At 34.8% G+C, this 144,179-nt stretch overlaps 5 protein-coding genes across 5 annotated transcripts in view; all 5 read right to left on the bottom strand.

Moving 5' to 3' along the window:
* The window catches only part of LOC129757536 (nose resistant to fluoxetine protein 6-like), a 13,617-nt gene extending 12,259 nt beyond the window's left edge, over positions 1 to 1,358 (bottom strand). The window contains exon 1 of the mRNA XM_055754805.1: positions 1,252 to 1,358. Coding sequence (XP_055610780.1) covers positions 1,252 to 1,327 — 76 coding nt within the window. The 5' untranslated portion in view covers positions 1,328 to 1,358. The remainder of the gene's footprint in view (positions 1 to 1,251) is intronic.
* Positions 1,359 to 11,988: 10,630 nt separating this feature from the next.
* On the bottom strand, positions 11,989 to 28,188 carry LOC129752461 (nose resistant to fluoxetine protein 6-like). The gene is made up of 12 exons (XM_055748240.1): positions 28,140 to 28,188; positions 17,314 to 17,529; positions 16,962 to 17,062; positions 16,614 to 16,902; positions 16,005 to 16,540; positions 15,835 to 15,914; positions 15,653 to 15,766; positions 14,082 to 14,232; positions 13,691 to 14,008; positions 13,508 to 13,622; positions 12,621 to 12,710; positions 11,989 to 12,554 (listed from the first exon to the last, which is right to left on the bottom strand). Exons 1-12 carry the CDS (start codon positions 28,186 to 28,188, stop codon positions 11,989 to 11,991), a joined length of 2,625 nt encoding a protein of 874 aa, XP_055604215.1.
* An 8,201-nt stretch (positions 28,189 to 36,389) lies between these two features.
* Positions 36,390 to 37,154, bottom strand: LOC129751014 (uncharacterized). Its single transcript, XM_055746249.1, has 2 exons — positions 36,947 to 37,154; positions 36,390 to 36,887 (listed from the first exon to the last, which is right to left on the bottom strand). The coding sequence occupies exons 1-2, from the start codon at positions 36,993 to 36,995 to the stop codon at positions 36,568 to 36,570; spliced, it is 369 nt and encodes a 122-aa protein (XP_055602224.1). The 5' UTR covers positions 36,996 to 37,154; the 3' UTR covers positions 36,390 to 36,567.
* Positions 37,155 to 47,112: 9,958 nt separating this feature from the next.
* Positions 47,113 to 49,889, bottom strand: LOC129752460 (nose resistant to fluoxetine protein 6-like). Its single transcript, XM_055748239.1, has 8 exons — positions 49,884 to 49,889; positions 48,853 to 49,147; positions 48,254 to 48,792; positions 48,098 to 48,177; positions 47,907 to 48,020; positions 47,683 to 47,833; positions 47,342 to 47,623; positions 47,113 to 47,232 (listed from the first exon to the last, which is right to left on the bottom strand). Exons 1-8 carry the CDS (start codon positions 49,887 to 49,889, stop codon positions 47,113 to 47,115), a joined length of 1,587 nt encoding a protein of 528 aa, XP_055604214.1.
* Positions 49,890 to 70,428: 20,539 nt separating this feature from the next.
* LOC129757593 (nose resistant to fluoxetine protein 6-like) lies at positions 70,429 to 124,786 on the bottom strand. Its single transcript, XM_055754865.1, has 11 exons — positions 124,543 to 124,786; positions 94,348 to 94,496; positions 94,119 to 94,265; positions 93,753 to 94,047; positions 93,159 to 93,691; positions 93,016 to 93,095; positions 71,598 to 71,711; positions 71,329 to 71,479; positions 70,930 to 71,259; positions 70,747 to 70,861; positions 70,429 to 70,691 (listed from the first exon to the last, which is right to left on the bottom strand). Exons 1-11 carry the CDS (start codon positions 124,619 to 124,621, stop codon positions 70,609 to 70,611), a joined length of 2,076 nt encoding a protein of 691 aa, XP_055610840.1. The 5' UTR covers positions 124,622 to 124,786; the 3' UTR covers positions 70,429 to 70,608.
* Positions 124,787 to 144,179: the final 19,393 nt, after the last annotated feature.

Raw genomic sequence — 144,179 nt, 5'->3', positions numbered from 1 at the left:
AAAGTGGTAATCAATTATTCTTTCAAGCTCGTCTAACAGACTGAAACAGGCCAAAATAAATAAAAAAAAATGGTTGACCAGTTTTCCCTGATTGCTCCGGAGAAGATAAAGGATAAAAAGTTATAAAAAAACTGATAACTATTTTTAAATAATGGCAATTCATTGAAGCTCTAAATCCGTAAGTAGTAAATACTGATCGTCACAATTTTTAATCAAATCTACAAATATACAAAAAAAATGCCTCTCATCTCGACGGTTTTCCTAACATAGTTTAGGTCTCACAAAGATGATATCTTTATTTTGATTGGATTTGAAATCGTGTCATTATAAGAAAACTGTGGCTGATAATTATCAATTATAATCAGTCAGCCAATTTGTTTTTTCCAGAAGGAGGAAAATCCGCTAAACTTGTCATAACATCAATCAAATACATAATTTTGGGTCAATTTGAAGGGAGAGCTCGAAGAATTAGAAAACAACATCTGAAAAATCCTAGATTTGGAAAAGAGAAGGCTCATAGTGTGAAGTTTCGATGGCGCACGTGCCGCCCAGAAATAAATGTCGATGCACTTCTTCATTGGAGCCTATCTCAAAAACCACTTGACAGATCGTCACCAATGCTTGCACATGTAAACATTATATTGCTTGGTAGTTTAACGGAAATCGTTTAAACGCTATTCAAAAAACAAAGTGCTGCATTTTTTTTCTAATACACTCCTTAGAACCGATATTTTTTTGGGGTAAACTTCAACGAACACATCTAATCTGATGACAGTCTAATTATGACATATTGATCAATTTTTAAAGATAATAAATACATGCTTATGGAAATTTTTTATTAGTTTCACGATAAGTTTTAAAAAATGATAAAATCGAAACTCCTGTATTTTTTAACAGTTTTTGAAGATTTGATGTCGTAAATTATGTTTTTTTTTATTTTTAAACAAAATAAGCCCCAATTATTAAAATTTTATTCGGAATTCTAGACCTGAACTGAGATTCGTAATTCAGATCAAAGATTTTCAATTACATTTTCGATTTTGTTTGCCGCACTCTTAACAACTTTGTACATACAAATACAGTTAATTTCTTCACTCTTCAGACTCTCAGTTTGTAGTCCTATGTCATGTTTCCAAATTTCTAAATTTTCCAATTTTTATTTTTTAAAGGTTTATGATTTTTTTTTAAATTGTCAACTATATATTTTTCCAATTTCTCATAGCTTCTAAGCACTTCAACACCTAAACTCACTTGTTACAAACGGATCGCACCACACGAGCGGTACCAAAACTGGCAGCAAAACGCCTAGCGAGATTTTTCCGAACATTCCGCGCGTGTGTCCCGTTCAACTTTGCGCTCGCAACTAATGCGCATCGTTGGCTGAGAGCGCGCGGCAGCCAAAACTTTTTCCAACTTTTTTGATTTTTTTTTCGGATTCTATGCCGCACGATAAAACATACACGTGCCCCTCGGTGCGCTAAGAGTGAGGAAACAGATTGTTATATCGATTCATCCATCATCTATCGTCAAAATCTCGTTTGCACTGTTTGGCACGAAAAGTCTTTTGTTTTTGCCACTCTAATGTTATTTTAACGGTAGATTTCGGCTAGTTCGAGATTATATAAAAACGAACCTGTTGAAGGACAGGTAGAAAGTTGAAACTCCTTTCGCTGTTTCGAAACTTAATCGAAATTCAAATTATGAATAATAATTTTGAGGAACACGAAGAATACAAAGAAAGGTGTTTGCCTTGAAAAGAAACCGATCTTTTTTTGCTGGGTATTAACAAATTTTGTCGTTGTCTTGTTAGTAATCCATCGATGGTAAAATTGTATAAAAACAACCAAAAACCACGAAAAAGTATAGATGTTACGTTTCTCATTATTGCTCCTTACTCAAAATATTGGATTCCCTCCCGAGCATGATCATTACTATTCAATGGTGGATAAGGGTAAAAAAAACGCTCATGAGGATTCAAGCTCAGGGCCACATTGTAGAACAACACTCTGGCGGCTTGTGGCGCTTATGCTCTCATGCTTTAATTAAACATGAGTGCAGAAAAAATGGAATGATGCCAGCACATAATTGAAACGTTCTAAACCTATTTCCGATGGTTAAAAGCTTTTTTTTGGCAAATCAATTTGGAACAGGTCAATTCAAGGATATTCGAATTCTTAAAAATGCGCCTTCTGTAGAATTGAAAGCACAGAATAAGTAGAATCTTGGTGCGAAAATGTTGGAGAGTAGTAACGCTGGCTAGTGAAATTTGGAGATAGGTGTTCTTACACATTTTCTTTAAATGCTATATAGATTAATTTACTTTATGCAAATTAAAAAAATTAAAAACACGACAGGGAGGTGGCAAATGTGTGCCAAAATTTCGATGATCTAAATATTAATTTCCCTATATACGACTCCGAATCGATGGAATAAAGGAAAATAACAAATAACGGCATTATTGTTACTCAATAATAACTGAATTTTGTATAATTCTCGTTTTTTTTTCGCTCGCCGCGTCAGTAGAGGAGATGAGGGCATAACGAGCACCCAGGGCATAATGAGCACTCCTTTTTTCTACATAAGTATGTATTTTCTTAAGCAAATTTTCATAAGGACTTGTTTCGTACTGCCCATAGTATTAATTTTTCACCAAAAATGAAATATCCTATTCATCTTTACAGAAATCTATATATATAAAAAGCAATTTCTGTATGTTTGTTTGTTTGTTTGTTTGTTTGTTTGTCCTCTATAGACTCAGCCGTCTTAAGAGCTAGAGATCTGAAATTTGGCATGGATGCGCATTAGGACTAGGAAAGATGAAAAATGTTTTCAGATTTTCGGATGACCCCTTCTGAAGGGGGTCGTCCATACAAGACAAATATTGTTTTTGCGATATTGACGTCATTTTTTGTCGGATTGTGTTGAAAATTTGCACATGAGTGTTTTTAAAGAAGAGCAATCGATTTCAGGTGTCAAATTTTGTCTGAGGGGTCGGCCAAAGGGGTCGTCCATATTAACTGTTCGCTGTTTTTACGATATTGACGTTATTATACATCGTATTCAGATGAAAATTGGTGCACGATAGTTTTGAGTGACGTGCAATCGATTTAAGGTATCAAATTCAGTGTAAGAGGCCGGCAAAAGGGGTCATCCATATTAACTTTTCAATATCTTAGTGATAATGACGTTTTTATACATCGGATTGGGATGAAAATTTACACATAGGAGTTATAAAGGTCAACCAATTGATTTCACTCATACAAATTAAAGTAAGGGGTCGGCCAAAGGGGTCGTCCATATCAACTCTTCACTGATAATGTGATATTGTCGTTATTATACATCGGATTCAGATGAAAATTGGTACACGATAGTTTTGAGGGACGATCAATCGATTTCAGGTACTAAATTTAGTGTAATGGGCCGGCAAAGGGGGTCGTCCATATTAACTTTTCTATATTTATGCGATATTGTCGTTATTATACATCGGATTGGGATGAAAATTTGCACACGGTAGTTTTCAAGGACGGGCAATCGATTTCAGATGTCAAATGTTTTGCCAGGGGTCCACGAAAGGGGTCGTCTATATAAAATGAAAATTTGCACACGGGAGTTTTGAGGGACGGGTAATCGGTTGCAGATATCAATGATTGTATAAGAGCAATAATTGACAATTATTGCGTTGTTATGAAACGATTGAGTTGAAATTTATACACGGGGGGTTTTTGGACGGTCAATTGATCCCTGATTTCAAATTTAGTAGCAGACGACAGAAAAAGTGATCGTCCAATATTTTTGCAATTGTTACTTAACAATGAATTCGGAAGTGCATCTGGAAAATGCTTGACAATTGACTTTCATGCAAACTGTTTATGACATATTCCAAGTTTAAAGCGAAACGGAGTTCGTATGGGAGCAGCTAGTATTAAATAATAACCAGCTAGGTTCTCAAGTGACGAAAATATTATAATTTTTGAGCACCACCAAATAAGCTTTTATGACCTTTAAACCATCTTGATCTGAAATGTACGCACTGCAACATGATCTACACATTGTTTCTCAATTTTCAAAACTTTAATCAATTTTAAAACGCGTTTTTACTTTAATTTGTTCACTAGAGGCGAACAGAGCACTATCAATGAAGGCATAATGAGCATTTTCTGCCGGGGAATCTAGCAGTGAATTCAACTCGATGAAGTCAACTGAATAATAGAGCTACAGCTTGGCTTGTTTCGTCTGTCGATTTGGCCTATTGGTAAGGTGTCGGAGAGGTAATCAGTAGACTCGAGTTCGATTCCTGTTCGAGGGGATTTTTTTTTGCACATACCATTCATGATTGATTTTTTTTTATTGTTACATTATACGGCTAATTTAGCATGAAAGCATCATCCGTCAAACAAAGTACCAGAAACATAATGTATGAGCATGTGTTAATTCTTTGAAATTCTACAAACAGACCTAGATTATTTTGTTATTGCTTTGTTTGATGAATCTACGCCTCACCGTTTAGTGCAACCATGATCATGAATGATAAATGAAAAAAAAAATCATCTCGACCAGGAATCGAACTCGAGCCTACTGATTACCTCTCCGACATCTTACCAATAGGCCAAATCGACAGAAGAAACAAGCCAAGCTGTAGCTCTATTACTCAGTTGATTGAATCGAAAACGTTCACTGAAGAAGGTAGTAAGTTGCTATCGAAATACTGGTATATGAACTTTTCATTTACCGTGGTTGAATTAAAAGGAATCTTTCGATTGCTTTGATTCAGTTGAATCATTCAACCAAGTAGGCTCATACCACAACAGAGTGAAAAGCAATGCATTCTTTAAAATTTTGCGAAATGATCGACTTGATCGACAAGGTGGGGGTGTAGCTATTGTCATTGATAGTCGTCTCAAATTTAGACTTCTTCCTTCTTTCAATACAAAAGTCTGAAACAATTGGAATTGAATTAGAAACGTCTATGGGGAAAATTATATTTATTGCCGCATATTTGCCTTTTCAATGTAGCGGTGAACAGAAAAATTTTTTGAAGGGAGATTTTCAAAAACTCACCAGAAATAATTCTAAATTTTTTTATTATTGGTGACTTTAATGCAAAACACCGATCTTGGAATAATATTTCATCAAATTCTAATGGGAATATTTTATTTAATGACTGCTCTGCTGCAGGTTATTATACTGTTGAATATCCTAATGGGCATACTTGTTTTTCTTCAATTAGAAATCCCTCCACAATTGATTTGGTTCTAACGGATTTAGGCGAGCATTGTAGTCAATTAGTTACTCATGCGGACCTCGATTCAGACCACCTTCCAGTAACTTTTTCTTTATCCCAAAGTCCCGTTGAAAACCCTTTAAAATCAACTTTTAACTTTCAAAAAGCTGACTGGGAGCGATATAGGAATTTTATTGAACGTAATTTAGATGTAAACGTTCCACTGAATTCAATAGAAGATATTGATTTGGCTGTAGAAAATTTGACAACTTCAATAGTCAATGCTAAAGCCGCTTCAATACCCAAAGTTAAACATAAATTTAATCAACCTTTAATTGATGATGATCTTCAGTTTTTTATACGACTGAAAAACATTCGTCGACGCCAATATCAACGTACTAGGGATCCTTAAATTTGAAATTTATTATTGCGACCTTCAAAAAGAGATCAAACGTCGTTTAAATTTCATCGGTAATGAAAATTTTGCTAAAGCAGTGGAGGACATAAAACCCTACTCTAAGCCATTTTGGAAATTAACTAAAATTCTGAAAAAGCCGCAGAAGCCAATTCATACTTTGAAAGATGGGGATAAACTTCTTTTAACTAACGCAGAAAAAGCTCAAAAATTAGCCCAACAATTTGAGTCTGCTCATGATTTTAATTTAAACGTTGTAAGTCCAATTGATGCTCAAATTTCCCTTGAATTTGATGATATTCTTTCTAAACAAAATGTATTTGAAAGTTCTTGTGAGACAAATATTGATGAACTTAAATTGATTTTCAAAAAATTTAAAAATATTAAAGCTCCGGGGGAAGAAGGGATTTTTTATATTCTTATAAAAAAGTTGTTAAAATCTTCAATAAATGTTTTCACTTGGCTTATTTTCCCAATAAATGGAAAAATGCCAAAGTAACTCCAATTTTAAAACCTGGAAAAAGTGCTTCAGAGCCTTCAAGTTATCGACCAATTAGTTTGCTTCCTTCTTTAAGTAAACTATTTGAGAGAGTTATTTTGAATAGAATGATGAATCACATTAATCAGAATTCTATTTTCCCTGATGAACAATTTGGTTTTCGTCATGGACATTCTACTACGCATCAACTTTTGAGTGTAACTGATATAATTAACGCACGCAAATCTGAAGGTTATTCAACTGGTGTTGCTCTTCTAGATATTGAAAAAGCTTTTGACAGTGTTTGGCACGAAGGTTTAGTAGCTAAATTAGCACGATTTGATTTTCCTATATATCTCACCAAAATTATTCAAAATTATTTGACTAGCCGAACCTTACAAGTAAGCTATCAAAATTCATGCTCTGAAAGGACACCCATTAGAGCTGGTGTCCCTCAGGGCAGTATACTTGGGCCAATTTTATACAATATTTTTACTTCTGAGCTTCCTGATGTACCAGAAGGAAAAGGTAGAAGATTATTTGCTGACGATACTTTGCTTTCAGCCGAAGGTCGAAATTTACGGGTGGTACGCAGTAGATTGCAACAAAATTTAAATTCCTTTTTGAATTACTTGAAAATGTGGAAAATTTCTCCTAACGCTTCCAAAACTCAACTTATTTTATTTCCCCATAAGCCAAGAGCTCAATTTTTAAAACCTAATGAAAATCATTCCATAACTTTTATTCGGGTTTCATTAGAATGGTCTGATCACGTGAAGTACTTGGGACTTACACTTGATCGGAATCTTACTTTTAAAAATCACATTGAAGATATTCAATCTAAATGTAATAAATACACTAAATCTCTTTATTCTCTCATCAACAGGAAATCCCGACTATGCCTGAGGAATAAGATGCTGATATATAAATAAGTGTTCCGACCAGCGATTATGTATGCAGTTCCGATTTGGTCTAGCTGCTGCGCGACGAGGAAGAAAGCCATCCAGAGGATTCAGAACAAGGTTCTGAAAATGATTTTGCGGCTTCCACCTTGGCACAGCACCGAAGATCTTCATCGGATTGCGGGCATTGAATCGATCGGAGAGATGGCCAACAAAATTATCTCCAACTTCAGAGGCAAATCGATGCAGTCTTCCATCGCAGAGATTCGTTCTCTCTACAATTAGTTTAATTTTAGGATAGTTTTAGTTTTTAGTTGTAAGTTTAAAATATTTTTGACATTACAGGATGTTCTCCTACAAAAAAATACTTGATTGTGCTTAGCAAATTTAAGTCGAATAAACTTTAAACTTTAGTGATTAGTAAACTATAAAGCTCTGGACAGTTCATTATTGAACTGAACACCTAATTTAATGTAATAATGTAATATAAATGTAATGATGAATTTTTACGAATAAAGACATATTAAAAAAAAAAGGAAAGTACTCATTTTCTCTCATATTCCAATAGATAGGAGTCTGAAAACTATATGTACATGAGCGTACATTTTTCTATTTAAATCTCTTACAGTTTTTGCGAAAATAATGTTATAATAACAGTAGTCAAAATAGCTGATTTTCGAATCCGGGCTGTCTAAATGTACATATTTATGTTTTCAGCTATATTTCATTTGGATACACTTGCAATGTTTTGATATTATTTAATTGAAAATGGTAGAAACGGATGTTAATCATAAGTCAAGGCTGAAATTTTGCTGAAATTTTAGTTATCAATAGTTCTTTTGCATGAAACATAGTTAGTTATACCATATAGCCATATTTCATGGTAATATTTTGTTCATATCGTATTTTTATCGGATCAGTGTTAAGCCCTTCTATATTCACTGAAAGATTGTGATTAGAGCTTAGTCTTAATGTGTCAATGATAAAAAGTCAAAAATGTATAGGACGAATCTGTTTTTTTTTTCTTGATATTGACATTTACATTCATATAGGCATTTACAAGTTTGTCAAAATCTTCAATTTGTTGATTTCACATTTTCCAGATAAATTAAAAAGAAACCCCATTATTTTTTTTTTACAGATTCTGTACCCATGATTATTTAAGTTCAATATATTTTAACAGCCGACAGATTTTGAGGCAAAATTTCCGGAGACATTCGGACGACATATGACATATGACGATTCTTAATCGAGTCATGATTTTTTGAAAGTTGAAATGTTAGTGTGTGTCGAAAATAACTGAATTTTGGTGAATCAATTCAAACAAGAAATATGTTTCTTAAACATTAGTATGAAATTTGAATGCGCACATTTTTATCTCAGAGAGCAAACTTTTATCTAGAGCCGCTCGTTAGTCATAAGCATGGATGGCAAAACTCCTCAGACCGGCTTGTCCAGTGTAAGAGAGAGCAATTTTTTTCATCTGCTCCTCACAAGTTGTGCGGGGAGAGATAAATCGTACTGAAATCAAGAGTGAGATTGTAAACATAATAGCAGTGAGCAAGAGCATTCACATCCGCTGATGAAGAATTGAGGTTTAAAACATTTAACCGATATCCTACTCAATCTTTCAATGAAAACGTATTTGAAATTTGAAAAATGTATATCAATATTTGAAAATAAACTAGTTTTTTTTTATTTTATACTTCAAGCTTCTATTTCAATTGACCTTAAGATTTCCATATCTTTAACCCTCTATAATTTCAATTTTTTTTTTCAATGAGAGAGTATTGGGCAATGGTCACAGAGAGCGAAGTAGTCAGCGGTTGAGATATGACATGTTTTGCAGGAGCTCTGAAAAATAAAATTTTATTGCTCGAAAATTCTAAGTAATTTTAAAGTTGTGAAGTTGAACCATTGTGAAATTGTGAAAATTATGAGACCAAATAGTGAAGTAACTTGTGCACTGATATGGATGTGGAAAATTTCATGAAGACAGTAGTGCATTTTGTAGAACTTGTGTGGCAAAAGTTGGGACAATCATCATCACCAGCCTGTATGAAAGGCTCACTGATGTGCATCAAACGAACGAGAAACAGCGCCACAGTTTAGTACAATTTCTTAAACCATGACATTTCTTTTCATAATATATTAAAACATAAAGTAATTCTCCACAGAGTATCCATACTTTTAATTGAACATGTATAACACATGTATGAATTTATCTAGTCGTCTCAGCCACCGAGAAAAACGTGTTTGAATTCAAAAATAGCATGGTTCAATTTTTTTAATTTTTTTTTTATTTTTTTTTAATTTTTTTTTAATTTCATTTTTGTTTCATGTGAAAAAGAAAACTATTCCAGTTGAAATCATTTACAGTAAATGTTTTTTTTTCGCTCTGTGGTTGGTATAACCATAGCAAACATTTAATTGTAATAAATATTTTTACATCTTTTGTTGAAATAGTTTAATTGTAGGATTTGATTTTACTGGTCATTAAAAAAAAAAATTATTTTATTCAGTTTGTAATGTTTTTATTATCTGAAGAAAACATTTTCATCATTAATTTTAGTTTTAAAGTTTGAAATCAAAATTGTCGGTTTTTTTTCACTTGTCATAGTCTAATATTTTATTTTACATGTTCGTTTACTTCGGAAATTTCAAACGTGGGCATGTATGAAAATGAAATGCGTAGGGAGGTGTTGCGAAATATTTCAAAGCCTCCTTGGATTGGTTTCTAATGCCACTGCCAGTCAACTCTGAGTGGTGTAGGTACCTAAATAGGTAGTTTTGGTTGCCTCGGCCTTGAGTTTTCCATGTGATGAGGGAAGCTTGCGACTCATTGAACAGATTTTGTAGACAGGACTTGAAAACGATGTTTTGAAATTCGTGATTCAAATTAATTACTAGTGTTGGTCCGTGTTCTTTTTGTTGTAATCAAATGTGAGAAGATTCAGTGGATGGCTCAATTTTTAAGAAATAAATTTTAGAGTTTTTAAGACATGCATTATACATCTAACGTTTCTTCGCTAAACAAACATTCATTTATTAAAAGTTATAAAGCATCCAAAACATTCGAATTATTCAAAATCTCAACTGATTGAGTAGTATTACACTAACACCGTCTGCATAAAGCATGGAAATCTGGACGCATTGAAAAGGGTCTTTCTCGGAGCTATGTAAACGAAACAAAAATGTTCTGTAATCAAAATGTAGAGTTTTTATTGCACTTCTAAGGAAAAATAATAAAAAAAATATTCCAAAGTTGTTTTGATGAATTTTTCGAACTTTTCGTCGAGTACCACTCCTCATAGTTTGGACACCCTATCCGCTGACCTCAGCGGCCATTTTGTTCCACAATCTCTTCATCTCTGTTGCATCCCGAGTTGTCCTACCATTCTTCTTCATCGTCTGCTTAACAATTGCCCAAAATTTTTCGATAGGACAGAATTGAGGGCAGTTGGGTGTGTTGATGTCCTTTTCGATAAAAATCCACCCGTTGGCCCTATACCACTGTAGTACATCTTTGCTGGAGTGGCAGCTTGCCAAATCTGGCGAAAACTTTACTGGTCCTTTGTGAGATCTAATTTAAGGAAAGAAACGTTTTTCAGGCACTCCTCCTTGTACATTTCGAAGTCCGAGGTCTTGTTTTTCACAAAAACCGGGGTTTTTCGTCCGCAGCTGCAAATATCTTTCCAGATCAAACACTTTTCTGCAAAGTTATCGGCAAAATCGAATTTGAACTTGTTGAAATGAGTAATTCAACGCAGGTTTCAGTGGTGGAATAGAGTTAATCTTTATTCGTTTTGTTCGTCAAGTCCTTAAATAACTACTTATAACATAAGCGATAGCTATTTACATTCTTCACTGAAGTGATATCCTCTCTTATTAGTTTTCTCATTTTCGTGTGATATTCTGAGCTAACCACTCAGAATATCTGGCAACACTGGTGAGTTACCACAAACCTAAATTGAGTTGTTTGACTTCACAGTGTGATGATGTAAACATTGGTACCGTGTTTACCATCATCAGCTGTCATCATCAATCATCACCGCTATTGTTTCAATTGAACTGTTTTGGTTTCGCCGACGCAGCGGCAGATTTCCCCTGCTGATTATTCCGAAAACTGTAAGTATCAACACCTCCCCCCAATTTGCAGATTGAGAATGCTGAACAGCTTCGCGTGCCTTGCCTTTGGTAACGCCTTCGTGAACGCATCAGCTGGCTGATCCTCAGTAGAGATGTGTCGCAAAGATAGCTGACCGCTTCTAATGATGTCTCTGATCAATGCATACTTCACATCCAGATGCTTCATCCGCTGATGAGTCCGCGCCTCTTGCAGATACTGGATGCAAGGGATGTTGTCTTCCATTAACGTGAGAGGAGTGCTAACCACACCCAATTCACAAAGGAACCACAAACTTTCCTTGACTGTATGGCAAAGGGCTTCTATCTCAGCTTCGGTCGACGACAGACTGACCGTCTACTGACGTTTCGTTGACCACGAAGTAAGATTCCCGATGTCTATCCGTGTTCGCGTATCTGCGGTATACCAACGCCATAACGGTCATACGTCGATGGTATCGCAGAATACGCTGCAGGCCTCGATAGTGGCTATCAACCAGACTGGCCTTGTATTGGCATAGTGCGCTAACCGCTGCACAAATAACTGGTCTCGAACTCGATGATATCGCCAGATACTGCGAACAACCGATCAAATCTTTGAACGGCTGTTCAGTGATAACCTCACCATCGTTCATCTTCGTCCAGTGAACGATCATGTCACGAAACCTGTGACCTAGGGTAAGCCAACCATCTTCCATGTCGCGTACTTCTCCAGGGCTGCCATCCATTTATTCGATAGCTGTCTTCCATAAGACTCATTTATGCGGCGCTTCAGTTCGCTGATGATTTGAGGTACCTCCTCATTAAGACCAGCAGCTATGTTAGCCACGTAGCGCTTAGTAGATTCTCAGATTCGCTGACTGCGTCTCAGAGTTGGTGCTAGATTAACGGAATCTTGATCGTCATCGTCATCTTCGTCATCACTACTCTCGTAGTCGCTCTCGTCTCGCGCCATACGCTGACTGGCACCGGAACCGATGATTCGTTGATTCCGGTTGATAACCCCAGCACGCGAACGAAAAGCATATTGCTTTCTCGAACGTTGTTTTCTGGTAACCCAAGATAAACAACCTCTTACCACTTTCTTCGCGTTCCCTCTCAAAGCCTTCATTTCGCGATGACTTCGAGAATCTGCACTCTCGGCTGGAATCTGCAGCAAGAACTGGTTGACTGCGCTAGCGACTAACCGTCGCCGAAACCACCTCCTCCGAAGCACCCGAAACATCTTCCAACCGTCGGATAAAAGCTTGCGCACGCTAACCGCAGCGCAGCTACCAATCACGAGAATAATTTTCTCGACTTGCAGCTTCATGGCTTTTCGTTCCGCTGCTTCAACGCTCCAAAAAGCCGAAGAGCAACGTTCAGCAGCATGAGTCTGATCAGGCCCTGATGCGTTGCTGAAGTTGCTGGCAACTAATCGTCACCCAAAACACCTCCAAAGCCACAGAAAAATCGTACTGTAGGCTTAGATGAGCTCACGCGTACTGATCGCAGCGTAGCTCCACATCACGAGAGTAACCCTCTCGATAAGCAACTTCTCCCATACTTCGATACGGTCTAATACTCCATCTGGAATATTAGACCCGAACCCGGTTACAGATCCCGAGAGTGTGTGGCTGTAAGCTTCTCACTTTCATGTCACTTTTTCATGTCGTTTTTATTCGGCCTTATGCCTGCAATGCTCAAGATCGAGTAACTTTGAGATTTTTGGTTACATGGGGATTTTGTGATATTTATTTCAACAATTCTAAATGTAAATCATTTAAATAAATTTAATCAAGTTGTGAAAGGTGTAGCAAATAACACTGGGTCAATCAGTGTATTTAAAAAATACATCAACATTTCAATTCTTCTCATAGGTAAGTTTATTTTTCATTCATTATATTAGGTATTTATATTATTTCATAGTATTCATAGAATATTACTTACATAAGTTAAATATCTCAGTTGGAATAAAATTTTATCAGCGTTTACAGAACTTAAGCTTAGTAAACGAAGGGGTGCGGTGGTTTTCTTTTCATTCAAAAAAATGATATATTAATTCACTGATATAACACTAATTGAGACCATCACCATCACTCCGTCACTTGAATTCTTAAACGAATTATACTCCTCTTGTGCTTAGTTTTTGAATTGTTGTTTCTCCAGGAGGCTCGTATTTAGTACTAGATCACACATTATTTCCTAAATCTTTCTGCTCGAACAGTGGCTTAACGGGAACATTCACTTGAAATGTTTCTGTGTTTTTATTTTTCTTAAATTTATCCAATTGTTCTGCGAAAGATAAAAAATGAAAAAAAACAGCAATGTTGATAAAAGAATGGAATTAAGACTTTAAATATGTTAAACAAAATACTTCAACTGACCATTTTGTTTCACTAACATGTACTTCTGAATGGCTGACGCTGGAAATTCTACCGCTAGCGCTAAAAACGATGCAATGGAGTAGGCTATGACAACCGTTGATATTAGGGTCGAATACTGTAAAAATAAATTAATGACGATAATTCACAGTTAAAAGTTAAATTTACGTATCTCAAAAGGCTTACCAACATCGGGCCGTCAGAGTGAATCGGATTCTTGGAACCGAACAGTAGATACTTCAGCACAAATATGTGAACCATGTAGGCACAGTAGCTTAGCCGGCCCAGCGGAATGAAGGCCTGGTAGTTGAGGAACTGTTTAATTGGACCATAGAAGTTGTACAGCAGTCCGTAGAAAAAACAAATGGCAAACGCAAGCCAGGTTAGCTGAAGCAGTGGATTAAGGGCAGCCAGCCAAAGGGACGGTTTCGGATAGTCGTTGTATAGGGGCCGAGTGGAAATCATCAAGAAGTAGGACAACGGAACGATGAAGTTCCATAGAAGCTGTATGTACTGGAAAACCAAGCATTGCTGTAGTTAGAAACCCCTGAATCAGACAGTCAAGATGATGGCTTACCCAAGCTCGGATTCCTTTGGGGTAATCCTTCCGGTAACGGATATAGAGCACTCCAACGATCAATCCACCGAAGAAGGCAACCATATTAGTGTGGAACGGTAAGTAGACGAGCTTGTAGAACTTGGAGAAAAAGTTGAAAAACCGTGCAATCCTAAATGATTTAAAATTAGGAGTTATATCTGTGACATAGTAAGGTAAGGTGTGTGACATAGTCTTATTTTGTAAAAAAAAGTTCATATTCGAATTTTTTTTCATTATTTTTAAATGTGCAATTTTAATAATTTTAGCATCAGCATCCCCTAGCGGACAAAATGGAAGTCCAAATTCGGAAAAATTGTGAAACTTCTGATAGCGTGTATTCCGGTAACGATTAAGTCGGGGATGCCAGTTATAATGAATAAAAAAAATATTCCTATTCTGGCACCATGATAATTTTAGAAATAGAATAAAAAAATGTTTCAAGAAAATATATCCATGTTTTGGAATCCTTTACCAATAAAATTTTTTAATCAATTTCTCAGAAGGTTTTAATCACTAAATGGAGAGTTGGTTTGAGGAATTAAAAAAAAACTGCCCAACTTTGCATGAAATTCTTGCAAACCGCTAGTTAGACATAAGACCATAAGACACAAAGGGCTGTGAATTGCTCTGAATCAAGATTCGTAAAAATCGTAAAATCACTACAATGGCGTCGTTGTTAGAATAGGCACAGAGAGCGCAGATTTTCAAGGCTACTGCTACGAAAAGTTTGTTTCTGTTTCGGCCTTCTCCGGTAGAAAGACGGATTGGTACAAGGAGCGCAGATTTTCAAGGCTGCTGTTACAAAAAAAATTTGTTTCTGATTCGGCTCTTGGTGAAAAAAAAACAGATTAGCTCGGGAAGAGCAGATTTTCAAGACTGCTGCTGCTGTGTGTTAGTTTGGCCAATGGAAAGACGAGTTGGTGCAGGTAGCGATTTTTTTAAAGGTTGCTGCTAAGATTGTTTGTTTTGATTCAGACTCTGATGGAACGACGGATTAGCACAAGGAGCGCAGATTTTTAAGGCTGCTGCAAAGAAAAGTCGTTTCTGATTCGGCTCCCGGTAGAAAAGAAGGATTAGCACGGGAAGCGCAGATTTTTAAGGCTGCTGTGTGTTTGTTTCTGATTCAGCCTCAAGTGAAATGATTGACTGGGAAAGCACAGATTGGGAAGGCTGTTGTTAGGAATGTTTTCGAACTATTCTGCTCCAGTGAACAAAGAAACAATTTGCTAAAAGAAGTCACCTAAAACGTACATATAAATGTCTTTTGCAACTTTCAAGTGTATCAATGAGTACATATGTACAATTCACTCAGGGGAATTGGGCAATTGTTTCTCTTTTTCAGCCAATATGCAACAGACAAAGCCTTCATTTCAGTAAAAATGTGACTTTCGGATGCTTGAGATAATTTGTTTTGAAGTTAAACAAACTTAATTTGAAAGAAAACGTTTTTGTTTTGATCAAAATATCTGTTAATTCCAATGGTGTACGTCAAATGCCGGACGCTGTAAAACGAATCAATTGAAGTGAAGAAAGTTTTTAGAAATACTTACTGCAAACGCTCGAGGAATATGCTGTCCAATTTTTCAGTGTAGATAACGTAGGCTGGACTTATCACAGCGATCAGGGACCCTAGCGTGAATATCAATTTTTGCAGTTTTGGGTATCTGTAACGAAAGTTTGTAAAACATGTCATTTGAAGCAACATCAAGGATTATTATAATTCATCACTCACTTCGTGATTGCTACTAAAACGATAATTCCGAAAAGGTACAATTGAAAATCACACGCTAGGAACCACGTATGTTGAATGCACTGTAAGAAAATCATTAGTCCGTTAAAAATAGAGCTAATTTTGAGACAGCCTTATCTATACAAGGAATCGCTAAAGTTCAGAACCCTTACCGGTTGATCAGGTTTTACGTAATTGTTGACGTATAACAGATTGAGCCACCAGTTTTCTTTGCAGTAGTATTGATCGGTGTTGACCCCCCTAGGCCACAGTGGTCCATCGAACATGGTGGGCTGCCACACTGAGTATAGCAAAAGGACGTACGCGTATACGGGAGTCAATCGAGTGTACCGATACAGCGTTACGACCGGAACGACCCACCAGCTCATCTTTCGCTTGGATTTTCCGTGTTGCTCCAAGAAGTGTAGGCTCAGGAACAGTCCACTGATCATGAAGAACGTTTGCACTAACAGATCCCCATTGATGTGAGTGATGAATCCGTAACTGTGTTTGCTCCGTTCCAGATCTATCGGGTTCATCAAGTTCAGTTGCAACACACAGTTTGCACCGTGGGCGAAGAAGATCAGCACCATGGAGCAGAACCGAATGGCGTGGATGAAACGGAAATCATCGCTGAGCTGATTTTGGGAGTGTTTCGTCAACCGACACCAGTTGCGCCTGATGGAGAAGGACGTAAGAAGCAATTTTGCTAGAAGCGGAATTAGGTTGTATTAGTATTGCATTGGTATTGTGCTGAATTTGATCCAACTTTATGCACTTACTCTGTTGAGGTGGATCGCTGATGTAATGGGTATCGGTACGATCTTCATTGATGATTGTATCATAAATGCTAGACGAAATGACCAATAGAATCAGCGTCAGCGTTATACCATAGAACCAATTTAGCAGCGGACTGTCTACGGGCATCGGCCGAGTACAGTATTCAATCTCCGTATAGGCTTTCAAACCGTAGGTTCGGTTCAGTTGATAGTTGACACAGATGTTCATCAACCTTCCGTAACGGGCGCGATCGTTGGAAATGTTTCCGAAAGCTCCAAAATCTACAATATACTATCAAAGGGATTCATTTTTCTAAGTTATTTTTATGAATTCATCATTTTGGTACTTACAGGAAAGTTAATCTCGAACTTCTTGACGTACAATTGTTCTAATTCGTCATCGCTAAGCGAGAACACCAACCGTTGGCAGCGTTCAACGCACAAACCACGATCTAGGTGATCGTGTCGCAGATGAAGAACATCAGAGGAAAAGTTCTGAAATTTTAAAACACCTTGAATCTGCATCACTTGGCTAATGAAAATGATGGTTATTGTCGTTACAGGGAAAAACTGTAAAATCAGTTAAGCGACAATGGATTTTTCTCGGAGTAGGTAAGTTAAACCTAACGTCGGAAGTAGTGCGCTGGATGGCGGGTCACCGTACGATTCCAGCGCACTACTTCCGACGTTAGGTTTAACTTACCTACTCTGAGAAAAATCCATTGTCGCTCAACTGATTTTACAGCGCTGGACTGGCGACACAATATTACCTGAATCAAGGACCAAAGCTCTGAGTCGCCGTTCGGTTTGATGACGGATCGAACGACACAGTAGGCGGGGTCAGTTACATTGGTAATAGCGAAACATTCATCGTAGTCATCATACTGGAACAGTTTCGGCATTCGGTAGTAGTCATCCGCTGGGAATGATTTTGTTTTTAGATCTAATTATTCGTATTCAAGTTCACTTCTTCGTTCCTAAGCTTCAGATAGCACTTGTTAACTCAATTTTATCATTAGAAACAGTACCTTATGTTAAGATATCTGAACTCAATTCATGATCAAGAATTAGATTTAAACTTTGTTTTGAAAACTGGAGTGAGATTCGAGGTCTTAAAGTTTTCGCCATGCAATATTTTCCAGGCATGTACATAAGGGTGGCAGCCAAATAAGTCATATCGAGTTTCAAAAAGAAAGAGAAGTTATTTATTATTTGTCTTGTATTTTTCTTAGCTGTAAATTTAGTATGGGAGAGTGGGGAATCATGGGCCACTTTTTTTCGTTGTTCCATAACTTCTTTATTATAAAAGATAAAATAAAATAAAAAATGGTATGGTTTTCTACAGTTTCAAGGTATCATAAGGTTTTTTTTTAATTTTTAAAAAGTTATTTTACCCAAATTCTGACTGTTTGAAAAAAAGTAATATTTTTTGGATTTTGAAAAATGGTGGGGAATCGTGGGCCACCAAATCCCAATTGACCAAATAACATGCAAAGTTTATGAGTTGACCCAAAACTGTGATTTCTTAATTCATTTCGTTATTTAAAAGAAATTTCAGATGATGAAATAAAAAAGAGAGCTGTGTATGAACGCATAGATTCCAAAACCTGGCTCGCGAACGTTTTGGCAAAATTTATTTTATAGGATGGACAAAATACTTTTCATAACTCTTCATTTGGCATAAGAAAACTTTGCAGATAGGTAAAACGTGTTTTAAGTTCTGAATGTGTATAAAAACACAAAAATATAGGTAGTTCAAGATGTGTGGCCCACGATTCCCCACAAGCTATGATTTGCAAAATGGTTGCGTGTGTGTGACTTATTGATGTTTCATCAAAAAATCCTTTGCCACTTGAAAGATCATGACAAAACTGAGATCATAAGCGTATGAGCATATTTTTGTTATGCACTTTAGGTTCCCCATCGATGAAAATAGCGGGTGTTTTTTTTAATTATGTAAGTAAATTTTTCTAACTTTTTTTTAGCTTGATAAATAAAAGAAGCATATGATGCGTATTTCAGTCAACAACATATAGGAATATATGCTCATGCAAAGCGACGACGATGACAGTTGGTTTGAGATTTTTATCTCAACACACATCTAAGATATTAAAAGTGGCCCACGTTTCCCCATGGCCCACGATACCCCACTCTCCCCTATAATTAAATGTAGTTTAATAAATTTTTTGTAGTATTTCATATTAAATTTTAGTAATTAATATCAAAAAATGTACATGGATCTCTTAAAAGGAAATATTATTTCCACTGAGATTCATGTTGTAAATTAGTTTTGTAACGTAACATCTCCTCGCACTAAGTAACAATATTATAAAAGTTCTCAGCATGAGTAAATTTTTGTTCGCGTTTGTGTTTTTCCTTTTGCTGTCAGACATGCTGAGAACAGTTAGCGTCCATTACCAGGGGGCTCATTTGAGCTTCTTGGTGTGGGGGAGTGTGGCGGGCCGCTAAGAAAAAAAAAAAAAAAAAAACCGCAGATGCATCTTGAAGATTGACCAAAAAAATAGCTCTGTGCAAAATTTCAGCTCAATCTGACTGGATTTTGAGGTGTCTCAAAGCGCTCAAAGTGTCGATTTTTTAATCCTCAAAAACAATCTTATGGGGGATTTTTATTTAGATACCAAATGACTTAATAATGCATAAGTCCTAGAAAGTCGATTTAAGACCATTCATTTTTTATTAAAGATAACACCAGATTTCTCGTCGTTTCATGCATTTCGTAGTCATTTGACATCATTTGTTGTTTTTTTAAATAAACAAATAATCGATTTACACACGGAATTTAGTTTGACCACATTTTGATTCGAACACCTTTTATATGCTTACACAGGGACTCGGTAGGCTGTGCTTGTAAATAACAGAAGTATTTTTGGCGACTGATAATTTGAAAAAGTTTTTTATGCAAAGCATTGAAGTCCCAAGAACCAGTTGATGGCTCAAAGAGCAATCAACGATAGAACAAGAAGAAGAAGAAGCATTGAAGTGTGAAAAATAGTTGATGATTTTGTTTGGTCCATTTCCGGGAAGAAGGATGCTTTTTTCCAGTTCGCATGACAATGAAGAAAAATGCTGATGAAACAGTATAAATCCTAAGTTTCCCTGTAACAACAATAGAAGAAGCATTTCGGTAGGAAAGTTGCATGATGAAAATGAAGGAGGTCCCCACAAAACTCTAGGAAGTCCTATAAAAAACCAGAGGTAAGTATTTTTTTTGCAACACTATTTGCAAGGGTAGAATTGTTTTGGCTAACCCGGAAGTTCCTTCCTCAACTTGTTAATTCGATTCATTGCCTTGATTGAGCCAGTGTAGGATGAAGGAATGAAAAAAAAACTTAATATACCCCAGAAAATATCAGTTGCACAATGCTTTAGAGAGAGAAAAAAAAAATAGTTTTATTGTCAAGACTTTGTTGAAATTTATTTTTTTCCAACAAAGTTTTTTCATAATTACACTGTGATTCTTACAGGGTTTTTCCGGGAAGTAATAGGACTGACTGTTTTTTTCTTGAATACGTCAAAATTACAAAAAACCTTATAGGAAACTTCGATAAAATTGGCAACAATGTTTTTTTTTATTTGTTTGATTTTATTAGCTGGTATATAAGGTATGCCTAAGCCATTTCCGTCGACAGCAAACGATGCTCTTATGCTCCATAACAATGGTAGGTACAAAATAAACTCTTATCCAAAAAAATTGAACGCTCCCCGATGTATCTTTTATGAGTTTTATACTCGTTCGTTAAGAGCTAATTTTTGATTTCTTCGAGATATTATTTTTTGAATGATAACACTAGTTTACAGCATTTTTGAACTTAGTAAAGTAAAGGACATTTTTAATGTAAAATCGGGCGCTAAACCCGAAAATGAAATTAAAAAAAATCTCAGTAGAACCGTTTTTGAGTTATGCTCCGAATATGAAATTTTGGAAAAATAAAAAAAGTTTTTGTACTTAAAATGAAATATCTCAGACGGCATAACAGTGATTTGAAATCCCTCTTTTTTATATTGAAGATGAATAAATTTTCTATCGATCATCTGAACACTAATTTTACGTATGATCAACAGTATTGTTGATATTAGTGACTTTATGATAGAAAAAATTATAAAAAACGCATTTTTTTTTAGAGAAAACTTTGTTTCAGCGAAAGTTTTTGACTCGATGGTAACATTTTAAAAATCTGATTTTCTTCAGCGCTTAAATGTCAATTTAAAACAAAGATTTCAAGTGGTTATTTATCAAAATCGGTTGAATATTGAAGAAGTTATGGCTACTTTACCATAACAGTATTTTTTTGTAGTTTTTAATAATTTAACGAACCACAGTACACTTATCATAGTATAGGAAGTGTGAAACATGATAAATCTCACTCGCTCCAAGTCAAAATTATTTATTAGCTTACCAAAAGGTCACATGCCAAATTTCAGGAAGATCTGACCATAGGGAGGGGTTGCTTGAGTCTCAAACGAGAATAAAATTTTAAGGTATTTTGCCCGGGAGGAACGAAAAATACTGGTTTTTCATCACTAGCCGATTGTATTTTATGGTTGAATTTTTTAAAGCCTAAATTGAGACGAATATTTCACTCGAAGACTGTAACTCGATTGGGTTTGAAACAGGAAAGTTATTGTGGTTCTAAGATTGTATTTTGGTTGAAAATTCTCGTATAAAACGCAATGCGTAAAAAGTACTCATTGAGTGTTGGACAAAATTTGCGGCCTTTGAATTACAATAACTTTTTTACTTCAAATCCAATCGTGTTGCAGTTTTCGAGTGAAATATTTGTCTCAACTTAGGCTTTCAGAAAATAAAGTATCAAAAACAATCGGCTTATGATGAAAAAAGTTATTGATGAAAAACCAGTATTTTTCGTTCCTCCCGGGAAAAATACCTTAAAATTTTATTCTCGTTTGAGACTCAAGCAACCCCCCCTATGGTCAGATCTTCCTTAAATTTGGCATGTGACCTTTTGGTAAGCTAATAAATCATTTTGACTTAGAGCGAGTGAGATTTATCATGTTTCACACTTCCTATACTATGATAAGTGTACTGTGGTTCGTTAAATTATTAAAAACTACAAAAAGTACTGTTATGGTAAAGTAGCCATAACTTCTTCAATATTCAATCGATTTTGATAAATAACCACTTGAAATCTTTGTTTTTAATTGACATTTAAGCGCTGAAGAAAATCAGATTTTTTAAATGTTACCATCGAGTCTGAAACTTTCGCTGAAACCAAATTTTCTCTTAAAAATGCGATTTTTATAATTTTTTCTATCATAAAGTCACTAATATCAACAATACTGTTGATCATACGCAAAAACAGTGTTCAAATGATCGATAGAAAATTTAATCACCTTCAATATGCAAAAGAGGGATTTCAAATTACTGTTATGCCGTCCGAGATATTTGCATTGAAGTACAAGAACTTTTTTTATTTTTCCAAAATTTCATATTTGGAGAACTGAGATTTTTTTGAATTTCATTTTCGGATTCAGCGCCCGATTTTACATTAAAAATGACCTTCAGTTTACTAAGTTCAAAAATGCTGTAAACTAGTGTAATTTATATTGTTTAAAATGGATAAGATATCGATCTATCAGAGATCGATCCTTAAGCTTCGATTTTATTGGTGGATCAATCCTACGATCGTCCATCTGAATCGATCTTGGAGATCGATCTTTTTCTGAAGATCGAATAATCCTAGCTAGGACCCATTCCAATCGACCATCCAGCATCTCTGGATCTATTTTTTATAATAAAAAATTACACTGTTTCAAAAGTAATTTTTCAAACATCACTCTCAATCCAATTTCCGATCCGATTAATATATGAATCGGAAATATGAAATTTTCAGTATAAAAAATTTGAAAAGGGGCGCGTTGTAACGTCACGACGTCAATTACTATTTAACCGAGAAATAAACTCTGATTTAAATTTCAAATCTACACCATAGACACGATATACATTATACACGATTTACTGAAAAGGTAAAAAAAAATCGTGACGTTACCGTGGAATGAGCCTCAGAGAGCGATGAAAATGGATGGAGAGAAAACGAATAGTTAGTGAAAACTATGAGCTAGGCCTTCCTTTTATATTAGAGTTTTAAATTTTTCATAAATAACATGTTTCATAGGTAACGGAAAAATAATTGAAAAAAAATGTGTTACCTTTCTATGTTATACATGTCCGTTTTCAATTTGTTACTTTGTGAAAAAAAATCAAAATTTGAATTTTATGAACTTTCTTAAACACGCTCTATGACAGGATTTATTACAATCGGCATCAAATACAAGCCAATACTTATTCTTACTTTTTGTGCAGATTGATTACAAGTATGTTTAGCTAACAATCCAAGCTAATGGCAACTGTTTGACGAGCAGTTGTCAAAAGCCACATCTAAGAACATTTGAACATAAGAAAACTGGAAATGGACCTATGTTTTGAAAAATTCCATCAACCTACAGAAAGAGTATGTTTGCCGTGACCGAGATTCGATTTCATGACCGCTGGCTTAGAAGACTTGAACGCTATCCTCTTCAAAATTGAAACGTGTTGCGCTTACTTGTTTCAGTAATCAACTAAATTATCTCAAATTTCACACTGATGCTTGGTGACGGCATCGAAACAACAAATGGGAACAAAAAGTCAATTTTTGCAGCGGTCTATTGTACATCCATTTATTATTTACCTTGCAGAACAACTAATACGTTGATAATATGCAACTAAAGCTATGATCATTTAGTATCCGGACACTTTATTTAGATGATAGCTACATTACTGGAGGGAGATCGGTTATGCAAAACATTGTGTTGGTTATGAAAAGGACTATCTTGTCTATTTTTGCCAGATTTTTAAGTTAACGTGTGTAAATATTTACGATGCAAGAAGACATGGTAGAAATAATTTTGCACAAATTTGCGCCTTTTGCGCATTTTGCTCCTCGAAAATTCTTCATTGTCGACTTGAAAACTCATGAACTGTTGATTTTTTTCTGATTCTTTTTTGGACCAAATGGTTAAGAAGTATAAGGAGCCACTCTAGGATCCACAAGAAGTTAAAATCAAGCATCGCAATGGAACCCTTGATCTTAAATATGGTAAAAAGTCTATTGTTATTGGAGTTAACTGAATGCAGACCCCTTAAATAATGTAATTAATCCATTTCCGGCAGTCAAAAAGTGTTGTCTGCCTAGTAGACACCAAGTAAATAACCAATAGTGAGCAGTTGCAAAGATCGCAATCTGTGCAACCGGTTTTTACGCAATGTGACAGATGTGTCCTGATGGACGAAGAAATTTATGTTAAAACCGGATAGAGATCAAATTCTTCGAGATGCCTACTCATGAAAAGGTTCCAACCAGATTCCAATTGCTTTTTCCAGGAGAGTTTGAGTAAAATAACCTGATTTTGCAAAGGTTTTGCTTCTGTGGTAAAAATAATAGATCAATGATCAATACATGACTGAAAAAAGTGTGCAAAAATAAAAAAGAGATTTTATGAAAAAGTAAGAGTATTTCTTGAAATCATTGATAAATAAATATTTTTATATTAAATGTCATATTAACACCTTCATTTCCTCCATAGAAAGTATTTCGATCAAATGAATAGTTTTTAAAATAAGCACGTTTGTAACTGCCCGGATACTAAATGATCATAGCCTTAGTTCATTTATTACATGTAACAGCAAAAACTCAAATTGTCTTTTAATATGACATTTTTTTTGCTAAAGAAGCGGATATTTACGTTTGACTAGTAATGTAAGTAATTTCTGTTTTTCACTCAGAATTTTCATATGTTTTGTACCCAATGTTGATTTTCAATAATTCATCTTAAAAGACACTTCATATTTCCATTAATTTATTTTTTCTTCCATCAAATCTTTAGATTGAAGTTTTGAGTTTATTAAACTCGTTGAAAAACATTTGTTTGGACTTGGTAGGCGTTGGCTGAAGGTGACGGTTGGTTTTTTTTCTCGGGCAGAACATTTTCTAATCATCAAATTCAGAAAATTTTATGAGTTTGCAAGTGCTTAAATGAAGAAAATTGAAGTTTCCTGTTGAAAATGTGATCTGAAAATTGATATTTTCTAAAGTGAAACAGTGCACGGGGCAAGCGCTACACCACCAAGATTGCCCAGATCCCAGATGAAGGAAAATTTGCTGCTTTTTGTGATATTTGTGGAATATGTATTTGAAGATGGGAGCTTTTATGGTGATTTAATTTCGGAAAATGGAACCGGTCGGACTCTGGAAATTTGGCCTACCCAAAAGAAGACCTAACAAGTAGCTTTGGTTCCTGCTAAACCGGCAGTTTTCCCAACATCACCGCAGTTAAAGCTGTTCCTGTGTTCTGAATCATATGTAATCCCTTTGATTTGGTGAGCTCGTTCTTTATTATTTTTAATCTGTTTTTTTTTATACTTTATGACTAAACTAAAACCCTACATAATTCTATGAAACGTTTGGCTTGGAAATACGTGCTTCATTCCTCCCTTGTTCATTGATATTTTGCAAAATCAAAGTTCCCACATTCTTTGTTACAAAGACAACTTTGAAACTTGGACAAAATTTCCACCCACTTTTGTTTTTTCGTCAACGTCAACAAAATGTGTCAAAAACAAAATGAATTATTTCAAAATATTACATTTCTCATTAAACTGAAAATACATTCTTTAAAAAAACAATTTAGAGATTAGCCTAAGAAACTATGAAGCGTATCTAGCACAAGAACATAGAGGTAGGAGGATATAAAGGGAAACATTTCATTTGCGAATTTTAAAGTACTGTTCATCCAGAAAAGCAACACTACAACACTATACATTGATCTTACACAGAAGCAAGCTCCTAATTTTTTTAAAATTTTGTTTAATTAGGTTTTTCAGATTTGATTGAATTTTAACAGATTTCAACTTTTGGCATACCTTCTTCCAACACTTATATCTTTCCATCCACACCAAAATGGAATCAAAATTTATTAAAATAATACCACAAGAATAATTTGCTAAATATATTCTTGATGTTTCAATACAACCGCTTCATTATAGATAAATGTTCATTATATTTTTACCTGGCACAGATAATTTGTTATTTGACATACATACATTTTCTTTAAAATTTATTATAAAATTTTATGAAAAACTGGAAACACAACCAAATCGTTTAAAAGATGTGAATAAACTTGAGAAATCTCAGTAAAATATGATTTAATAAAAGTTTTGTTAATTTTTTTTACATTATTATAATTAAGAGATAAGAAAATATTTCATTCACGTAGTTTAATTTACTGGTGATTCTCCGGGTGAACTAAAACAAATTTAATGCGATTACCATATCTCAAAGTCAATAAATCATCGATTCAAGTTGAAATTTCCTTAGTTTCCTGATGAAAACATTGATATAATTTTTTTCTAAATAAACAGTGTCAACCTCTTATTGATTATTCAAAATATTACTGTGTATTCTTTAAGCATTGATGCTCTAAAGACTTCTAAAATATGAGGCAAAGAAGAGGAAAGAATCAAAGAGTTTTCAAAAAGGCATTAAGCATAAGAAACAGTTTGGAATTTTTTTTTGTCTTAATATTATAACATAATCCAGTTTTAGTTGCTTTCCGTCTTCAACCATTAAAGCCCTTTTGCAAACTCTTTGCTTCAACAGGGATCAAGGTTAGGAAAAAGAGCTAGTTTATCAAGGAAGAAAATTGGGTGGTATTGATTTGCTTCCAATATATTACTCTATCCATTTTTATTGGACGTTTATGAAATACCTCATAGAAATAGGAGTTTCCTTAGGAAATGTCTAGGAGCGTAGGAGGTGTAGGACAATCACGATCGCACCATTTACCAAAATGGATCCAGATCTTTACCTTTAACCAACTAACACAACCCCTTTCTTTGATACTTGAATATAAATTCGCAGACATATAGACGGTTTCCATAGATTGTGATACTAACCTAAACTGGTTCTGACTATTTAAATTTTTTTGAGTATGCAGGAGCGAGAGGTTGCCAGTTGAACTTAAAGAGTATCTTACTAAAAATCCTTCCCTTCCCCCCATTGACTACTAGGACGTGGCCGGCGCCGTTATTAATCATATAAAAAAGGGAGAGCATTAGTTTTGTACAATGAGAACGGCTGCTAATCCCAAGCACCATTCTTTTGGACTTGGTGCAAAATTGATGGCCTCGATTAATCACGGAGTGGCAACCATTGGCGACGTGGAACTTGATCTGCTTAGCCACGCCAGCAATCATTGAAGCTCTAAAGACTTCTAAAAAAAATGTCAAAACGCTTACGTTTATCATTTTTTAACAAAAATCTATCGAAGATTGTTGAAATTTTGACAAATTTTTAATGGTTTTGTATGGAAGCCCTTTTCGAATTCGGAGGGGTTTGAAAATATATTAGAAATCATTCCCGGTCTTGAAAACAGCTACAGCTACATTTTGTATGGGAGCCACCCTTTTTTTGGATTCCGAAGGGTTTGAAAGTTTTGAAGAAGCCATTCCCGGTTTTGAAAATGGTTTCACGCCAAATTTTAAATTTATCGGTTTAGAATAAGGTTGCCAGAATTTTTTTCACTCCCATCCGGGCATAGCAATTCCGGGAATTTTTTCAAAAAAACCAGGCTAAATCCAGGCATGGGTTTTAATTTTTCAAATCCAAAAACCGGGCAAAATTTAGGTGTTATTATATAAAAAAGCAAAGAAAAAATGCAAAAAAAAAATGAAATTAATATTTTATTAATGTAATTGCAGACTTCCAAAAACTTATTGGAACACTTAAATATTTAAAGGTTTATAAAAGTAAATCAACGAAATTATTTGCAACAACCGTTGAAAATTTCCATACCGTTAATCGATTTTCCTGAAACTTACTCAAAAACTTTGATTTTTTTTTTGGTTTCTTTGTGAAAATTGTGGAAAAATCCGGGTAATATCCGGACTTTTTTCACGATATCCGGGCAACCGGGCCGGACTGGACTTTCTCGAAACTTTGCATCAAATATCCGGGCAAACCCGGATAAAACCGGGCAATCTGGCAAGCTTAGTTTAGAAGTTTCCAAAAATTATTCGAATTGTGTCTCATTTTTATGAATTTTGTAAAAATAGGAGCCCCCCTTCCTTTAAGTCGGAGCGAGTTGAAAGTATTTAAGAAACCATCTCCGATCCCAAAAACTCTAACATACTGAATTTGCCTGACCCATGGTGATGGTGAAAACAACCCAACTTTTGGTTCGTGGGAATTACACCGAAAGTTGTATAGGAGGGTCTCTTTTCTTAAGTGGGAGCGGCTCAGAACTGTTACTAAAACTTTACCGTGGTCCTACTACACTTCTGTACCAAATTTCAGGCTAATCAGTTAAGCGGTGCGGATTTTTTTTAAGGTGCATACCAACAAACAATCAAACCAACAAACATATATAGTCCAACTCGTTTTTATATATTAGAAAGATAGAAGAAAAGATAATCCCACTTGAAATATTATAATCCATTTCAGGCTCTCAAACCTGATCCCACCTTCAGGTATTTTTTTAGATTGTGGGTCAATTTTCTCATTGTGCACTGAACGATTTAAATGGAAGACCCCCTCCCCCCGCCTTCTGAAAAGGGGCCGTCTTTAAATTATATTGCATTTGAACTAAAAGTCCTCAGAATAGGCTCACACAACAAATACCACCATAACAGACCATAGGTGCTTAGCTTTTAGAAGGCTTTTACAATGTGCAACCATTGGAAAAAATCTGACAACATTAGGTACTACATCAAATTTGCCCGTTCAACTAAATATTGCACACAGACAAGTTGTTTTGAATGATTTTTTAAATTTTTATGTCACTTTTTTCGAACACTTGAGCTTTTGGATCTTGTTGGCAAATTCTTTATGAATACAATCGTCAAAAAATCGAGTCAATTCGGTTGAAAAGACTAGAATACAGTATAAAAACACAAATCGTGTGCTTAGCTGTGCAACGATTGGCAAATCACCCTAGATTCTAAGCACTTCAACACCAAAACTTACTTGTTACAAACGGATCGCACCACACGAGCGGTACCAAAATTGGCAACAAAACGCCTAGCAAGACTTTTCCGAACATTCCGCACGTGTTTCCCGTTCAACTTTGCACTCCTACTAATGGATATAATTGGCTGAGAGCCCCCGCTAGCCAATAGTTTTTCCTTCTTTTTTGATTTTATTTTTGGATTCTATGCCGCACGATTAAAAATACACGTGCCCCTAGATGCTGTTGGAGGGAGGAAACAGATTTATATATCCATCATCTATCATCACAATCTCTTTTGCTCTGTTTTCCACGAAAAGTCTTCTGTAACTGCCTCTCTAATGAAAAATCACAAAACGGTCAGTTCGAGATTATATAAAAACAAATCTGTTGAAGGATAGGTAACAAAATGAAACTCCTTTCGCTGTTTCGAAACTTAATCAAATTTCAAATTTTCAAAATTTAAAATACAAAGAAAGGTGTTGGCATTGAAAAGAAACCGATCTTTTTTTGCTGGGTATGAACAAATTTTTACGTTGCATTGTTAGTAATCCATCCAGGGTAAAATTGTTCAAAAAAAAACTGAAAACCACGAAACTACCACGAAAAACTATAGATGTTTCCTTTCTTATTATTGCTCCTCATTCAAATATTCGAAGACTATGGGTATCAAAACGCGCTTTTCTCAATTAGCTGTTCAACCCTTGGATTCCCGAGCATGACTCAATGAGGGATAAGGGTAAACAACGCTCATGCGGATTCAAGCTCGGGTCCAAAATGTGGAACAATACTCTGGAGGCTTGTGGAGTTTATGCTCTCACGCTTTCATTAAACAAAAATGCAAAAAATGGTTTGATGCCAGCACATAATTGAAGCGATCTAAAGCTATTTCCGATGGTTAAAAGCTTTTATTGGCCAATCAATTGGAAACAGGTCAAGTCAAGGACATTTGAATTCATTAAAATGCGCCTTCTGTAGAATTAGAAGCGCATAATAAGTAGAACCTTGGGGCGAGAATGTTGGAGGGTAGTAAAGCTGGAAAAAGCTTGCTAATGAAAATCGGAGAAGGGAGTTTTCACACACTTTCTTCATTTGGTGGAATATCAATAAATAATAAATATGATTATCTATTTTTCTCAAGCTATATTCTTTGATTTACTTTACGTTAATTAAAAAACAAAACACAGAAAGGTGGAAAACGTGTACCAATGATCTTTATATAAATTTCTCTATGAACGGCTTCGAATCGATGAAATGAAGGAAAATGAAAATGAATTGCATTATTGTTGCTCAATTTTAACTGTAGGTAGCGGAAATACATGTACCGATTTTGATTGGCCATTTGCTATTTTTTCAGCAAACACAAATTCCGTTTCGCCCGCTAGGTTCCTTATCCGACAGTTTGGTTTGTATTCGAGAAAATATTCAGATCAACAGAGAAACTGCTTGAAATCAAAAGACTTCAAAGCTAAGCGACGAACCTGATTAATTAGATTTTAACCCTTTACCCTCTTATGAATTTTTTTCTGAAGAATCTCAATCTACCATGTTTTTGCCCGAAACTAACTATTCGACGTTTTAAACCTTTTTTACTTTTACAAAGAATGTATGGCTTTTTATATGTATTAAATCTCTCTTGAATGTTTTCAGGTTTCAATCAATTCATTCTCTTTTTTAATTTAAAACGCCTCTCTTTGGAGTTTCCAAAACGTTTTTGTTTGAGTGTGTCATGCCAGTTGAGTATTTTGGTGTTAAACGATGTTTATCCGGTGTCTTCTTAAAGAACAATTTTAAGAATTAAAAATTGGCATCTCTGAAAATTCGCCACATTATAAAGGAGACTATAAGGGAGAGTCACCAATTCACTATGCAGCAAAAAAATCGATGGGGAAGGGGGTCTAGAAAAACTTTTTTTTGAAAATTTGCGAACAAAATGCAAGAGCATAGTTTCGCTAATAATTTTTCTCTAAGAATTTAAAATTTTACATTTTTTCTTAGATGCGTAAATATCGAAAACATTTGACACAATAAATTGATTTAAACGTGCAAAATGACCCCTATGGCTTATGAATCGGGGGGCTCCCATACAAAATTAGCAGAAAAAAAAATACATAACCCAAACTGTGACACTGCGTAATTTTTAAACTTCCTGGAGGTGGTGAGACCATAGTTAGTTTCGATGTACAGAAAAAAAATCATTTCTTGTTTCAGCGATTATGTGGAGTAAAATTTATGTTTTCCACCGTAATTGATGTTTTTGAAGAAATTTTGACTGTTTTCGGTCTAGGGATTCTATTAAACAACTAAGCTTTTGAAATGCCTGACGTTTCAACCATTTCTGGTGGTTTTTCTCGAGGGAAATGGAATTTTATTATTTTTTTGACATTAGAATGAGCATTCTAAACATAATATGTAGTGTGTAGACTCACTTATCTGTCCGTTGCTATTATCAATCAAGTCCAGCAGGTGAGCCGTAATATCTTTTTCGAAAAATTTATGATATTTACGGCTTATGTTCTTTCGTTCTTTGATACCTCATGTTTCTCTATTTTTTTCCATCCCCTACGAAAATATGATTATTTTCAGGTACAAAGATGTACCAAACGATTTCATAACATTTGTATTGAATCTAGAGGGGTTTTTCATCTAATTTGAAACACAAGCAAATTTCGATACTAAATAAATAATTATTGATTACATTGAAGGACTTCTTAATTTGAAGAAACCGAGGGAAACATGCGTGCTTTTTACATGAGCAGTATTGAAGATAACACAACTTAAACAACTTTTAGGTGATTTTTGTAAATTTTGTTCAGTCAGGATTTTGTGATTTAATAAAAACAAAAAAACGAGGGTTCCCATAGAAAATCAATGTAAAAACGTCAAAAATGTTGAATAAGATTAAATAAAAGTTACAATTCAATCATTCAACAATGAATTGTTGCTCCCTGGAAAAATCATAAAATTGATTTTCTCACTCGATTTTTATAGGTTCCAGAAAAGTGACGAGGCTGTTCGGGGTAAAAAATAATTTATTGAGAACTAGAAAAACAATACTGAGCGAGGCTTAAATGGTAAAATTTTTTGATTAAAAATTATTTTTATCAAAACTCTTGAAGCTATTATTTTCGTTTGAAGGAATCTTAACACATCTAAACGCAAAAATGTTAAATTTGAAGTTCTTAAGAAAAACAATTAGTGAAAACTTCAACTTTTGTTTAACAAAAAACATTATGGTAGAGAGGTTTTTTTTATTCTGCTGCACATCTGCTGAATTTCACTTCAAATCCGGTGAATTTCCGTCCAACCACACTTTGCCATCAACATGCTTTCCAAGCGTTCCAAAGGAACATTGCATTTAGCTGTTTTGTCCCGGTATGAAAACCATTGGGGCAGAAATCGTTTTTTGGCCTGCCAGAAGGCCCCATGCCAAAATTAAGCTCATTCGGTTAACTCTAAGGGGTCGCTCAACGAGCCTCACAATTGTATGGAAATTTGACACCAATCGTTCAAAGAAAAGTGGAAAATGAAGAAGATCTGAACTTTGAAGACTGTAAGATAATACGTGTTACAAAAAAAGATATTCATGGATGATGAGAGGTGTATCAATCTCAAAATATAGTGGTAGATTTTGCTTATTGATCCAAATTGAACGAGAATAAAACTCTATTCAACATTTGTCTACCATTGAGATGGACATACCTGTCTTAATAACTTAACAACCTTCCTATCAAAACTCGTATCATCTTACAGAAAATGTGTGAAATTAAAACCTAATAAAGAAAACCAAATTTGTACAGCAGTCGGTGCATATGTATTCAAATTAGCTTAGCTTAGCTTAGCTTGATTAACTACTCACTGTGGTAGATAGGTCCTCGAAATGAATTGTATTAAATAATAATAATAAAAACTAAATCAAAATATGGTTTTCGAACAGTTTAAAATAAAACAGCCGTTCACGCAAGCGGCTCTTGAATGATGGTTTTACCTGAATGTTTGATTGCGTGAATGAGGTAATATCGATCCGCAATTAGTTCATTTAAAAGTTTGATGATGCTTAAAACATTGTTGAAATGACTACATAAATATGAGCGTGTAAATTATGGAGGTGTGGGATGGATGAACTTGAGTGCCAAGTTGGAAAAAGATGATGAGTGAGAGGAGACATATGCGAGAGGGTTGATTGATGATTCCTGGGTCGATTTTGAATGGTCATTCTCTTATCCAAATTAGAGGAAGAAAGGTTGCGTTTTTTTAAATCGATTTTGTGTGATAGTGTGATACATGTTTATTGTAAAATGAAAGGCGCAAACTGTTTAAAAATATATATTGTGCTTTAAAAGAACGATTACCACAATGGCGCGGTTAACGCTCCCGAAAGTGAGTATGAAATTCTAATATTTTTTTAAATTCTAAAATGGCGTCGAGTTCTTGAGTATGTTTCGACGTATTCGTTCAGGTTAGATTTTACTTGCAGTGGTGCCAGATGAAAAGTTCAAAAAAAGTTGAAATACGTTTTGATTTATAATACATAAATGAATAAAATGTTGCTATAGAGTTTAAGAACTATTTTATCTATTTGAAGGTTTTGTAAAATATTATATTCTTTGAATGTTTCCGATATCAAGAAAATAAAATCCGATTCAAGATTATTAGAAACCATACACTGGCAGATCACCTAAGTATAGCTCTATGACTAAAATAATAACATCAATATTGATAACCTAAGGTTTATTGTGAAATGCATTACCGACAACATATTCATGCCCTTATTGATAAGATGAAAATAAAATGAATAACTGATGCGTTGAATAGTTCTTAAATTCGTATTTTGATATTAAATAACCAGGTTTAAAAGAAAATGGTTGACAGAATTGAAAAATAGAAATATTGATTTTTTATTTCTTCTAAATATATATTCTCAGTAATACTAAGGCTGATCATCAAGGAAAATAATCGCAAATATCCATCCTTTAAGGTGCAGATTCGGGATAAGAACAAAAAAACAGTTATAGATAAATCGTACTGAAATTTTAAAATATTAAACTAATGCCTTTAACAATGAATACTTCGAAATGAATAGCCTGCTAGAGGACACATCCTTTTTAGTTTTGAATAGTTAGACAAAAAGATAGCCTGGTAACAGAACATTTCCCTTTAATTTTTAAAATGACAGAAAGATGTTGAATTCCTAATTATTTTAAACAGTTGTGATAAAATATGGTTTGCTAGAAAACAATCCCGCTTATATTGAATAAATTTGACAGAAGATGGTACTAGGGTACAAGTTGCCATTAATTTCGAAATATTTGATAAAAAGATGATTTGCAAGAGGAAAAGTCCCATTCATTTTGAATAATATTGACAAAAGATGGCTTACTAAGGGCAATTCCCCATTATATTGAATAGTTTTGACAATAAAGGATGATTTGAATGTAGGTGAATGAAACGCAAGAGGACTGAAAAAAAAGTATAATTATCTATTCAAGTTCATTTGATTCGTGCGACAGGTCACGAATTGAATTATGATGGCAATATAAACAACTGGTGATATGAGCAACGAAAATATGTTGAGTAATAAAAATCAAAAGATAACTTGCGACAGGTCAAGTTCAGTTTGATTCGTGCGACAGGCCACGAATCGAATTTCGACTGAGATGTAAATGATGAAACAAAAATAGTATGAACTCAAGAGAGTTCTGAATGACAACAACCAAAAGACAACTTGCGACAGGTCAAGTTCCGTTTGATTCGTGCGACAGGCCACAAATCGAATTACGGTTGAGCGGTGAACGATTGAAACGACGATAGTATGAACATGAGAGAATTTTGAATTATATCAGTCGAAAGACAGCTTGTGATAAGTCAATCTCAGTTCGATTTGTGCGACAGGTCACAAATCGAATTATGACTGAGATGTGAACTACTAAAACAATGATGGTATAAACATGGAAGAGATATGAACAGTAACATAATAAAAAGAAAACTTGCGACAGGTCAAGTGAGGTTGGTTTGGGCGACAGGTCCCGAATCGAATTATAATTGAGATTCAAATGTGCGAAGCTATGATAAATATGAAAATAAGAAAGTTTTTAATGCCAAAGGCCACTTGCAATATGTTTAAAAGAACATGAAATTGAAAATTCATAACGGGGTCGCCGATATAGAATTTAATCGCAATAAGTTGGGATCCAATATGGATTCTCGTCGATTATGATTATGATTATGATAAAGACAAGTTTTTTTTCAATTCCAAAAAAAATAAACAAAAAAAAAAAGAAAGAATTAGCCTGTATGGGTCTAGACACCAAACAAAGACAAATTACGGTAGCTCAAGTTTTATGTTTTATTTAATTAAAGAGACAGTCCACCATTTGAAAAATTTTAAGATCGTACGTTAATCAAGATTTTAGCATATCAACATTTCCATATTATGAAATAGATTAACACTAAAAGAAAAAAATTAAACACCCAACGTTAAGTGAAAATAGAATTTAGTAACTTGAAACAATTAGTAAACATTATTTACTATTTATTAACTTGATTGAAACCTTCTATCATCAACATAATGTTTATAACTGGATGTAATGAAATTTCATAATAGAAAAAAAAACTCGAGGTCAACATTTTAAAAATTATGTTCCTGTTAAAACACAGTTTTTTTTAATTCTCACAAAGCGTCAATGATTTAGGCTAGCGGGTTGTAAATATATAATAGTTGTCTTTATTAGAATTGAACCTTATTGAAATATTAGCAATAATCAAATTAAATTTAAAATCAATGAGGGGACAAACCAAAAAGCCTCTCATGAGTTATTTTACTCATTTAAAAAATGAAGAGACTTCAACAAAATAACGTTATTGCGGCGTTGGACCTTATCTCAAAATAATAATTCAAACAACTTACTTAAAAAAAAAGAAGAATATGTCCTGATTATAATTGCAAAAATGTTCGTTTTATAAGTAACAAATCAACCGGTAACTAAAGCATATGAGAAAACTTATGGTTATGTGCTAATTGAGATTTGAAACTTGAGACAGAGTGATCAATTATTGCATATTATTGTTTGTGACTGAAAAAAAAAAATAAAAAAAAAAGGTAATGATCAAATTTTTATTGAAAGAAATAATTTAAAAAATCGATATTAGTTTTTAGTAACGTATATTTCTGTAAAGAAAAAACAATAGGGGCTTAAAAAAAGCGTAAAGTAAATATGTATTGTGTTGTGTTTACTTCCAAGAAAAAACATAATTGAAAAATCCGTGTTATGAATAACATTTAAATCACGTACTTAAATGTATAGTAACATGAAACAAGTCGATTTGCTCTTGACTAAAATAATGTTTACAACTGTATCTAGTCTTATGACAAAAAATATGTTAAAATAATTGATTAAGTTAATTATGTTTTAACCGCAATGGAAGTCGTTTTATGGCTATAATATATGAGGATTGTGTCAAATGCAAGTTAGTACTTGAAACAGACTGATTCCATTCTATGATGCGCGACTTCAGTCTTGACCCATATATCAAGTTGATCAAAACCGAATTTTACTAAAATAATGGTTATAACAATAGGAAGGATTGCATATTCACGGACTAAACATTGAGATAAAGGATTACATTTCGGAATTTTAGTGAAAATAGGTTTCAAGAGCATTATTCACAATTTAACTATGTACAGTGATTTAAATATGTTTATGTAACATTAGCTATTTCGATGCGTAATTCATAGATTCTTAAATCTTATTCCTAGAAAGATTGACTACTCTTATACCTTCATAGTCAAGAATTTTCTTATACATAACATACCTGGATTGTCACTATTCTAAGTTGATAAACAATAAATTACACATAGCAACTAGGAAGGGATTCGCTATGGAAGGAACAGAGATACCGTTTCCGAGTCACTACCGAGGATACGTCGTTATGTGGGTTAGAAATTTTTTTTTCTGCACAGTGCATCGTTCTTCAGCGATCGGCGAACGGTGAATCGCTGCAATTGTGTTGCGTTCTCAACTATTTTCTCTAGACGTTCTGGTGAAAGTTGGTGGGCTTGACTTAAGCTAGGTGTCCAGGCCGTAGTCCGGTGTTGGGTCAGCAGTGCGATTTGTCCCTGAATGAACTGATTGGCGCCCAATAAGGTCGATTGAGGCGGCCACTTTGTAACTGAAGGTAGTTCCGTAATTTCCGGGGAATAGCTTATGTAAGGCGGCCACGAATTGTCCATATTCAGTGAATTGAGGTATCGGCTAGCTGGAGTTGTGAAGGTGTTAATTGACGGGTTGACATTGATAAACACGAAGGATACTTACGTTTTAGAAAAGGTAAAATGCGGCCAGTTGGGTCGAAGAAAAGGTCCATTCTCCACAGTCCGAGTTTCGATATTGGTTTGCGGAAGTTTGCCTGGATCGGTTTGCTACTTTTCAAATTACCGTCCAACTAAACTTGCTGATTGACTTACGGCAATTTCCATAACAATAACAAACAAGAAAGGATGAACTATCGAGTTGTCAAAGATGTGAGTGAATTGAGTGAATTAGAATGGCAGTGATGGCAGAAAATCAAAACTCAAACGAGGGAACTCAATTACAAGATGACAAACGCTGCAAATTGATTTATTAGAATGGTGCAATGGTGAGTCATATCGAAAAATATTCCAAAAAAAGTTCGAACATTATATTCAATGAAATTGATTCTAAATATCGTTGTAATTTTCAATAACTCCTCATTATAATAATTAATGTATAACATCATAAATTCAATTTTATAACTTATTCGATGGTTAAGGTGAAGAAAACTTTAACTTGGAAAATAATATTAAAAAAAAAAAAACTGTAATGACAATCAAGTATCATGTTTGGTAAAGACAAAACTCTATGACTTCATACGCAACGAGAGTGGAGGAGGAGGCGAATGTGGTAGATAGGTCCTCGAAATGAATTGTATTAAATAATAATAATAAAAACTAAATCAAAATATGGTTTTCGAACAGTTTAAAATAAAACAGCCGTTCACGCAAGCGGCTCTTGAATGATGGTTTTACCTGAATGTTTGATTGCGTGAATGAGGTAATATCGATCCGCAATTAGTTCATTTAAAAGTTTGATGATGCTTAAAACATTGTTGAAATGACTACATAAATATGAGCGTGTAAATTATGGAGGTGTGGGATGGATGAACTTGCCAAGTTGGAAAAAGATGATGAATGAGAGGAGACATATGCGAGAGGGTTGATTGATGATTCCTGGGTCGATTTTGAATGGTCATTCTCTTATCCAAATTAGAGGAAGAAAGGTTGCGTTTTTTTTTAAATCGATTTTGTGTGATAGTGTAATACATGTTTATTGTAAAATGAAAGGCGCAAACTGTTTAAAAAATATATTGTGCTTTAAAAGAACGATTACCACACTCACATCCACCTTAAACCGTTAAACCCGAAATGCATAGTTATAGAAAATGGATTATTTCCTCCAAAATCAAATTATGATTACAAACAGTTCGAGTTCCACGATTGCTGGTATGGCTCAGTAGAACAAGTTCCACATCGCCAATGGTTGCTACTCCGTGATTGACCGAGGCCATCAATTTTGTTCAGAGGTCAAATGAATGGTGCTTGGGATTAGCAGCTCCTTCTCACTGCACAAAACTAATGCTCTCTCTTTGAACGTCGGCGCCGGCCACGTCCTAGTAGTCAATGGATAGATTGGAAAAAAAGAAAGGGACGAAAGATTTATTTTGTGCATTAGGACCGAGGACCGAATTGGGAGACACTTTTGACAAGTGTTAACGTGAACCATAAAAATTATTTTCCTTACTCCCATTAGCTCCTATCCGACACTTTCAGTTAATAGGGGCATGAGGTTGTTTAGTGTAATGATGACAAAAAAATCACTACTATCACTAAGTGCCTATTTTTCATGAACATTCCTAGTATCTTTCTCCAACATAAATTTGTAAAAAATAAACCTATAGTATAACCGTAATATCAGGTGACATATCAAGTCGACGATTTACCTTCTTTTTTATTTGTTTATATCTCTATGTAAAAAATCTATCCTAAATTGCAACAAGTTTAGCGGTGATGAATGAGTGAATAATAAATTAAAAAAAAAACGTTTAACGCGACTTATTTAAAAAATTGATATCAATCAAACCATCTCTTTAAAAAAGTACATCAATTCAAAATGCTTATCGTAAAATTATAATACATAGCTCTGAATTTAACTAGATGACACATTTTTAAAACTAATTCTTCAATTCAATTTTTAGCACATCGAATTTTAAATATTTTTAATTCAATCAAAATAGTCCTACATGAAACAGGGTTGTTAAAGTTAGGTGGAAATTTTCCTATCAATTTCCTGTGACGATCTCGACCTGAGCACACAATTGTAAACATACACAACAAGTTTGGCTCCTTAAAACCTCAAGTATTAGAAGATTCTATAAAAATTACAAAAAAAATCAAAAGAGTTCACAATTTTTTCCAGATGTTGTTTAAATAATTGAGAGGTTTCCCTGGAAAAGCTGCATCATCCGCGGTCGAACCGGAAAGGTTCTTTACACTATGCTATTATATCAAAAGATTCTCAAATATCCCACAGCATATCAACAGCAACTGTCAATGTAACCGAAATCTACAATCGCAAGAAAATCGTTTTAATTCAAATTAATAGTAAAAATATTTACAAAAGGTTTAAATTTTATGTTCACAATAACCGTTATTGAACATATCTAACGAAAGAAAATAAAATGTCGATCAAAAAGTATATTTGCAACTGTTTATGCATTTTCTGCAAAAGCTCCTGAATAAATGTTATTTTAAAATAAGTTTTGCATAAAATTTTAAAGAAACTACTGGTGAATGTCCATGGAAATATTTCAACTTTGCTGAGAAAGTTGCCGTCAAAAATTTAAAAGCAGCAATAATACTTGTTTATTTAACAACTAAGCAACTAAGTAGAAGAAATAAAGAAAAACACTTAGCTTTAAATGGATCCGGATCCTTCCCGAAGTCAACACCTGTCTGGATGATGAATCGCCCAAAACTGGTCCGAGGGTCCAGCACCAGCCCAGTCCCATCTCTTGAAAAACTTTTTGGATAAAACTTATCCGTTCGTAAATTTTAACTTTACATCACTTCACTTGAGGTTAACACATTAAAAGTCACTGAATTTTAACGAAGAATTTTTTTTTAGTTCCAGTTTTACGGAGAAATTTTCACTTGGGAAGAAAATTTTCGACATTACACTCCTTTAGTAAACGCCTCCTTCGGATCAATTCAGTGCATATGTATTCAAATTAGAGCCAAAAAGTGTATTTTGCTGTTTCGTTAGAACAAATGATGTCAAAATTTCCATACAAACTTGAGCGTCATTGAGCGACCCCTTAACTTAAAGTTTAAGAAATTAGGTAAAATTTTGCATAGGACCAAATCCCTATTTTTCTAATCACTTGATTCACTTGAGTTATTCAAAAAAAATAATTAGCATATATTATTTTAAAATTGCGATGGGATCAAAGCAATCCGTGCTTCGGACATGACGTTATAATTTTTGCGCTCCGCGTTTTTGCAAATTTTGAAGAATTTTGTTTTCCATAAAAGTGGTTTAAATGGGCAAAAAATTTGAACCGAACTCACGTGTTTTGTCAATAATAACGCTCATATACATAAATGAAATAAGTTGGGTGGTTGAAGTGAAATTGAAATGCGTTAAATGAGTTTCTTGTTGAAAGTGTCGTCGTAATTTACGGTCGCGTTTGACGTGTTTAACAGATCGAACAAGAGTTAACTACCTCGTAAGTAGTAAGATTTTGATTTTTTGTAAAGTTTCGAAAACCAGCATAAATTAATGATAAACATGAAACTCAAAGTTTTTCAAGATAATCGGATTTGAGATGAACAAAGGAGTGGATTTAGGCGTGTTTAATTTGCCTGAGACCGAATAAAGGGTGATACGGTCAAAATTTGGTCAATATCAACTTGACGTATTTCTTTCAATTTTGCATTTAAAAAACCTGAACACCCCTCTATTGAAGGTGTGTGTGTGTAGAATGTTGCTCCTATTTTGATTTTGGAATTCACTCTTCAGTTGTCATAATGCCGTCCAAGGAAGAAGAACAGTTTATCAAAATTTTGCTCGAGCATCGCGAAAATCCGAGCTACTCGCACGCAAAGCTGCAAAATCGCTAAAAGTTGCCAAATCAACCGTTACAAATGTAATTAAAGTGTTTGGGGAACGTTTGTCGACATCCGGGAAGTCTGGATCGGGGGGAAATCGAAAACCGGAAGCCGCTGAGACGACAAAGAGAGTTGCCGGTAGTTTCAAGCGAAATCCTAACCTCTCTCTCCGAGATGCCGCAAATAAGCTGGGTGTATCGTCTACAATCGTGCATCGAGCCAAAAAACGAGCCGGACTATCGACTTACAAGAAGGTAGTGACTCCAAATCTCGATGATAAACAAAATACGACGGCCAAAGCGCGATCCCAAAGGCTGTACACGACGATGCTGACGAAGTTTGACTGCGTGGCAATGGACGACGAAACCTACGTCAAAGCCGACTACAAGCAGCTTCCGGGACAGGACTTTTATACGGAAAAAGGAACGGGAAAGGTAGCAGATATTTTCAAGCACATGAAACTGTCAAAGTTCGCGAAGAAATATCTGGTTTGGCAAGCCATCTGTACCTGTGGCTTAAAAAGCAGCAGCTTCCGGGACTGTCAACCAAGAAATTAACGTGAAAGAGTGTTTGAATAAACGTCTAATGCCTTTCCTGAAGAAACACGGTTGTTCCGTACTGTTTTGGCCGGATTTGGCATCTTGCCATTACGGTAAAAAGGCCATGGAGTTGTACGCCGCCAATAACGTGCAGCTGGTTCCCAAGGACAAGAACCCTCTCAACACGCCAGAGCTCCGCCCAATTGAGAAATAATGGGCTATTGTCAAGCGGAACCTAAAGAAGACCAAAAAAAACTGCTAAGGACGAGCAGCAGTTCACGGCAAACTGGCTTTCTGTGGCGAAGAAGCTGGACAAGGTGGCTGTACAAAATCTGATGGCAGGGGTTAAGCGTAAGGATAATTCGGATTTGGAAAAGCGGAACGCTAACTGAATATTTTTCCTGATTTTTATACTATTTATACTTGAAAAAGAAATTTAATTTGATTTTTTGAATAAACGATTATACCGATTTACACTCGTTTTCCCTTGACCAAATTTTGACCGTATCACCCTTTAGAATGAGTTTTGCTTTTTGATGGCTGCCGGAACGTGTTTTATTTAGAAGTTTTGATTGTGCTCGCAAAAATTGGTCTCCAGAAATCGGAGAACGATTTTTGTTTCGTGCGTTGTGGTGCAATTTGTATGAGAGAGTGGCATTGGAAAATTATTTTTTCGATTGCAACGTTTTGTGGCCCGCTGTGACTATTTGACGTTTTCCTTACTTTAATAGCGATCCCAGGGAGCTTAAGGTTTTTTAAAAATGGAGCTCCACAAAGATTAGTACCGCAAACTGGGGGACCATTGATCACTTTTTTAGTTCATTTTCGAATATTTTGGAAAGGGTTTCTTTTTTGTAACACTTAAACTTTTTTGAATACTTACTGAGGTAAGGAGTTTAAAGCATGATCATTGATAGCAGAATATTCAAACAACATTAGTGGCTATGACTTGTTGTTACAAAACCAGATTTAATGTTTCGGGGTAACTTTGATCATTGTGGTTTTAACGTATCTCAACATCTTCAAAATTACTGTTTTGGTGCCAATAAGCACAGATGGCTTACAACATCAATAACAGTAAATTTTGGTTTGGTCTCAATTGAATTTTCAACGTTTTGTTTCAAAAAAAAATATACACTGAACCCCGTTCACTCTTAAAATACACATGATTTTTCACTTAAAAACAAGGATCCAGTGATTTTCTTCCATTCAAGTGCGACATATACATTTCACTTGGCAGTCACTTAAATTTCAAGTGAATTTATCCACATTCACTTCAGTCGTCACTTGAATTTGAAGTGAGAAAAAATATTCACTTCCCCATCACTTGAATTTCAAGTGAATGTCGAGTTGTAATTGTGTTTATTTTCAGAGTTCAAAATGGCAAATTCTAAAGAGCAGCGTTTAAAGCTTATGCTGGATTTGTATTTTCCCAATTCTTCACTAGGTGATTTTGGCGGTAATTTGTGTTAAACGTGATGTAAGAAAAAGTTATTTAAAGGTTTTATCATGTTTCAGCTTGTGGGTTGAACTGGACAGATTTTCTGGTTTGCAGCAGGGAAGTTTTAGAAGTCGCACTATCCGCAGTAACCGATCTGCCTTGGGATTACGATGGAATTTTCCAATTAATAAATTTATGGCGAAAGCGTAATGTAAGTATTTGAAATCAAAGTGGTGTTTTATAAATGTTCATGTATTTAAAAACGCGAGAGATGATTAACTTGAAACTTACTTATGGCGTATTTTTTTTTATTCCGGATTTGGCTCTGGAACTGTCAGAATAAAAAAAACGATTTTCGGGTTTCGAGTTTTTCCATACGTAGGTGTGCGTGAGAACGAGTGCAATGTTTACATGCAGCTGTCATTTTGTTCTCCCTTCTGGATTTCTTCATTCGGTTCTTCACATCCGGATTGCCTTTTTTCGTGTCCGGATTGCACTGGACAGCAGATAGTACGATTTTGCTTGGCTGAGAGGTTCAAAATCGCGGCAATCATCATTTTCCCGTTCATTATTTCAACTGTTTTGCTTTCAGCCAAAAACAGCTGTTTAATGTTTTGACAACAACGTTGAGAGTATTGGTGAACTTCTCGCAAAACTGACTTTCTTCTCAGGGCGACTCCGTCCGTTTTTCGAGCGAACCTAGGTTGCCTCTCGAGCAATAAATGAGCACGATGACAGCAGTTAGAGCGAACCTAGGTTGCCTCTAGTTTGCCTCCAGGTGAAAAAAAAACGGTATTAGAAATTCAGATAAATTTCACTCGAACGTCATAGTGTTATTCACTTGACCAGTCACTTAAGTGAATTCACTTGACCCATCACTTAAAATTCAAATGAAATTACGTATGGCGAGAATTTACTACAGATGTCACTTATTTTTGAAGTGAAAATTATTTTGCGTGTACTCAAAAGATGGACAATGTTACTGCATACATTTAAGGGCAAAAATTATCAATATTTTTTGGCCTCAAAAATAAATGAAATTATACCTTCATGCAATTCCCTAGGTCCTCCCACTGTTCCTATGTTCTTTTTTTTACTTCAAACTCAACTATTTTATAGGGTTTTTAGCCATTTGTCTATACAGGCTTTCTCATAGAAAATGTCCGTTTTTTTTAATATCGGAAAATTGTCATAGAATGGTCATAAAAATAACACTCAATTCATACTAAATAACACTGAATACAAATACTACATATATAAAGATAAAAAGTTAAACTTTCATACAAAACAACTAATTTGCTTCTAAATGCTATCATTTTATCAGGCGAGCTGGTTTTTAGTGAGTCTTCGAAAAACAAAGATATTTCAAAACGTTAAAACTACATTTTAAGTAATATAAAAAATCTCCTACTACAAACCAAATTTGGCCTATTTGAAACACAGTTTATAGGCTTTCAAACGTAGAAAACAGTTTTCAGATATTTTAACTTCAGACTTAGTTAATGATGATTATCTTCAAAAATTTCATGTTGAATTAATTACCCCGGTGATTAAAGTTCCTCCAGTTTACGGTACCGTAAACTGGGGCATCATGCATCACTTTTCAATTTCAATGGCTTCTTAAAACTTAATGTCCAGAGATAATAGGTACATCAAAAGTTTTAAGGTTTATGGGACATCAAATTGAAGCAGTCAGAAAGTTTATTTGTTTCACCAGTTATTTTTTATATTACAATAACATGCGATTTTCACCCTTCTAAGAAAAAGGGCTGAGTTGCAACAAATTTTTTTTTGTGAATATTTATAGTTTTTGATATAATTGTGATGTCATAACGCTTGCAGAACAATAACAGAAATTTTTTGATGTGTTCAAATTTAATTTTACACTTTTTCTGTCAAAAATGTTTTGAAAGAAAAAGCATAATTGTGCGGTATACATCTGCTAGTTGAAATCATAAAAATTAATGTATGTATGGATGAAACTTTGAAATTAACAGAGGAAGAAGGTGAATCTTTGATTGGCATTTTGAGGAATATTAGCCAGACTGGTAACTGAATTATAAAAATATTGATTTAAAAAAAAAAATTGTGATTGTCCGAAAATTATTTTTACGCCAACAGTGTTGGTATAGGATAATAAAAGCAATATTAAGTTTGTAGGTAATACAAATAAGCCAATCTGTCATACTGGGTAAAGTTTTTACGGCATCGAAAAATGTAAAAATTTGTACATTTATGGCTCGGTTTTTCTAATTTCTATGAGAGTCAAAAACATTCAAAACTGTTTCACGATGTGAGAAACATTGCCATCATCAATTTGTTATCATTGAATGATACCTTTATTGCATTATACTAAAATTAATATTGAATAAATTTTGTAGTAAACAAATGTTGCATCTAACCCTGCTGATGCATGATGCCCCGTTTGACGGTATCGTCGAAGACTTATTTACAGTAAAGGGCGAACACGAAATTTTTACATTATTTACAATATATAAAATTTTCTTATAATGTTTCGAATCCAACCAAAATTTCAGGGTAGTTTTATACATACACTAGCTGAACCCGTACGAACTTCGTTTCGCTTTAAATCATTGGTACGTCAAAATGAGTTTAGAAAATGGACATTCTTTCGACAATTTTGGGGAAAAAATTCAACAGTGTTTAAAGTCGCTACTATTACTATTACTTGAAATTCAAATTAAACTGTTGATTGGCTTCTTATTAAAATTTATGTGAGAATGTTTTCTTCTCGATGGGTTGAAAAATCTAGGCATTATGGCAGAAACATGTACTATTTGTTTGTGTGCACGACTCTTTTGCTTGACCTTCACACTTAAATTGGTATCAATTAACTGCCTCCAACAAAATTATTGCACAAAACACTGAACTTTCAATGAAACCCTCTTATTCTGTCTCATGGCCCGAAATTTGATAATTGAAACCAATTTGACGTTCCTCAAAACTCCCTTGTGCCATTTTTTCTTTTCAAATTATATGTAAAATTACGTCAGGAACTTGAAAACAGTGATCAGTGAATATAGACGCCCCTTTCGCCGACCCTTGACACGGAACATGCTACCTGGAGTCAATTGCTCATAGTTTATAACCCTCATCTCAATTTCTCTCTCATTTTCATCTCAATCCGATGCATGATCACGACAATATCGCGAAAACAGTGAGCAACTAACATGGACGGCCTTTTTTTACCACGATTCAAAACTTGAACACCTGAAATCAATTATCTTTTCTGTTAAACTCCCTTGTGCCAATTTTTATTACAATTCTATGCTCAATCAAGAGAATATCGTAAAAACAGTGAACAGATAATAACCCCTTTTGCCGACCCCTGAGTCAAGATTTGAAACCTGAAAGCAAAAGAGCGTCCCTCAAAACTCCTATGCAGAAATTTTCATCTCAATCCAATGTAGAATAACTTCAAAATCGCAAAAACATTAAAGTTGGGTATGGACGACTCCTTCAACCTACTTCTGATCCGCAATTCGAAACTGGAAATCGATTGCTCGTCTTTCAAAACACTCATGTGCAAATTTTCATCACAATCCAATGTAAAATAAAGCCAATATCGCAAAAACATTAATCAGTGGATATGGACGACCCCTTTTGCCGACCTCAAACCCTAAATTTGATAACTGTAATCGATTGCTCGTCTCTCAAAACACTCATGTGCAAATTTTCATCACAATCCGATGTATAATAACGCCAATATCGCAAAAACATTAATCAGTTAATATGGACGACCCCTTTTGCCGACCCCTATCCCTAAATTTGACAACTGTAATCGATTGCTCGTCTCTCAAAACACTCATGTGCAAATTTTCATCACAATCCGATGTATAATAACGCCAATATCGCAAAAACATTAATCAGTTAATATGGACGACCCCTTTTGCCGACCCCTGACCCAAAATTTGATAACTGTAATCAATTGCTCGTCTCTCAAAACACTCATGTGCAAATTTTCATCACAATCCGACGGAAAATAACGTCAATAACGTGAAAACAATATTTGTCTTGTATGGACGACCCCCTTCAGAAGGGGTCGTCCAAAAATCTAAAAACATTTTTCATCATTCCTGGTCCTAATGAGCATCCATGCCAAATTTCAGATCTCTAGCTCTTAAGACGGCTGAGTCTATAGAGGACAAACAAACAAACAAACAAACATACAGATAATTGCTTTTTATATATATAGATTTGGTTGAATTCTTAAAACTAAATTGTCAGCAAATAGGTTTTCCAAGTGAGCATTTTTATGGATCGTATTTATTGGTGTTGAAGTCCTCTCATTTCCGTTTAGCTTTTGGTTTTGTTGCTGATAAGTTTCTGGAGCGAAGAGATCGGGAATTCTAACATTAGTGCCAGCACTAGTGCCATCAGATATGAAAGTACAACGACGCTTATGAATTTGGAAGCCTGAAATTGAATATTTTCATGGAATTGACGATGTTGTAATCCTTTTGAATTTATATCTCACTAAAATTAACACGCTGAAATAATGCAATCCTCGGCTGCCGAAAAATACATTCTTCAGTACGAACATGTGACTGAGGTAGGCACAAAACGTTAACCGGCCCAGAATCAGGAATGCCGGATAGTTCAGGAACCGCTTGATCAATCCGTTGTAGTTTCCGATAACACCGTAAACCAAGAAGGTGAACAAAAAAATCCAGAGGTGTTTCATAATCGGATAATAGATGGCCATCCAGAGCGATGGTTTCGGGAAGTAGTTCTCGTAAAAAAATCGATAGCTTATCAACGAGAGGAAAGCTACCGGAACCACCATGTGCCAGATCAGTCTTAAGAACTGAAAATTGAAAAAAAGTGAAATATTTTTTAACGATTTTTAAAATATTTGAATACTACCAATGATTGACTCGGTCTGTGGGCTGTCTTCCGTAGACTGGAATATATCGTTCCGAAAATGATTCCTCCAAAATAGCATCCCATATTGCTGTGCAACGGAATGTACACGTGACGATACATGCTATCATACCAGTACAGGAACCGTTCGTCTCTGTTTTGTACAAGATTTTACAAGTTTGAAGTTTACAGTTTTGCCAAAGTTCCTCACAAATTCAAATACTTACTGTAATTTATTGATGAAAACCCCATCATACTTTCCGAAGTAGATTACCATTCCCGGGATAATATAGGCAGCAATTATGACCGATGAAAGAACATAAAATTTCAAATGCGGGTTTCTGCGAAAAGAACAGTTTTAGGTCATAATAAATTTCAAGTTTACTACAAGTAATTTATGATAGTTTTTCCAACTTACCTCGAAATAATGACGAGCGAAATCATGCCAAGGACGAAAAGTTGGAAATCACATGCCAGATACCACGTTTGCTGGAGACACTGAAAATAAAATCCAGTTCAGCTTAATTTTGATGCATTTTTAAGTTTTTAATTCTTTTTAAGAAGTTATACTTACTGGTTCATCTGAATTGACGTAGTTGTTGAGGAAAAGCATGTTTGTCCACCAATTTTTACGGCAAAATCGTTCCTCCGTAAGCACTCCCCTGGGCCACACCGGTCCATCTTGCAGTTTTGACAACCAGGTGGCGTGCAGCAATACCACATAGGCATACACGGGAGTTAATCTAAGATATCGAAAGCCGATGGCAGTCGGTATCGTAATCCATGACAGCTTCCCACCGTTAGATTTAGCTTGAACATTGCAAGTCTGCAAGGCCAACATGAATCCACCGATCGTGAAAAACGTCTGGACGATCTGAGTTCCATTGATGAGAGCAATCGTTGCCGGGCGATAGTATTTTCGCTCCAATCCCTCGGGGTTTAGCAACGGGATCATTGCCAGCATGTTCCAACTGTGACCTAGGATTACCAGAACCATGGTGAGGAAGCGAAATGCCTGAAAAAACTGAAGCTCTTGGTTCAAATCATCTTTGGAAGGAGCCGCCAGTCGATACCAGTTTCGCTTGATGGAAAAAGCTGTTAGGAGCGTGGTCCCTGAAAAAAGTAAAATAATGTATTTGTTGAGATATTGGAAAGCTTTAAAGTAAAACCTACTTCGACAGATGGGTTCAGATGTGTAGTGGTCTTCCGATTGGGCCTTGTTGATCCAGCTATCGTAGGAACTGGATGCGAAGCAGACGAAAAGTATGATCAAACTTAATCCCAGGAATAGGTAGCTGGGCCAATCAAGATCACTTGCTAAACCAGGACGGAAGCAGTACTCAATCTCACTGTAGGCCACTAAGCCGTGAGACTTGTTGAGCTGATAGTTGACGCAGATGTTTACTAGATCTCCATAGTTTGCACGATCTTCTGCGACGTTGTCGAAGGCAATCGGATCGATTATGTACTAAAAATGGAAAATGATTTGAATACGTTTGACATAGCTTTCGATGTGGATAAAGTTTACAAGAGAAGAATTTAAACAATACACTTATAAAATTATCAGCATACTAAACTTCAAAACAATCAAAATGTAATTTTAACAAAACCCTCATCTAATGCTTTTCCAAATGGCATTAAATGCGATGAGAATACTTATCAAAATTCTGCTCCAATACAAGAATACAAGAATGGTAATGGTTCGCGCAGCAAGCCCGAAATTTTTATGGAATTTTAAAACCTGTTTTTAGAGAAACATGAAAAAACAGTGTTCTTAATCTTTTATTTTGGTCTCTATCCGTCGATATCTGTTAAATAAATGTGGTTTTCTTGAAGCTTTGGTTGTGGCAAATATTTGATCTCAAGACCGCATTTCAAAAGTAATAAGGCGTCGTACACAAATTACGTAACGCAAAAAGTCTAGAATTTAGACCCCCTCTCCCCCCTATGTAACAATAAGTAACGTTTGATAGGACCCCCCTTCTATAGTTACGTAACGCTAAATACCCCCCCCCCCATATTCAATTTTGAAATTAAAAGTTAAAGTACACAAAAATTTATTTGATTTGAGTTACACTGCACATAAACACTGAATGAGCTGCAGTCGATGACGTGACAGTAAAATAAACAAAACAGCAAAGCTCACTTCTTTCATTCGCGCAGTGCGGTTTTTCTGAATCAAATTTTATTTACAAAATACTAACCATCATTGACGCTTTCGAACAAGGGGTGCGTAGATTTGCTCGCCAAAAATAGAAAATTACAATTCTTTCCTGTATGTTTTTTTTCATTAATTTGTTACGTAACTGAACCAAGTACTCCCCCTCCCTCCTATGTAACAGCAAGTAACGCAGACTCAACCCCCCTCTCCCCCCTACATGCGTTACGTAATTTGTGTACGACGCCTAACGATAAAAAAGCAGTTTACGCATTCAACGTGTAAAGTTTTATAAAAGTTGGATGATTTGAGCCACTCTACTGTGGACTAGGATAGCGCTTAGCTACATATTTATATGGAGGTATTTAAAAGCCGAAGTTTCGCTGCTATCACCCATAAAGATTGTTCTACTTATCAAGATTACAAACTGTGCTAAACTTTACTTTGATTGGACAACTGTAAATCAACCCTAATATCTCATTAAGGAAAGAAAATGTGAAAATAGGCACACATTTCAAAAGAAAATTATTATAAATTCGTACTACAGTGTAACAAATTTTAAACTTTATTAAAGTTTGCAATTCAGATCTCCAAACAGCTTTCTTTGGACTGTTCCGATAATAATAAATACTCGCTAACTTTCAGCTACTCAGTTCAGAGTGACGGTTACTCAGTTGTCGCCAAAACCGCACCTACTCAGTTCTGACTAAACGGCGTTTACTCAGAACTGGCTAACAGCCCTTTTCGCGACAACTGACTCGTGCTTACTCAGAATGCGCGAATAATTCTGAAGCGGTTTTTGGCCGCTTTTTTCATGCTAGGATAGTTAAAACCTGAATCATTATTCAGACAAATGATGGATTTGTTGATTTGATTAATAACAAAAGTCAAAATATATGCATACACCTTTATTTAGAAAAAAAACAATTTTTATATGAATTTTTGGTTTTTGTTTTCGCCCGTCGGGTTTCGTCTCCCAGGCCAGGACCTTTTATGCCATACTGGATCTTTGGAAAATGTATTTGGACCGGTCATCATCGCAGCTAGTATCCGCGTGGGTTGATGATTTTGGTCATTCCTGCAGCACGGTGTGTTTATAGAAGATGTTTAAAAGAAAAAAATACAGTAACTTTAATTTTTTCAGAAATGTAAAATTTAGCCTTTTCTTAATCATTTTCAGGCAAAATTAAAATATTTTGTCGTTTACGTTTTGTTTTTTCTAAGATTTGTAGTCCATATTTAGAAATTATTATCTGTAAAATTATTCCAGTGCAATGTAATAGTAACTTTTTTTATGGAATTTTTTTTTAATATTTTTACTCTAATTTTTGTTATTCTGAAACAATAAAAAAAAAGTCAACGCCTGGAAAGATAAGTGATTTGGATTTTCTGAAACACTTATTTTGATATGAACATTTTATTTAAAATTTTATTATTTGGAATACCCTTGTTATTATTGGTGTTATCCAAATGTAATATGAATTTATATTCATATGTGTGTATCTTGGATAACAAACTCTAGTTAAATTTTTTTTATGATACATGGATAAGAACAGTCCAACACCATTTGATTGGTTTCCAACAAAATATTAAAAATCTTTTCTTTTTTTTTTCAAAATTGTTCTTTGAAATATTTCCACAATATTTGCAGGCTCTAATGCATATGGGTACGCACTTTAGAAAACATAAATTAAATTTTCGACGATATCACTCGTTTATGGCATTTTTTAATTAAATTTAAAGATTAAGATTAAATTTGAACATATCTAAGAAGAAAAGTTTTCAACATAATTAAGTTAAAAGTTAAAGTACTTGCACTGGAATCCGCTTATCTTCCGCTACATAACATCAATTTTAAATTTATTTTTTATATTGATGAAGAATATATTTTTTATTAATCATTTGAACTTTATTTTTGCTTTAGAGTTGAAGTTCTGTTGATATTTTCGAATTCATGATCAACAAAACGATGAAAAACGATTTTTTTTTCTAGAGAAATTTCATTTTTTATGGTTTATTCCAACCAATGATTTCTATAGTTTTTACCATAATTGGTATAAAATTGTAGAAGTAATGATTGTGTAACTGTAACATTAATGCTTCATTATGGTGTTATTTTATAATAAAGAGGAACTTCAGTGTACAGTAGAATAACTAAAATAAGTAAGGGATGAACAAAAAAGAATGAATGTTACGCGCTGCAGGCTAGCTTGCTATCGATCATTTGCAATTCACTTTTGCCAACAGTACTGTTAATTTGTGTACTTTTAAGATCGACAAAAAGATTAAAATTTTTTTGGTAAAATTTAAAATTTATCATAGTTTTAGACTAGGTTCATCACTAAATAAATTTATTTCCAAAAAACTGTAATTTTTTTTTTGAAACAAAGAATTTTAGAGATTATTTAAATAATATAGTAAGTTGGAAACCGGAGAAGCTAAGATTATTTAACCTCGACAGTAATGCTAGCTCTTTGAATAAAATGGAAGAATCACAGAGTGCATCAGGATTACAAAACTTGAGCTAGAAAATAATAAAAATAAAAAGGTTAAAGGAATCTCCATGCTTATAATGATTGTATCAAAAGACAATAACAAGCAAAATTTAAGCTAAATTGAACTGCTGTAGCGATTTGCATTAAGTCTGAAGTGCGAATGGAATTTTGAGACATTTAACTCAGAAGAAGTATAAAAACTGATTTCTCATCAAAAATTGCTTTTAACATATCGTTAACTTTTCAATATTCATTATCCTATTATTGTTTTTTCAAAGCTTAAATTAAGGCAAACGTTTCTAATCCAGATCGCATCACGATAAGCGTTATCATAAAAAAGTTATAGCGGTTCCTAGTGTTTACTAATTTTCTTAATCATTGAGATTTTTTTCAATAAAGTTCCCTCCAGTTCCCACAATCAGAAAATCTAAAAATAATGGATTTCAATGGATTCATAGATGGATTCATATTATTTTAGATAATTCAAATAATTTCAGATAATTTGAGCCTCTCAGACTGCTGACAGGATTTGCCAGCAAATTTTTAAATTTTAGGATTAGCAGGTACTTTTTAAGCATTTTATATGTAAAACAGCTCTGTAACTTGTTAAAAATTTTTTTTTAAATTTTTCAAAGTTTTTGATAATATTGATAAGCTTAATTTAAAGGTATTAAAAGTTAAAATTAAGAGAATTAGCACCCCTGAAATTATAAAACACTAAAAAAATATTTATATTTTGAAGAATTCAAATAGAAAATTTTCAAAAAAATATGTTGTATGAGGGGTCTTCGACAAAATATTTTAATTTTCGGTGAAAATGAACCGGAAAAAGCTCTACTTTTTACCCATGCAAAAATTAGCGTTACTGTATTTTTTTTTCTTTAAGTCCTTCTACGAAACACACCTTGTATTACTCCCGTTCAAGTCGTATTTGATTTTTATTTTGATGAATTTGTCTCAAAAAACTTCGCAAAAATGATAAACTGTGAAATCTCTTTAAAAAAAATTTGAGGAATGTGAATCAATCGGGCCAGATACGAATATTTTACCTCCATATTCTGGTAGCTGGACCACACCAACTTTTTTTTAAAACTCTACGTTGAAAACCTGGGCTAGTCTAGATAAGCTCATGTCATCTGAAATACTATTCCTAGATTGATTGGCTTTATTCAGATTTTATCAGTCCTTCATAAGTAACTTACTGTATACATATTGGAGAATTGTTTTGAAGTGTTCAGTTTGAAAAGTTTGCTTACAACATATGCGGACACTCGCGGACACAAATCGTTTCTGAATCGGCCCCCCTCATTCATAAACCAATGATTCTTGTTCATACACAAATATTCTGAAACAACCTGAGGTGTTTATAATCATCACCTTTTTCAATGAGTAAAAAGTTTAAAGTTTAAATAATTTAAAAAAATTGCGGAAATTCTGGACTTCCGACTTTTTGAAATGAAAGCTTATTTTGTGCTTCTCTTCCAACCAAATTTCATCAATGTTTTCGAAAGCCTTTTTGTTGTATTAGTGAAGCCCGGTGTTCCATCGTCGCATAGAACTTTACGCTCAGCTGACGTCATTCTGTCAGTGGCCTTATATTCAAAATAGCCAACGATTCTGTTTACTGTCAATTGAGCATTGTTGATAAAGATCTATTGCACATTGCTGGTGGCCAAGAATCGGATCATCAAAACGGCAAACAATTGGTTCGGCGGCCAAGTAATTGGAGCGACGCAATGAGTACTTTGCATGCATTTTGCTCACATTAATGAAAGTTCCATAGAGAAAACATATTTTTGTTGAACTCTAAGCAAGTTAGCAAGTAAATTCTTCAAAGGATGTTTTATGGTGCACTTAAGGGCATCCGCAGCAATCGCGAGCAAAGTGAAAATGCTCACGAGTTTATCCACTTCCATACCGCACCGGGGGTTAGTATGAAGGTGAGCAAAATAGGGCCGATGCCGTCGGGACCGACAAAATCACCAAATTTGCTCACTAGAAAGGGGCGTGAGCAAACATGCACTGAAAAAATTCTACCGTTTTGACCAGAAATAAACAAACGATGTCGCAGCGTGTAGATGTTTGTTGATATTTATTTTAAGAAAAAAATTGAATCAGATTAAAATTGTGGATGGATTTTTTTGTAATAACCAGTTAAATTCGCAATTTCGTTACATTATTTCGGGTTTTTCCAGGAATTGAACGAGAAAGTGTAAATGCTGGTGATGATGGTGAGTTATTTATTTTGATTTTATACTGTTTTTGACTTTTTTGTACCTATGAATTTTGATAACATTTTTTCCTTTCTCACTCAATTTCAGATAAACAAACTTGAAGCATCGTAATTTGTGACCAAAAATGGTCACTCGGAGTTTCTCGGAGTAATAATAATCGAGACCAGTGCGCTGTGCATGATTTTTGTATCCAACCGGCCAATATGGGTGGCATTCCAGTACTGCTCCTACCGATTCGGCTTTCGAAACGAGGTCTCTCAATAAGTTTGGAACTAATGGGACCCAGTTTTTCGGAGCAGCAATTATTTCAATCAGTACGTTGGATAGAAAAAGAAGTTGATGATTTTTTAGAAAAGTATGATTTTAATATAAATATAATAAACAAATAAAGTTGAATTTTAGTTGAATTGTTTGGTTTGTTGAATTTTGTTTTTCGGGTCCATGTGTTAGGAAATATAAGTGCCCGGCGTGTTGAAAGCAAAATCGAGCTTAATTCGAAAATATTTTCTTATCTGAACTTATTTTATTCAATCAAGTCGTCCTACAATTCAATAAGTTTTTAATCACAATCCAGCAAACGGGTGACACGGAATTGGAAACACCGTAAGGGAAACTCAACGCTTTACAACCACCACCGGTTGAAAGCGGTGTCCTATAGATATGATGACGAGGCCAAGCGAAGCAAACATCCTGCTCGGAAGTTCTTGCTGCATCCGTCATCGGACCCGATTGCTGGTGTTCGAAGCTGCTTGGCCTTGCTGCTGCTGTATGGCATGTTCAACCAGGATGTAGACTTTGACGTCACGATACGTATAGCAGCTATCCCGTCAAATAACTTCCAACACCCCCAGGCCCTTTTAAGACCAACATTCATCGAAATTTCAGCAAAAACCAGACGACTACGAAAATTTACTCGGTACGTATTAATTCAAGATTTAGATTTTCTTCAAAAATTTTCTCAGTGCAATGCTAAATTTGAAAATAATTATGCTACCGCCCGGTGCACGAAAGAGTGTGTATCCCAAAACCGGTCCGCTGAAATGAGCAAAACCGGGCCGCGTATACTCACTTATTGGTGCGTTTGCTCTAATAGCAAGGTTGGAATGTTGAAAAAAAGAGTAAACCATGCCTTAGGTGCCAAGGTCGGGTACATTTACCCTACACTATTAAAAAACCCCATTTCAAAAATCGTGTAATATTCAACGAAATTTTAGCTGCGTTCTGTTGTTTACATCCAAGTGAAGTAAGCGTTGTCATTTTTTGTGGTTTTTCGCGAAGAAATCTTAAAATCAGTTTAAATTGGCTATGATGTTTGTAAGTTTTAAGTGAGAAAATCAATGTGATGTTATCTCTGCAACCAGCAGTGCATCCAGATAGCTGAAAATCAGATGGGAATTGAGTAACATTGACCAATGAGAGAACTGGAAAATATTGTCGCTGGCAACGATTTGAAGGCTTTGAGAGCGAAATCTTGCGGTCTCTTGCATGTATATGGAACGTAAATCAACACAACATACAAATATAGCTACTGCCTGGACCACAATTTTATACCTCACCGAAGAGAAAGGATATTCCTGCATCAGTGAAAGCCATTTACACTGAAAAATTCAGATAGAAGATTATGGTGTGGCAAGCCATATGTGTATGCGGTAAAATGTCTCCATGCATAACCACAGATACGATGAATGCATAATTAACATTCGAGAATGTTCACAAAAAAGGTTGATACCCATCAAAAAGCATATTAATCCTACAATCTTTTAGCCTGATCTCGCTTCGTGCCGCTACTCTAAGGATGCATTAAAGTGGTATGAAGTCAACACATGTTTACCGAAAGACATGAACCCACCAAACTGTCCAGAGATTCGTCCAATCTAAACTTTTTGGGCTTTGACCTAAAGTGATAAAAATGATCGGAGAAAGCACTGTGCAGAAGCTCATGAGTAGTGTTAAGAGAAAAGTTAGAGAACTCGCCTACCCTACAAAAACTAATGCTAAATGAATTCTAAATTGAAAATAAACACTACTTTGCAGTATGTTTGAAATAAAATGTTTTTATTATAAAATCATTATTTATTTTATTTAAGAAGGAAAATGTATTTAAAATTTCCGGAACAGTCTATACAAGACGACAAGTAGTTTGAACTATGCAAAAAGTTACAGTCCTTTTTGTTTATATGCTACACGCTAACTTTTGGCTACCCCTTAAAGGCGTAAAATTGACCCGTTATTGAGAACCTCCACTATCTGTCAAATAAAGGGTCATTTTAACGGTTCAATATTACCCCTTATTTCGGAAGGCTTGATTCCCTTCAAAAAGGGTAGTTTTGAATCTTTTCATTTTTCATATTTTAAACGTTTCATTTGCGGTCGTGAATCGTGGTAAGTGTTTTATTATTATTTGATGTAAACATTATTCATGAACATTAAGATATTAATTTGAATAATTCCCGCTACAGATGATCTTGAAACTATAAGAAATGAATGTTTCATCACCTACTTTGCAACACAAAGACGACTTCGTGTCGGCACTTAAACCCAGCCGATGTTGTCGGATTCTAACGTAAGCTTTTTTCCTTCAAATTTATTAAGCAATTTTCATATTACAAAAAGTTAATGTCCTTTCAGTTGTCGTCATCTCGATACCGCTACCGCTAGGAAAACGTCCAGGGCAAATGATAGGAATTCCGGACAAAAAATTGCAACGGAGGACCGGCATTTAAAAACTTGATAAAATTATTATCGGAGGATCGGCATTTAAAAACTTCCTAAAATTAATGAACAATGTATGTATTATTTATGTATTATTCCAAACAATACATGATGTTTTTAAAAAATGTAATTCAGTTTTATTTTGATTAGACATTTCATTGCATTTTTTTTTATTCAACAAGCCACTGCTCACATCTCTATCCAGAGCAAGCGTTTCAAATAAGGGGTAGTTTTGACCCGCTAAGGCGTTATCATGTTGAGTACCCCTTAAAGGGTAAAGGGGTTTTATCCGAAAAAGGAGTTCTCCCAGTCTTATCCAATAACGGGCCAAAAGTATTCGTTAAGGGGTAACCAAAAGTTAGCGTGTACGTGTAGTTACTAATCTACAAGCACAAGGCGCTTTACGCTAAAAACTAATAGGGAGGATGGGGATACTAGAAAAAATAGATAGAAATAAACCAGACCAGCTGATTTTTGTTTACATCAGGAAGCACGTTCTGTCAAAATTCATGATAGTATTGGTGAGAGCGCGAGCAACACCGAATATTTTCAGAGTGTTCCACCGTCCACATTATGGTGCACTACCAGTGGATACCTCACCGTGAAAACGAGCATGAAAACAGCAAACAGTGCACTACCAAACGAAAACGAATTCTTTATTATTGTTGTGCCAATTATAAATAAATTATCAAGAAGTGAAGTATTTGAGGTTTTCCTGATCTTGTAGATCGAACTCCTTGCGATTTCCTATTGCTAAGCGAGCCGTCCTTAGGCCTAATAAATGGAGTCCCTGAAACGCCGGTGGGGCAGTAGGTTTTAAACTTACAAGCTTATAAATTTCCTGTCAACAGAAAAGGAAACAAGAGAGATGTTTGCAACTACTATGGTATATCAGCTATGCGCGATCAAGCAGCTGCTAGTGGTAGTTTGCGATGACTTGTGAATGTTCTGAAAGTATGTCACATTTTTCCTCTCATATTTTTGTAAAGTATCGCAGAAATGTAATTACACCATTAGAATCGGTATTTCCTTTCTTGTGAATATATATTTATTACTAAAATCTCGCGTTAATATACTCAATTTTCAGTCCTAAGTTGAGTTTAAATCTTAGAAAATCTGAGAAATTTCAAACTGACAAAAAGTTCAAAAAACCTGTACATTTGAAATTCGTCTAAAATTCTGTGTTTCGTATTATGACAATCTCAAAATGCTGAAATATGCCAAATTACGTCAACTTTTCAAACCTCTTTTCAAAATGTATCTGGTGTGACTTTAACAATGTCGACGGTTCATTGATTGAAAAGTACAGTTTTTACACCACTTTTTTTAATTTATTTGTTGCCATGATCTTAAAAAAAAAACTAAAAAAAATATATCCTTATGTGCGACGTATAGCTTCTAACTTCAGCTTTTGTAACACTAAGTGAAAATTTTTTAGGCTTTCCGTAGCTGATCTACAGTCGTTTTCCGAAGCATGTTTTTCGTTTTTTTTTTCTTAGACATTGATTAACGGAAAACTAAAGTATTTAAGGCAAGGGAGGTGACATCCCTATCCTTTGTCATTGATTTTGACAACCGTCAAAATTACGGGCCCACGATTAACAAACCTGACATTTTGCTGTCAAGGAACCGGACTAGATGTCAAATCCTTGAGAATTATGAATGATTGCACACTAACACAACAATCATTCTGGTTCCTCATTGGTTGAAATTTTGACTTTTTCAACTCTGTACTGCTTTGAGAGGAGAACACCATAAACGTTTCTCCCGATGGATAGAAAAAAAAGAAAAAGATTCTTGTTCGCACGAAGAACTAGATTGCCATCCCCCTGATTTAAGGTGAATAATGTTTGAGAACCATATTACGTTGCAAGGTTTTCAAAACTATAAATTTTGTAAAAATCGATTGAGAACCAAGAGAGATATATTGGTTTCAGTCAGGAGTCTCACTCCAGGGACTGTAACGGGTAAAAATTTCAGGGACGGATGAGGGTTAATTGCTTTACTTTTCTTTGGGAAGACGAAAATGAAATTAAAACAATCAAATGAAGTCTAACAGTACTCGTAACGGTAAAAATTTATTTAGCTCCGATTTTAACTTGCGGCCAGCCAAGTGAAAAGGTTTGACTTGAATGTGTCGAAAATTAGTGCTGGAAGTCCACTAGTGAGGCTACATTAGGCTACACTTTGTAGATTGGCCCAGGGGTGTCTCAATGCGCTCATAGTTTCGACTTCTTGACCCTCAAAAATCGAAATTTCAGTTTTCTAAAAAACGCATAACACACACACACACACAAACACATACAGGATCTCCATGAAACATGATGTTTCCTCGAAGAGATTCCTTTTTTCTTAACTCTAAGCGAGGATATGATGGCTTTCGAAGATATGATGGCTAGCATCTTACAAATGCTAAAACCACCAACCCACCGAATGTGTACTATGTATGCCGTGACCGGGATTCAATCTCATACCCCCTGGCTTAGAAGACTTGAAGGCTATCCTCTACGCCACGGGCGGCGATTTTTTTTTGCGAAAAATCGTCTTTGTGCGTTTTTTTCTTCTAAAAACCGACAAAGTCCCAGATAGTCGATTGGGGCAAGAATCTTTCGACGTTTCTTGCATTTTTTAGTCATCAGGTATAAAAATTGAAATTCAATATTTCCCCCCTTTAGTGATTTTCGAGGGTCAAAAAACCGGAACTTAGAGCGCTTTGAGGCATCCCTAAATCAAGTCCGATAAATCTGACATTTTGCACAGGTCAGCTTTTCGGGCCAATCTTCAAAATGTAGTATATGGTCGGTTCACACCGCTTTGGTTTCGATACTTACCGGAAAGATGATGTCGAACTTTTCAACCAGCAATTTTTGAGTGGTTGATTGGTCCAGGGAGGATACTAAATTCCAACAGTTGTTGATACACACTCCCCGATCCAGATGATTGTGCCGGAAATGGCGGTAAGTATCGTTTGAGAAGTGCTGAAATATCATGAATATCGTTTTTTCTAAGATTAATGATGTTCAGAATGTATTTTTACCTCTATCAAGTTCCAAACTGTAGAACTGCTGTCTGGTTTGATGATGGAACGTGCTACACAGTACACCGGATGTGACGTTTCTACAACTTCCATGCAATCGTCGTAATCATCGTATGCATGCAGCTTTGGCATTTGATGGTACTGGTCCACTGAAAAATAAAAACCATTTCTTCTCATTCCAGTTATTCACTAAATTGATTGAGAACTTACTATCAATGAAATGGTTACTTCCCACTAATCCTAGTAACGCCTGTAAAATTGTTGAAAGCCACATGGTGATCCGAGTACAAGAGACTTCTAGACCAAAGCGACTAACCACCGACTAATTCTAACAGTGTACTAGTTACTAGTTGCTTCTGATTTAGGGACGCTTCTGCCGAAAAGCCAGGGAGGTGATAATTACTCTGAATGCTAACAACCAAACTCTGGAACGACCATGCCGGCTGCATATTGCGATGGCGCTTGGCCTTGCAACGCGTCCGAAATTATGAAAGCTTTGATTTAGTTCAAATAGAGTCGAAATGTTAGCCCAGGTCAGGATTGCATACCAAATTTGAAGAAAATTTTTCGAGGTTTATTTCTATTCCGTCATGCATGACGTATAAGTAGAGTTATTCCATGTAAATTGTGCGATGTGAAAAGTTATCCTTATCCTTCATTTGCCAAATTTGCTTAAAAGACTTCCTATGTGAACTTCAACAAATTTTCAAAATTTTACAACGAATCGTTAATCCCTTATCTATAGACTTTTCCTCTAGACTTCTTCCTTGCATTCTTCGGGAAAGTCGATCATAGATTTGAAACCTTTATTTTAGAAATATTTGTAACATTCTTTGGCTTTGATAAAAAGTGTACTAAATTTTCGATCGATTTTTTTTATTATTTAAAAAAAATCCTGGAAACGAGAGCTAATGGAGAAAATGCAGTTTCATATTTCAAATCAGCGCCCCCAAATTATTAAAAATCAGCTCTTAATTTATTTGCTCCTGGGAAGAATGTGAATTTTGCTATAAAGGTCTAAAATCAAGTTATTTATTTATTTATTTTATTTATTTACATAGTATTCCGTCTCACGTCAAAATCAAGTTAATGTTTCCTTATCCGAGGAAAAAAAACAAATTCTAATCAACTTGGCACACGTGTATCCTCAAGTCCATTGCGGGCCCTTTGACCAACAAATAATTGAAGGTTTCCACTGATAATCGCCCTAACCTCGCAGAGTCCCAATAAAAAAAAAGTTCACGGTGGTGGTTTTCATCGTAAGCCTCTGCTTCTTATTGCGATTACACGCCTGTATAAAAGGTCAGATTGTGATGTTTTCGCACACGTGCCACACTATTTATAATAGCCGGTATCCGTTGAGAGAAGTGAACTGGATCTATGTTTTGGATGGTGAATTTTATTGAAGCGCATGCATGGGGCGTGTTATGGCAACCTTGACGAAGACTGACAGTGTTTTGGAGAAATTGATCGTTTCATGATCCACTGTTTTCATTATTTTCCCAGAGGATTTTGAGTAAGAAGACTTTGATTTTGATAATTTAATTTCGATAATATTCTGGCTGACCTAAGAAAATTTCTCAACATAATATGTTTTCGTGTGAAATTTGTATGGAAATTTTCGGCAAAGTGCATGAAAATCCAATAATGTACTTTTACTCTTTATGTTTTAATATATGTCTTCAGCATGCTAAGGACGGTAACAAAAAAGTGGACACGGAATATTGAATGTTATTAATCTAGAATAATCTAGAATTCCTAAAATTATGAGGAATTGTTTGTTAAACTCTGCTATTAGCAATACACGTAAAAAAAATGTTGATAAAGTTGGTTTACAGCTGAAAAAGGTGGAGTTAAACCATATTGTTGGACGAATCAATTCTGCTCAAAGTATGTGCGAAATTGTTATTACCTACTTATTAAATGAGCTAAAACACCAAAGAAGCATTTCTGCTTAAAAATTTTCAAAAATAATGCTGAAAGTGTGTAGTTTACAAGGATTCTTTTTGTTAATTTTTTTTGTGTTTGAAAAATGAGAAGAGCCAATCAAAGAGCAATGAGGCAAATTTATTTTGCGCAAATCTTCAGAAACATACTCAATTCTTAAAACGTGACGTTCAAAATCAACTTAAAGTCGTGCTGCAACTATGAGTTTTGTGATAAAACGTTACCACACAGTTATGAGAATCCGCAGAAGAAGATTAGGGGTCCAAATAATTTATTTTATCAGAAGTTAGAACCTGTAAGCGAACGTATACAGTTTTAGGCAGAATCTTTATAATTCGCCCAGGAAACTATAGAACGGCTCCATTCAAAGTTTTGACGAAAACTGTTTTCCAATTTGTTTGGCATTTTTTCTTGAAATTTCATCAAATTTATGATAACATTTGACATAAATTAAAATTTTACAGCGTTCAATACGTATAATTAGCATTTAATAGTGATTTTAGCAAGATTCTGGATCAAAAACACAATTCGAAAAAAAAAAACGTTTTACAGTTATGACTGCATTTGCAAAACTATTGGACCAATTTTCATCAAAAATACCATTTTGGAATCGTCTTAAAAGTTTCTTTGATGTTATCATATTTGGAATTAGGCTGGAACAAATATCAATTTCTTCTTTTGTCACCCCCCCTTCGAAATTTCCAAAAAACCCGAAGGGGAAAAAAAATAAGTTTGAAGTAATTTATGAAATATCTGAAAAATTACAAGACCAAACAACAAATTTAAGAAGATGGGAGTTCTTCCACCTTTTGTTTTCTTGATTTGATTGAACTATTTGATAAAAATTTACTTGATTTATAAGTTTTGTGCAACGATATAGTATGCAATTTTGTTGCATACAAGCTTCCGTGCAATTTATTCCAATTTATTTGTTTTTCGCATTATTTTTTATTTCCCCCCCTCGTAATGTTCCAACTTCGAGTGGCAAAAGAAGGATTTGAAATTTGTTACGGCCTTATTGTAAAATTTCACATAAATTTGAAATGGTCTGTTAATTGTGCAGGTCCACTTTGTAGCCAGTCGATCGAACGTGGGGGAATACTCTGTACATCCTGTTGCGGGGACGATTGTACCTGGACTGACTGCACCTCTCGCTTGAGTCTGTGAGAAGCAGGCGCGGTCCTATGGGGGGGGGGAGGAGGGGGGGTGATCGGGATGACCACCCCCCCCCAAACGGCAAAAATCCGTTACAAAATACCCGCAAAAACTCGAAGTTCTATAAAAATTTAGAACTTTTGTTAGTAGATGTGCTTTCCAATTTTAAAAATTTTCCACTTCGTGGGGGTGTTTATTCACCAAAAAAGTTAATTTATCACTTAAAAAGCTCAATAGCTTAGCTTAGCTTAGCTTGATCGACTACTCACATCCACCTTAAGTCATTGAACCCGAAACTATTACTGAAACTGATTTGATACTTTTGTGTTCGACTTTATTCCGTCATCATTAATACTTAAACATTTCGGATTCCATAACCGCTACTCCGTGATTGACCGAGGCCATCAATTTTGTCCAGAGGTCAAAAGAATCGTGTCTGGGATTGACAGCATATTCTCAATGAACAAAATTGAGGCTCTCTCTTTATACATCAATAACGGCGCCGGCCACGTCCTAGTAGTCAATAGATAGAGAGGAAAATAAGAGAAAAGGATGAAAGAAAACAAAGTCATGCTTTAGGACTGAGGTCACTTCTGCATCCTAGCAAAACAATTTTGGTGCGGATGTGGGGAAAAGGGATATGATCAGGAAACACTTTTGACAAGTGTAAAGATCTCGTTTTCGAAACCTATTTCCCTATGCTTCTAGTGTTTACTATAAGGATCTAATTTTTTGAAAAATCCAAAAAGAATGTGATTGGCACTGTTAGCACTACTAATAGGAAATAATGCAATGATATTTGTTTTAAAAATAAAAAGGTGCTTGATTTTTTCATGAGTAATTAAATTCGCTGTGTTTCAAGTTCGTTGACGTGTAACTAACATATGCCTCATTTAGAATAAAACAATTGTAAGATTTATAATGAGGCTGAAGGCCATATATCCAGAAATCTCCATGCCGAGTTTTTGGAGAAAAGGTAGTGTAACTTGGAAATCACCCTGACAGGTAATGAAGTCGCATGAGATTTCTTCTCTTAATCTCCTGAGCTCTCTACTGAAACGTCTGTACTTCTGAAGAGGTAATACTCAAATTTATCAGAGGTTTAAATTTACATGCTTTTTGCATCTGATTCTTTTACTTTAGGTAAGAAAAGTAATAACTTTTCGATATCTTGAGACTTGGTTTGATTGTATCAAATTCAATACTTTTTGTCAAAATTTTGTTCATAAAATTGTATAGCTGCTTCAAGCACAGTAGCCAAAAATAGTGCGACATTCAATGGAAAATGGCATTTAGATTCTTCTTATTTTTTTCTTCTCTACCGAACTTGTTTGCTCTTTTTTAGACATCTTAACTTCGGAAAAATAATCAAAGTTAAGTAATTTTTGTTCATTTGATTTGCTTTCTTAATACTGTACGAACATTATAAAAAGTCTTAAGATTTGGGTTTGAATTCTCTGATTTTATTAACATTTTTCTAAAAGCCTATATTCTATATTCATTTAATGAATAAAGAAAAATATTTAATCTATTGGTTTTCAAAAGAATATCAACTTTCAGTTATTTCTGGGACTTGTTAGGTTTTCTTTTTAAAAAAATATTACTATTTAAATGTGTTGTTTTCAACTTCCTCAACTTATTCAACACCTGGAATTGACTTTGCAATCCAATAATCTGAAAGTTTAAGTAAATTTATAGTAAATTTTAGTAGATTTTGAGTTTCCTTGTCTATTCAAGTGGATATTAATGAAAAGTTAATATACTTAATTATACAGTGTGACTTCTGATAACGATTTTACCGAGCAATGTTTGACAGCGTGTTTTACTCATACTAAAGCGATTTATAGTAAACATTTTAATAATATTAGAAATTTTTGAAACTAATATCATTTCAAACTAATAATACCGTGATCCGAGGTAATATTGATCACTTTTTTCAATATTTTTCGATTATTTTTTCTGTTAAGGGAAATGTGACATTTTTTATATTTTTTAAACCAGTACTGGACTCTTATGAACGTAAAACATAAGTGCCGAGCGTAGGTGCCCAGCGTCGGTACCAGCATCCCGACAATAGCACGTGTAGAAACACCGAAAGAAACGGATAAGCATGCGCATGCCAACGAAAGGTTAGATAGCTGTAAGCAAAACTGTAACAACTTCCCCCACAAACATCTGATTAAAGGCCAACAAAATTGTAAAATGAACAGAATCCTCGTGTAGTGGTTATTTTGAGTGCCGTGACTTTCTTGCCTTAATCGTGGTGGTTGTCCCGGCTTGACGATTGAAGTGGGTAAGTAGGTGAGTATGCTATTCACCACTTCCTGGACACATCACCTGGACACGGAGGGTTTAGCCGCGACGACACGTGACTTATCGTCGACTTTCTTCGGCGGCTCGCGATGGTTTATGTTGCACGGCCAGGAAACAGCCGTTGGTGTTCCGAAACTAGGGGTGTTGCAGTTTCGTTTTTGCCACCCGAGTGGAATTCCCTTTTCGAATGGAAACCTTTTGGATCTTTTAAAATTTGATTTAAAAATCGTTTTCGTCGCTGTTCAGAATTTGATGCTTTGGGGTGACATTGATCAGTCTTTATTCTGACGGTTTAACGCGTTTTCTTGAAAATAAAGGATACAAAACACCTTCATAATTTTTAAAAATGCTAGTGTATTAGTTTAACCTTGATTTTTAACGTTTTATTTCAAAAATAGTTATTATCGAAAAAAGAACTAATATGCTGCCTACATTTAGGGGAAAAATAATTATAATTGCAAAATAGTTAGAGCTTCAAAATACAAATGAAATTTTACCTTCACACATTCCCCTAGGCCCTCCCACTATTTCTATTTTCATATTTTTCTTCAAAGTTAACGATTTGATAGGGTTCCTATCCATTTTTCCAACACGGGCTTACTCTTGGAAAATGTCCTTATTTTTTAAATATCAAAAATATATCATTAAATGACTATAAAAATAGCACTATAACTGTTCATATACAAAGAAAAGAAGTTGTTCTTTCACCTTAAACAACCCGTTTGCTTCTAAAAGCTTGTTGGAATCATCAGGAGAGCTGTTTGTTTGCGAGCCTTGAAAAAATGGATATTTTAAGATTTTGAAATTAGATTTTTTACTAACAGAAAAAAATTTCAAATACAAACCAAATCTGCCTATTTGATACTCCATTAATAGGCTTTCAAACGTAGAAAACAGTTTTCAAGAATTCAAACTATAGACTGAGCTATTGATGATAATGTGGAAAAGTTTCATGTTGGTCAAAGTTACCCCGGTGATCAATGTTACCCCGTTTTACGGTACTTATAAAAAAAATTAAAAGCACTACGTTCAAGGGCAAAAAGAAATATTTTTCACATGATCAAATTTTTTCAGAGAATAATCTCGAATCCAACAAATTTTGAACATGGAAGCATACGTAAACTTACCGAAAATTAACAAAACGTCCATTGTAAACTAAGGAAAATGATAATAAAGAAACAACACTTATCTTAATGAGTCCTCCAAAGGTTACCGTCGTTCACTTAGGAAGATGATCCTGACCAGTCCGGAAGGCCAATCGCTAGTCCTTTTGACTCAATTCAGCACAAAACTCAATTCTTCAATTTTTAATTTATCACTTAAAAAGCTCAATATTGAAAAAAGTCGGTCCACCAAACTCAAGCAGCTGTAAGTTAGGATTCCCTGGACTGAATTATACCAAATAACTTTTGTTGATAAATTACTCAACAAAAGTGTGTTGTTGAGTGTTAATTTGGAATTTGCTATTAATAAAATGTAGGGACAACTTTTTTTTAATTGACACTAATTTCTCTCATATGCCTCAATTAACACGAGCAAATCGCAACAAATTTTAGTATTTGCTTCAAATTCAGAGCTTCTGAATTCTTGATTTTGTTTTGAATTTTAATGAAATGAAAAATTTGGAAAAGTCATATAGGGGGGTGAAATTGGTTATAACACTGAAATACTTGAAATATTTGTTCTGCTTTCATCATACATTTATTACCTTCAATTGTAAAATAAAAAATCGGGTTCTGAATCACAGTAAAGATTCTCTTTCGCGAGAATTTTTCACCTTCAATTAATCCACCATTCAAATACGAATTATTAACTTAAAATTAATAATCTATGTTATGAAATTCAAAAACAAGAATTTGAATTTTAGATCTGATTTTATTTAAATCTGTTTGAAATGTATCACATCAAACATTATATTATGGATGACTGTGAAAAAAAATACAAGTACTGTCAAACAGAAATCGAATATAAAATATTCATAGTAAGAGTTTAAATTTAAAAAAATCCTCTCAAGAGATTTCAGCAACAATAAATCGAAGAAAGAGATTACGTTTTATTACTTTTGCTTTTCCTATGAGTTTAAGTGCCAAAAAGGAACAAAAAAGTATTTATATCAGCTGTTTTAGGAATTGGTGTTGGAGATAGAGATTCAAATTCATCTCTAGAACCCAAAATTTGCATTCAAAACTATAACACAAGAAAACAAAATTCACATTTCCCGAAGTGCAAAGAATTTGAAAACTGATTTCAACTTATTTAGGAGCTCTCTATGCAGATTTGTATTGTAATTTTATCAGTTTTTTTTCGGTATAAATTTTGAAAATACAAGGCTCATTTGAGAAATTTGTGCACTTTTAAGCAAAAGTGTAAAATATAAAAAAAAAATTATAAAAAAGGTATTAACTTAATGATCAATTTTCATAAAGACTGTGAATAATTTACCATGAGAAAAAATTATAGAAGTAAGTATTTTTCTCCATTTTGTAAAATACGAAGATTATCTAGACTAATCTGTATTGTTTTTTCCGGGAATTTGTTACTTTTTAGCATTCTTCCCTCTGACCTGCATCGTTGAATGAATAAAGGATAATGAAAAGGTTTAACATTCGTGTTGTTGTTCAGGCTAGCTACTTCATCAATTATAATTGATCAATTATCATTGATCGATTTCATTTTGAACTGCTAAGTTTTAAAATTACTCAATGCCAGAAAATAAATAGGGGAAAAAACAGACAGAAAAAATCGAATTTGAGACGCAAAAAGCTTCCAAAATCAGTTTGCCACGGTTTTAATTTTTCCCTTGTGAATTAAAACTATCCCCTTATCATTCCACTATTTTTTCGGCAACAAGGCATTCTATCATGCAAAACAGTCAGAATATCTTTTAGTGATTTTTAACCAACACTCCTGGATTTATAGATCTACAGCAGTTATGTCACCGATACTGCTTTCAGCTCATATACACAATAACTTTGAGATTTTTTCATTTAAAATTTAGCTTAAGATTTGATATTCCTAATCTGAAAGCTTGGCTATTTCAATTGCAAATGATTGAGACTGTTCACTAAAGAAGAGTATTAACATTCAGAATTTCATAATTTCATAATTTTCTTTATAATTCAAAATTATTTAAAAAATTGGTAATTATGTGAAAGTGAACAAAGATTAATCACTTTTCTTTATAATTTTTATGTTATAATACAATTAAAATGGAAAATTTTGAATGAAAACTTTAAATTCAAGAGCAAATCAAATAAAATTCGGTTTCAGAATTTAGAAACTGATTTTGATAATCAGATTTTTCTACTTAATTTATATTCAAACTGTTGATTTTATAAATTGTTTTTTTTTTTTTTTTTGTTTCGATTATAGTCGTTTTACCATCATTATGGCATTCGCGACTTTATCAACGTTGCAGTTGGCGGATCGTTATTGAAAAACTTATCCGGTACAACTGTGTTCGATGTTTTCTCTTGGGCTCGAACTCACGGACATCGGCTCAGGAAGCAACAGACTAGCCAACTGAGCTATATCACAAGCCCCCATTTTATTTATTGTGTTTCCAAATTTAATACTGAATTTCCAAATCACGATTCCGTAAAATACCCCAATGAAGAATTCAATGCCCATTAGTTATGTTTGTTAATTTATTTATCGGGCTTATCGGTGAAAAGTAAAATACTTCCAATAAATTATAAAATACCAGAGCGCTAATATTTAGAAGCTCAGGAAAAAAATAAAGATAACTTGATTTTTTTTCTACGTGTTCATCTCTCAACATTGAAAAAATTACATTTATAACGAGGAAATTTTTTAAAGAGCTCTTAAAGTGACAATTCTAAAATACCAGATATACCTACAAATAATAAAAAATATCAACATTTTTAAGCAGTGGTTATTATAGATTCGCTGTTTGTTTTATAAAGGGATAACACCCCCTCCCCGCAACCCCTCCCTTCTCCTTTCGCTCACTCAAATTATTTTTTTTCACCAGATATTAACGTTCCTTTATATTGACTGATTATTGAAAATTGGAAAATCACCCCCTCCAAGAGCCGACTCTAGGACCGCCCCTGATTGAACTGGGCTTTTTTCTGGGATGGCATATTTGTGAAAATTGAAGGCATGGGCCTTTTTACCCCGCTGGTGCGCTTTGTACGGTTTTCTCCTATCTGCGAAAAAGACTGGCGCAATTTTCTTGTTTGTTTGGATAACGTTTCGCTGTAAAGCCTATCCCTTTTTTTACTTTATATCGCGTTTCCCTTTGTCTACCTTAACGTTTTGTTTCTCATCACAAATGACCTAACAGCAGCCGTAAGGAAGGTCAGGTTGCGATTTTTACTTTCAGTCAAAACGTCCGTCCCCTTGATCGTCTTGCGGTCAGTCCGATTGATGGCATACTTTTCGCACACGTGCCGCACGATTTGTAACGGACGATAGCTACCAGTTGGGAGAGGTGAACTGGTTTTATTAGTGTTTATGGCTTGTGAAAAGTATCGAAGCGCGTGGCTCATGTTATAACAAGCTGGGTGAAGGTGGACTGGACAGTCTTTTGGAGAAATTTATTGTTTCATCATTCATTATCATCATTATCTTCCCTAAGGGTTATGATGGTTTATTAGATTTTCGTTTTTATTATTTTCTTTCTCTCAAACTGATGTATCGAAAATTGGATCAATTGAAAAAAATGCATCAATCTAGGTATGAATTATATTTAAATGTATTTTCTTAAAACAATGTCACCTATCCTGTTAAGTAATTAAATAAATTATAAATACGTGGATCGTTGGAAATCGGGTACAGTCTATCGGAGGATTTTTTTCACAGATCACATGACATCTCTTCTTATTTTTATGTTATTTGTTTTGGTTCAAGCATCTAAGCTGCTACGCTATCATTGGCACGGACAATGTTATTGATCTCGGGTTCTGTTGGCACGGGTGGAGGCTTCATGGCTTGTTCTGAAAAATATTGTTTTCAAATTTTTTACATTAAATTAATTATGTGTTAACATACCAAGTTTCTTGGAGAATAACTGCTTCTGGAGTGCAGTTGCCGGAAATTCTAGCAACAGCGCCAGCATCAGTCCAATTACGTATGATGCAATCAATACCGTCAATGCTTTCGATAACTGAAATATTAAAAATAAATTACAAACTCAATTCTCAAGGAAATCAAAATGTTTTTGATTGTTGTTACATGATTCATCTTGCTGAAGTAAGCCACCTCCCGATTGCCGAAGAAAACATTCTTGAGCATAAACACGTGACAAACATAGGCACAGTAAGTCAACCGACCCAGGGGAACGAAGATCGAAAAATTGAGGAACCTCTTCAGCACCCCACTGTACTCGTAGATCACTCCATAGATTAATATGGCTCCCAGAAATATCCAACTGTGCTTCAGAGTCGGATAGAAAATGGCCATCCAGATCGAAGGTTTGGGGAAATCGTTCTCGTAGAAGATACTGTTCGCATACATCACCATGGCGCCCAGAGGGACGGTGCAGTAGAAGATTGCCTTCAAGTACTGAAAATAAAATTGGTAAAACAGTAAATTCCAGTGAACACCTAATAAAAACAGCCAACCGAAACTAACCCACGCGCGATTGCCGTCGTGAAACTTTTGACGCTGGTGGAAGTAGATTGCGCCCAGAAGTATGCCACCCAGATAGCAGCCCATGTTGGTATGGAACGGAATATAGATCTGGTGGTACATTCGATCGTACCAGTAGATGAATCTTTCGTCTCTGAAAAATGCAGAAAAATGATCAATTTTTACTCGCTGGTCTTTCAAACATACATTAAAGAAATTGGATCAATTATTTTCAGAAAAACAAATACTTCCATAGAATTATAAATACTCACTGCAAACGATTGATGAATGCTCCATCAAATGCGCCAAAGTAGATGATAAATCCCGGAATTATGTAAGCCAAAATTAAGGCTAAAGAATACAACGTGTTCCTAAGTTTTGGATACCTGTAATAAAAAAAACATATTTTTTACAGTTTACACCTAAAATCAAAATAAATATTTTAAACCTAGAAATTACATTAAGCATTTAAAACGAGACACCAAAATCAGAGTATAATTTCAAACTGAAATGTTTGCGTAATCTTGATTTAAAAAAATAAACCCAGAATCCTCATCCAGAATTGATAAATCTGTACTAAAAGCTCTTTGTGTTTTTGAGTTTTGCCAGAAATTTCATGGTTCCCAATTTCGAAATGTTATTATAATAGACATCAACCTTCTGAAACCCGAACTATAAATGGTATTCATTAGAATCGACATAAAACAAATCCAATCATTATATTAACCTACTTTTTGTGAAAAATGTTTCAAAATATGTAAAACAATCCATACTAATGGCGACTGTTTGACAAGCAGTAGTAAAAAGAGAAGAGCTAAGAGAATCACTTCCATCTGTACCGTTGAGCCGTCAACACGTACGCCGAAGCATCGTATCGTTGCTGTGTACCTGAAGAAACGTTTTACATTATTTATTTTGTCCTTACCTGTTTTTCAATCAGCACTTATCAGTGCTAAAATTATTTTAGTTTTCTTTTATTCATATTTTTCTCTATTCTTCCCAGCATGGGGATGACATCGGCTGGCTCAAGAGCCGGAAGAAAACGGATTGCCGAATCTAATTCAAGAAAAAAAATGAAATTTCCAATTCATTCGATGTCCTTCATAACAACGTGGATAAGGAAATATTCATATTTAATTCTGATAAGAGTACTAAGAAACTTTCTCCTTCGTATACTCTTAAAAATGAAAAGGTTATACCAATTACGGTCACGATTTCAGACTTCAATGCCTTTCGAAAAGAAATCGTCACTTCCGTCAAGGATGTGAAGATTTCTTTTCAGATCGGTCGAATGGGAACTGCTCCTATATTGGCGGAATCTATTAATGATTTTCAAACGAATTTAAATTACTTGAATAATAAAAAATACCATTTTTTTTTACGTACGACACTAAAAGTGATCGTCCTTTCAAAGTTGTACTTCGTGGTCTCACCGGATGAAATCACAACACAACTGAATTAAATTCTTTGTTAGGTTTTTCTCCGATTCAAGTAATTCAAATGAGGAAAAGAACCAGCACGAATAATACCAGTAGTAATGGTTTTGCTCCTGAGCTTTATTTGATCCATTTTAAAAAGGATTAGGTTAATAATTTGCAAATTCCCGTGAACCCGTGAATGAATTTTCATCTGGATCTCATGCATGATAAAATAATTATTGCAAAAACATTAAACAGTCAATGTGGACGACCCCTTTTTCTGTCGTCTTATAGAAAGTTTGTGGTTAGGAATCGATTCCTCGTCCTGCAAAACTTTCGTATTTGAAAATCGAAAATATTCTGGATGACCCCTTTTACTGATTCTTTGTTAAAATTTGACACGTGAAATCAATTACATGTGCTGTAAAACTCCCATGTGCAAATTTTCATTATGATCCGATGTCACGATGTGTTTATAGAAAATGTTTAAAATAAAAAATACAGTAACTCTAATTTTTTCAGAAATGAAAAATTTAGCCTTTTCTGAATCATTTTCAAGCAAAATTAAAATATTTGGTCGGTGAGTCCCCATACGTTTTGTTTTTTTGAAGATTTGTAGTCCATATTTAAACTTTTTTATCTGCAAAACTATTCCAGTGCAATGGAAAAGTAATTTTTTTCATTGAAAATTTTTTTTTATTTTTATTCAAGTTTTTGTCATTCTGGTTTGGATAACTGGTTTGGATTTTATGTAAAACTAATTTTTATTTGAACATTTTTTTAAATTTTATTATTTGGAATATCTTTGTTATAATCGGTGTTATCCAAATGTTACATGAATATATTTCATATGTGTATATAATGGAGAGCTTATTCTGGTTAAAAAAATTTTATCATACAGGAGTAAGAACAGTCCAACATTTGATTGGTTTCCAAAAAAAAATTTAAAAACCTTATCTTTCATTTGAAAATTGTTCTTTGAAATATTTCCACAATATTTACAGGCTTTGATGCATATGGGTACGCACTTTAGAAAACAAACATTAAATTTTCGATGATACCACTCGTTTATGGCATTTTTAAATTCTGTTTACCTCAGATTAAATTTAAACATATCTAAGCAGACCAGTTTCAATAAAGTTTAAAATATAAAATTTAGTTAAAAGTTAAATAGCACTGACATCCGTTTATCTTCCGCTACATAACATCAATTTTAAATTTCTTTTTCTCATATTGATGGTGAATAAATTTTCTATCAATCATTTGAACTTAATTTATGCTTAAGATACTGTTGTTATTTTCGAATTCATGATCAATAAAACGATGAAAAACGATTTTTTTTAAAGAGAAATTTCAACTTTATTGACGTTTTTAGACCAAATTTATGCGTTTTTATTTATTTTCGATTTAATGGATTTCTATGGTTTTTTAAAATCAATGATTTCTATAGTTTTTACCATAATTAATGTAAAATTGTAGAAGTTATGATTTTTTTACTGTAACATTTATGCTTCATTAATGTTCTATTTAATTATAATGAAGAACTTCAGTGTACAGAAGAATAACTAAAATGAGTAGGGGATGCACAAAATATGATGATTCTTACGCACTACAGGCTAGCTTGCTATCGATCATTTGCAAGTCACTTTTGCCAACAATACTGTTAATTTTTGTAAATTTAAGATCGACAAAAAGATTGAAATGCTTTTTTTTTGGAAAAAATTAAATTTATCACAGTTTTAGACTTGATTCTTCCATTAAATAAAATTATTTCCAAAAAACTGTAAAATTCAATTTAAAATAAAGAACTCGAGAGATTATTAAAATAATATAGTGGGTTGGACACCGTAGAAGCTAAGATTATTTGACCTTAACAGTAACTCTTTTAATAAAATGTAAGAATCACAGAGTGCAACAGGGTCACAAAAATTGGGCAAGAAAATATTTATAACTAGCTGATCCCATACGAACTCCGTTTCGCTTTCAACTTGGAATACGTCATGAACAGTTTGTATGAAAGCCAATTGCAAGCATTTTCCAAATGCACTTCTGAAGTCATTGTTAAGTAATAATTGGAAAAATATTGGACGATCACTTTGTCTGTCTTCTGCTACTAAATTTGAAATCAGGAATCAATAAACCGTGCCAAAAAACCTCCGTTTATAAATCTCCACTCAATCGTTGCATAACAACGCAATATAGCCAAAAGCTAAACCCCTTTCAGTGGCCTCTTATACAATCTTTGTTATCTGAAATCGATTGCCCTTCCCTCAAAACTCCCGTGTGCAAATTTTCAAAGCAATCCATTGTATAATAACGTCAATTTTGCTAAAAACAGTGAAAAATTAATTTATATGGACGACCCCTGGCAAAGCATTTGACATCTGAAATCGGTTGCTCGTCCCTGAAAACTATCGTGTGCAAATTTTCATCCCAATCTGATGTAAAATAACGACGATATTGCAAAAAATATTGAAAGGTTAATATGGACGACCCTCTTTTCCGGCCCCTTACACTGAATTTAATACCTGAAATCCATTGCTCATCTCTCAAAAATCTCGTGTACCAATTTTCGTCTGAATCCGATGTATAATAACGACAATATCGCATCAACAGTGAATAGTAAATATGGATGACCCCTTTGGCCGACCCCTGATTTTAGTTTGGATAAGTGAAATCTATTGTTAATCCCTAATAACTTCTATGTGCAAATTTTCATCCCAATCCGATGTATAAAAACGTCAATATCACTAAGATATTGAAAAGTTAATATGGACGACCCCTTTTGCCGGCCCTTTACACTGAATTTGATACCTCAAATCGATAGCACGTCCCTCAAAACTATCGTGTACCAATTTTCATCTGAATACGATGTATAATAACATCAATATCGAAAAAATAGCGATAAGTTAATATGGACGACCCCTTTGGCCGACCCCTTACACAAAATCTGATACCTGAAATCGATTGTTCGTGTTCGTGAGTGTTTTCATGTGCAAATTTTCAACACGATCCGACAAAAAGTAACGTCAATATCGCGAAAACAATATTTGTCTTCTATGGACGACCCCCTTCAGAAGGGGTCATCCGAAAATCTAAAAACATTTTTCATTTTTCCTGGTTTTAATGAGCATCCATGCCAAATTTCAGACCTCTAGCTCTTAAGACGGCTGAGTCTATAGAGGACAAACAAACAAACAAACATACAGAAATTGCATTTTATATATATAGATTAAACAAAGTTAAAGGAAACTCCATTATAAGATCATTGTATCAAAAGACAGTAACAAGCAAAATTTCTGCTAGATTGCATTGTCTCTGAAGTGCAAATGGAATTTTGAGACATTTAACTCAGGAGAAGTATAAAATCTGATTTGTCTTCAAACATTGTTTTTAACGTATCGTTTACTTTTCAATATTCATCATCGTATTATTTTTATCAAAGCCTAATTTAAGGCAAACGTTTGTACTCCAAATCGCATCACTATAAGCGTTATCATAAAAAAGTTATAGTGGTTCCTAGTGTTTACTAATTTTCTGAATCATTGGTTTTTTTTAATGAAATTCCCCCCAGTGTTGTCACAATCAGAAAATCTAAAGATAATGGATTCAAATGGATTCATATATTGATTCATATCATTCTAGATCATTTTAATAATTTCAGATAATTGACATTCTCAGACTGCTGACAGGATTTGCCAGCCAATTTTGAAATTTTAGGCTTAGAAGATACTTTTTAAGCATTTTTGATGTTTAAGCAGCTTTGTAATTTGTTTAAAAAAAAAATGAAAATTTTTCGAAGTTTTTGATGACATTGTTGAGTTATCGGTTCAATTTTAAAATACTGAATGTTTAAACTAAGAGAATAAGCACCTCTGAAATAATAAAACACCAAAAATGTATTTATTTTTTGAAGAATTCAAATAGAAATTTTTCAAAAAAATGTTTTGTATGGGGGGTCACCGACAAAATATTTTAATTTTTGGTGGAAATGAGCCGGAAAAAACTCTTCTTTTTGCGCATGCAAAAATTAGCGTTACTATATTTTTTTTTCTTTAAGTCCTTCTACGAAACACACCGAGATGTATAATCAAGATAATGGAGCTTATTCTGAGAGTCACGCGACGTGATGTGCAACATTTCACATCGTTGAACCGACTCCAGAAACCACTCTTGACTAGAAGTTTCTGCTCAAATGTCCTGTGATAAATTTTTGGAGCTCATTCATACTAACGTTTCTTCTTTGAAACATTTCCTTGAATGAAACATTTCAGGATGATGAAGTGGAATTTTATGAGTCAAGTCGCTCGACTCGCAGAATAACCCCCAATATAGCAAAAACAGTGAACAGATAATATGGGCGACCATTTTTGCCGACTCTTGACTCGAGATTTGAAACCTGAAACAGTTAAGCGTTTCTCAAAACTTCTATGTGGAAATTTTCATCTCAATCCAATGCATGATAACGTCAATACCGCAAAAACATTGAACAGTTTATATGGACGACCCCTTTCGCAAACCTCTGAACTATAATTCGACTCCTAAAATCAATTAATCGTTCCTTGAAACTCTCACGTACCCAGTTTCTACCTTAATCCAATGTATTTAACCTTTTGGTCGACCCTTGACCCTGAATTTGAAATCTGGAATCGATTGATCGTTCCTCAAAATACTCTTGTGCAAATTTTCTTCAAAATCAAAACTATAATAACGCAAATGTCGCAAAAACATTGAACAGTTGATATGGACGACCCCTTTTGCCGACCCCTTCTACAAAATTTGATAACTGGAATCGATTGTCCGTTCCTTAAAATTCTCGTCAGCAAATTTTCATCTCAATCCAATGCATAATAACGAAAATATCGTAAAAACATTAAAAAGTTGATATGGACGACCCTTTTTGCCGATTCTAGACCCTGAATTTAATACCTGGAATCGATTGCTAATCCCTCAAAACACTCATGTGCAAATGTTCATATCTATCCAATGCATAACAACGTCAATATAGTAAAAACACTTAACAGTTCATATGGACGACCCCTTTTGCCGACCCCTGACACAAAATTCAATACCTGGAATCAATTTCTCATCTATTAAAACCTCTATGTGCAAATTTTTGTCACAATCCGACGCAAAATAACGTCAATATCACGAAAACAATATTTGTCTTGTATGGACGACCCCCTTGAGAAGGGGTCATCTAAAAATCTGAAAACATTTTTCATCATTCCTGGTCCTAATGAGTATCCATGCCAAATTTTAGCTCTCTAGCTCTTAAGATGGCTGAGCCTATAGAGGACAAACAAACAAACAAACAAACCCACAAAAATCGTTTTTTATATATATACTAGCTGATCCCATACGAACTCCGTTTCGCTTTCAACTTGGAATATGTCATGAACAGTTTGTATGAAAGCCAATTGCTAAGCATTTTCCAGATGCACTTCCGAATTTATTGTTAAGTAATAATTGCAAAAATGTTGGTCGATCACTGAAATTCATTGCTCGTCTCTCAAACTCTCATGCACAAATTTTCGTCTGAATCCGATGTATAATAACGACAATATCACATCAACAGTGAATAGTTAATATGGACGACCCCTTTGGCCGACCCCTGATTTTAGTTTGGATAAGTGAAATCAGTTGTTTGTCCCTAATAACTCCTATGTGCAAATTTTCACCCCAATCCGATTAAAAACGTCAATATCACTAAGATACTGAAAATTTAATATGGACGACCCCTTCTGCCGGCCCCTTACACTGAATTTGATACCTCAAATCGTTTGCACGTCACTCAAAACTATCGTGTACCAATTTTCATCTGAATCCGATGTATAATAACGTCAATATCGCGAAAACAGCGAACAGTTAATATGGACGACCCCTTTGGCTGACCCCTTACACAAAATTTGACACCTGAAATCGATTGCTCGTCTTTCAAAACACTCATATGCAAATTTTCAACACGATCCGACAAAAAGTAACGTCAATATCGCGAAAACAATATTTGTCTTGTATGGACGACCCCCTTCAGAAGGGGTCATCCGAAAATCTAAAAACATTTTTCATCCTTCCTGGTCCTAATGAGCATCCATGCCAAATTTCAGACCTCTAGCTCTTAAGACGGCTGAGTCTATAGAGGACAAACAAACAAACAAACAAACATACAGAAATTGCTTTTTATATATATAGATATGTAGATGTAGATGAAAATTTTGCAAAACTAGTAGAGGACATTTTGGAAATTAACTAAAATTCTGAAAAAGCCCCAGAAGCCAATTCCTATTTTGAAAGATGGAGATAAACTTCTTTAAACTAACGCCGAAAAAGCACGAAAAATTAGCCCAACAGTTTGAGTCTGCTCATGATTTTAATTTAAACGTTGTAAGTCCAATTGATGCTCAAATTTCCCTTGAATTTGATGATATTCTTTCTAAACAAAATGTATGGGTCAATTTTATACAATACTAGCTGATCCCGTACGAACTTCGTTTCGCTTTAAATCATTGGTACGTCAAAATGAGTTTAGAAAATGAATTCGAAACATTCTTTCGACAATTTTGGGGAAAAAATTCAACAGTGTTTAAAATCGCTACTATTACTATTACTTGAAATTCAAATTAAACGGTTGATTGGCTTTTTATTAAAATTTATGTGAGAGTGTTTTCTTCTCGATCGGTTGCAAAATCTAGACATTATGGCAGAAACATGTACTATTTGTTTGTGTGCACGACTCTTTTGCTTGACCTTCACACTTGAATTGGTATCAATTAACTGCCTCCAACAAAATTATTGCACAAAACACTGAACTTTCAATGAAACCCTCTTTTTCTGTCCCATGGCCCGAAATTCGATAATTGGAACCAATTTTACGTTCCTCAAAACTCCCTTGTGCCATTTTTTCTTTTCAAATTATATGTAAAATAACGTCAGGAACTTGAAAACAATGATCAGTGAATATAGACGCCCCTTTCGCCGACCCTTGACACGGAACATGCTACCTGGAGTCAATTGCTCATAGTTTATAACCCTCATCTGAACATTTTCATCTCAATCCGATGCATGATCACGACAATATCGCGAAAACAGTGAGCATCTAACATGGACGGCCTTTTTTTGACCACGATTCAAAACTTGACACCTGAAATCAATTATCTTTTCTGTTAAACTCCCATGTGCCAATTTTCATTACAATTCTATGCTCACTCAAGAAAGTATCGTAAAAACAGTGAACAGATAATAACCCCTTTTGCCGACCCCTGAGTCAAGATTTGAAACATGAAAGCAAAAGAGCGTCCCTCAAAACTCCTATGCGGAATTTTTCATCTCAATCCAATGTAGAATAACGTCAAAATCGCAAAAACAATTAAGTTGGGTATGGACGACTCCTTCAGCCGACTTCTGATCCGCAATTCGAAACTTGAAATCGATTGCTCGTCTTTCAAAACACTCATGTGCAAATTTTCATCACAATCCGGTGTATAATAACACCAATATCGCAAAAACATTAATCAGTGAATATGGACGACCCCTTTGGCCAACCCCTGACCTTAAATTTGATAACTGTAATCGATTGCTCGTCTCTCAAAACACTCATGTGCAAATTTTCATCACAATCCAATGTAAAATAAAGCCAATATCGCAAAAACATTAATCAATGGATATGGACGACCCATTTTGCCGACATCAACCCCTAAATTTGATAATTGTAATCGATTGCTCGTCTCTCAAAACACTGATGTGCAAATTTTCATCACAATCCGATGTATAATAACGCCAATATCGCAAAAACATTAATCAGTGAATGTGGACGACCCCTTTGGCAAACCCCTGACCTTAAATTTGATAACTGTAATCGATTGCTCGTCTCTCAAAACACTCATGTGCAAATTTTCATCACAATCCGACGGAAAATAACGTCAATAACGTGAAAACAATATTTGTCTTGTATGGACGATCCCCTTCAGAAGGGGTCGTCCAAAAATCTAAAAACATTTTTCATCATTCCTGGTCCTAATGAGCATCTATGCCAAATTTCAGATCTCTAGCTCTTAAGACGGCTGAGTCTATAGAGGACAAACAAACAAACAAACAAACAAACAAACATACAGATAATTGCTTTTTATATATATAGATTTTTACTTCTGATCTTCCTGATGTACCAGAAGGAAAAGGCCTAGATCAGAGGTCAGCAACCCTTCGGACCAACGGGCCACATTTGGTTTGAAATTCTTTCGGCAGGCCGCATTAAAATAAAATTTAGTTTGTTTAGTTAGTTTGCAGAGCATTACGTAATTTTTTATAATGACAAATTTTTAAAAACAAAACTGAAAAACACTAAATAAAACGAATTCATGTAACTGCTTAAACAATTTTTTAATTTGAGCTGATTAAACCGGCCGAAATTGAAAAATTTTAAAAAATATTGATCATTTTTCTAAAATTGAAATGTTTTTATTGATTTCAAATGTTAAGCGAATATTCTGTTTTAACAATAAGGAAAATCATTTGGCTTGGCTTTTATTTATTAAAAAGCAAACAAGTTTTTCTATGGTTCGTAAAAAGATTTGGTTTCCCTGAGAAAACCCCTTTTTTTCGAACCGATGGAATGGTATTTTTCATCATCACTTCCATTTAAAAGTTTCATGAAGCTTAATGAAAGCGATTTTTGGGCCCATTTTCGAAAAGTTTACCTAAATTTTTTTGAATTTTGGCGTGAAGCCTTCATTTTTTCTTTAAACGGTGATTTTTTTTTAATTTGAAGGTCCGTATGAAATCATTGCATTCAGATGTTGATTAAGGTTCCACAATCATAAAAGATGCATTATTTCACAGATTTTTAACTAGATTTATCAATGTTAGAGTCCTTACTTGGTTGAATGAAGGGTAGTTAAATTATTGAAATCAGCTTTTGATTTCTTGTAGGTTTTTTTATGTTAGGTTTTAGCCAAAACGGATCAATTTAAAAATTTCAACACGCCATATCACCGAAACAAGAAGTGATAGACGAAATCTTACAAAATCATTTATTAAAACATAGGTACCAAAAAATCCCAATCGTTACAAATTTTTTGGATGATTATAGGACAAATGCAACTGCAAAGAAGTTACTTGCATATCAAGTTAATGATATGTAATTTAGGGAAAAAAAATTGTGAAATAAATTTAATTTGAGATAAGCTTCGCGGGCCGCATGTTGCTCATCCATGGCCTAGATGATTATTTGCTGATGATACTTTGCTTTCAGCCAATGGTCGAAATTTACGGGTAGTACGCAGTAGATTGCAACAAATTTTAAATTCCTTTTTGAATTACTTGAAAATGTGGAAAATTTCTCCTAACGCTTCCAAAACTCAACTTATTTTATTTCCCCATAAGCCAAAAGCAAATTTTTTAAAACCTAATGAAAATCATTCCATAACTTTTAATGGGGTTTCATTAGAATGGTGTGATGACGTGAAATACTTAGGACTCACACTTGATCGGAATTTTACTTATAAAAATCACATTAAAGATATTCAAGGATGTATGTAATAAATACAATAAATCTCTTTATTCTCTCATCAACAGGAAATCAAAGCTGTGCCTGAGGAATAAGTTGCTCATCTATAAACAGGTGTTCCAACCAGCGATAATGTATGCAGTTCCTATTTGGTCTAGCAGATAGCTGCTGCGCGACGAGGAAAAAAGCCATCCAGAGGTTTCAGAACAAGGTTCTGAAAATGATTTTGCGGCTTCCACCTTGGCACAGCACCAAAGATCTTCAGTGGATTGCGGGCATGGAATCTATCGAAGAGATAGCCAACAAAATCATCTCCAACTTCAGAGGCAAATCGATGCAGTCTTCCATCGCAGAGATTCGTTCTATTTATAATTAGTTTAATTTTAGGATAGTTTTTAGTTTTAAGTTTAAAATATTTTTGCCATTACAGGATGCTTTCCTACATTAAATACTTGATTGCGCTCAGCAAATTTAAGTCTTATAAATAAATTTTATTATCTAGTAAACTAGCCCTATGCTCTGAACAGTTCATTATTGAGCTGAACACCTGATTTAATGAATTATGTTATATAAATATAATGATGAATTGATACAAATAAAGAAAAAAAAGAAGAGCTAAGAGAAATTCTGAAATATGAAAAAACTGAAAATGGATCTATTTTTCGAAATACTATAATTTTTATAGCCTTTAAAATCATTAGGCGACATGTCTTTTTATCTTTAAAAATATTGGCAGTTTGGTCTAAGAGCTACAACCAATCTCGATTGATTTTTTGAGAATTAAATTCACCCAAGTTAAGCTGAAAAGTTGAAATCGGTGATAAATATTGATAAGGTGCGTCAAATGCGAATAAATTGGGTTATCAGCTGGGGAAAAGAACGTTCGAAGACCTACATACATATTGATTGTACAAAGGTATCTAAGGGATATTAAATTTTCGAGGAATAAAGAAAATACAATAATATCTTTGCTAGGAGTCTGGGAGCTTATGGAGCTGGCTTTGAGCGCGTTTTTCAGGAAAAAGTGATCTTGGCGCATTCATGATACACTTTTCAACTCCAATGCACAGTGGTGCAGAACATCCATCTTGCTGTACGAAATTAATAGCGCCCAGGGATGAAGAGATAGACATTTTATGTCTTCAGCAACATTGTTCAGTTCTACATGAAGCATATTCCAATTTCAAAAATTTTGCCAAGGGGTCCACCGCTGGCGAGATAAAAATGCTAACTTTTTTGTTCTTCAAACTAGGGCTTTGGTGTCTTTTACAAAGTTGTTTATCTGATCAAAATACATAGGTAATTTTCATAGAAAAAGTGTATTTTAAATCATTCAAATTTCTACTATTTCCACCGATTTCTCCGCTAACTTAAAATGGAAATGGTTCCGCTTATCATCAAAAATAATCACAAAAAAAGAGTGTTTCGAAAATGTGCACTTTTCGATGGACAAGCCTTCAAACATTGCCAGAAAAATACACTAAATGCTTTCTATAGGGCTTAAGCAACTTCTAAACCCATCGTAATGTATGAGACATATGTAAATCGCGGCTTGCTACAACTTTGTTTCAAAGACAGCGAACCATTTTATCCAATCTACAATGTGTCAGGTTCAAAAAATTATTTTTTTAAGAGATTTTTTTTTACTTTGACTGTAACTGAGGGGGGACTGTAACTGTAAGGGTGATGTGATAGGATTTTAACATACTCAACAAACTTATGTTGATCAGACGAACAACTTTGTCGAAGACATGAAAGCCCTAATTTGAAAAACAAAAAAGGTAGAGAACAGAGGGACAAAACAAGAAATTGGTATTTGTTCCAGTCTAAGTAACAACATCATAAGTATCAATATCGATAAATAAGTTACAATGAATTTCCCTGGACATTACATTATATTCAGAGCATCCCAGCCAGTATGAAATCGTAAAATATCTCATCGACAAACTCGTATACGGGTGCAACTCAAATCGGAATCGTAAATGTGTAAACTTAGCATTCGACAATATCGTAGATCCATCGAAGAAGATGTTAAAACATTCTTATATACGATTTAGTTACGATATGTTGGATGAAATCGTATTAAGTGCGACCGCTTTAAAAAAAAACTGTAAATGTGGTTTGAAAATACTCCAAATAGTAGTGTGCCATTTCTGGGCGATAACAATGCTGTGAAGAATTCCATTGAAAGTGTCAGGGCGAAAAAAAACCAATTCCAATATATTGCTTGTAATAGTGACACATTTTTTTTAAACGTTCTATTTAGAAAAAAATAACTATTTTCGGTAGTAATTGAGGTTTTGCAGATAAAAGTTCCTAAAGTTTGACTTAAAATGATTCTGGTTCAAAATTTTTTTTCTTTTTTTCGTATATTTGTATGTTTTATTTATTTCTAAATATATGCCATATCGTTTTAATTCTTTGTGTTTGTGACGCAAAAAATGTAAAATCTGATTTGGACGAAAAGGGTGCAAATCTGTGAAAGAATGTTCTCACATTTACGCAATTTTTTAATATTCTTCCAAGTATGGTCAATAGGGTTTCTCAAAATTGCATAACTTCTGGGAATCTGTGGGCCACCCTCCAAATGGTAGATTAGAATGTGCAGAACAAATTTTTGTATGGGGCCGACTAAAAAAAATCGTGTTTAGAGATTCCGCAAGCGCGATCTTTGAAAAAAGTCCACTTTTAAAAGATTTGATTTTAAATAAATTCTGGGTTCAAAATTTCTCATAAAATTTATATATTTTATTATTTTTTTGATTTTGTTTAAGTTCAATACTACACGTAAAAATTAAATATGAACCAAATTTGTATCAAAATGTAATACAAGCAAGCTATTTCCAAGAAAAAAATTTTATTTGGTCCAAAAATTTTGCATTCAACTGACCAAAATGTGTACCAAGCGTGAAATAGTTTTGATACCAATGCCATCAAAAGATGCGGATTTTTGTGCACTTAAACTTTGCTGAACAAAACATGTTTTTTGTATCATCGTGTGAAGAGCTATTCACGGTTTAATCCTTAATAAAAATCACAAATTAGGATAATTTTTATTTAATTTATCAAATTTGTCTTAATAAATACCTACTTTAAAATCAAAATACTTACAAAAAAGACTTGGATGGTTTAAGGGAGTCATCAGAAGGCCATATGCCAAATTTGAGCGGAATCGGACATCAGGAAGGGGTTGCACTGAATCTCAAATGTGAAAGGGATTCCGAGACATAGTATTCTAAAGAAGCATAAAAATCTGGTTTTTCATTATACATTTTATTATTTACCAATCGATTACTTGATTATATAGGTTTTTTATTTAAATTTCAACTAAGACTAACATTTCACCTGAAGACTGCAACTCAATTGGACTTAAAACAAAAAAGTTATGGCTGTTCAAAGATTGTATTTTGGTTACAAATTGTCCTGTAAAACGCAATGAGTAAAATGAACTCATTGCGTGTTAAACGAAAATGTGCCTCAAAAATACGATCTTTGAACAGTCATAACTTTTTTGTTTTAAGTCCAATCGTGTTTCGTCGAATGAAAACAAAGCCCTTAGCTGTTGTAGTCGAGATATGCTTTGCAAATCCAGAAAATTTTATCCTAAAACCTTGTGAAATTAGGGCATATTGTTTTAGCAAAGCAAATTTCTGTTCCATCCATAACTCCATTAAAATCAAAGAGAAAAAGAAATTTTTTCGAAACACATCAACCGATTCATAATCATATATAAGGCGTCCGAAAAATCGTTAATGTTTATTTTAACAAAATTTGTTAGAAAAAAATTATTTGGACGCAAGAAACATAATTCTAAAGACTCAATTGAAATTTTAGTTTGATTTTGCAAATAGAGTGCGAAAATTTGGTCAAAATTCGGACAATCTGCTAAGCTTAGTACAACTTTATAGGGATTCAATATTTGGGACTCAATTAATATCAACAAGTGAGAAATTTTTTGAAAAACTATTTTATGATTGTGGTCCGGAAATGAGATTTCGAAGTTTTGGAGTCGGGATTGTTACACCTTTGTTACTCTTGGATTATTTTAGTTGTTCATCAAAATCTTATTATAAACTTCAAATTTTTTGTTTAGTGAAAAAATATTTCATTTGGCATTTTTCGTCCTTCATGGGGGGGGGGGGGGGCGTTAACAACCAAACCCCCCCCCCCCGTTTCAAACGGGGCATCATGCAACAGCAGGGCTAGATGCAGATTTTAACCACATACTTATTCAATTTTTATTTTAATGTAATATGATGAAGTTATCATTTAATGATAACAAAATGGTGATGACATAGTTTGTTCAAGTTATTGATTCTCATAGAAAATTTAAATAATCGAGCAACAGATGTACAATTTTTCACATTTTTCGATGCCGTAAAATTTTTTTCCAATATCGGCTGAATGATATCACCTATAAATTTTTTATTGCTTTTGTGATCCTATCAAACACTGTTGGTGTAAAAATATTTTTCGGGCAATCACCAAATTTTTTTAAATAAATATTTCTATAGTTCAGTTACCAGTCTGGGCTAAAATGCATCAAAATGCAAATTAAACATTCACGTTTTAAATCTCGTTTCCATATGCTGGAATATGATTGTTACACGCATCACAATTCTTATGATTTAAGGTTGTAGAATTTTTTGTAGTATGTTTTACCTCTTAAAGTATGCAGCACTTTTATGAATTTTTCTTTAAAAACATTTTAGCTTAGCTTATTTGACTACTGATATTCACCTCAAATTATTGAATTCAAAATGCTACAAAACTAATTCATTTCAATAACAATTATTTATTGCGTCAAATGTTTAAGTACAACTATCATTTTAATGCATGCACTTCGTGCTCCATGGTTGCTGGCTTGGCTAAGCGGAAAAAATTCCATATCGCCAATAGTTGCTACTCCGTGATTGATCGAGGCCATTAGTTTTGTGCAAAGTCCAAAAAAAGGTGCTTGGGATTAACACCACATTCTCAGTGCACAAAGTTCATGTTCTTCCATTTCAAAATTATCAATATTAGCGCCGGCCACGTCCTAGAAGTCAAGGGGGGCAGGAAGGAATGTGAATAAGATACTGTTTTGATTCAACTTACAACCTCTTTTTCCTACTTACTCCAAAATCATTTTAAAATAGTCAGAAGAAGTCCATTTTCGAAAATGATGCGATCACAAGTTTGTTCTAAACCTCCTATGCTCCTAGATATTTCCTGAGAAAACTCCTGTTCTAGAGGTTTGATTCGCAAATTAAAAGGAACTTCTCTGAAATGTTACTTCAAAGTACATTACTTATTTTATTTTCTATTATCCTTATATGTACCACTTTCTTATTTAAAGAACGAAAAATGCTTAAGTTTCACTGAGCTAAAAAGAGTATACTGTATGATAAACAATAAGTTTAAAGATTTCAAATGACTTTGCCACTTCAGATAATTCAATAAAATTCTCAGAATATGATATCATTCTTCGTTTTTAAAATTATTGGACGTGTTAGATTAGAATCTGTGCCTCATAAATATGCTTTTTTTAAACATTTTTAAATTTACAACGAAAGTTGTTTGTTCAATACTCACGTTAAAGTATAAAGCTTCTCAGTGTCGGATTCTTTGCTCTCATCGACGGAACGAACAACTAACCGCGTCTTTAGTCCTAAAAATTTGTTACTAAAATGCCTTTTTTTCTTCGCTCGTTTTTCCATATCTCTCGTTTATAAACTCTCTCACTCTCACTCCTTGAAAATAGAGTTTATAAACGAGAGATATGGAAAAACGACCGAAGAAAAAAAGGCAGTTTAGTAACAAATTTTTAGGACTAAAGACGCGGTTAGTTGTTCTTTCCGTCGATGAAAGCAAAGAATCCGACACTCAGGATATTTAAAAAACTGTAAAAAAAACGGTTGTGGATATTTTAACGGAATGATTTGAAAACGCTTATGTTAAAATTCCTTACCCACAGTAACCGAAACAATAATAGTGCCACTATGTGTTTTGCATGTATAGACGACTGAAAATCACTAAAATTTTCGTCTGCAATTTGTTTTAAATTGTTTAACGGATGAATGAAATTACTTTTTTTGGATGAAGCAACTGGTGTTGAGGACCAAAAATATGGAAAAAAGGTGCGAAATAAGAACAATACCACTTGTGTTTTTCAACAAACAGCAAGATTATTTCTTAGTATTTACTATATAAAAGTGCAAAATAATGCTTATACGAACTATTTGAATAGGTAACTGTATTTTTAGGCGTTTTTCTTTTATTCCAAAGGTTTTAAGGGGGTTTAAGAGATGCTTCTCTAGTGCTAAGGAATTTGATAATTGAGCTTTAATGCTTAATCAATCTGCTTAATCTCCTCAAATGATGAAACATAGATTATAGGCTGAATTTGAATAAAAACAGGCTTCTAATTAAAAAATATTAATTTTTTTCAACAGTCAAACACTATTTCTCCAGTTTCAAGTAGTAAATGCTAGCACTATCTTGCTTTTAAACGGAATAGAAACCCATTTTCGACTTTTTGGGATTTTAAAGGTGTGCTAAATGATTTTGATCTAAAGCAAGGATGAGCAACCTGCGGCCCGCAAGACATTTTTGTGCGGCCCGCGAAGCTTTTTTCAAATTTTTATGCCTTAACTTCTTCTTCAATGGTATGATAGGAAAATATATAAGACTTGATCAATTATGTACTTTTCTGCATTTTTCCAACAATCATTCAGATTGTTAACATTTTCTCTAGCAATTTTAGCATTTATTATGTTTTGCTCAAGGCAAAAATGCAATATTGTTTATTAGCATAACAAAATATTGTTTTTTTTTTCATTATGGATAGCGCATCATGGGGCGCCATGGTCTAGGACAGATGAGCGAAAACGGAGAGCTGTTTGTAGAATTTTGTGGCAACAACAACATGGTGATCGGTGGATCGCTCTTCCCCCATCGACCAGCACATAAGGTCACTTGGGTATCCCGAGATGGCCGAACAGAAAATCAAATTGACCACATCTGCATCAGCCGAAAATGGAGAAGGAGCCTCCTTGATGTCCGCAACAAACGAAGCGCAGACATTGCATCTGACCATCACCTCGTCCTTGGCGAGATACGACTGAGAGTTGCGCGTGTACAACGGCGCGAGGAGAAAGTCGGGTGTCGATACGACGTCCGCCGGTTGGAGAATCCAGAGGTGAAAAGGGCATACGTTGAACAGCTAGAATCCCGAGCCTCGGAGCTGCCGACAGACGGAACAGTCGAAGAACAGTGGTGTGGAATCAAGAATGCCTTTATCACGACGAGCCATGGTACTCTCGGTAAAGTTTGTGGAAGACGAAGTGAATGGATGTCGGATGAAACCTGGAGGATGATCGATGATCGGAGAAAGGCGAAAGTCGGAATTGAGCAGGCATGTACCGGGTCAGCCAAAGCAGCCGCCCGCTTACGATATGCGGAGCTGGAAAAGGCAGTTAAACGAGCTTGTAGACGAGACAAGAGAGCCTGGACAAACTCCCTAGCCGAAGAGGGAGAAAGAGCCGCCGCCATTGGAGATATCCGATTATTATATGATATTTCTCGCCGCCTTAGTGGTGCAAGGACTAATGCAAGAATGCCGCTGAAAGACCGAGCAGGTCAGCTGCTGACAGATCGAACAGATCAGCTCAAGCGTTGGACTGAGCATTTTGAACAACTTTTCCGAGTTACAAATAGCAATGGCCAACAGAACCCGCAGCTCGAGGCGCCCACAGTAAGTCGCATTAATGGCGTCAACTCGGAAGCGCCCACGCTGGCTGAAATAGAAGCGGCAATCAAGGACATGAAATCCAACAAAGCGCCTGGGATCGATTGCATTCCTGCTGAAATGCTCAAAGCCGACCCTGCCTTGTCAGCACAAATGTTGCACCGTCTTTTTGCTGACATTTGGGATACTGCAACATTCCCGGCCGACTGGATGCAGGGTATCCTCGTAAAGGTCCCAAAGAAAGGAGACCTAACAGAGTGCGGTAACTGGCGTGGCATAACTTTGATCTGTACAACCCTTAAAGTACTCTGCAAAGTGATCCTGAACAGGATCCAGGAGAAAATCGACGCTACACTCCGACGGCAACAAGCTGGATTCCGATCCGGACGATCATGTGTGGACCACATCACAACGCTACGAATAATACTGGAACAAATCAACGAACTCCAGGACTCTCTTCTGCTGGTGTTCGTTGATTTCGAAAAAGCATTTGACCGACTGAACCACGAAAACATCTGGGCTGCTCTAAGACGACGAGGGGTCCCAGAGAAACTAGTCCATCTCATCGAAGCGCAGTACGAGGCATTTTCGTGCAAGGTCTTGCACGACGGTGTCTTGTCCGAACCAATCCCGGTAACTGCTGGAGTGAGACAAGGATGTATTTTGTCACCGCTGCTTTTTCTCATCGTAATGGATGAGATCTTGACTGGATCGATTGACTGTAGACCAAACCGAGGATTGCCGTGGAATCCTTCAACCATTGAGCAACTGAACGACCTTGACCTGGCAGACGATATTGTTTTGCTCGCCCAAACACAACAAGACATGCAGAGCAAACTCGACGACCTCACCGAAAGCTCCAAGGCAGCAGGTCTCAAAATCAATGTCGGAAAGACCAAGTCGATGGAAATCAATACAGAAAATCGTTCCAATTTCGTGGTAGCTGGACAACAGGTTGAGACAGTGGAGTGCTTCCAGTATCTTGGTAGCCAGATTACGCCTGATGGTGGTACCAAGAAGGACATCGAAACCCGGATCAGAAAAGCCCGATTTGCGTTTGCGAGTCTCCGAAACATCTGGCGGTCATGCCAGATCTCTCTACGAACTAAGATCCGAATCTTCAACTCAAACGTCAAATCCGTATTGCTGTACGGGTGTGAAACTTGGTGCACATATGCGGTGACGACGCGAAAACTGCAAGTTTTTGTGAATCGCTGCCTGCGGAACATCATCCGCGCTTGGTGGCCTGGCAACTGGATCTCAAACGTTGAACTTCATCGCCGGTGTCATCAAAAGGCGCTAGAAATCGAGATTCGGGAACGTAAGTGGAGATGGATTGGGCACACGCTGCGAAGAGATGAAAACGAGATTTGCAGAGAGGCGCTTGACTGGAATCCAGATGGGCATCGAAGAAGAGGCAGGCCCAAAAGCTCGTGGCGGCGAAGTCTAGCCGCTGAAATCCGCACAGTTGACGAGAACCTTGGCTGGCAGCAAGTGAAGACGCTGGCTCCGGATCGCCAGCAGTGGAGATCTTTTATCTCAGCCCTATGCGCCGGTCAATCGGCGCTGGACCCTTAGGTAGGTAGGTAGGTATTATGGATACATTTTTCCTAATTACTTAAATCCTACCACTTTGAAAAGCATAATGAAGAGGTGAGCAACCTTTTAAAGCAAAGGGCCAATTCTAATTTGAAATCATTCCGACACTCAAATAAATTTTGCCCCTAGAGGCATCACTATCATCGTTTCTTCAAATATAAGTGTGGGCGATGGAAATGTTGACTACTGGGGTTTGGAAAAATCAAAATTTGATTTTCTTTTAAAATAATAGAAGTTACAATGAACGCATTTTTGATGTGGTACATTTCATTTGCTTACGAGTTTCTCATTTAATAAGGAAATGTCCCTTTGAGGACAGTTAAAAACCTTTACTACTTTTTTTCTTTGGTTTCTGTTAGGCTCAGACACATACAATATACCTTCTTAAGCTGCTCAAGAGCAAAAAAAGCAGAATTTGACAGAAACATCACGAAAATAGTCCAAAAATTGTTCCCATTAAGCGCATTTAACGGTTATGTTTTTTTTTAAACAAGGTGAATAATATCAGCCGAAATTGAGTAGGGACATCACTGAATTATATCAATTTTGAATAATTTAAAATTTCGAATTGATTGAAACTTTTTTGAGAATATTCAGAAACATCCTTTGCTTCCTTTCTTATAAGAAACGAAAATTTCTGGAGATCTTCTCATAATTCGTAAAAAGGTTTGATGTTAAGTATGTCATCGATTCAATGGTTAAAAATTGGCCGAATACGCTGGGCAGGACATGTTGCGAAAATGCCGGACGACTGTCCTGCAAAACAGGTATTCTCTACGAATCTGGTAGGAACGAGACGAGTAGGGGCGCAACGAACGAGGTGGGTAGACGATGGAGCGTGATCTGGCGAATGTGGGATGCCCGAGAAGTTACAAAACGGTTGCCATGAACCGAGTGAATTGGATGAATATTGTTCATCAGGTTATGTCGTGAGACGGAACACCAAATAAATAAATAAATGAATAAATAAACAGTGAATTTTGAGAAATAATCTTGAATTTTTTAGAAAAATAAACACAAAGTGTACTATTCTTAATTCGCGCTTTTTTTTCTTCATATTTTTGGTCCTCAACGCCAATTGCTTCATCCAAAAAAAGTAAACTTATGCTTGTATATCCGTTGAACATTTTAAAACAAGTTATAAAAGAAAGTTTTGTCGATTTTCAATAATTCATTTTTTAACAAGAAAAACACATAGTGGTACTATTCTTGTATCGCTCACTGTAGAAAGAAACGATTTTTCATTTGTTTTCTTACAAAAACTGTTGCAAATTTGTTACTTTACAAAACAAAAGTAGATGTAAAATAGGTAGGTGCTACAAGAAATAGTTTTAAAATTTATCAATGTTTTTTTCTCAAATGTTGTTGTGATTCAGAAAATACACCGTTTGATCTCATCTTGGACATATGATACAGAATTAGATTAAATTTACAGTACTTACTTTGTTACGGCCACAACTAGAATCATTCCCAAGGTGAACAGTTGATAATCACAAGCCAAATACCAGGCCTGTTGTAAACACTAAAACGAAGAAATAGACGTTCATTCACAACAATTTTACCAATAATTTCAAAACAATCTTACAGGTTCATCAGCATTCACATAGTTGTTCACATACAGAATATTGGTCCACCAGTTCTTCCGGCAGAAATACCGTTCGGTAGAAGTTCCCCTAGGCCACATCGGTCCATTCTGCATCTTCGGCAACCAGGTCGCATGCAGCAGGATAACGTAGGCATAAGCCGGAGTTAACCGTATGAACCGATAAACAACGACGGCTACCACCGTCCACCAGGACATCTTCTTCATCGATTCCCGACTGGTGAAGAAATGGATGCTCAGCAAAAACCCACTCATTTCGAAGAACGTCTGCACCACCTGGGACCCATTGATGAGGGCCAATCCCTCCGGGGTGTAGTATTCCTTCTCCCGATCGATCGGATTGGCAATCGGAGTCACCGAAAACATGTCCGCACAGTGACCCATAATGACCAGGCTGAAGGTGAGGAACCGGAACGCCTGGAAGAACTTTAGGTCCTCGTTGAGTTGATCCTTGGAGCGACCGATCAGTCGGTACCAGTTCCGTTTCACGGAAAACGACGTCAGCAGCATTGATTCTAGGGATGGAAAGAGTTTGTTATTTTAATTAAATACTAGTTTCAGTAGTTGAGTTCATACTTTGGCTTCGGATGTCCATCTTGAAGTGGTCAATTTTACCGCTCTGATTGATACGGGAATCGAACCAGCTCGAGCCAACGACCAGCAGTATGAGCAGCATCGTAACTGCGATGAAGCTCATATCCAACAGGTCCACCTTTATCTGATGAGTGGGTCGCACGCAATACTCGATTTCTGTGAAGGCTGTCAAATTGTATTGCTTCTTGAGTCGATAGTTTTCACAAACGTTGATCAACTTTCCAAAGTGAGTCCGATCATGTTGAACATTCTCAAATGGTTTGTCGGAAATTATGTACTGTCAATTGGAAAAAGATTAATTTTAATTATTTTTTTCGTTAACAAAGTAAACATTTAGGTGAAGTTTACCGGAAAATCGATGTCGAACTTTTCGACGTACAACTGCTGTATGGTTTCGTTTGTCAGTTCTGACAACAGACGGCGGCATCGCTCAACGCACAATCCTCGGTCCAGATGATCATGGCGGAAGTGACGGTACGTGTCAGCGGAAAAGTCCTTTAATGCAACAAACAATCCACATAAAGGGAAAATTAAAGATGGAAGATTTGAATGTTGATTATCAGGTCACATTTCTCACCCGAATCAATCGCCAAAGGCTGGAACTGTTGTCCGGTTTGATGACGGAACGGGTCACGCAATACACAGGTTCCGGAGTGTCGTACGCCTCCAAACACTCGTCGTAGTCGTCATAGGCAAACAGTTTCGGCATCCGGTAGTATTGGTCCACTGGATCAGAAAAAGATAGAATTATATTAACATGATCAAAACATATTATATCTAAATAAATCGATTGCTTATGTTTTCTGACAAAAATGCTGTCAAAATAAGTACGGAGCTCAAGCAATAAATTTTCATCTGAAGGCTGTCCCTCTAGACTGAATTGATTTGGGGTAATTTTGAATTTCTGGGATCTTAAAAGTTACGTTTTAGGTCAAAACTCATTCATAAATTTTTCCAAAAAAATTAAGTAACGTTAACATGTTTAAATTTTAACTTTAAGGTTTGTATGCCTCTTCTCCAATCATGAGGTCTCAATATTTCAACGTGATTGGCATAAGATGTGAACGCCAGCGGCGATTATTCGATTTAGTACCGCCGGCATCAACCTTTCAGCGCAACTACATTGCGTACACGCAATATTATTTAGAAGTTGAATGTACGGGATTTTTTACGTAAACTAATCTTTTGTGGTAGCACATCTATTTTACGTGTGCCTTGTAGTAACTAATGTACTTTTATGACAATCATATGACACAAGAGCTTCACGTCTAAGTGTCAGTCTAAGTAAATAGATGGATGTGAATCCGCTGTTTGCCATTTTTTCAATCGTGCGGTAGTAAATTCTTACTGGAAAAGGGACTTGCTGACAGTCAGCTTAATTATTTTTTTTCGCTGTGAAAATTGCAGCAGTGGATTCAGACCACATTGGAAATCCTACGCGGAACTCAAGGAGGTAAGGGTATATTGATTTCCTCTTTAAAATTGAATATTATTTAAACCTTGGTTTGTGTTTGTTTCCAGCTTCAGGAAAAGCTTCCAGAATAAGGTTGCCAGATTGCCCGGATTTATCCGGGTTAGCCCGGAACTTAAAATTTGGGGAAAAAAAAGAAAATTTGGGAAAAGCCCGGATTTTGCCCTTGTTTATCATTCTCAAATCAAACAAAAAAAAAACAAATTTTGTTGTACATAACAATGTTTCATTTATACGTCCTTAACGAAATTTTTTGAGCAAGTTTCATGAAAATAATCATGAAACGTTTTTTGAAAGCGTTAAATATGTTTTAAAAATTGATGATATATTTTGAAGAACATTCTTTTTTCAAGTTTTTTTTCTTGATTTTTTTATGAGTAATTCCTAGGTTTTGCCCAAATTTCCCCGGATTTCGGTCGACAATTTTGAAATCAAAATGCCCGGATTTTGCCAGGTTTTTACATAAAAATGTTTGGGTTTGTCCGACCCGGATACGTGCTGAAAAAATTCTGGCAACCTTCGTAAGAACTTTTCTCACATGGAGGCGCATTTTATGTGTCCTTCAAGTTTCTGGGGAGTGAGGAATATTCTTACTATTATTATATTTGCCTGGGGTTTAAAAAGCTTTGTTTTGGTTAAAAACTTTTTTAATTACCTTTACATGAGTAAATTTGAACTTTTAGGTTCATAAGGAAAAATTTATTGTTTTGTAGTTAAAAATCAAAATCTTTTTTTGTTTTTTTCTGTGAGCTGAGCCTGCAAATGGTTTTGTGCCAATTTATAAATTCTCTGAAGGAAATTTTCCGTTGAACAACTTTGTCCGTTACGATCTTCAACAAAGTTATTAAGCGGAAAATTTCCTTTAGAGAATTTATTAATTGGCGCAAAATCCATGAGCAGACTCAGTTCCACCGGAGAAACAATATTGATGTTGATTTTTCAAAACAAAATATTCAATTTTTCCTTACAAACCTAAAAGTTCTTAGATGTTTACTCATGTAAGCGTTACTCAAAAATTCTGCAAAAAATGTTCGATGAGTTTGAAAACCAAATCGAAGCCCAGGGTTTGAAAAATTCAGTGATTGAATATAAAATTAATTCAGTTTATAATAATGTTTGTTATATAATGTTTGTTGTATAATGTCAACATCTCACACCGCTTTCACCATCACATTGCACTGCATTGTGTTGAACTTACTATAAATTCACGTACATTGTAGAACAAGAGATAAACAATAGAGATCAATAGTGGGAAAGATCACATGCGGGATATACATGGTGTTTCGATATAAGGTAGAGCTGTCGATCGGTGGAGCTCGACGTGTACGCTCGTGTCGGTCGTGAGCCGTTGTATCTTTTTCGAAAAACTCATACCTATTTACGGCTTGTGTTCTTTCGTTTGTCTCTAATACTTTCCATCACCTTCGAAAATTGAATTCTGCGTTTTTTTTCGATTTTTAATTAATGTGTTATCACCCAGAAATTCTTTGAAGGTTTTCTGTGAAGAAAAAAGCATCGATTTCATTAAAAAATCATAAGAAATTGTGTCTCTTTTAAATTTACTTGAGAGAAATTATAACAATCTTATCATGACTTTCCAGTACAAAGTTAGAAATCTAAAATTAATGTTGACACAAAAGAATAGAATTTTATAAATACGTACAAGAATCTAAAATTCTGTGAAATCTAGAGATGTACCGAATAGTGGTATTCGGCGAACGGCCGAATACCGAATATTGACCTTTTCAACTGTTCGGCCAAACGAATATTCGGTCGAATATTCTATTGAGTTTTCAATGAAAAAACCTTAAGCGATTATTTTAATGCTTTCTATTTTTTCCATATTAATGCCCATCATGTTTTAAGTCGATTATTTTCAATCAGATGATATTATCGGATGATGTATTACAAGATATTTTTTAAGTAGCGGTCTTTCTGATTTTTAAATGTTACCAATAACTGAAAAGACATCAGATGACTAGTCGCTTCGAGGGCGTTTATCACCAAAGCTATTACGTTCCTGTCAAATCTGGGATATAAAATGTCGAAACAGGTGTCAAGCTTTTTGAAATTGCTTCTCTGATATTGAATTAGATGAAGGTCGGATTTGAGCAAAATATCTTTAAAATAGTTGCTAAAAAATAGATTAATCTAAAACCTTAAGCATACCATACTTTCAACCACACGTATCCAGACGGTCAAGCAACCAGAGCGATTTTTGTTAAAATTAAAATTTAAAAGGGCAAAATTTATGTTGAAATTTTTGAAAAATTGAACACAAAATCTGAATAATTTTAAAGAGGAATTTGAGTTTTTATTTGATTCAGCAAATAATCTAAATAAACCCGAGCAAACCTCGGTAAGTATTAAACAATATCTGGACATTCCGCCCAGATTTGACTTATCTGGATTCTTTACAGGATTTCTGGGCAAGCCAGAATATATTCAGAAAATCTGGAATAAACTATAATCAAAGTATAAAGCGATACCGTTCAGCATTCTCCTGTACGATCTACAGTGAAATATACGGGGATACACCTTAGATGTTTTGCTGGAACCATAAATTTTTAATGATTGTGTAGCTTTTACAATATAACTTTAGAATCTATATATATAAAAAGCAATTTCTGTATGTTTGTTTGTTTGTTTGTTTGTTTGTTTGTTTATTTGTTTGTTTGTCCTCTATAGACTCAGCCGTCTTAAGGGCTAGATAGCTGAAATTTGGCATGGATGCTCATTAGGACCAGGAAGGATGAAAAATGTTTTTAGATTTTCGGATGACCCCTTCTAAAGGGGATCGTTCATAGAAGACAAATATTGTTTTCGCGATATTGACGTTACTTTTCGTCGGATCGTGTTGCACATGAGTGTTTTGAAAGACGAGCAATCGATTTCAGGTTTCAAATTTTGTGTAAGGGGTCAGCCAAAGGGGTCGTCCATATTAACTGTTCGCTGTGTTTGCGATATTTACGTTATTATACATCGTATTCAGATGAAAATTGGTACACGATAGTTTTGAGTTACGTGCAATCGATTTGAGGTATCAAATTCAGTGTAAGGGGCCGGCAGAAGGGGTCGTCCATATAAAATTTTCAGTATCTTAGTGATATTGACGTTTTTATACATCGGATTGGGGTGAAAATTTGCACATAGGAGTATTAGGGACAAACAACTGATTTCACTTATCCAAACTAAAATCAGGGGTCGGCCAAAGGGGTCGTCCATATTAACTATTCACTGTTGATGCGATATTGTTGTTATTATACATCGGATTCAGACGAAAATTGGTACACGAGAGTTTTGAGAGATGAGCAATGGATTTCAGGTATTGGATTCAGTGTGAAGGGCCGGAAAGGGGGGTCGTCCATATAAACCTTTCAATATTTTTGCAATATCGTCGTTATTTTACATCGGATTGGGATGAAAATTTGCACACGGTAGTTTTCTGGGACGAGCAACCGATTTCAGATGTTAAATGTTTTGCCAGGGGTCAAAGAAAGGGGTCGTCCACATCAATTATTTTTTCTTTGTTTTTAGCAATATTGACGTTATTATAAAATGGATTGTTTTGAAAATTTGCACACGGGAGTTTTGAGGGAAGGGCAATCGATTTCAGTCATCAAAGATTGTATAAGAGCCCCCGAAAGGGGTTTAGCTTTTTGGCAATAATTGCGTTGTTATGTAATGATCGAGTCAAAATTTTACACGTGGTTTTTTGGTATGGTCAAAGGATTTCTGATTTCAAATTTAGTAGCAGACGACAGACAAAGTGATCGATCAATATTTTGCAATTATTACTTAACAATGAATTCAGAAGTGCATTTGGAAAATGCTTGGCAATTGGCTTTCATACGAACTGTTTATGACATATTCCAAGTTGAAAGCGAAACGGAGTTCGTATGGGATCAGCTAGTATTTTATAAATTTTATAAATTATTAAAAAATATTTGTAAAAATTTACTAGTCTGTAGTAGATATTCGGCCTATTCGGCCGAATACTTAGCTCAACTTTTCGGTGAGCCGAATATTCGGCTTAACGGTTTTTCGGCGATGTTCGGCGGCGAATATTCGGCCGACCAAATATTCGGTACATCTCTAGTGAAATCTGTGAATATTTCTTAAATTCTGTGTTCTGTAACACAGATTCTGTGATAAAAATTTGCTCAAAATTCTGTGAAATTAAAGGTTTTTCTGTAAATTCGGCAACCTTGGTCCTAAGGTTGTATTTCGAGCACACATTTTCGTCTAACACACATTGCATACATTTCTTTAGCTGATCCTTATTGCTATTGTAAGAAAAAAATGTATCCGCGATAACTCTTTTGTTTCAAGTCCAATCGTGTCTTGATTTAGATTTCGAGAGCATGATTCAAAGAAAGAAATCGGTCAGGGAAGAAAAAAGTTTTTAATAAATCTGTATTTTTTGTCTTACTTACTTACTTAATGATCCCTCGCCGATCCTCCGGTGCATAGGGCCGTGGTAAAAGACCTCCACTGTTGACGATCCGGAGCCAGCGTCTTCACCTGGTCCCAGTCAAGATTCTCGTCGACAGTTCGGATTTCAGCGGCTAGGCTTCGCCGCCACGAATTTCTGGGTCTGCCTCTTCTTCGATGACCTTCTGGATTCCAATCTAGCGCCTCTCTGCAAATCTCGTTTTCATCTCTTCGCAGCGTGTGCCCAATCCATCTCCACTTACGTTCCCGAATCTCGATTTCTAGCGCCTTTTGATGACACCGGCGATGTAGTTCCTCATTCGAGATCCAGTTGCCAGGCCACCAAGCGCGGATGATATTCCGCAGGCAGCGATTTACAAATACTTGCAGTTTTCGCGTCGTTACCGCATATGTGCACCAAGTTTCGCACCCGTACAGCAATACGGATTTGACGTTTGAGTTGAAGATTCGGATTTTTGTTCGTAGAGAGATCTGGCGTGACCGCCAGATGTTTCGGAGACTCGCAAACGCAAATCGGGCCTTTCTGATCCGTGTTTCGATGTCTTTTTTGGTACCACCATCAGGCGTAATCTGGCTACCAAGATACTGGAAGCACTCCACTTTCTCAACTTGTTGCCCAGCTACTATGAAACTGGAGGGATTTCCTGTGTTGATCTCCATCGACTTGGTCTTTCCGACATTGACTTTGAGACTTTCGGTGAGGTCGTCGAGTTTGCTCTGCATATCAGGTAGTGTTTGGGCGAGCAAAACAATATCGTCAGCCAGGTCAAGGTCGTTCAGTTGCTCCATCGTTGAAGGATTCCACGGCAATCCTCGGTTCGGTGCACAGTCAATCGATCCAATCAGAATCTCATCCATTACGATTAGAAAAAGTAGCGGTGATAGAATACATCCTTGTCTCACTCCAGCAGTTACCGGGATTGGTTCGGACAAGACACCGTCGTGCAAGACCTTGCACGAAAATGCCTCGTATTGTGCTTCGATGAGATGGACTAGTTTCTCTGGGACCCCTCGTCGCTTTAGAGCCGCCCAGATGTTTTCATGGTTAAGTCGGTCGAATGCTTTTTCGAAATCAACGAACACCAGCAGAAGAGAGTCCTGGAATTCGTTGATTTGTTCCAGTATGATTCGTAGCGTTGTGATGTGGTCCACACATGATCGTCCGGATCGGAATCCAGCTTGTTGCCGTCGGAGTGTAGCGTCGATTTTCTCCTGGATCCTGTTCAGGATCACTTTGCAGAGTACTTTGAGGGTTGTACAGATCAACGTTATGCCTCGCCAGTTACCGCACTCTGTCAGGTCTCCTTTCTTCGGGACCTTTACGAGGATACCCTGCATCCAGTCGGCCGGGAATGTTGCAGTATCCCAGATGTCAGCGAGAAGACGGTGCAACATTTGTGCTGATAGGGCAGGGTCGGCTTTCAGCATTTCAGCAGGGATGCAATCGATCCCAGGTGCTTTGTTGGATTTCATGTTTTTGATTGCCGCTTCTATTTCAGCCAGCGAAGGCGCTTCCGAGTTGACGCCATTTATGCGACTTACTGTTGGCGCTTCGAGCTGCAGATTCTGTTGGCCATCGCTATTCGTGACTCGGAAGAGTTGTTCGAAGTGCTCAGTCCATCGCTTGAGCTGATCTGTTCGATCGGTCAATAACTGACCTGCTCGGTCTTTTAGCGGCATTCTTGCATTAGTCTTTGCACCACTGAGGCGGCGAGAAATGTCATAAAGTAATCGGATATCTCCATTGGCGGCGGCTCTTTCTCCCTCTTCGGCTAGGGAGTTTGTCCAGGCTCTCTTGTCTCGTCTACAAGCTCATTTAACTGCCTTTTCCAGCTCCGCATATCGTAAGCGGGCGGCTGCTTTGGCTGACCCGGTACATGCCTGCACAATTCCGACTTTCGCCTTTCTCCGATCATCGACCATCCTCCAAGTTTCATCCGACATCCATTCACTCCTTCTTCCACAAACTTTACCGAGAGTACCATGGCTCGTCGTGATAAAGGCATTCTTGATTCCACACCACTGTTCTTCGACTGTTCCGTCTGTCGGCAGCTCCGAGGCTCGGGATTCTAGCTGTTCAACGTATGCCCTTTTCACCTCTGGATTCTCCAACCGGCGGACGTCGTATCGACACCCGACTTTCTCCTCGCGCCGTTGGACACGTGCAACTCTCAGTCGTATCTCGCCAAGGACGAGGTGATGGTCAGATGCAATGTCTGCGCTTCGCTTGTTGCGGACATCAAGAAGGCTCCTTCTCCATTTTCGGCTGATGCAGATGTGGTCAATTTGATTTTCTGTTCGGCCATCTCGGGATACCCAAGTGACCTTATGTGCTGGTCGATGGGGGAAGAGCGATCCACCGATCACCATGTTGTTGTTGCCACAAAATTCTACAAAAAGCTCTCCGTTTTCGCTCATCCGTCCTAGGCCATGGCGCCCCATGATGCGCTCAAGGTCCTGATTGTCGGAGCCAATCTTTGCGTTGAAGTCGCTCAAATGGATTTGAATGTCACCCTTCGGAATTCTCTCAACCACGCTGTTCAGTTGACTGTAAAACTGCTCTTTCTCCTGCAAGTCGGCAACGTCAGTTGGCGAATAACACTGGACCATTGTAAGGTTTCTAACCCGTGTTCTAAATCTGGCTACGATTATTCTTTCGTTTATCGGTTCCCATCTAATGAGGGCCGCGTAGGCCTGCGGGCTTAACAGGAAACCAACTCCTCGTTCCCGAGTAGCATGTTCTCCTCGTATGCCAGAGTAAAGCAGGACTTGCCCGGATTGTGTCTTGTGTTCTCCAGTATTAGGCCAACGGACTTCGCTCAGTCCCAGAATTTCAAGCTTGAGGCGGCTAGCCTCTCTAGCAAGTTGTTCCAGTTTGCCTTGTTGGGCAAGGGTTAAAACATTCCAAGTTCCAATTCGTGTCCGTGTTTTCATGCTAAAAGTCGTCGCCAAAGTTCCAGGTCGGTCATTTCTTTCGGATTCCGTAACAATTTCAAATCGGGAGCAGTAGGTTGTTAGCCTAAAGTCCCTATCCCGCGATGGGGCTGCCATCTTGGACTTAGCTGGCGGGAGGCGCATTTCATAAATTCAGCCGCTTGCTGCAAGACAGACGCTGTTTGAGCCGCTCCTGACCTGGAGAACAGACGCTCGGTTGTTGTTGCACGCCGCCCCTGACCTGGGGAACAGACGCGTGCGGCCACCTTCTCAGTCTGCATGCGACCAAAGCATCCACCGGGGTTGGGTACCCGATCTCCGCTTAGGTTACTCGCACCCCAGCCGGCACCGCGGGGAGGTAGAGATAGGAGTTGTGAATAAGAGGTGATATGACCACTATGGGGTCTCGTGTTGCACATTATCCACCGTTTACCAGCCAGTATTTTTTGTCCCTCCCACATAAAATTCCTTAAAATCCCGTGCACGCTTAAGACTCAAGCAACCCCTCCCCATGGTCAGATCTTGCTGAAATTTGGCATGTGACCTTATTGTAAACTAATGATCAATTTTAGCTTGGAGCGAATGTTTAATTCTTCCTTTACAAAGACTATTAACTCTTTTGGACACTGTGGTTCGCTTAGCTATTTAAACATGCAAAAATTGCTGTTATAGTAAAGAAACCATAACTTCTTCGATTTTCAACAGGTTTTGATAGATAGCTACTTGAAATTGTTGTTTTAAATTGACATTCTAGGACCATGGAAAACAATATTTTCAAAATGTCGTCATCGTATCTGATACTGATGACAAAGCAAAATTAACTTAAAAAATGCGTTTCTATAGTTTTTTTTATCAGTTATCAATCATCGCTCGGATAATCGATTACAAATTTATTCACCTTAAACATGTAAAAAAGAGATTCATTACTATTAACTCATAAATTCGATTGAAAACTCAAATCTTTATCTGTTCCTTAATTTTAATCACAGTTTTTTCAAAAAAAAAGTCGATCATAAAATATGACAGAGGTGAATATCAGATACCGTTATTACATTTTCGATATGCTTACAGTTTTTTTAGTTGTTCTAAATGATTTCAAATTTTATTGGTTGATCTAACTTCAATTTTAGTATCCAGTTTTCGGCGTCCAGCTTAGAAATAAAAAAAAAACAAAAAACGAAATTGAATGTTTACTAATTTGGTTAGTAATTCAAGCTATATTTATGGTTGATTTTTTTTTCTGAAATCGATTTAAGCGGAAAATTGTAAAACTAATTTAAAAATAAATCGTCATCGTATTACTGCCCCTACTCGCATAAAAGTCCCAAATGAAAAAACGAGAAAGCGAGAAAATGAGCTTATTCTGTTTTGAAATATAGTTTTAAATTATGACCACAACTTTCAGCATAAACAAAAATCGTTTGTTGGAATGTTTTCTAGGTTGTCATAATAAATCGAAGGACATAAAATTTCCGAGATTGGGCTTTTATTACGTCCCGGAGCCCCTTTTCATCCGTTATGGGACTGTTATGCGGGTATATACGAGACTTTTTTCAAACCTACTCGCATAACAGTCCCATGCCGAATATATTTTTATCTACCATTGTACTTTTTTTTCCTTGGATTCAATTATTTCTAAGTTTCCTAAAGCAGTAATCAACTATAAAAACCTACTTCGTTGGATTTTTGGTTTTATCACCGCGATTGTTTATACTTCGAAGTTATCGACGTTTTTCGGTGAGTTTTAAAAATAAGCATAAGGTGAATGGTGAAATCAAATTCCTAGACACGATTCTACGCCGAGAAATAAATAGCATATCAACGGAATGGTTCCCCAAAGATGAGAAAGGTAGATATTTGGATTTCAACTCCGTTAGTCCTTTTTCTCATAAGAAAAATACTGTAGTCGCACTGGTGGATAGAGCAATAAGACTCACCCACACAAGATATAGGGAGAAAAACACTAAAGACAGTTTAAAACAATATTAAAAATCAATATTAAAAATCAATATTAAAAATCAATTTTAAAAATCAATAACATATTAAAAATCAATAACATATTAAAAATCAATAACATATTAAAAATCAATAACTACCCTTCACATCTTGTAACAAATGTAATCAAAGAACGAACATACAAAATATACAACAGTTTAAGCGTTTCTAGTAGAAGTAAGACTAATTTTGTAACCATCCCGTACTGCGCCGGTTTGGGGGAAAAATTATCCAGATATTTGAAACAATATGAAATCAATGTCGCCTTTCAACCTATACATAAAGTTAAAAACATGATTTTCACAAAAACCAAGGACAAAATACCGAAGAACAAAAATGTAAATGTTGTTTATGACATAAAGTGTGGAGGATGTAAGAAATCGAATATAGGAGAAACAAGCCAATTTTTAGAAAAACGATTAAAACAACATAAAACAACTGTATCCACAAAACAAATAAGCACAGGTCTAGCTCAGCACTGTCTGGAAACAGGCCACATTTTCGATTTTGAAAATACAAAATTTTTAGAGAGAGTTACTGGATACAACGCTAGGATAACTGCTGAAACGTTCTATATAAAGTTGAGAGGAGACGATAATATCGTTAATAGGCAGAGAGATTCCATAAATTTTAAGACCGCTTATGACCCAATAATATCCAAGTTAACACAGACACTGACAAACAAATGTAAACGCAAAACAAAACAAACTGTCCAAAACCAAAATAGTTTAGACGATGGCCAGTCAATTGTAAGTTTAAATTAAAATTTAGAATTAATGTGTAATTTTGAACGTAAAATATAATTTTAGTGTCCACTGAAGAGGAGCGAATGCCAGAGTAGCTTGAAACGTATGGACAACTGGTAATTTGTTTTGATTATTTTTAAAACTCACCGAAAAACGTCGATAACTTCGCAGTAAAAACCTACTTCTGAGAAGCTCCATGCCTTAAGATGGATCTTTTTTGTGTTTAGTTGTATTTGGTAGTGCTTTTTCTCAGGCAGTCATTCCTTCTATCTTTGTAGCCACCAGTATTCAAAGACTATTTTTGAATATTTTGTTATCAACTAAATTTAATCTTCTTTAGAAATGACTTTGACTATCAATCCAAGGTTTCCCACCCAAAATTAACCTTAAAAAAACTTAACTCGTGATAATTCACATATGGGACTCTTATGCGGGTATATTTCATATTGGACAGTAACGAGTTGAAATTTTTTTTCGAAATTTCTAGAACAAACTATCTTTTTTAATTGTTTTATATTGAAGTCGTATGTCAAAAAGGACGAACTGTCGGGTTAGATGAAAAATGACGAAAATGCATATGGGACTGTTATGCGAGTGTGAGGGGCAGATTACCGGAAGTTAAAAATTAATTTTAATTGTTAATTTATTAAATAATTATTTATTAAAATAAATGGTATCAAACATATCAAATACAAAAATTAAATAGTATAAACAATACTTAAATAGCAATAGTTTTAAATCTAAATAACGTGAACCAATGATTTTGTATGTTCAAGTTAAACAAGTGCGAACTTTGAATCCTCGACAGCATCAATTCAGCGGGCGATTTTTGCCGAAAAATGTCATTTTAAAATGTGCTCATAACAAATTATGATTACGAAATTTGAGTATGAGTCTTCCATTATTGTAATGATTTTTGATTTTTTTTACTTTTTATACATGGATTGTTAACAGCAATTCTGATTTAATTTGAAACCTGAGCTTTGAATTAAATTTCGCATATTTAAGTTTGACAATAATGGAGAAAGATTTTATTTCCTCCCTCACACACAACTATAAAAATTGTTTACAGTTTTTGGCAACAAATCAGTTTGCTGATCCATCACGGCTATAAAACATGATGAAGTGTGAAAATCCTTATCACCTTTCTATCTGCTTGAGCAAAGTGTTAATTGTCACGGTTTTGATTCGGTCTTTATCGCTTTTTATTGAATTTTTTATGTTTTGTTCGAGTGGCGCCTTAAAGTACTAAGCGTTTTTTGTATGTTCAACACTACTATAGCTGATAAAATTTATTGCCAAAGCAGATAACATAAAAAAATGGTTGTTTGTTTACATTCCTTCTCTCTCTATCTTTCGCTCATGTTTTAACCATCGCGAACTGACCTAGAGCAACTTAGCGCGGTATGTAGTAGGAAACTAAGTGCTGAAGAAAGTGGTATTTCCAGTTCCATGACCACGGTCATCTTAACGGGTTTTGGCCCACATTCGTCTATTGAACCAAACTAACTAGGAACCAGTACCGGTAGAAGTACGATGCGCGACCCTTTTTTATTCTGATTTTTCTTCGTTTGCGCGGTAATTCTAGCATGCTTTTTCGATGAGTTGTATGGGCACAATTAGCATGTTTGAATAATATTCTGAGAACTTTTCATTTACAACAGAACAATTGAACACATAATGGTTTCTAAACAAATATAAAGAAAACATATTTTTAGGATTAATTTCAAATCGAACTTTTCATAAGAATGGGATATGTAAAAAAAACTTGTCCGATATCAGCAGAGGAAACGTAAACAACGTTATTACTCTTGCCTTAATCTGTTTCGAATGCGTCAGTTCAAGCAGTCAGATTTAACTATCGGTTCTGTTTTTAGAATATCTTTCAAGCAGTTGACAACATTTAGGAAAGACGAAGGGTTTAATACAACGGTTTTATGAAACTCCAACTTCAAGAAAATGTAGCGTCTGAAAACTACTTTTGGAAAGCCATATACAGTCAGTGACAAAAGTTAGAAACGAAGCAGATTTTTCACCATCATAATGCTAATATGCCTTATAAAATGGATGCTTAATGAAATAATATGTACTGACCGAGATTATTTGAGTCCTTTAAGTTGAAGTTATTTTTTGCAAAAGTTAATTAACAAAAGTGTTTTAATTTTAATCATCAGAATTTAAAAGGACAAAAATAAAACAAGTCAAAACAAACTGAAATAGCAAAAAATCTCAAATCATCCATCGAGTGTGACCGGTATGACCACTTTTATTCTCGAGTGCATGTGAGCGCCGCGACACCTATCTATAAAGGATTCTGGACTATATAGATAGAGCTCACTCTCAGGTCCCTTTGCTGCTATTTTCGATTTCCCCATTGTTCCTGAAAATTTTGTTTTTTGGCGGAACCTTGACTTGTCTCTAAAAATTCTCCATGGAGCTGAATTTTGACAATTTGGAGCTTTTTTAAGCATTTATGGATATTATACAGTACAACCACAAACCAAACTTTACTCCAATAATGAACTTCCTTGGAGGTGAAATAATCGGTTTACGATTCTATGCCGGATTGCATATGGTTACTTATAGTCGATATAAATAGGATATGAAAAATGTCCGTCATGTTTGCAAATTTATTATTATATAATATCCAATAGGATGAAAAATCCATAAAATGTTTTTCTTGTATCGCTTGAATGTAGTGGTCATGCATATCGTTTTGCTTGCGAGCTCGAGTTTTTATTCCTGTGCTTTTTCAATCATATCATCTTTAGTACAGTACACTTTTTAGAGCATTTTTAGCACAAAGATTTGCTAAATAGGCACTGGATTTTTGAAACATCTTCTATGGGTAGTTACTCTCGTACAAAATGAGCGATTTTCTCGGCTTCAATACCTTATCGGAAGGAGTTATCACGTGAAAAACCCAATTTCTTCAGGAATTGTAGGTCATGTTATAGAATTTTCGGACATTACATTTGGATCACCATTGAGTTGCTGTAGGATCAAAAGGCCTATCACAAAAGTTTACACTAAGATTTATTTTAAAGTTGGAAAAATCTTAGCTCTGAGGTTAAATGAGGTGAGACCTGAGATAATGGATCTGAGACCTGAGACCTGAGACTTTAGACCTGAGACCTGAGACCGGAGACCTGACACCTGAGATCTAAGACCTGAGACCTGAGACATCAGACCTGAAACCTGAGACCTGAAGCCTGAGATCTGAGACCTAATACCTGAGATCTGAGACCTGAGAGATGAGACTTGAGACCTGAGATCTGAGACCTTAGAACTGAGATTTCATAAAAACACCCCTCGTACCCAAATACATTCCCATGCCAAATTTGTATCCATTTGCTTGATTAGTTCAAGAGGTATGCAAAAATTGTATGGGAGCCCCTCTCTACCCTTTTTATGTTTCGACTGAAAGGAGTAAGAGGAGGGGGTGCCTAATAATCACAAAAACACTAAATCAAAGCAATCGAAAGATTCTTTTTAATTCAACCACGGTAAATGAAAAGTTCATATACCGGCATTTCGATACCAACTTACAACCTTCTTCAGTGAGCATTTTCGATTATCGAAAACTGAAGAAGGTAGTAAGTTGCTATAGAAATATCGGTATATGAACTTTTCATTTACCGTGGTTGAATTAAAAGGAATCTTTCGATTGCTTTGATTCAGTTGAATCATTCAACCAAGTAGGCTCACAACACAACAGAGCACAAAAACACTTTTTGTACTTGAATACCCTGCTATTCCTAGTTTGGTTTTATTTGATCAGTGTTCAAGTCACCCAAAACAAAATTTATGGAAGCTCCTTTCCCGCATCTTATCCGCCCACTGGAAATTGGGAGGGGTCTTAAATTGAAACATTTAACGTATTTATTCAATCACTTTCTCATGCCAAAATTGCTTGATAAGTTCTCAGGTTATTCAAAAAAATGTTTGGGGGACCTCCTCCTCCCTTCGTATTTCCTCACTGGAATGAATGTATCAAATAATCTTAGAAATATTTTTGGTATCCCAATATCCTAACCTGACAATTTCTGTTTTATTTTCTTGATTAGTTTTTGAGTTTGCAAAAATTTTTATGGGAGAACCCCTTGGCACTTAGTATCTCCCCATTCGGTACGATTCAAAATCTATCAGAATTAAAGGTCTAAGCTGATGCGATTTTAGGTAAGTTATTTTAAAAAAAAATATTCGAAATGATGATCCTTATTCTGTAAGAAATTTGTTTGAAAAAATTTTGAGCAGTTTAGATTGCAAACTCAAAATCAAAACTTTAGAAACACCAGAAAAAGAATGCGAATTGAAATTGCGCTTAAAACCTGAATTTAAAGCTTCGGACATGAGAATCAGAGCACAGAAATAGAATATAGGAATGAAGGATAATCGCCGCGATATATTGTTGTTGCATTTTATCGACATTTTTCGGCGAGTTTTACAAATTAAAAACGTTTTTTTACCACTTGTACAGACGTTTCGAGCTACTCTGGCATTCGCTCTTTTTTAGTGTACACTAAGGTATATTTTAAATTACAAATAAATACTACAATTACAATTTTTAATTTAAACTTACAAATTGCTGGCTTTCGTCTATACTAATCTGGGCTCAGTGTGTTTTATTTTGCGTTTACACTTGGGTGTCAGTGTCTGTGTTAATTTGGAAATGACGGGGCCGTATGATGTTTTATAATTACATGAATCTCGTTGTTTGTTTGCAACATTGTTGTCCCTTCTTAGTTTTATGTAGAAAGTTTCTGTAGTTATTCTTGCCTTGTATCTTGATACTCTTTCTAAAATTTTGGTGATTTCAAAATCGAAAATATGACTAGTTTCTAAGCAGTGTTTTGCTAAACCAGTGCTCATTTGATTCGTTGATACATTTGTTTGATGTTGTTTGATTCGTTTTTTTTTTAAACTGTCTAGTTTCACCACGAACGTATGATGTTTTACACTTTCCACATTTTATTTCGTATACCACATTAATGTTTTCATTTTTTGGAATTTAATCATTTGTTTTCGTGAAAATTAGTATAGACGAAAGCCAGTAATTTGTAAGATTAAATAAAAAAATGTAATTTTAGTATTTATTTGTAATTTAAAACAGGAACAGGAGCGAATGCCAGAGTAGATCGAAACGTCTGGACAACTGGTAAAAAAACGTTTTTAACTTGTAAAACTCGCGGAAAAATGTCGATAAAATACATCAACAGAAATAGTATATATCTAATATATAAAGATAAGTTGGACTATATATGTTTGTTTGTATGCACCTTATACAAATCCACACCGCTTAACCGATCAGCCTGAAATTTGGTACAATTATGTGTTTGGACCAGTGCTCAAAAAAGTCAAATTCATCTATCACAACACAGACTGAATCTGTTAAAAATTCTTTCTTCCCCATCTATTTGGACAGACAGCGAAAAAATATCAGGTTGGCCTAGACTAACTTTATGATGATTTTGAATATTTTTGTTTTATTCCATCATTCACTCGGCAGTCAGTCATTTCACGACTATCGTGACAGTATGAGAAGTGTGAATAGATTTCAAATGCTCAGTTTTTAAGTAAATTATTAAGTAGATCATCAACATGAAGAAATAAGATTAGAACAATAACACTTGAAAATTCTTAAAATTTCTTCTCAACTTTTAAAAAAAGTATAAAACGTTCTGGAATGTCCTTGTCTTGCTACATGCTCTTAGGAGATTTTTGAATACATATCCCAACAGAAAAGCAGAAAATAAACAACTCCTAGTATTTCTGAGTTCGAATTCTGTTTTTTTCCTGGAACAACTTTTATTCCAAATAGAAATATAATCAGAAAACAAATTTATTCCAGCCAATGCATGCTTCCAACAACAACAACAAACTAACCGACTTCACTGATTTCAGCATTTTTGTGACTGGGATTTTTTGGAGGATCACGGTCACGAATTAGAAATGAAGTGACTTTTTATCGACTATCAGTCAGAGATTGCTTTGTGAATGATCAGAGAAAATCTGGTTCAAAGTAAAATGTATACTGTGATTGAAAAATTATTTCACATTCATACTAGCATGTCAACAGTTTTGAACACTGGTTTGGACCATGGTTAGGTTTTAGTAATAGTTTTGAGCCCCTCCCACCTAAGAAAAGGGACCCTCCCATACAACTTTCGTTTTTATTCACACGAACTAAAAGTCATTGCACCCATTTTGCCAGCCGATTTTCGTTTCCTTTGGCGGGTTTGTTTTCACCATCACCATGGGCCGGGCATTAGAAACGAAGCAACAGCAAATCAAAGCCTGCTAATGATTAAAATATTTATAGCGAAGTTTTTGGCGGGCTTTTTTTCGTCTACTGTTCGTAGCACAGAGCACAAGTACGTGGTTCTTGGATGAAATAATAAGTCTACTTTTGGGATAAGAAAAACTTATCGCATGTTAGGAATAAATTGATTAGAATAGTGGTTTTCAAAGTTGTTCCAACCACCGCTGGAGGGCGTTGAGAGTCAACAAGAATACGCAGTAGGTGAAGTATAAATACAATGCATGATTCATCTTCATTATGGATTGGTTTCTTCAGTTGAATTACTATTTTGAAAACTAATGTTCCAGCTTATAGGAACCAACAGTTTTCATATTTTTGGAATTTCTCATAGGGAAAGAAATCATATTAAGGGTTGTGAGTTGAAGGCTGCAATCTCAATGCTTTGATTGTTGTGTCGGAATTTATTCAAATGGCAGGTCAGACAATCAAACGTGCATATTCTGAAAAAAGTTGAAACCAAATCCAACGCAACGCACTTTTTAGTAATTAAATCTGAAGTTGTTATTTCGAACACTTCAATTTCATTGGTCATTTTATAAATTTTGAGTGTTTGTTGATCATCAATGTTTTCAATTCTACCATCCAATTATGAGAAAACTAGAGAATACGAATGATTTCTAAGGATTTTTACATTGATCACTCTTCATGATAATCAATGGAATACCTAGTTGTGTCTAAAAAAAAGAAGAAAAATTGAAATGTAACTCAAATAAATTTTTCATAATATTATAAAACGGGTGATTTCGGTTCCAAACTTTTATGAAACTTTTAACATCTAAAACAACTTATCATTCTCATCATAAGTATAACTTAAATTTGAATATACCACTCTACGATAGATCATTCATTTTGATAAGAGGGATAGTACATATGTTTACAAGCCTAGGATATTGTATTTTCATTAGATAACACATGGACAAGCTGAAAAATTCATTGTTATCATTTGAAGATTTTATAAAAAGACTAAATCTACTCAAGCTTCCCAAAAAATAAAAGGTTGATAAGGTTGTCAAAATTTTTCCGGACGTATCCGGACCGAAAAAATCTGGGCAATTTTTTGGCACAATCCGCGTAGCTGATTTCAAAATGTTTAACCCAAAATCCGGGAAATAACCGAGCAAATTTGGTCCAAACCACGGAATTATTCAGTAGAAATCAAAAAGAAAACACTTTAAATATTTTTTCACCAAATCACATCAGCGGATGTATTTAAGACTCTGAAAACAAGTCAGGATAAAACTTGCTATAAAAAATTTTTGAACATTAAAATGGAAAACCGTAAAAACTCAATATAATTTTATGCTTTGTTTTACAAATAAAGTCAATTAATCCGGGTGAAATCCGGGCTTTTTCAAACAAAATCCGGTCAATCGGGCCGGACCGGATTTCCCTTAAATTTTGTGTCAAACATTCGGGCAAATCCGGATAAATCCGGACAATCTGGAAACCTTAGTTTGAAATGTTGTTCTTCATTCGATAAATAGGCGTTCAAGGGACATTATTTTAGCAAACTAACTATAAGTTTTTCAATAATGTTAAAACGATAAACTTTATTAAAAATCCAATCCAAACTTACAAAGCTTACATGGCAAAACATGGTCAAATTTTTTAAAATGATGAATAAAAAGCTTTCAAAATTTCGAAAAGTTAAATCAATTTTTATTTATCTTTTATGTGAGCCCGAGCAAGGCCGGGTAAATCAGCTAGTAAAATATAAAAAAAAAAAACATACACCGTCTTAAGCCAATTTAGTCTTTACAGACTGAATAAATGACGTGAACAACTTAAGATTAACATTTAACAGCCAGTACCGAGATGGGAATCGAACCCATGCCGGCAGTGGACCAGCGATTACCGATTTTACATCGTAAAATCAGATTTAAAAAGAAATCATAACTCAAATGAAAAATAAATTTCAAACTAGGTTACACATTACTCATAAATAAAAACGGTTCAGCTATATGATAATAATTGTTGATTATAGCTCATCTTAATTTAAATTCCTTTTCTAAATTTTCAATTAAAGGGTTTATAAAACAAATTCATCAATTCATCAAAGAAAGCCTATATTGACAATGTACAAGTTGGATAACGGGCGATTCTTTGAATGATCTCTAAGGAACTGATAAAAATAAAATTATGGATTTCCCAATTTAGTTGTAAATATTGAAAGCACGAAGCGCATGCCTACTGATTTTGGTAACATTGCCCATTAAAATTAAACTTTACAACTGCTTTAACTCATTTTTATGATTAATTAAAGATGATTTAAAATATAACAAATAGGTTAAACAGTGCAGGTTTTGAAATTTTCAATTTTAAGCTCTGGATTCTTTATCGCCGCTATTGGAATATTGGGTCCTGGAAAGGACAAAATGTATACAAATCTATGTTTTTCTCATAAAAAAATTGATTATTGGGATTATTGGGGAAGTTTAAACTTTCAAAAAACAAAAATTCATGATTGGAAAACAAAGGCAAACTTATTAAAAATATTACAAAAATTTCAAAAAGTTTTTCAGTCAAATTTATGAATAACATTTTACGGAAAAACCAGAAAAAACAAATTCTATAAAACCCGGTTAGTTAATATCAAAGTTAAAACAAAATAAGAAGATGAAAACATATTTTTTTTAACAATTGAGAAGGAAAATTTTTCAATAAAAACATCTTACCATTTCAAAAACTTATTTAAAAATTAAATTCATTATCTACTTTGGATTCAGGGCACCCAAATTAATCAAAATATGTTCTTTAATTCTTTGCACCTTGAAAAATTTGAATTTTGTTGTCTTGTGTATCAAAACCCTTTTGAATGTGAATTTCAGCATTGAAAAGAACAAGAAATAAAATGGTTTCTTGAAGAATATTTCGTCTAAGCTTAAAATTTCTAATGACACGATATTTTTTAAATAAAAAAGATTAGTAATAGTAATAAAGTAATGGGTATTAGGTTTTTTTTTACTATTATGAGTATTGAACACCTCTCACATGGCTTATAACTTGTTTAATTACAAAGTTATTTATCAATGCATGAATTTTGAAGTTAAAATGGTTGGTTTCGAATTGTTTTAGGTAAACTTCATAATAACAATTCATTCTTGAGGTACGGTTTTTGGGTATCAAGATTTGAGTTTGATTACAACAGATTTGTTGAATTGCAACTCTAAACTTACAATAAAAAGAGAAGTTCGATTTGTGAAGGTCATATACTTAGTGTCGTAAAACAAAATGTCTTTGGTCTGAAGTGATTCCGGATTAAATTTCGAGCCATTTTCTGACATGTTGGTTTACACTTATTTTTGGACATTTTTTGGGATCAAGAAATTTTCGGTTACTATAGTAAATTTATTTCTTGATAAAAAAATATTACTTTAAAATATTACTTCGGTTCAATCCCCCTCGTTCGCACGGCCTTGTTACAAAACGCACGATTATATTTATAAATGACATAATAATTGTTCTTCAAAGAGGATGATTGGCTAAAAACTAAAAAGGTACCATTATGATAGTTTTGATGTCAAAAGTAGTGCTGTAGTCGCATTTTTATCATGGCAAATTTAAGATTGCGAAGTGTCCGAGATATTTTTATCATAATCAATTGTTTGGATAGCATATTATTAAAGTTCTTTTTAATTTTTTTTGAGAGAAATTTAATGGAATTTGTGAAATAAAAATACAAATGCTCTCTCGTTTAAAAACAAATACAGAATCTGATTACGCAAAAATAAGGCAATTTTACCATATACAATAAGCATCTAGGGTGGTGGCACATTGCATTATGATCGGTAGAAGGCAGGGCAAAAACTACAACGTGTGATCAGAATGGAAATGGTTTAAAAATGAGCTTCTTCATCGTCTAGCACAGAAGAACAGACTTCTGCTTTTGTTATGAATTTCACTTAAAATTCCTAACGCATCGTTAGATTTAGCCAAACCCAATTCAGATGTCATAAGATCGATCTAAGCAAGATGACTTAAACAAGGTAAGATTTAAAATAAAGCGTTGGTAAATACTGTTATCAATATATTAGTTGTCTTTTTTTTTAACAAACTAGTCTTTTTTATTACCAGCTCATCAAGTCGCTTTCACCAGACGACTGCCTACATCATATCAGAACGTCAATCGATTCCGGTGGGCCTTTTTGGAAATTCCATCCCGAATAGAACAGACAGTTCGATTCATGAACCGGTATAGGCCAATTTGAACGGGTTTATCGGAAGAAGATCGAGCCGCTTCTATTGAAAATTAGCAAATTCGCATTTCGTTCAACACCGGACCAGACGATGATGAGATGATGATGATGATGCCGATGCCAATGTAGCTATTGTGACTGACCAGGATATAATTGGTCAATGATACGATGAAATGGAGTAGAAGAATCCCGGTGACAACCCGCTATGAATAATATCTCACAGATTGCTCAACATATCGCTAAGGCATATAAATTTTTCGATAATTTTTCGTGTTCTGAATTTTGCTCTTATTAGTTCGTTTTTTTTTATTTCTATATTAATATATTACGTGTCGTCCACATCTCATCATTAAATCGCTTTCATTTTATTTCAATATGTCCATTTGCATTCTTAATACTGTACCAAATGTGTCGTTTTTCAGATCCAATGGCTGACAATAGAACGATTCGACTTCCGACATGGTTCCTAAACAATGAGACAAAATCAGGTTATGGAAAATTCTTCGGTTGCGTTCTTGGCAGATCCTTAAGAAGATTTGGGATTTTTTTGGCTACTGACATTAACGGTTTGCAGTGACAAGTTGCAGAAGTTTTTTTTTTCTTTAAATCAATAAAGTATGAAGTAAAAAATCAAAAAAAAAAACTCAAATGTGCATAACATAAGTAAGCGTTAAAAAATGAAGAATCGTTGATAGTTACTTACGCAAAATTGACAACTTTATTAGTAAATTAGTAAAAAATAACTTGGATAGGCCATAACTCTTATTAGACTCAAAATAACGGCTGTGTTATTCGAATAAAAATGATATGTATTATTTCACTAGATCAATAATTGCTATTCTCATTTAAAACAAGTCACGCAGTAGGGAGTTAAATTCTAAAATCTTTTTTTAGATACCTTTAAAAAAATCCCAATAAAGTTTCCTTCCCAGTATTTCCCGGCCGTGAATTCCCTGGAATTAAAAAAATCGAGAATTCCCAAATCCCGGTGGCCGGTTAACACTTAATATGTCCCTGGAATTTCCCAATAAAAAGTGCTAAGTTCCTAGAAATGTGCATGATCGAAATTTGAAAAATGGATCAGATTGAGCAAGGAAACTGATTCTACTTTGACATATAGCTTAGACATTTAATTTGTTTTAAATTGTTTAATACATTAAATTTGATAAAAAATACTTTTTCGTTCGAAAACTTAGAGTAAAAATGAAAAACGAAAAACGAGTATGATACATTCTAGGTTGCAACGCTCATTATTTATAACTTCTCTTTCGTAAACTTTTGGCAGTAGCAAAATCATCGGCGAAGAAATGACAAATTTTGACACTATAAGGAAAGTTATGGTGGTGTTATCTGATGAGGGTCTTCAGATCTTCCCCAAAATTGGAAACTTGATTCATTTTAACGACATAAAAACACATGTATTTTTTAAGATTTCTAACGTTTTTATTTTTCAAGTTAGATGTGATCTGATTGTTTAGTAAATAAAATAAAACGATATTTCAAAGCTTCATTACTCTGTTATTTTTAATCGAAATCATAAAATAGTATACAGCAAAACGCATTGAAATTTTATCAGCTTTCCAAATAAAATATTTGAAAAAAATTATGTGATGACCTTGAAGATAAAACATTGTAAATAAGCTTTTAATGGTGTCTAAAAGTACAGTCTGTATCACTGAATATTCTGTAAAAATATCAATGTACAGCCCAATTTAGTATGCAACTTTCATCTCAAGACACCAATATCTGAGGCAATATTCTCTTCAAGAGTTATGCGATAATTACAGCAATTTTTTTTTTGTTTTCATAGTATGTACTATTGTACTATTTTATGATATCTATTGATAAATAACAGAGTTATGGAGCTTTGAAATATGCACTCTGTTGTGTTGTGAGCCTACTTGGTTGAATGATTCAACTGAATCAAAGCAATCGAAAGATTCCGTTTAATTCATCCACGGTACCATGGTTGAATTAAAAGGAATCTTTCGATTGCTTTGATTCAGTTTGAAATATGGTTTTATTTTATTTACAAAAAAAATCTAACCACATCTAATTCGAAAAATAAAAAAGTTAAGAATCTGAATCATGTGTGTTTAAGTCGTAAAATGAATCAAATTTTCGATTTTGGGGAAGATCTGAAGACCCCCGGCGCAAATTGTCAGATAATAAAAAAACACCCCTTATCTTAAAAATTTACGAGATTTGATGAATAACCTGAAGTGTAGCTAACCAACATCTATCAATAATGATCAATAATGATCATTTTCAATTGTATCACATTTTTGCAGCAAATTTCAGTCAAGTTTGTCGGTTAGAATACTTAGTTATTTGGTTTTGGGTTTTATAATTGCTAATTGAATTTTTGAGGCTTTGAAAAAATTTGTAATGTTTTGCAATTCTGCAACCTAAAAATTTAAACATACTTTAGAGAAAAGTAAAAATCGTCATTTTCATCCCGAGAAATCCTGGGAAAAGAATCGTCAGATTTCCCGATTCCCAGGAACGCTAAAATGTCCAAAAATGGACACTCTGAACCCAAAGAATAAATTTTTAAACGTTTTCTGCTTCATGCGATAATAGTTTTGAATTGATTAAATAAACTTTATTTTGCAATTTTTTATAAATCAGTTTTCAACTCACTTAACATTTAATGTTTTGAGCCTTAATTTCTCGTGGCTGATCCAGTGATAAAATATATCCACAATATCAAATGGATTTAAAAAAATATTTTTGAAATCAACCCTTTGTTCTAAAATAGTAGAGCTGCAAAAGTACTTGTTACGGAGAACTGACATGAAGCGAGAAAATTCGTCAAATATCACACAAATTGTGCAGCCAATGATTGAATTTGTTATAATTTGTGGCAATTTATTAGAGAAAATTAAGAGGTTTGAGTTCAAATGAGAGAAACCAGTGCTCAGAGAGAGTGAAAATGTGCTAGTTGTTGCAAATTGTTGCAATTTGTGAAGCAGTTGTGCAAAGAATTCTCTCTTGATTTCAATCCCTTCACTTGTTACATTCAGCGTTCCAAAAATAATAATAGTATTGTTTTTTGTCTTTATTAGAGAGACTTTCAGCCTTTTATAATAATAGTATTTGTTCACAAGACAAAAAGTTATTCTTTTAAACCTGTGTAATAAGTTGATGTTTAAATTTGGAAAAGAAAGGCGAATATTTTTTTCGAAACAGATAGCCGCCTGAAGCTAAAATCCATTTCTAAATACACTTTGTTATTGGAACCACAACGAAATCTATGCACTTGGTCCTGGCAAGTTTCGAATTTTTTATCCCACCTCTGAAGTTAGAATTGGGAAGGGTTTGTATAAAACATAAATCGACTTTTTCGTGAGATTCTTGAACATTCTATCAACGATTTGTGTTCTCGACCTCAAAGCTACAAAAAATTGAATCGTTTTCAACATTTTTCAACACAAGGAAAATTGGAAAGGTAACAACGATTTTTTTTAACAAAACACAACATCCGTGGACAGGACCGTAGGAAGAACCGAATCATGGGGGGGTTTTGGTGACGGATTTCTACCTATGATTTTTGCCCAACAATGTACGAATAAAAAAAATTAAAAAAAGGTATGTTTATAACTATAATTATTCATTTTTAAGTACTCAATAATAATTTTCGTATCAAATCATAACTTTAGAAAAGTGCTCCTTAACCTAAAGGGTGGCCTAAATTTTTATAATGAAACCTTAAGAAACAAAATATGGAATTTGATTCAATCGATGGTTAAAATCTTTGATTTAGTTTAAGAGTCTGGTAGATCAAACTTATTTCATTTCAGCATAAAATAAATTTTTTTGAGGGTAGCCTTCAATTTCTTTAGAAAAAACTTATTCTGTTGTTAAATCAAACAAGCCCAATCTTCCAAACTCTTTTGCAAATTCCTCCCAATACCTTAGATGAAAATAAATAAAATTAAAAAAAAAAAGTACGTGATAAATTTTTTTGGATTATTGATTTTTATAAGCCGAGTTTTAGAGCCTTCGTTCATGAATTTATTATTTAAATTTTGTAGTTTAATCTTGATTGATTATTATAATTATTTATTTTTAATTTGTATTGTGATTCTGAATTAAAATGTGAATCTAAATCTGAGTTTTCAATTTTGGATCTCCATTAAGAAGCTTTAAATGTTTAAATTTTGTGTAAGAATGAGGTTTAAAAACTTCAAATTTGAATATAAAACTAAATTCTACTTTTTCCATTTTAGGAAAATTGTCAAAATATAAAAAATTCATATAATTTGTGAAAAACCTGATTCAAATTTGATATGAGATGCAAAACTAAATTTGTACTGGGATTTCAAAGCAGCTTTTCATGTTCAGTTTCTTATAATTATTCGAACTGAAAATCAAGAATCTTTTTTCTGGATACAGAATCAGAAATACGAAAAAAGATATGAAAAAAGGGTTTATATAAGAAAATAAAATTTAAACCCTAATTTCTAGGAACAAGTGAGGAAATTTTTAAAAAAACTGTAGCAGAATTTGAACTTGGGATAGGTTTTTGAGGTTTGAACATTAGTTTTGAGTCTAGAGTGTTACTCTTGAATAACTTTACTCAAATATCATAATTTGATTATGAATTTAAAGTTTTGAGTAAAGAGTAGAATACCTTGCTTGCTTTTTTGAACCCTCATGGGGGAGGGGGCATTTCACCATTAGTTTTGCTGGTCGAACTACTATTTTGTAGTACATATTTGTTCGTTAAATATTTTTGTAGAACTTTGTTTAACTGGAAACTTAAAAAAATCGAGATGAGCTTCTATGTACATATTTTTTATGGCGTTTTTATTGGAAAGGGCGTCTATGTATATTGTATATGCATAAGTGAAAGATTCGTGATCAATAGATTTTAAGTGCTTAGAAAATTTAGTCTTGAGAAGATTTTTTTTTAAATAAATATGAAAAATTGCTCCGGCCCTCCAAGGCATTATTCGGCCCTGGGTTGCAGAACAAAAAGTTAAGATTCCTTCATATTCTTGGGAGAGCTCTTTTTTGAGCGGCTTCAAATTTTTTTTACCGCATGAAAAATAATTGTTATTTGCTGAAAACATGCATTTTCTAAATGAAAATGCAAATATTTTATACGATATTAGATATCAAATTTCTGTTTGCCTAGGTGACTGATTTTTATCCATAATTTTTGTCCAACAATACACGAATTAAAAAAATAAAATCAAATTATGCTTGTAGCTATATGATTATTTATTCTTAAGTACGTTTACATTATTAGTTTTCGTATCAAATCGTACTTTTAAAAAAATTGAAATTGAAAATATTTATAACCAAACCTTTAGCAACAAAATATGGAGTTCGTATTCATCGATGGTTAAAATCTTTCAAATTTGTTAAAGAGTCTGGTAGATCAAACTTATTTGATTTGAGCATAAAATTAGTTTTTTTAAGATAGCCTTAAATTTCTTTAAACAAAAACTTATTCTATGCTCAAATAAAACAAGCATAATCTTCCAAACTCTTTTACAAATTCAAAGATTTTAACCATCGATGAAAATAAATGAAATTTTTTCAAATAAAAATAAGAGAGATAAACATTTTTTGGATAAAATTTGCACAATGCAAACTTGAATCAAATTTATGATTTTAGGTTCAGATTTGGCTTCTAAAAAATTGCAATATAAATAATGATAAACAATACCCTGAGAAAATATTGATTTTTTTAAGGTGAAGATCAGATATGTTGATATGGAAGCAGCAAATACTTTTCATTAAATATCAATTGCATAGTGAAAATCGTGTTGGTGGGGCTTTTTTTTAAATGAAATTTACGTTTTTTTTTTTTCATAAAACAAATCCTAGAAAATTAACTAAAATTCTACTTAATATTTGTGATTTTCAGCTGAATTTGGTGTCACTAATTTTGATTAATAATTTACAACCTGGAATTTAAATTGACAAGCAAATTTTCAAGTTCATGATCTCTTGAATTCTTCAAAAATTTTATGTTGATTGTAAAACTCATTTATAAGCTAAATCTAATTCTGAATTTCGAATCTGCATTCTGAATCTGAATTCAAAAATTGAACTTTGAATCTGATTCCGAATTCTTATACAATTCTGAAATGTACAAAAAAAAGACGATTTCCGAATCATAATTCCAGATCAGAATTTTATAAGCCAAGTTTTAGTTTAGTTTAGCATTCATGAACCCATAATTATAGTTCTGTAGTTCTGGTTTTATCTTAACTCATTATGAAAATTCTTAATGTTGTAACCGCCGAACACTAGATAAAAAAAAAGAAAAAAAAGAGCAAAATTTTCAAAAAAAAAAAACATCCACACACTTATATGTAGTTTATCATCAAAATATAATTCGTTCACACATACAAAATCACAATTAAACATCTAATATAATCAAATCAAATCCACATCATTCTTACAAGTAATCTACGAGAAATGTGTACACATAAAATTCAACTGTTTTTAGTTAATTACGACCTCTACGATTGTAAAAATTCATTGAAATAGGTAAAGTACAAAAAAGTTAATCATCCAACAGAAAAATACAACATGAAACTATCATCATAACAGGTTAAAATCCGACAGAAATTCTCTTCACACAGTATACACTCAGGAACATATAGAATGTAATGCAAAGTAAGTGCAACACAAGAAAAATATTTGTAAAGTTTATAAAACAAAAATTATCAAAAATTATTATATATTTTACCTATCCCTTGAAGAAGGCCAAGATCAAAGGCCGAAACGTCGGGAAAATTGTTAAACTCTGTAATTTGGTTTCCTAAAGACTGAAATGCCAATTAGAAAATAAAGAAAACTATTATCAAGATATTGCAAATGCATATGATTTTCAAAAAACATGATTCAAATGTGATATGAAACAAGGTCCTTGGAGCCAAAGGGGTATAAGTGCATAAAAGCATACTTCGAGAAAACACGCTTTAAAGTTTTTGTGTTTGGCCATTTTCCATAAATTTTTCCTAAATTTTTATTTTTCTTTCGAACATAAAAGTATGAAAACAAAATTCTAGGAATCTGAAAAAATCATCATCTATAGTTTGAAATATGATGGATCGTTTGGCATCATTAACTCAAAATCGACCATTTTGTCACATATGCTCCTTTGATTCTGAGGCATTCAAATGCAAAACCAAAATTGGACCAGGATTTCTAAGCAGCGTTTCTTTTCTAATTCTTTATGATTATTCGAACTGAAAACAAAAGAATCCTAAACTGGATATAGAAGCCAAAAAAACGACTCCCAAAATCCCCTCCGTTCCTAAGGCCACATGCAAGCAGATGAATAACTTTTTAAAATTTAATTTTTTTTTTGGAAGGTGTAGCAAACCACACCGGGTCAGCTAGTAAGATATACGTAAGTATGCTGAAACTTGTTTTTACTCAAAAATGAATTCTGTCTCAGAAACAAATATGGTTAGAAAACATAAATTCACTGCAAAGTTTTTGTAAATCCATTGTATGGATATCAATGAGGATTTTTTCAAACATCTGAATAAATTTCAACAGAATTTTTTTTTTTTATAGAGATAAAGATAGAAAGAGATGGAGGAGAACTCCTGTCTAATGAGGTTAGTTTTAAAATGTTGATGTTGATTTTTATTTGGAAATTCTCAAATAAATTACTTTCCCTGCACAGCACATAGAATCAAGTTTATCAGGATGTGGACGGTTGTTTTGCTTTGGAAAACTATCTCATTGAATCAAGATCAAAATCATTTCTATCGCGGAATGCAAGAGAGTGGATAAACGAAGGTGTAGATGTAACGACAAATTTTGACTTACCAACAACTAAAGCTCTATATAATTATTTTTTAGATAAAATTCAAATAAAACCCGATATAGAAAATAAAATGTCAGTGGAATGGAAAAATGTGTGGGAAAATTTGAATTATAAACTCATTTCTTTCCAAGACCGCTCATTAGTTTATTCTTTTGTAAATGACTTGATACCAAATAAAAGAAAATTAGAAATGTACAATGTTGGTAATTTGAAATCAGTAATTTGTGAAAAATTTGGCTCCATAGATGATAATATGCATCGTTTAAAATCATGTAGAAATGCTAATGCGGTTTGGAAATGGTGCGAAAGTATAATAAATAATCGTCTAAAATAAAAAATCAATGACATTGAAAATATTTTAGAAAAAATTATTCCAAATAATTGTAAAAAACTTAAGGCAACATTATGGTTGGTAACGAAGGCGAGTTCATATAATTTGAGGGTGGCCGATCCTAGTTTGTATGTTTTTAAAAGAGAATTGAGGGAAGTGAGGTGGAATAACTGAAAGCAATTCAAAACGGAGTTTGTTGTGTTTTTAAATATTGTTGACCCAAGTTTAGAGTATGGCAGTTAGATATGAGTTAGGATAGGCTAGTTAGTTTACCATGTAATGTAAAAAAAAAATTTAGCTTTAAATGAAAAATTTAAAAAAAAATAATCATTTTATTGCTATCCTTTTTTTTAAAAAAATTTTGAAACTCAAACTCCCGATTTGTTTTTCAAATACTAATAAATCAAGCAAATTGTTCAATTTGGAAATTTGTCCCAATGTCTCAATTGTGAATTTCCAGAAATCCATACTGAATGCTCCCTTTAAATTCACAAAAAAAAATCTTTGTATCAACTTACGTTCCAAGAATGCTTTTTCTTTCGAATGGATTTGCAAAGCTACACTGCTCAGCAACATAATCCTTATAAGCCATCTCATTTTTTTTAAGTATTTTCACAGCCTTCACGATCACTGTAAATGCTTTAACAGCTTTTCTTGCGCTTTTCCACGCACGAATTTATTCAACCGAAAATTCGCGACACCACTTTCACGCACACCCGACAGATTGTTATGTCCCGTCAAGAACTTCCTCTCGAGTTCAGATCCCACCGCAGACTGACGACCCTGAAGACGTCTCGGTTAGATTTTCTGCAATATTCCTCCGGGAGATTCTCACACTTGTTTGTGGCTTTCTGCTGTCTCATCCCGTTGAGAGCAAATTTTCCGAGCTTTAGTTTTATTGACATTTTTTTTCAGCTCGCGAGACGCGATCAACGCGAGAAACCTGCCTGCAGAACAGCGGAAAAAGTTGTTTTTTCTTCTTTCTAAGCGCCAATTGATCCGCATCTATCAGCTGGTTGGAGGAATCAATCGGCATTTTAGCCAAACCGCAAAACTTGCAACTGGATGATCCGACAACTGATTAATTAAGAAGGAAGATGAGCAAAATCCGGACTAGGTGACAATTTGTCAGAATGATGTGGAAATGGAGATAATTGATCGTGGCTCATTGATTATGATATAACTAATTGGATTTATCAGCTGAAGCTAGATGCTAATGTTGTGAAATATCCTATTAAAATATAATGATTAAAATATTCATTAATTCAGTGAAAAAGAACGTTCATCAGCTTTTGATTTGTTATCCACAAGTTCATTCAACTAAGAAATCCGAATTATGAAAAAACCATCATTATAATAACAACAAGTATTTTGTGTTTCTAACTGAAATTCTGTAAAAAATTTTGAAACTAAGAATTTAGAAAAACAATCCCTAGTTATTTCATTTTTGGCTTATAACAATCTGTGTGAATACGTTTTTGAGGGGCTTCCATATGAGGATTCTAACATGTGTTTTTTTTTACCAAAAAACATAGAATACTGAATAATCTTTCTCTTCGATCCTCTCTAGACAGCATCTCAATTAAAGAGGCTCGAGACATTTCTTTTGAAAACCTGATTTTTTCATCCCCGACACGGAGAAATGTAAAAACTGGTTGACTCAAATCGGCACCGCTAGATTTTAGGGTTCGTCGCTTGTCTCATCATTGACGTCACTGGATTCTCGTCGGATGGCCGTTAAACGATGGATATTATTCCGATTCGAATATTAACCCGATTTGGCAGGAAGAGTTGGGAATTCCGGAATTCCGATATTTTCGAAAACAAAATTCGGGATTGAACACCTGAAGGGCTATTTTAATGCGCTGAGAATTATTCATGCAAATCAGACCGGTTCAAGAAGGGATTTTCGGTCGATGAATCAAAGAACTGTGAAACTTTGGTGTTGTAAAATAATAAAATTGGACTATTTTTAGAATTCGTTTGGCGTCAGCCTTAGAACAAAACTTCAGCTAGTAGTGAAATCGTATACAGTTTGAATTCTTCAAGGCTAGGAAAGTCAAAACTGTTTTTTGATTAAAAAGAATCTCTTCTGGGATAGTCCCCTTTTTCATGTGTTTATACTGAAAATTTTGTTTAAAACGTAAAACAATTATAAATCAAATTCATTAAAATATAGAGAGTAATTTTTTTCAAAATTCTTTTATGCATATATTTTTAACTTTTAAGGGAATAAAATGCTGAATAGCTTCATTAGTTACTTTTCGAAATTAACATAACTACATCCTTTAAAATGAAAAACTAAGTTATTTTCTTCAGTGTTTTCAGAACCAACTATAGATCTGGAACTATAGATCTAAAAAATAGAACTATTAGTCGGGTGGCCACACAAATGAAATTTTTGATTTCCCGCATTTTCTCAACTTTTTCCCGCATGGTCTCCCGGAATTCCCGATTCTCAAAAAAAAACATATCAGTCCTATTTAAAAGCTCTCTTTAACGTTTTCTACCTTTGACAAGATTTTAAATTAAAATTTTTAAATTAAACCCAAAATAATGGCATATAATAATTATTTTATTTTTTTAAAACTTATTCAAAACAGCATCACATAAATATATTCAAATCACAAAGAAGGCAATTTTTGAATCTTTTGTGCAACCATCATGTGTTTTATTTATTTAATAAAACCTCGTTTGAGTGTATTTTATAACCTTCGTAAAACCCTATGCCCTTCAAGAAAATGGATCGATGTTCAAGACGTGAACTCAGTTCGGAAACTGTTTTGATTTCACCGAGTGAATTTAGATCAGAAATAAGGTGATGTATTTCGATGCTACCAAAACATTCATTCATATTCATATTTTTTTCTCGATAACAACTGGAAACTGAAGTCTACAATTTTATCATTATTGAGTTGCTCGAAGTTACGAGTTTAATTTTTCAGCACACGCTTTGGGTGTTAGTTTCAAAATTTTAAAGTTATCCTGGAGCAATGGGTTTACTGAAATATATGCACTGAGTAGCTGAGCCAAAAAATCCCGATTTCTTGGAGGAATTACGACTTTTTCACGCATTTTCCCGTTGGATTTTATATCCTGACTTTTTCCCGCATTTCCCGATTTTTCCTAAATGAGTGGCCACCATATTTGGGAGAAAATAAAAATAAACTAGTGGAACCTAAAATAAACGATCTCACATCGCTTAAAACAAACTAACTTTTTTTTTAGGACTTTCACACCCAATTGAGATTCATGCTAATACCGTCAACTGGGTTAACATGCAACACTTTTCAACAAAACTTACATCTACGGATAATCATATCCTTTATGCAATATTTGAAGATTGGTCGAAAAATATTTTTACACCAACAGTATTGAAACAGGATGATTAAATCAGTAAAAAGTTTGTAGGCGATATCGTTAAGCTAATTCGTCATACTGGGTAAAGTTTTTTATGGCATCTAAAAATGTTAAAGTTTGTACATTTATTAATCGATTTTTTAAATTTTGAATGAAAATGAAATGCTGTGAAATATTAGCTTTTTATAAAGAAAATAATTTCATCACTAAATTACTAGATTATAATTTAGAATTCAGAAATCAAACTGCATAAAACACACTCAAATTTTAATAATATGCTTGAGGTTGCACTCCATTTACCCGAAAACAATAGCCCACAATGAAAAATCCTCAAAATTTCGATCACCAGATTTTTTTTCTCCAGGCGAACCATTCCCCAGAACTTTATATCACCAGAACGAACCATTTCCCAGAATTCTTTTAGTTTAGATTCCAACAAAAAATTGGGTTTTTAAATATTATTATTTTACTGCAAACCCGCAACCATAAAATATAAACTAGAAGAAAACTCCATTCCGGTGGAAAAAAATCTGGCAAATGGACCAATTTGAAAATAATTCTGGTAAATGATGCATTCTGGGGAATATTTTTCTGGGAATAAGTTCCATCTGGGGTTAGATTTCGAGTTTTTATCATTCTAAGGAAAAATCATTCTGGGAAAACGGTTTCGAGTAAACGGGATACATCTATTCTTGAGATTAAGTCAATGTTCAATAATTAAACCCGAAAATCGGCATAGCGGCATTTTGGTGGTATTTGGCCGAAAGAATCTCTAGTCTGAACTAAGCGTTCCAATATATTGACCAGATTTAACCGGAAATGACCACGCGTTATTGAATGTTATTAAGTACGTATACTAGCTAGAATTGTGAAAATTATGTTGAGTCGTTTGATAAACTCTGCTTCAGGCAATACACGTGCAAAAATGATGAAAAATTGGAATTAAAGCTGGCAAAGATTAATTTCAGCTTTAATTGAAGTTCAAATTCAAAAATAACAGATACAAAGATACCTAGCTCTATAAAATTTTCATACAAATGCCAACAGACAATCTATTAACAAACATTAACACTATCTTAAGATTGCCAGAATTTTTTCAGCACCTATACGGGCCTGATAAATCCTGGCAGTTTTATCAAAAAACCTGGCAAAATCCGGGCATTTGTTTCGAAATTATCGATAAAAAAAAACCGGGCAATATCCGGACTAATTTGTTCAAAACTAAGGAATTACTCCACAAAAATCAATTAAAAAAACTTGAAATATTTTTTTTTATCAAAACTCATTAGTTTATTTAATATCCTATTTTAAGCTTCCAAAACATCTTTCAAGACTCTTTTTATAAAAATTGCTCAGAAAATTTCGGTTTGAACGCATGAATTTAAAAAAAAATTGCACACAATTGCTTTTTTTTTGTTTGATTTGGCAAATAAAGTGAATAAATCCAGGGCAAAATCCGGGCTGTTTTCAATGAAATCCGGGCAACCGGGCCGGACCAAACTTTTCCCAAATTTTGTATTAAACCCGGACAAACCCGGATAACGCCGGGCAATCTGGCAACCTTACACTATCTACTGACAGAAAAGGTCAATATAATAGCGCCAGCACTAATTTTTACTTCGGAAGTCCGGACTTCCGACTTCCGAAAGACTTCCGACATAGAAAAGTGAAGTACTAGATTGTCGGAAGTCAGTTTTTGTTGCCAGTTCACCAGCGACGGTTCTAAAAATTTTATTTAAATTTACAATATTTCTCGATAATTGAAGTTTGCGCTCGTACCCCTGGTTTCGGAGAGTTTACATTTTGGAATAAACCCAATTAATGCGGATTTTGCAAAATGCACTCTGACATAATTTTAGCCATTTTTGAAAGAAACCTATGTCGTCACTGACTCAATTAAAATTTGCTTTATGCTCGATCGAATTCCTCGATTAAAACCAGAGGTATTAAAACAGACGGAAACTGACGTTCACAAAGTCTTTTCGTTTCCTCTCTTCCCTCAGATAAATTGTAATCGAATATTCTTGTAAAAATGTAAGACATTTTAAATAAAAATTTGAAGACTGAATAATTGATTTAAACTTTTACACAATTATATTTAATCAATCAGATCATATGTAATCGCCTTTATTTATTTTTCTGTTGTTTTCTCAATTTTCAATTGCATTTCATTGGTTAAGCTCTCATCCACCACAATTGATTCACAAAAAAGTATGTGACAATAATAACAATCTGAGGGATGTAAAAATGGATTTCAATCGGAGCAAAGCCATGAAGATTTTTGACAGCTTAGAAAACAATCAAGGAAAGTATTGTGATTATTTCCAGTTTTTGCAACTGTTTGTCAACGCTCAGTATATCAAATGAATATATTTTTAACGCAGTGGTGGCTTTTGGTTGTAGTTTCTTCTGGATTTTTACAAAATTTATGTTATTTTCTTACACTGATGGACAAAAGTATTCAACTCACGCTAACTCATCGCATTTATTGGAGTTTACTCAGAGTCCCCTGGGATCAAGTATGCTCATTCTCCTCTACCGTTTAACGGCTAAATAAAAAAGAGGGGAAAAAATTATCGAGTAACATAGAAGTACATCAAAATATCTCAAACTACGATTTTTTGAAAGGCACAAGCCTATAATCGGTATACGCCTTGAGAAACATGGTACAGAAGACAACACCATGGAAAACTCGAGAAAGATTAATAAAATCTGGCACTTAATGTGGCAATCAAAGTTGTGCAAAATGTGTGAAGTGTATTCTCATACATCTGTTGAAATTTCCACTTTTTACGATATTTCAAACTCAGTTTTTGTTTTTTTTTTCATCAACTTAATTTTTACTATAAAAGCAGGTGTAAACTTTTTTTCGTGAACACTCTGATTTGCCCTGTTTTTGAGTTGAAATATTTTAAGTCCAATGCCCTGATTTTGCCAGGTTTTTGGGTAAAAATGTCCTGATTTGACCGGTCCGGATACCTTCAGGAAAAATTATGGAAAGCTTAATCGATACATAACATGATATATTTATGAATTTTGACGTTCGGGTTTCTTCGCGGTTCTTGAAACTCCAGCGTACATTTTTCAATGTTCAAATACAAATATTTAAATAGTATATTAAAACGTTGTTCAAAATTCAGTTTCATTTTCGATTTGTTTGCTTTTACAAATTAATCCCAATATACATTCCTAGCTCCGGGTACACCTCTGGGAAATTCCCACAGTTGATTTCTCCCCACTTACCTATTCATTGCATAAGCGCAGGCGCAATCATTTGGCCCACGTTTCGCAGATTTGTTTTGGGTATTTTTGTTTCATTTTAAGTGACGCGTTGTGTTTTTTGACTCATATTATTCATTTTTTTTTTAATTTAAAGTTGATATGTACTTATAAAAGTTAGTATTAGAAATTTTGCAATAACGTGCTCGATTTATAAAGAGAGTGTCGACTGTTCAATGTTCCATTTAGATAAAATTGCATTTTTATTACTTCCAGTTATTTATTCGTTTATACTTGATTTTTTTGCAAACTTATCGATCACTACAGAGAAATACACGCATTTTTAACTAAATTAGCCTAAACATGAAAAAGATGACCTAGGGTTCAATCTCCTGGATGAAATTGTTTATGTAATTTAATAATTTTTGTTTCTAAATTAAACCAAAAACAGCTTACAGCAAAGCAGCTAGAACTAAAAAATATTATTATAATCCTTAATAAAGAAAAAGTAGCTTTTCACCTTCCATCTTTTTCTGTCAAGTAATCCAGCACAGCACCTATGTAATATATCCAGCACAGTATCCAGTAATCTTTCTTTAAATTAATAAAATCCATTAAACTTCTTTACAGTTTCTATCTTACCATTTTTCCTGAAGCGGTTAAACCTTATGAGTCGTTTTGAGATTGAAAAAATTTAACTATTTTTGCATAGAAAATTTAATATTCTGTTTTTTTTTGTGTTAAATCTTTTTTCAAATACCTTTTATTTTTAATGAAATGTAAAAAAAGAGAGTTTTAGAGCATTCTAAAACTTGGCTACAACCTAGAATGGTCTATCTGGTTTTACCGAAACCGGTAAAACCGTTCATTTTTCCAATATCTAAATACCAGTTTTTTACTGGTAGAAAATCCGGTATTTCCGGTAATTTTTTGATCATCCTTAAATCAAGTCAACGACAATCAATGATTACAAAACAACATGGATATGAAAAATCAAACTCCTTCTTCATGTTAAAAGTCACCTATTAATAAAATGATTTTTATTTCATGACATTATTCAATAAGAAATAAAAATCACCTTACATTTATACAAAGAAAACAAGGTGTTTAGAAATATTTTTTTACATAAAACATATGTTCGCTTAGGTTTTGGCAAAATAAATTCGTAAAAAAGATAATGAAACGTAAAATGAAATAATAGAGAAAACTGGGAGCAGCTCGATCAACTCTGCCAAAAATCAGTATCTGTATTTCGTATCTGCATATGTTTATGTTTTAAAATAATTTTCAAATTAGAATTTTGTTAAACTTCCATGAAGCATTGGTGAAAAATCACGCAGTGTGATAACAAATGGTTGAAAATTTGAAAATGTGTATAATACTTTTAAAATCTGTTAAATTTTCATATCCTTTAAATAACCTTAAACCCAGCGAAGCTATAATTTTGATAATGATGAGGATTATCGTCAGAGAAAAAGTTAAAAAGACACTTTAGCATCTTTCTCAGTTGAAAACTCTTCTGAAAAATATGCTGCGATTTAGACTCAGAGCATTTTAAGCCACTATACTACAAATTTACGAAACATTTTTATGACATAATTATTTTTAGGGAAAACGGCTTTTACCGATTTGATTAATTTTCATGTTCTCAAATACCGAAATACCGGATTTCCAAAAAACCCTACTGCAACTCTAAAATCATTGCATACCTTTTTTATAATTTGAAAAAAAAATAAGTCTTTTTACCAGGCAATTATTGGAAAAACATTAGCTTTTGAGCAATCTCGTGCTAAGCAATTGAGAAGAAAAATATATCTTTTTCAATTCTAGGGATTAATTGAACCCATAAGGAACATTTTATAAAACTTTTTCTTGGAAAAGTTGAGAGTTTACCAATGCCTTGAAAATATGCCATTCTGAAGTTAATATTATACTCTAACGATTGACATATTGGAATAACAATTTTTTTTTTTTTTTTTTTGTAAATCTTTATTTGAAACGGCTCATACCTTCAGGTTTTAAGGAGCCAAACTCGTTTTTTGTTTTTACAATATTTTGCTTAGCTTAACACTTTTATTTTAAAGAGAAAGAGGATAGGAAAGGGAAATATGGAAATAAAAAGAATTATAGACGAAGATCGATAGCTTTTAGAAAAAGATAGATTTCGAGCATGTAGTCCAAATCTAGCATAGCTAGTACATCTCTCACTGGGACGTTAGGTGGTTTTCCTCGGGCCCGAAGGGAGTCTATAAAATTCGTTCTGGCGACAAGATAGACCTCACACGACCAGACAATATGCTCGATGTCATGGTAACCTTGGCCGCAACTACACAAATTGCTGCCAACAATATTCAAACGATAGAGTACCGCGTCTAAAGAATAATGATTGGACATGAGACGGGAAAATACACGAATAAAATCCCTACTCAGATCCAATCTATTAAACCAGGGTTTGAGGCTTACCTTTGGGATAATCGAGTGGAGCCATCGACCCAACTCATCCTCGTCCCATTTGCGCTGCCAGTTGACAAGAGAGTTCCTTCGAACTAAGAAGTAAAATTCGTTGAAGACGATTTCACGGTGATATGTGTCGCCTTCCATCGCCCCCACCTTAGCCAGAGAGTCCGCCCTCTCATTACCCATTATCGAGCAATGTGAGGGGACCCAAACGAAGGTGATTGCAAAGCAACGTCTTGATAAAGTACTTAGCGTTTCCCGTATCTTCCCGAGGAAATACGGTGAGTGCTTTCCTGGTCTTATTGAACGGATTGCTTTAACAGAACTGAGGCTGTCCGTTATAATATAGTAGTGTCCTACTGGCCTTGAAACGACGCTGTCCAACGCCCAGTAAATGGCTCCTAATTCTGCGATGTATACAGAGCATGGTGGATGGAGGTTATATGAGGCAGTAGCTATTTCGTTAAAAAACTCCAAATCCCGTTGATTCCTCTATAAGCGACCCATCTGTAAAGTACATTTTGTCAGCATCGACGTGTCTATATTTAGCATCGAAAATTCTTGGAATCAGAAGTGGACGATGCGAATCAGGGATTCCACGAATTTCTTGCTGCATAGACAAATCAAACTGGACAGAAGAGTTGTCGTAGTCTGGGATGTAAACACGAGTTGGAGAATATGAAGAAGGATTTACCTGCATGGACATGAAGGCATGGTATATAGACATAAATCTGGTTTGAAGATTTTGCTCAAGAAGCCTTTCAAAATTTGCGGTCACCAATGGGTTCATGACCTCACACCTGATGAGGAACCGGAGTGATAATAAATTGAATCGATCTTTTAGTGGGAGTATGCCTGCCAAAACTTCAAGACTCATATTATGCGTTGAGGGCATACAGCCCAAAGCGATGCGGAGACAACGATATTGGATACGCTCGAGTTTGATGAGGTGAGTTTTGGCAGCCGACTGGAAACAGAAGCTACCATATTCCATAACTGAGAGAATTGTTGTTCGATACAATTTTAAAAGATCTTCTGGATGGGCTCCCCACCAGGTGCCAGTGATTGATCGGAGAAAATTGATTCTTTGTTGGCATTTTCCTTTCAGATACTCAATGTGGGCTCTCCAGGTACACTTGGAATCAAACCAAACCCCAAGATACTTAAAACACCTCGATTGAGTGATCGTTCTGCCTAGGAGATGAAGCTTAGGTTGAGCAGGTCTACGCTTCTTAGAGAAAACAACCATCTCCGTTTTCTGTGGAGAAAACTCAATCCCAAGCCCCGAAGCCCAGGTTGACAATCTGTCTAAAGTATCTTGTAAAGGTCTGTGCAGATGAGACTCAGTAGATCCTGTGACAGACACTACGCCGTCATCTGCAAGTTGTCTTAGTGTGCAACCTTCGGAGAGACAACTGTCGATGTCACTTACGTAAAAGTTGTACAAAAGTGGACTCAAACATGAACCTTGCGGGAGGCCCATGTAAGAGGTCCCTCTAATTGAAATATCTCCGTGAGCAAAATTCAGATGTTTCTCACAAAGCAAGCTGTATAAGATGTTGTTCAATAGAGGAGGCAGACCCCGGGAGTGCAACTTGTCAGACAAAACCTCTATTGAGACTGCATCAAAAGCTCCCTTTATGTCTAGAAACACTGAAGCCATTTGCTCACGTTTTGCGTACGCCATTTGTATCTCTGAAGACAGCAAAGCAAGACAATCGTTTGTCCCTGTGCCCCTTCGAAACCCAAATTGAGTATCTGAAAGGAGACCATTTGTTTCCACCCATTTATCCAATCGGAACAAAATCATTTTCTCCATCAATTTCCTAATACAAGACAACATCGCTATTGGACGGTACGAATTAAAATCGGAAGCTGGTTTTCCAGGCTTTTGGATGGCAATAACTCTCACTTGTCTCCAATCTTCGGGAACAATGTTATGCTCCAAGAATTGATTAAATAAATTCAACAAGCGAAATTTGGCGGCATCCGGAAGGTTTTTCAACAAGTTAAATTTGATTTTATCAACTCCCGGAGCTGAATTGTTACAAGAGAGGAGAGCAAGTGAGAATTCCATCATTGAAAAGCTGGAATCCAGATCGCATCTGTTCGGAGACACACTTCGGATGATTTTTTGCACAGGTGTGGAATCTGGACAGATTTTCCGCGCGAAATTGAAAATCCATTTATGCGAATGTTCTTCACTTTTGTTCGTGTGAGAACGATTACGCATGCTGCGTGCCACATTCCACAAAGTGCTTAAGGATGTTTCCCGCGACAAACCTCCCACAAAACCTCCCACGCCAATGCGCACGTTTTTTCCCCTTGATCAAATTTTTAAATTGCTGCTCAAGAGAAAAATACGCGTTGAAGTTATCCAGGGTTCCGTGTTTCCGAAAAACTTTAAAAGCGTTCGATTTGTCCACGTAAAGTTTAGTGCACTGACTGTCCCACCATGGATTGGGAGGCCTTCGGCGAACAGATGGATCTGGGATGGGTTTCGTTTGAGATTTAATTGCACTATCATGGATCAAGCAAGCAAGGAAGGTATATTCCTCCAACGGAGGTAACACTTCCACAGAATGGATGGCTGAAACAATTGCGTCCGAGTACTTTTTCCAGTCGATGTGTCGTGTGAGGTCATATACCATATTTGTTGAATTTGAAGCGTTCACCCCATTGGTGATTGTAATTTTGATAGGCAGGTGATCACTACCATTGGGATCAGGGATTACCTTCCACTGGCAATCAAATGATAGTGAGTTTGAGCAGAGTGAGAGGTCAATTGCACTTTGTCTAGCAGGAGGTTTAGGTACCCGTGTTTTATCACCCGTGTTCAAAACTGTTAAATTGAAACTATCGCAAATGTCATAGATAAGAGTAGAACGACTATCGTCAGTTTGCTCCCCCCAGACAGTCCCATGTGAATTAAAGTCACCCAGGATCAACCTTGGTTCAGGTAGCACTGAGCACAGGTCCTCTAGGTGGCTTTGGTTAACTGCAACTCTCTGAGGCCAGTACAAACTGACAACACATAAGTCCTTACCCCTTAGAGTAAAGTGGGGCAAGTGTACGCAGGCGGAAAGAGTACGCACTAGGCTTTTACAGTAAACGACAACACTGAAACTAGCAACACTGTACCGGTTTGACAGGTCATCGAGTCAGCTGATCATACGTGTTTTTGTTTGTCGTTTGGTTCGCGCACGTCGGAGAAATGTGTTAAGTTCAAGTTTTTCCAATTTTTATGTAATTTTATGCGTATTTGAAAACATTATTACGCTTCGTGGAAATTCGCTCATCAAATCTGCATACGTGACAAAGGACATATAATTAATATAGAATAAATCTGTGGAACACTCATGCCAGGATAAGATCGGTATATTTAGCACTTTTAGCTTTTTTCACAAATGGTCGTAGGGGGCAAGAGTACGCAGGTTTGGTGGGGCAAGAGTACGCGTTGGTTTCCTTAGTCTTTTTGATAGCATTTGGAAAGCTAACCCAAAGAATTATCATGTTTTCAATAATCAGGACGTACAAAAGGAAAACCATCAGGTAGATTTTCTCTCCGGAGATGCTGAAAAACGCCAGGAAGCGGTTGAAAGCCGAAACAGCAGGTCGAACCGAAGCGTTATGAAGCTCCCGATCCACTGCCTTCAACTTCAGGGCAAGTGGAATCCATTGATTATGAAGAACCACTGAATCTTTCTAAACGATCATATGTGACTCTTGCAGAGATTCGACCACTTCCGAAGCGTAAGGACGCTCAACAAAGACGGAAGAAAGGTCAAAAGTCTGAAATCATTACGAGCACTCCCATTAATCAAAAATTGGAATCCAATCTTCAACAGAAAAAGGCAAAACCGCCGGCGCAACGCAAACTTGCAACTGAGACAGACACTGCAAAAGGAACCAACACGACAATGAAGGAAAAGCCTCCTAAAGGCTTTGAGGCTCCAAAAGGAGCAAAGAGACCACGAAAGGCAAAGCCTGCTTAAATCTCTTTTACTTCTGTTTGTTTTTTTTCCTTCGATTTGATTTTATAAGAGAATCCTTATGATTTTCAGTTTTTAACCCATGGAATATGAATTCACTGTTTTATTTTGACTATTGTTTGTGAAATAAAGGTTTTGTTTAGTTTAATAGACGATTATAATGATTCAAGACCTCACTTATACCGGACCAGAATGAAATACAATGGGCTTTTTTTATGCGTACTCTTGCCCCACCTCATGCGTACTCTTGCCCCACTGGTGGGGTAAGAGTACGCTTTGGTAGTTTTTCAAAAATTTGATTTTTTATCAATGATTACAAACGTTATCAAAACTTTTTGCGTCATACAATCAAGGTAAAGAGCCTTACTTTAATTTGGTTCAATTACTATGATCGATACTTTTTTCTTTAAAGAGATACAATAAGTACACAACTAAGTGCGTACTCTTGCCCCACTTTACTCTATAGTTGTATGACAAGCAACAGCTTCAATTCCTCCTGACAAAGAGAGGTGGATTCTATAGAAAGAGTGGCGCTTATTGATCCCTAAAAGCACCCCTCCATAAGAATCATTGCGATCCAAACGGATGATGTTAAAATCGTGGAATGAGATGTTTGATTGAGAAGAAAGCCATGTTTCAGAAAGGGCAAAAATATCGCAACTAGTTTCGTGAAGAAGAAATTTGAACGGATCCAGTTTAGGGATTAGGCTACGACAATTCCACTGTAACACAGTGATATCTCCGACCTCTCGGCTTAAATTAGCCATCGAGAGAGATAAACACTGAAAGAAGGGGCCATGTTTGCATCAATTGCTTCAAAAATGTCTTTACTACAGGAAGCATAGAGGTAACAATACTCCTGATCGATTCCGAGACGTTGAAAAAAGTAAAGACCCCATTTAAAATGTCGGACAATTTAAAAATTCCAGATTGTGAAGTTGATTCTGACGAAATTACGTTAGGAATGAAAGACTTAGCAGTTTCCGCAATGTCTGGTGTATTCTGAGATGTCATATTCATACGGAATCCAGGAGGGACTTGTTTTTCTTTCACTATAGGTACTATAGGTGGCGGTTTTTGCTTAATACCAATTGAGGGACTAAATGTTGGGATTTTTGCTGGAATTTTGGGGGTCTTCGGTGCTGGTTTTGAGCGTTTTCGCGAGTTGGCTACAAAGATGACCGGGTGTTCTTCGTCGGTAGAATCTGATTCTACATTGTCTACAACTGACAGCGCAGTAAAAATGTTACTTGTATGAGGTTGGATCGGAGGCGCCGCGCTCTTCAAAATGGCGGCATAAGACCGTTTTGAACGTTCCTTCAAAGAGCGCTTTTGACTATCCCAGCGACTCTTATATGCCTCGCACGAAGAGATTTCATGGGGTGAGCCCCCGCAATAGACACATTTCTGCTCTATTGCTGAGCACGCTCCAGCCCCATGATTCTCCCCGCATTTGGGGCACCGTGGCTTGTTACAGCAGTGCGACGCAGTGTGCCCCAACTTATTGCAATTTTTGCAATCCATTGGGCGAGGAACAAAGAGTCGCACAGGAAGCCGCAATATTCCGTCAATCAAGACGTAATGAGGGAGGGCGGTACCCGCAAAGGTCACACGAAATGAGCTTGAAGGTGAGTACCCTTTGACTCCATTTACGACGGTGGCAGTTCTGAGTTGGCGGCAATCCAAGATTTCGACCGAAGCCGAATCGAGGCTCTTAAACTTACCAACGCCGTTGGATTTCACGTAATCTGCCTTCAAACTCATTTCTGTAATCACGCCCTCGATCTCTACGTCTCGAGACGGAATGTACACGTGGTACTCTAAGTTTATAACATTGCTGACAGCAATTTCATTTGCGGCTTTCCGGTTGGCCACTTCAACTCGCAATTTGTTTGGACGCACCTTTTTAATGCAGGTTACGGAGGACCACCTTGCCAGATCTCTTGTGATCTGAACCACATTCAACTGTTTTCCATTCTTTTTGGGCCGGATGAAAACCACCCAAGGACCAGTGAAAGTTGGACTCTCTGTGTAGACTCGGAGTCGGGATGCTTTACTTTCAACTGAGGATGACTCAGAATTATCATCCATTGGAGAATAAAATTCATTAGAAGGACCCGCAACAACCGAATCCTCTAAATGCTCCTCATCCTCATAGATGCTATCTTCATCATCCTCAGTTGAGGGGATTAGCCCCCCGCCTTCGCTCATATTTCTTCACACGAACACGAATGTCCGACGTTAAAAATATGAACGAAGCAAACAATGGTCAAAATATAGGGAAAAAGATAGTTAAAAGAAAAAGTGAAAAAGAATGAAAAAGAACTTACAATTTTTTCAAGCACTTCTTTATGAGCTATTTTTCTTGAGTGTATTTTCTTTGGTACACAACCACGTGTTCTCCGTTGATCGCAGCTGGCCCTTGCGATGACGACGGCGATGATTTTTCCTCGGTTGTTTGATGATGGATCGATTTACCGGGAGAGAATGACCAATCGAATCAGAGTTGTGCAATGTCTCCGGTTATCCGGTCACGGCCATTAATACCGGATCTATCGGACAACCACCCAAACAGTAATCAAACCCGGAATAATTGGGAGGAAACAATTTGTACTTCTCTGCTGATGGTCCTGGTGCTGATGGTGACGACAAGGCAGCCTGATGTTCCAGCCAGATGTGGCGATTGCGCACCAGCGCTGCCGGGGGAAACACAGCTTGTCACTTCTGTTGCTGAATTGATTCGGCAATTGACGACCGAATGATGCAGGATAACTGATAGTGGAAACTTCCAATTTTAACTGCACTTTTGCGTGTATAAAGCACCCGATTAGTATTGCGAAACAAAAATACATCCGCACTTGCCAAGCGACTGGGATGGAATGACTATTTTTGTTGTTACTTTCTAATGTGAGCAACATTTTTAAGTGATGAATAAAGATCTTCAATTCACATTTTGTGAAATTTTTCAAACAAAGTTCAACAATTCAATAAATGTTAATTATTTTAGGACAAACAACATAGTTGTTTTGCTCCTTTTGGCACATTTTTTTAGATCATCTGATCTTTGTAAGTCAATCCGGTTTCGAAATTAAGTAGGCTCCCCTATGTATTTGAAAGTAAATGTATTTTTCTATTTTTTTTTTGTACATTCTTAAAACTTCTTTTCTTCTTAAATTCTTAAAACAAATCTTAAACTCAAATAAAAAATTCAAATTGTTGTATTTTGGAAGTAAATTCAAAATCAATTCAAATACAAAATTTATTGCACATATAACTTACAAATATGGTCAACACATATAACGCATCATTTTTGTTCATGCTCAAAGTTCATATTCACAACTCCCAAATTCTCTTCATCGATTTTAATCGGTTTTTCAGGGACAACGATAGACTTAACACTTTGACCTGGAATCGAGATATTATAAATTCGTTTAAATTATATAGTTTGTAGCCACAACAAAAATAAAATATGACCTCACCTTTTTCCGAAGAGATAATATGCGAAAGAAGTGCGGATACAGGAAACTCCACCGCGAGACATAGAAATAGGGCCATCACCAGGGACAAAAACGCGGACGCCGTCACTTGGGTAACCTACAACAGAATTTGTGATATTATTGAAATTATATCAATCTATAAAAAAACAACTAAATTCGTGACCCACCATAACGGTGTAGTTGGTGTGCGCCGGCACTCGGCTGCTCATGTGTGTAATACGCATCACGAAAGCGTGCGACAAGAATACGCCAAAGCTCAGCCGTCCGAGAATTTCGAAGATCGCATGGTTGGCAAACCTTCGGATCGCCGGAACTAGCCCATGGATAAATCCAAGTATCGTAACTAGCAGGAAGGTTCCCCATAGGTTTTTCGCCAGTGGGAAGTAGACGGCCGCCCAGATCGAAGGCTTTTCGAAGTCATACGCATAGAAGGTGTAATCTGCTAGGGTCAGCACCATAACGGTTGGAAAACTGCTGTACCAAATTATGCGGAACCACTATGGTTTAAAAGTGAAATATTTCAAGTTGAACAGGTAGTTCAAAACATTCAAATGTTACCTTTTTCTCCTTGAGGTTGACGTTCTGCTTTTTGAGGTGCAGGTAGATAAGCCCAGTTATAACTCCAGCTAGATAGTTTCCTAATCCCATGTAGCCTGGAATGTAGGCTTTCAGGAACTGATTGTCGTCCCAAAATATATAACGTTGACCCCTGGAAGAAAGGTAAAAATATTTTAGGGAAGTGAGGCAAGAAATGTTTAACAAAAGTATCTTAATCGAAAACAACGAAAACCTGAAAATAGTTGCTGAATTAAGTATTTGTCTTTTTTTTTGTCATTTGTTGTTACAACATTTATTCAAAACTTACTCCAAGGTGGTTAAAAATGTTCCATCCAATTTGTGATAATACACCGCCAATGCGGGGATAACGTAGGCAGCCAGAACGCTCAGGGACAGAAACCATAAGGAATATTTTCGATACCGGGTTGTCACAACGAGCAGCACCAGGCTCACCAAAAACAGTTGAAATTCGCTTCCCAGATACCATGCTTGTTTGACACACTGGAATGGTAGTATAAATTCATCAGTGGTATAAAGTTATAATAATATAAAAATAAAGAGATAAACAAAAACTTTCAGGTATGTAGGACTTTTGAATTGACAGTTCCAAGAGATCAAATCACGTCAGATTAAATTCAAATCAGTAATTCCGAGCTCTAATGCAGATTTTGAGTTTTTTTTTTTAAATCATTCAATACTGCAGATATGGATTTAACACTGAAAATGATTTCTAACGGATATTCAATGATATTTTTTTCCTTTTTCGAAGAAATTTAATCCATTAAGTCATTCTTCTTCGATCAGGCGCGGTCCTAAGGCTGGCTCTTTTGGGCCTGTTTCAAATTTTTAGTCAATTCAGTCAATAAAAAGGAACGTGTTTATATATCTGGTTCAAAAACGTTCATTCTGAGAAAGCAAATGGAGGGGGGGGGGGGGTGGGTGCTGTTTTAAAAGCTTTTCATTTTCGCTGCATTTTGGAACAAATTTGTTCAAAAACACTATTAGAGGGGCGGTGAGCTCTGAAATATCAAGACAGGGGAGCGGTGAGCGAAAATGTTTGAAATCCACTGCTTTAATACGACTAATATGTCTTTTTATAAAACAATCTGCGTAACTATAATATTCACAGCGAAAAACCGTTGATAAAAATATAATTTTTGAGGCTGCTTGAGTTTGAAGGCCCCATTTTTTTTAACCTAGGCCTCCTTTGTTTGATAAACACTCCCACGGAGTGGAAAATTTTGGAAATTCAAAATAGTACATCAACCAGGAGAATTCATAGAAATTTTATAGAAAGTTGAGGGTTTTCGTGTTTCTTGTAACGGGTTTTTGCCGCGAGCTCACCACCCCTCCCTCCAACTAATAACATTGCTTTGATATTACGAATTTGATATCAGAACAGAAAAATTTTGGCTGTTTCGCTTATGTTTCTTAGTTGAGTTTAGTTTTTAATTTATTTAAAAAAAAATATTGGTTTCGTCTCCGGGATAGGTCATTATAGTTTTTCCGCCGCGCTTTAGGTCGTTTGGCGCAAAAGATGAATACCGTAAAACGGGGTAACATTGATTACCGGGGTAGCTTTGACCAACATGAAATTTTTTCACGTAATCATCAATAACTATGTTTAAAGTTAAAATATCTTTAAACTTTTTTCTACGTTAAAAACCTACAAGTTGAGTTTCAAATAGGGAAAAATTAAATTTTTTTTAGTTTCAAATGTAAGCAAAAACGTTATTTCAAAATCTTGAAATACATACATTTTTTTCGAGGGCTCGCAAACAAACACCCTTCCAGGTGAAATCAAAGTGTTTAGAAGGAGCAGGTTGATTTTTGTGACAGTTCAACTTTTTCTTAAGTTAGTTTATAATTTTGGTGTAGTTTTAATTGTGGTTTTAGGTATATTTATGATATTAAAAAAATGGGGACGTTTTTAAAGAGTAAGCCAGTCTTGGAAAAAGCTAAAAACCCTATCAAATGGTAAAGTTTGAAGGAAAAAATTAAAGGGGAATAGTGCGAAGGCCTTCAACTTTAAATGAAGGTGAAGTTAATTTTGTTTGTAGTTTTAATTTCATAAGTAATGTTCAAAATTTAGCCCCTTAATTTTTGCAGCACCATTATCCATCATTCGATCTTAATTGTTGCTCGGACTTAACACACAAACTGCCTTAGTATATCAATTACTAGCATTTGTAAATATTATGAAGGGGTTTTGTATCCTTTATGATCACGAAAACTTGTTAAAACCGTCAAACTAGAGTCTGATCAATGTTACCCCAAAAACTCAAATTCTGAACTAAGACGAAATCGAATTTTATATCAACTTTAAAGTAGTCCAATGAATTTCTGCAACCATGTTTTACATTGATAGAAGCCTAGTACTGGTTTTAAAAATATGAAACATGCCACTTTCCCCTTAACAGCAAAAATGATCAAGACATATTGAAAAAAGTGATCAATTCGAATATCTTGGATTTAGAAAAAATAAGATAAAACAACATGATCATTGAACTTAGCTTTAATCGGATTTTATATTGAAGCAGCAATTGTGAGGATACTGAAAGAGCTGAAACAAGATTGGGGTGAGAAAATATCGATTATTTCTTTCTCTATATTTCTCTCTCCTTGTCATTATGAACATTAAAATATTTTTTGTTTTTATTAAGTTTCAATTTTTTTTTTAAAAGCCTAAATTAAAAAAAATCGAATACAATTGAGTTTTGAAAATAACATTTTTTCCTGACCTCTAGTTTTCTTTTTTTAATGATTCAAATTTCAACCTTTTAAAAAGTACACACTTTGTCAAGCTTTTTAACAACAAATTTCAATTCGATTAAAATTGAATAGTTCAATAATATTACTTCCCCAGTTCCTATATTTTTTATTTTAAATTATTCTACTTTTTAATAATGTATATTTTTAAATGATGAAAATAGGTTTTTAAATATCTATGCTCAAAACTATATAAATCTTGATTATGATCTTGAGTTATGTTCTAATTCTCTATTGATAGATACACAAAAAACGTTTTATTATTTTCTTTTGCTCGTCCCATTAGTCAACATACGAATTCAA

The sequence above is a fragment of the Uranotaenia lowii genome, chromosome 3, assembly GCF_029784155.1.
Source record: "Uranotaenia lowii strain MFRU-FL chromosome 3, ASM2978415v1, whole genome shotgun sequence".
In the NCBI taxonomy this organism is placed as follows: domain Eukaryota; kingdom Metazoa; phylum Arthropoda; class Insecta; order Diptera; family Culicidae; genus Uranotaenia; species Uranotaenia lowii.
The sequence above is the reverse complement of the archived record's forward strand: the minus strand, read 5'-3'. Positions and strand labels throughout refer to the sequence as shown.

Coding starts and splice junctions, on each gene's coding strand:
- LOC129751014 (XM_055746249.1), bottom strand. CDS start 36,995: ATGGACCTTTTCTTCGACCCAACTGGCCGCATTTTACCTTTTCTAAAA. Junction 36,888..36,946: donor CATTTTACCTTTTCTAAAAC/GTAAGTATCCTT, acceptor TCACAACTCCAG/CTAGCCGATACCTCAATTCA.
- LOC129757593 (XM_055754865.1), bottom strand. CDS start 124,621: ATGAGATGGCTTATAAGGATTATGTTGCTGAGCAGTGTAGCTTTGCAA. Junction 93,096..93,158: donor ATGTGAATGCTGATGAACCT/GTAAGATTGTTT, acceptor TCTTCGTTTTAG/TGTTTACAACAGGCCTGGTA. Junction 71,712..93,015: donor CTAGTTGTGGCCGTAACAAA/GTAAGTACTGTA, acceptor TTTTTATTACAG/GTATCCAAAACTTAGGAACA.
- LOC129752461 (XM_055748240.1), bottom strand. CDS start 28,188: ATGAGAAAATTGACCCACAATCTAAAAAAATACCTGAAGGTGGGATCA. Junction 14,009..14,081: donor CCAAAGGAATCCGAGCTTGG/GTAAGCCATCAT, acceptor CAGTACATACAG/CTTCTATGGAACTTCATCGT. Junction 13,623..13,690: donor ACTCTGACGGCCCGATGTTG/GTAAGCCTTTTG, acceptor TTATTTTTACAG/TATTCGACCCTAATATCAAC.
- LOC129752460 (XM_055748239.1), bottom strand. Junction 48,021..48,097: donor TCGCTCGTCATTATTTCGAG/GTAAGTTGGAAA, acceptor TTCTTTTCGCAG/AAACCCGCATTTGAAATTTT. Junction 47,233..47,341: donor ACATGTTCGTACTGAAGAAT/GTATTTTTCGGC, acceptor ATTCAATTTCAG/GCTTCCAAATTCATAAGCGT.